This window comes from Gobio gobio (assembly GCF_949357685.1).
Source record: "Gobio gobio genome assembly, chromosome: 4".
NCBI lineage: Eukaryota > Metazoa > Chordata > Actinopteri > Cypriniformes > Gobionidae > Gobio > Gobio gobio.
In genome coordinates, this window is record NC_137100.1 from 23,803,723 (window position 1) to 23,945,485 (window position 141,763).

At 39.0% G+C, this 141,763-nt stretch overlaps 7 protein-coding genes across 13 annotated transcripts; 4 read left to right on the forward strand and 3 right to left on the reverse strand.

The window, feature by feature from the left end:
• Positions 1-22,110: 22,110 nt before the first annotated feature.
• Positions 22,111-26,118, forward strand: fam163b (family with sequence similarity 163 member B). 4 transcript variants are annotated; one of them, XR_013816438.1, is made up of 4 exons: positions 22,174-22,401; positions 24,302-24,422; positions 24,512-25,197; positions 25,296-25,641. XR_013816438.1 is itself a non-coding variant. In XM_079816327.1 (3 exons), the coding sequence occupies exons 2-3, from the start codon at positions 24,330-24,332 to the stop codon at positions 24,962-24,964; spliced, it is 546 nt and encodes a 181-aa protein (XP_079672453.1). In that variant the 5' UTR covers positions 22,111-22,401; positions 24,302-24,329; the 3' UTR covers positions 24,965-26,103. The 4 variants fall into 4 exon arrangements, 2 of the variants coding, with proteins under 2 accessions (XP_079672453.1, XP_079672454.1); XR_013816439.1 differs by having other exon boundaries at positions 22,176-22,401; positions 24,307-24,422; positions 25,296-26,091; XM_079816327.1 differs by having other exon boundaries at positions 22,111-22,401; positions 24,512-26,103.
• A 1,921-nt stretch (positions 26,119-28,039) lies between these two features.
• LOC307124619 (ADAMTS-like protein 2) lies at positions 28,040-60,776 on the reverse strand (the record flags this gene model as incomplete). Its single annotated transcript, XM_079813970.1, is given in 22 exon segments — positions 28,040-28,917; positions 29,656-29,800; positions 31,359-31,535; positions 31,614-31,784; positions 32,699-32,854; positions 33,077-33,290; positions 34,368-34,494; positions 34,612-34,712; positions 36,757-37,108; positions 39,554-39,875; positions 45,436-45,611; positions 47,376-47,456; positions 47,561-47,684; positions 48,388-48,533; positions 48,617-48,719; positions 48,963-49,038; positions 49,858-50,000; positions 50,294-50,396; positions 60,529-60,563; positions 60,565-60,666; positions 60,668-60,707; positions 60,709-60,776. Coding segments are annotated over 22 exon segments (3,084 nt in total). The 3' UTR covers positions 28,040-28,795.
• A 10,776-nt stretch (positions 60,777-71,552) lies between these two features.
• Positions 71,553-73,988, forward strand: mymk (myomaker, myoblast fusion factor; the record flags this gene model as incomplete). The annotated part of the gene is made up of 5 exons (XM_079814756.1): positions 71,553-71,687; positions 72,326-72,440; positions 72,668-72,816; positions 73,609-73,725; positions 73,842-73,988. 5 exons carry the CDS (start codon positions 71,553-71,555, stop codon positions 73,986-73,988), a joined length of 663 nt encoding a protein of 220 aa, XP_079670882.1.
• Positions 73,989-83,475: 9,487 nt separating this feature from the next.
• LOC307125396 (tetratricopeptide repeat protein 16-like) lies at positions 83,476-92,700 on the reverse strand (the record flags this gene model as incomplete). Its single annotated transcript, XM_079815248.1, has 11 exons — positions 83,476-83,631; positions 84,128-84,272; positions 84,424-84,560; positions 86,749-86,914; positions 87,011-87,152; positions 87,228-87,505; positions 89,767-89,981; positions 90,068-90,197; positions 91,044-91,144; positions 92,388-92,531; positions 92,629-92,700. The coding sequence occupies 11 exons, from the start codon at positions 92,698-92,700 to the stop codon at positions 83,476-83,478; spliced, it is 1,686 nt and encodes a 561-aa protein (XP_079671374.1).
• A 660-nt stretch (positions 92,701-93,360) lies between these two features.
• slc2a8 (solute carrier family 2 member 8) lies at positions 93,361-103,100 on the forward strand. Its single transcript, XM_079814367.1, has 10 exons — positions 93,361-93,636; positions 94,020-94,182; positions 94,376-94,582; positions 95,393-95,492; positions 96,063-96,274; positions 98,239-98,388; positions 98,474-98,582; positions 98,673-98,849; positions 101,801-101,946; positions 102,033-103,100. The coding sequence occupies exons 1-10, from the start codon at positions 93,551-93,553 to the stop codon at positions 102,177-102,179; spliced, it is 1,497 nt and encodes a 498-aa protein (XP_079670493.1). The 5' UTR covers positions 93,361-93,550; the 3' UTR covers positions 102,180-103,100.
• A 3,621-nt stretch (positions 103,101-106,721) lies between these two features.
• lcn15 (lipocalin 15) lies at positions 106,722-114,534 on the forward strand. Of its 4 annotated transcripts, none has more exons than XM_079814710.1 (7): positions 106,722-107,788; positions 110,691-110,830; positions 110,979-111,055; positions 111,505-111,615; positions 111,703-111,804; positions 112,064-112,088; positions 113,748-114,534. In XM_079814710.1, exons 1-7 carry the CDS (start codon positions 107,687-107,689, stop codon positions 113,830-113,832), a joined length of 642 nt encoding a protein of 213 aa, XP_079670836.1. In that variant the 5' UTR covers positions 106,722-107,686; the 3' UTR covers positions 113,833-114,534. The 4 variants fall into 4 exon arrangements, with proteins under 4 accessions (XP_079670836.1, XP_079670835.1, XP_079670834.1 ...); XM_079814709.1 differs by having other exon boundaries at positions 107,631-107,788; positions 111,000-111,055; positions 113,921-114,344; XM_079814708.1 differs by having other exon boundaries at positions 107,632-107,788; positions 113,921-114,441.
• Positions 114,535-125,328: 10,794 nt separating this feature from the next.
• nrarpb (NOTCH regulated ankyrin repeat protein b) lies at positions 125,329-125,951 on the reverse strand. The gene has a single exon (XM_079814291.1). It carries the CDS (start codon positions 125,799-125,801, stop codon positions 125,466-125,468), a length of 336 nt encoding a protein of 111 aa, XP_079670417.1. The 5' UTR covers positions 125,802-125,951; the 3' UTR covers positions 125,329-125,465.
• Positions 125,952-141,763: the final 15,812 nt, after the last annotated feature.

A 141,763-nucleotide genomic window follows, 5' to 3' on the forward strand; every position in this document is an offset into this window, starting at 1 on the left:
AAATGTTTTAGTCGCATAACATCATGATGGAAACGCTGTCATTTCGCAATATTTTTTTTATCGACTATTAGGAAATATGGCAAAAGTTTTGCAAAAATCTGTAATGGAAAAAAAAGCTTCTGACCGGCGGAAAAATGTGTTAAATGACGATTACGATTTGTAGATCGTGCCACACCTTCCGCAATCTATTTTTCAATTACTTTTAAAAAGTGGTGGGGACAATATCGAGCCTGGCAAAAAGTGGTGGGGACATGTCCCACCCGTAAATTACGCCTATGATATGTTTGCAGATATTAAAGAAACATTCTGAGTTCACAAACTCGTCTATCTGAAAAACAATGCTATAGCCAGTTATTTTACTTTGAAATGTGCGTTCCACATCAGAATGTCTGTGTTTGTTTTGGTCTGTGCGATAACGCACATTGCCAGTTTACCCAATAGTATTTTGACACCACAGTTAGCCGGTTTGCATAGCATAATTGCTGCCATGGAAACCAGCAAATAAACTGGGTCAGAGATCGCAAAGCCTCGGCATCCATCTAAAAATCTCATTAAAATTTAAACATTAAAATGCGGAAAAATCAACTCATCAACTTACAGTGTGTAAGTCTCCTCGCGGTCCTGTTGTGTGTCCTCACAACCCTGGCAACCCGCTTGAGTGTCGAGTCTGAGGAGGAGGAGGGGGCGGGGCAAACAATATTTTGAATTTGGACTGCAGTACCCGTTTCAAACACAAAGATGTCCTTCTTACATATACAGCATTTCAGTGGCCTTAAGTTAACTGAACAATAAGCTAGTAATTATGTTTAATTACTGCTGATTTTGCCGTTATAAATTGCTAAAATAGTGTAATAAAGACAATTTGAGCCCCTATTCTGAAGTGAAAGTTTTATTCTCATTAATTATTGCACTTATTGAATGATATTTAAGTTTATTAACCAGAATAAGCCAATAATTAAGCCTAACTACCATTAATACAGTACTAATAAAGGCAATTTGACCCCCTATTCTAAAGTGAAAGTTTAATCCTCATTAATTATGGCACTTATTCAGTGATATTTAAGTTTATTGACCAGAATAAGCAGCTTTTACGGACACAAAACATACTTTTGTTGTATATTTGGATAAATGGTTAAAAAAGGTTAATAAAAGGTTAACATTGAAACAAACGTATTATGTATTACAGAAAAAAAAACGAAAAGTATATTTTATTAAATTTTTGTAACAATATAGCATTACAATTATATGTTGAGCCACTAATCTCACTCAAACCTCTAAACCTACATATAAACATTTCTTAAAAGTATGTAACGTTAGGATGAACTTATGAAGAAAAAACATGACAAAAGTGTAATCACAATAATTTCTTTATTGTGAAAATGTCAAAAGCGGTACCAGTAGTAGTCCAAATGATGATGTGTTGCATCCGAGTCCTCTCTGGCGATATAGATAATTTAAGTTACCTATTTAATTTAAGCTTCACTCCACTATTTTAAGGCGCGCGCGTTTCTCATTCAAACATTAAAACACGGCATGTCGCAATCTGTGACGAAGCAGGCGAGAGCCAATGAGCGTTTGATATCACTGCCGTAAAGCGAGTTTTTTTAATTCATAACGTGCGCGGGCTTTGTTTACGGTCGCTGTTGAACATGAAGACGAAGATCGCTGGATAAAGATCATCATATGGATTCTAAAGATGTGGATTACAGGGAACAAATTAAATTGGTGTATTTTGTGAATTTATGTTGCGTTTTGGTGTACTTTCTAGTCATTGTGTCCACGGTATACAATAAGTATTACATGATAAATAATGGTTAAATGATTACAGAAATGTTATTCACTTTAGAGTTTTAAAGTGAAGTTTTGTTTAACGTAATCCTTTGAACCGAGTTTGCAGCAGAAGTCACAAACAGCGAAATGTTTAGTGATAACTCAATAAGTGCCATAATTAATGAGGATTAAACTTTCACTTTAGAATAGGGGGTCAAATTGCCTTTATTAGTACTGTATTAATGGTAGTTAGGCTTAATTATTGGCTTATTCTGGTTAATAAACTTAAATATCACTGAATAAGTGCCATTAGTTAATCATTAATTACTAGTGTGTCCGTGCTTAACTTATGCTTAGTTGTGAACAAGTTAACCCTTAATTAATACTTAACTAATGCATTATTCTGGACCCTTAAAATAAAGTGTTACCAAAAACGGTATACCATAAACATACACTCACCTAAAGAATTATTAGGAACACCATACTAATACTGTGTTTGACCCCCTTTCGACTTCAGAACTGCCTTAATTCTACGTGGCATTGATTCAACAAGGTGCTGAAAGCATTCTTTAGAAATGTTGGCCCATATTGATAGGATTGCATCTTGCAGTTGATGGAGATTTGTGGGATGCACATCCAGGGCACGAAGCTCCCGTTCCACCACATCCCAAAGATGCTCTATTGGGTTGAGATCTGGTGACTGTGGGGACCATTTTAGCACAGTGAACTCATTGTCATGTTCAAGAAACCAATTTGAAATGATTCGAGCTTTGTGACATGGTGCATTATCCTGCTGGAAGTAGCCATCAGAGGATGGGTACATGGTGGTCATAAAGGGATGGACATGGTCAGAAACAATGCTCAGGTAGGCCGTGGCATTTAAACGATGCCCAATTGGCACTAAGGGGCCTAAAGTGTGCCAAGAAAACATCCCCCACACCATTACACCACCACCACCAGCCTGCACAGTGGTAACAAGGCATGATGGATCCATGTTCTCATTCTGTTTACGCCAAAATCTGACTCTACCATCTGAATGTTTCCACAGAAATAGAGACTCATCAGACCAGGCAACATTTTTCCAGTCTTCAACTATCCAATTTTGGTGAGCTTGTGCAAATTGTAGCCTCTTTTTCCTATTTGTGAAGATGAGTGGTACCCGGTGGGGTCTTCTGCTGTTGTAGCCCATCCGCCTCAAGGTTGTGCGTGTTGTGGCTTCACAAATGCTTTGCTGCATACCTCGGTTGTAACGAGTGGTTATTTCAGTCAAAGTTGCTCTTCTATCAGCTTGAATCAGTCGGCCCATTCTCCTCTGACCTCTAGCATCAACAAGGCATTTTCGCCCACAGGACTGCCACATACTAGCCTGGGAAAACCCAGACAACTTCCGGCAAATTTAGATTTGCTCTGCAAGTAGTCTGGCAAAGAGCCCATTCAAACCCATTTCTAAGCCCCAGAAATCGAGGCACCAATCAGAAACGTTGAGGCGGGCTTTACACGATGACGACAGCGCAGCGACAGTGAAGCAGATTCTGTACACTGACTACAAAGATGGATGCAGCAGTGGAACATCACTATCAGCTATCGCGGCTGTTTTAAGCGATTTAAACTTTTCCATTCCGTTAAAACCAGAGCAAAGAACAACACAAGAAGCCTTCATATCTAAAAAAGATGTTATCGCTGTCTTACCGACTGGATTCGGCAAAAGTCTGATACCAGCTTGCTGGTCTTAGCGAGAGCCCTCTGGTAGTGTTAATGTTTCACAAAATATAGTTTTAAGTCCTTTTCAGGCGAGAATGTAGTTGTTTTTAAAGCCAAAATTTGTGGTTTATTTATAAAGAGAGCGCCTTTTTGAAAATTTGATCTGCCGTTTTTGGAGTTGTGAGCTCCAGTGGACCAGCGGCGCTCAATTGCTCAACCCCACCGAGAGGCGCCTTTCCTCGGCCAGTCCTTCTGCCGTCTGCCGCTGGCTCTGATATGAAGATATGATTCGTCTTGTGTAGATCTAATGGCTGATCTTTGCTCTCATTAATCTATAATTTGTTCCCTGACAGATCGTTTTGTATGAGGGCAAAGTGAAGTTTTGTCACGGGGTGACAAAACAAACCGAACGGGACTAAGATCCTGGTGAATACTGTTGCAGGATTTTCCAGTGAACCTCCGGTCTATGCCCTGTGAATCTGTTGCCATGGCAGCGGGGCTGATTGCCTGAGTGACAGCAGGTGTGGGGCAATTATAGAGAACGCTGTGAGAGGGACACCTATTGAGATGAGGCTTTAAAAACAGAGAGAAAACAGACTGTTGTGTGGTTCTCCTCCCGTATGATGCTGTGTTTGTCAGCGGGTTGCTCTTTTTATTGAGGCTGGGCTGTGGAGTGGGGAAGATTGGAGTTGGGGAAGAGGAAGGAAGGAGTGAAGTATTTGGCAGCGAAGACTTGAGGAATATCGTCCGTAGTGAGAAAGACGCAAGTGATGAGTATTTGATCCGTTGTTTATATGCACTAACACTGAAGTGGTGTGGAGAGTTTGGAAAACGTTTGGCACGAGTGAACTATTACACCGAGTGAATTAATGATCTGTCTCCAACTTCTGTCCTCTCCTTGCCGAATGTGGTGATCGCTGCATCATTCTTCTGCTTCCCGGAGCAAAGTCAAGCCCTGATCGAGGACGAGATCCGATCTGGTGGGAGAAAAGACCGGTGGGTGAGTGCTGGCCCGAATGCACGGTGTGCGAGTGGAATTGCAGTGCCTGAAGTGAAGATTTACACGGTTTGTGCTGTGAAGTGAAATTTGTGTGTGGAGAAGTAATAGAAGTCTGCCGTGCACTCCTCTCCTACAGTCTTCCACCCGCTGTCTCTAACGAAGGGTCTTGATAAAGCAACTGCCCAACTTCCGGCTTGAAAAGACCCGGCCCCGCTAGTGCTGAGTGCTTCATATATCATGTACTGTTGAAACTGTGCTGTGTCTGTTCTAGTGCTCAGCCGAAGTGAGCGTCCCGCTCAAAGTGCCCTCCCCGCCTGGTGGTCTCCACACGCCCCTATTGGAAGCCTTGACCCTGTGCAGAAGAAGAAAAGGTATATCAGTTGCAAGCTTCATGTACTGTTGAACCGTTGAAACTGTGCTGTGTCTATCCCAGTGTTCAGCCGACGCGAGCGCCCCGCTCTAAGTGTCCTCCCCGCCTGGTGGTCCCCACACGCCCTTATTGGAAGCCTTGATCCTGTTCAAAGGAGGGAAGGTATATCAGTTGCAAAGCTTCACACACCGTTGAACCGTTGAGACCTTGCTGTACTGTTCCAGTGCTCAGCTGAAGTGGAGTGCTCCGCCCAAAGTGTCCTCCCCGCCTGGTGGTCGAGTGTTCCGCCCAAAGTGTCCTTCCCGCCTGGTGGTCTCCACACGCCCCTATTGGAAGCCTTGACCCTGTTCGAAAGGAGAGAAGGTATATCAGTTGAAAAGCTTCACATACTGCTGAACCGTTGAGACCTTGCTGTACTGTTCCAGTGCTCAGCTGAAGTGGAGCGTTCTGCCCAAAGTGTCCTCCCCGCCTGGTGGTCGAGTGTTCCGCCCAAAGTGTCCTCCCCGCCTGGTGGTCTCCACACGCCCCTATTGGAAGTCTTGACCCCGTTTGAAAGGAGAGAAGGTATATCAGTTGAAAAGCTTCACATATTGTTGAACCGTCGAAACTGTGCTGTGTCTGTCCCAGTGTTCAGCTGACGTGAGCGCCCCGCTCAAAGTGTCCCCCCCCGCCTGGTGGTCCCCACACGCCCTATTTGGAAGCCTTTATCCTGCTCAGAAGAAGAAGAGAGTGGCTCGCTTGCCCCCACCTCTGAGTACCTCCCTCCGGAGTAACCCTAGTGACTCGCTTCGCCCTCGCATCGGCATACTTACCTGGTTCCAGTCTGAATGGGGTTCGTCTGACCACGGCCTCCCCTCTTGAGTCCCGTAGAGGAATACTCACCCTGTGACCTACCTGGACGGCGCGGGGATTCCCCCCTGATTCCCCTCCGACGAGCCTCCGGTCCGCCACGAACGTCCCTCCCCTCCCGTCCCGGGAGGTTGGTAGACTCTTGAACTGTCCTGGTGGCAAGAAGATTTTAATTAGGACTTATCCAATTAATTGACCTTTTAACTATAATAAATAAACGGTATTATTTTATTCCCTTGTCTGTCTGGTCCTTGACACGTTCCTCGAGGTGGTTCCCGGGTTTTTCAGGGGTGGGTGCAGTCTGGGTTGGCCCGCCCCGACCTGTGACAGTTTCATAACTTTATATTTGTAAGCTATTAAACTTTACCGTTGTAGTCTCCTAGCGCTGACTTTCTTTGACTGAATTGCTTTATGTATTGTATAGCTTATACCTTTTACTTATACTTTTAAAATGGATATTGATCACGCATTAAACTAACATTTAACAAAAAGAGACTGGGTTTTGTCATATCGCATTGTATTAGAGTGATAATCATAGGCTATATTTAAATGCACACATGATATTACATGTTTTAATGTAAACGAAAAGAGGCCGGGTTTTTTAAATATTTCGTTTTGTTATATACATGCATTGAAGATAATATGCATTGCCTTCACTACATTTGTGTGGCTATAATATGTTTAATATTAACTATTACCGTCATCGGGAGTTCATTCTCCGGAGTCAAACTTGGTAAGTCACGGACGCAAGTTAGAAGTTCGCGTACAAAATATGTCATAAAACACCACTGCCTCATTTCATAAAAAAAAAAAAAAAACTTAAACGTATTAGCCACACACATGTGGTTCAGGCAATGTGTAGTTAGGCCTACATTCATTATCTTATATATTTATAATAAAACGAAGTATAAAACACCCTGCCTCTTTTCGTTTACATTTTAAAAATAATTAAACATTAATATGTGGTTTAGGTAAGGTGACCAGATTTCTGAAATGGAAACCGGGGACATTTCCTATTTGAGAACACAAGTACAGACAAGAACGCATATTGAGAAACGGCCAGAGTCTCAGATGTTTCTCCGTCGCTCTGCATACGTCATCTCCCTCATCGCTCTGATTGGTTTTAGGTCTATCCAATTGCGCCGAGAGGCATTTGAGCGACGCCCGTTGGTGACACCCCTTTGGAAATGATTTGTCTATGAAGCTTTGCCAGACCATAACTCAGTTACTACTGAGAATGGTCTGGTTTTAACCAGGCTAGCCACATACTGGATGTTTTTCCCTTTTCACACCATTCTTTGTAAACCCTAGAAATGGTTGTGCGTTAAAATCCCAGTAACTGAGCAGATTGTGAAATACTCAGACCGGCCCGTCTGGCACCAACAACCATGCCACGCTCAAAATTGCATAAAATCACCTTTCTTTCCCATTCTGACATTCAGTTTGGAGTTCAGGAGATCGTCTTGACCAAGACCACACCCCTAAATGCATTGAAGCAACTGCCATGTGATTGGTTGATTAGATAATTGCATTAATGAGAAATTGAACAGGTGTTCCTAATAATCCTTTAGGTGAGTGTATATCTGAACTAGTTAATAAAGGTCTTCAGGGTTACAGGCAGATGTGTTTTCAGGATGGTTTAGGATGGAAGTAAGTTCTGCAGGACCATGGCTGCCCAGGACGGAAGTTAAATGGCCCTTCTGTAAGGCCCTTAATCAGTGCTAAATGACTGAACAGCTTATTATTTATGACAGTCCCACAGTATCCGTTGGGTTGCCCTAAGATTATGTTAGGCTCAAGATTTAAATCATGATAATCTAATAACTTTTGAATTACAAAACATATTTCACCTCAACTCTAAAAACTGTCTGCAGACATGGCGTATTACTTTCAGTGTGGCTGGAGGTCGCTTCTTCTTCTTCTTCAGTGCACTTCAAGCTCTGTCTCTCACATGGAAAAGTGACAAGGCTGTCTTGTTCCTCATCAAATATACATGCACTTTGTCTTCTAACACATTTGCATATAGTGAAGCCGCAAAAATACCTTTCTCTGTTCTTGTGAGGCAGTCAAAATGAGTGGACCGCATAATTCCCGTCCTACAGAATTTGCTCAGCTGCCAGAGCAAATGACATCACACAGTTTTTCCAAAAAAGCACAACATGTTTCAAAATTCTCTCGCTGTCTCTTTTTCCTGAAGGACGTCCTAAAGCTCAGTAAGCATGAAAGGATTTAATGAAATGTTTCAGTCATCAAACACACATCCTTACAATGCCCCCCCCCCCCCCCCCCCCCTTTTTCCATCTCAAAGATGAATGCAGCATTTTATTAATGACAATGACAATAATTTCAGTAAGAATTATAAACATGTCACATACTTATAATCACTGTTAGGCACATGACAAAATCGGTTCTCTGAATATATTTAAAGGTTTGTCTTTGTTTATTGAAATGTATCAACTGCCACTGATTCCCTATATGAAGCCCCCTAACAAACATAAATAGAGAGAATAACTTTTCAACAGCATCATAATCTCACTGCCTCCCTCTACATGTTTCATTTTACTTGAGCCACATTTTGACTGTGTTCCTCTGAGCTGTTGGGTCAGTACATGACAAGCTGATTCAATTAACTGAAGCAATATGAGCCTCCCTCTGGCTCATATGGCTACAGTTAATTAAATCAGCTTGTCATGTATTGAAGAACTAACATTGCTTTTGACAACATTGAGACTGCGACTGACATAAACAAAAAAAAAAAAAGTATTTTTAGGAATGTATGTAAATCAAATCTGTGGTAATGTATACTCACTGTATATAGTATGTGAGCTCACTGTTAACTCACATTAGAAATAAGATAAGAAGTAAGACTGCCAATAGCAATCATACTGTCCATAAGTACTGAATAGACAAATGAGGAACTGAAAGAGCAAGTGAAGATTAAAATGAGTAAGAGAAATGGGAACAAATGGTGCAAGAAGAAGAGCAAAGAGCAGGTGAGGAGAATAAGACTTGCATAAGATAAGGTGTTATGGCTGTACTCATTTTTATCCAATAATTACAATACAGATGCTAATTAAACCAATACATCCACTTTACTTCTGCATCTTCACCAGCTGTATTTTTGAATTGGTGAAGCATTTAGTGATGCATTGAACAGTGATGAACAGCTCATTGGTTTATTTCACAAATAAAACCTTTTTTTTCTCTTCCAGTGTGATGCTTAATTTAATATATATTTTAATATGGAGTATTGGTTATTTTCACATTATTTTGATGGTCCCCTTCAGACATTCAGTTGACTATAAGTTACGTTCAGTGTTGGAAGGTTAATTTGGAAATGTAATAGGCTAGAAGTTACCTTATTTAAAATGTAATAAGTAGTGAAACAATTTCATTACTTTATTAAAGTAATGTAACTGATAACATTTGATTACTTTGTGATTACTTTTCTATTTTCTAGCACTGGAACACATTTTTATCACTCGCCATGGTGGCAACTCTCAGGTTGTAGCCTAAAGCTTTCAGCTGCAAAGTGGATTGATGCAACCCATTTAAGCCCACCGGCAACTGTAGTTGCCACAGTGTATAGTTGTCATTTTCCTTTTTTAAGTATTTTTCTAGATGTCATTCATGTTTTATGTCTCAATGACATGCAAGCAAACAACCAAATAAAGGATTTCAAGAAGAAGAAAAAAAGGTATTCACTTCCTTACTGTCACATGAGACTGCCAACTTCCTACCCCTACTTCCAGGGAGCATGACAAAGGCAAAACCTCCCAAAGAAAGTTCATTTTCATGTTACTAATAAGTGTTTTTTGTTGACGTGTATATATCTACACAACCATGAAGGTCTCTAGAATCATCCAAACAAAACCAATCTTACAAGAGATCTATAGTTTTTTGTATACTTGGTCAAAAGCCCAAGCGGCAACTATAGTATATCTCTACAGTAGACCTTAATTCGATAGGGAAAAATATAATATTTTATGATATGTCTTGTAAGGGCCCTTCATCCAGTTTGGAAGCGTTTCATGCAAACTGGTCAAGGACCCCAATCCTTTTTTTTGACCAGTAGCTTACGATTCCATTATAATGTGGAAATTCAGACAAGTAATGAGTTTACATTTACATTATTATATGAAATCACCTACTACAGTCAGCGATTGAATACTATGGGACTATTTTTTTTTGTTTTGTTTTTTTGTTATATAGATGTAATTTTTTTCATCATTCGTTTATTTATTTATTTTCATTTAACTTTTTGATACACAATGCCCTGTTGGGGAAACTTAATGGCTGCACTTTGTTCTGCACTATTTTCCACCACTTTAAGACAAATCTATTTGTTGTTTGTTGTGTTTTCATATTCAAAAGATAAGATAGATGCAGCTTTTTTGAGTTTACATCGAATGTTCTTTTAATAATAAATAATACATTTGTTTATGAATAAAGATTGATCTGTTGAAAGCAGTATTTTGAGTTAGATGCCAAATGTTCTCCTCCTATTCAAATTTGACATTGAAGGGGTGCAACATATTTGCCCACTGGCAACTATAGTTGCCGCACATTCAAATATGATTTTCAAGAAAGAAAAAAAAACCTTGGGAAAATAAATGCACACTGTAAAAAAAATCCCCTTAAAATGTACGGTAAAAAAACGGCAGCTGTGGTTGCCAGAACTTTACCGTAAAAAATACGGCAGTAACGTTTTAGGTTTTTAGGGACAGCACCATATAATTTAAAGGTTTATAATGTAATAATTACGGTTAAAAAATGTTTTATTTTACAGTTCAAAACCGTATAATTTAAAGGTTTAATGTAATAATTACGGTTAAAAAAAATGTACAGTTCAAAACCGTATAATTTAAAGGTTTATATTGTAATGATTATGTTTACCGGTAAAAAAAACATATTTCATTAACTGAAATAATGTTAAATTACCAACCTATTGAAATACTAATATTTGTTATGTACCTTTGATATATACAGACAACCACCAATCACAGTGGTGATGAGAATCACATGATGAATCAAAGCTCATCACAAGCAGCTTTTAAGAGGACAATACTAATATATAGAAGTGTCATTCACACAAACACTAAACACCATCATGGTAAAACACATGAAATTAAAAAAATTAATTTAACAACATCAGATGTAACATAAAACCCTAATGTACATAACTGATTAGAACAAACAAAGAAGAAACAGTTATTGCAATGAAAATACATCAAATGTGAAGTGTCACGCAGGGAATTCTGGTAATGTCAATTTACGGGTTTTCACTGTAAATTACACAATTACTTGTTCTTTTTCACTTCCAAAAACAGTCAATTTAACTGTATTTTACTGCAAAATTAAATGAAATGTAAGGTTAGATCTATTACAGTTATTCACCGTATATAGTACGGAAACTTTCTGTTAACCAATGAACTGTTTTTCACCGTAGCATTTTTACAGTAAAATACCGTTAAAATCACAATCATTTTTTACAGTGCAGAACATGTTCACATAGGACACTATTAACATGACTATATGCATGAAACCATTCAGAAAAATTTGGGCACAAATGGGTGGTGCGCTACAAATTCAAACAAGAGAACCAATCAAAAGCATCAGAATAGCATCGCTTTACTAAACAGCCTTTAAATGGCTGGAGGCACATCAAAACAGGCAAAGCAACAAATTAATATATTCAACATATCCTAGCTTTTTACAGAAAATATTCAGATGTTATCCCCTTTGTAATCGTTAAAATTTTCATAAGTAACTGTAATTTAATTACAAATATTTTCCTCAGTAACTAACTGATTAGTTACATTTATTTTGTAATTCAATTACGTAATCTAGTTACATGTAATTAGTTACTCCTCAACACTGGTTGCGTTGCACCTACATGTCATTTAACTGTCTTTAGAGTAGTTGAGTATTAGAGGTGATGATACACGGGGCAACTTTTTGAGCAATGTTGCTGGGCAAGGTTGCCGTCAACGGGCAACTATTATTTACCATGATGGCGGCGCGAGTAGATCGCGAGGCTCAGGTTCTCTCCAGATTCTGCAATTTTGCGGTATTTTTCTTGTTCATCTCGGGTCTGTTCGTACAGAACAGTTGTGCCTTTACAACGTACACCCGCTGTGAGCTTTTGGATATTGGTTTGCGAATTTCCGACAGTTTTATGGACAATCTTCGACTCCTCCCTGAGATCGCTAGGACACCCGAGGCGATGCGCTCTGCCCGGCCGGGCGGAAGTGCTAGAAGGCGGCGCTGTGATCGTAAACAAAGGCGGGGTAAGCGTGGAGGACTAAGAGCTAAGCTAAGGCTAACTCCTTACTGGCTCTCTTTACCCAGCATTTTCCTTGCCAATGTACGATCGCTAGTGAACAAAATGGAGGAGATTCGACTCAGCATCACACACAGTAAGAAACTTTTGAACTGTAACGTCCTAATCTTCACGGAAACCTGGTTAAACAGCGGAATACCGGACACCGCTATTGAGCTAGCGGGACGCCACACACTCCGGGCGGATAGAACACTAGATGGCTCCGGTAAAACCAGAGGCGGTGGATTGTGCATTTACATTAACAAAGCTTGGTGCACAAACTCTGCTATTGTTGGGAGTCATTGTTCAGCTAACCTTGAGTTTCTCATGGTTAAATGTAGACCGTTTTATCTACCGCGGGAGTTCGCTTCCACCATTATCACAGCAGCCTATATTCCTCCGGATGCTGATGCCAAGCTTGCTATGAAAGAACTTCACGCAGCCATCAGTAAACAACAGACTGATCACCCGGAAGCTGCGTTTATTGTTGCAGGTGACTTTAATCACACAAACTTAAAGTCAGTGCTACCCAAGTTTCACCAGCATGTTTCCTGCCACACCAGAGGAAACAAAACCTTAGATCATGTTTACACAAACATTGCTGGAGCTTACATTGCAACACCCCTCCCCCACCTGAGACAGTCAGACCACCTCTCTTTGTTCCTCAGCCCCAAATATTCACCCCTCATCAACCGTGTGAAGCCATCAGTAAAGACCATCAAGGTGTGGCCTGCGGGGGCAGATTCCACACTCCAGGAAAGGTTTCTAAACACAGACTGGAGTATGTTTGCTTCTCAAGTCACCAGTGGCGCTCACACGGACATTGACTCATACACTTCTTCTGTATTGGATCATATCAATACCACCATTGACAGTGTTACAACCCAGAAACAGATCACCACTTACCCAAATCAGAAGCCTTGGATGAACAGGGAAGTTCGACTCCTGCTGAAGTCACGCAATACTGCCTTCAGATCAGGAGATGCACAAGCCTACAGTACATCCAGAGCAAACCTGAAGAGGGGCATCAAAAAGGCCAAGCACTGCTACAAGCTAAAGATAGAGGGACACTTTTCCAACTCTGACCCTCGACGCATGTGGCAGGGCATTCAGGCCATCAGTGATTACAAACCCACCCACTCCACCCCCGCAGCCACTGATGTCAACTTCCTGAACGAGCTAAATTACTTTTATGCTCGTTTTGAAAGAGACAACAGAGAAACTGCCACCAATCTCAAACCCTCAGCTGACCACCCACCAATCACACTCTCCTCCACAGATGTCTGCAAGGCACTGAGCCGGATCAGCGCACACAAGGCTGCTGGACCAGACAACATCCCTGGTCGTGTTCTCAGGGCATGTGTGGAGCAGCTCGCTGGGGTTTTTACGGACATTTTCAACCTGTCTCTTGCCCAAGCAGCTGTACCAACATGCTTCAAACGCACTTCCATTGTGCCAGTGCCGAAACACTCTAGCCCGAGGTGCCCTAATGACTACCGCCCTGTAGCACTCACACCCATCGTCATGAAGTGCTCTGTGCTCACCCATCTGGACCATAAGAACACTTATGCACGCATGCTGTTTGTTGACTTCAGCTCAGCATTTAACACGGTCATCCCAACCAAGTTAATAGCCAAACTTGGAGACCTGGGCATCAACACTTCAATGTGTAACTGGATTTTGGACTTCCTAACTGACAGACCCCAGAATGTTCGATCAGGATCCACCTGCTCCACATCCATCACACTCAACACTGGTGTACCACAGGGCTGTGTGCTAAGTCCGTTTCTCTACTCCCTCTTCACCGCCGACTGCAAGCCTGTGTATGGATCCAATTCCATCGTCAAGTTTGCGGACGACACTACGGTGATTGGTCTCATCAGCAACAACGATGAGACTGCCTATAGGGAGGAGATCCAGCACCTGGCCACATGGTGCGCTGATAATAACCTGCTCCTCAACACCACCAAAACGAAGGAGCTCATCGTGGACTTCAGGAAGGAGTCAAGAGGCACACACGACACCATCCACATCAATGGAATGGCTGTTGAACGTGTCTCCAGGGATCCACATCTCGGCGGACATGTCGTGGACGACCAACACCTCCAGCCTGGTCAAGAAGGCTCACCAGCGCCTCTTCTTCCTGAGGACACTGAGGAAGAATCAGCTCTCCTCGGCTATCCTGGTGAACTTCTACCGCTGCGCAATAGAAAGCATCCTGACCAACTGTGTGGCAGTGTGGTATGGGAGCTGCTCTGTTGCGGAGCGCAAGGCACTGCAGCGGGTGGTGAAAACTGCCCAGCGCATCACAGGGACTCCACTGCCTGCCATCGAACACATCCAGAGGAAACGCTGCCTGCATCGAGCTCGCAGCATCCTCAAGGACTCCTCTCACCCAGCCCACAGACTGTTTTCTCTCCTGCCCTCCGGCAGGCGTTTCAGGATTCTCCGGACCAGAACCAGCAGACTAAAGAACAGTTTTTTCCCCAGAGCTGTCTCTTTACTGAACTCAAACCCCCGTTGATCCACTTCCCTCATAAACTGCTAACTCTCCTACCTCACATCTGCCTTCACTTTGTTATTTGCACTACCGACTCTTTATTACAGTAACAACTGTTTACTTATGCATTCTGCACTACCATATCTTAACTGGATTATGCTCATTTGCACTGCCGACTGTATTTATAGTACCAATGTTTACATTTGCATTTTGCACCGTACTTCTAACTGTAATATGCAACCACTTTCCACTGCACTTTTACACTTTTTTTCTGATAGCTCTGTCCATAATTTATTGCACTACCTTAATCCACTGCTATATTCCTCATCTTGCCTAACATATTATTGTATACCTCTAACTGTAAAAATTCTGTTTAAAGTACTAGCCATCTGTATATTATATTCATAGTACATATTCACCTGTAAATTCTGTTTATAGTAATAGCCATCTGTATATTAATTCACTGTACATACTCACCTGTAAATTCAGTTCTGTTTATAGTAATAACCATCTCTCTATTTTTACATATTTATATATATTCAGTATATTTCCATGTCCTGCACTTTTGCAACCATTGTATATCCTGCACTTGCTGCTATTGCACTTCTGGTTAGACCTAAACTGCATTTCGTTGCCTTGTACTTGTACTTGTGTAATGACAATAAAGTTGAATCTAATCTAATCTAATCTAACCAGTTGAAAGACAGGGCCCACGACCGATCTAAAGTATCCAAATAGAAATTTGTTGCACATTTTCAATGGAAAAGTGCCCAAGCAACATTGCCCGACAACATTGCTCAAAAAAGTTGCCTGCATATCATCACTGCTACACTGTAAAAAATTTCACTGTAAAATAACAGTAAAGAGCTGGCAGCAGAGACGCCAGCAGTATACCGTAATTTTTACGGTAATCATACGTAAAATGACTTTACGGTAGTAGTCTGTAAACCAGGAAAACAGTATATTTCTGTATTTCTATAATTTACAGTAAAGAGCTGGCAGCAAAGACGCCAGCAATGTACCGTAATTTTTACGGTAATCATACGTAAAATGACTACAGTAGTAGTCTGTAAACCAGAAATACAGTATATTTCTGTAGTCGCACTGTTAAATGATTTCACACTGTTCACAATGTAGTCGCACTGTTAAATGATTTAAATGCAGCATATTTCTGTGAGTATTTGGAAATTACAATAATATTGTTTAGGTTGTTACTTTAACTTCTCACAGTTTACTGTAGACAGGCACAGTAGATGTGCCTGTCTACAGTAATATGTGAGAAGGTCAATTTCCAAATAATTTCCAAATAATCAGAAATATGCTGCATTTTTTTTTTTTTTACTGTATTAGAAATACAATAGATTTAACAGTTTCATATCATTCAATATTGATAGCAATTAACTTTATTATTCTTGGGGCTAATTGCTTAAGATATGCATTATTGTGAATATTATGCAAAATAAGGAATACAAACTTCAAAATCAAATACCTTTATTCCAAAGAGCAATGTCAATGTCAACATGAATACAAAAACAAAAAATATAGAAGAAAATAAACATCAAAGAAGAGATTTCTAGTAGCAAACAGAAACAGCCTAGTGTCTGCTTTAGACTATGGCAATAAACTTAAAGGGTTAGTTCACCCAAAAATGAAAATTAGCCCATGATTTACTCACTCTCAAGTCATCCTAGGTGTATATGACATTCTTCTTTCAGATTCTTCATTTCATTTCATAATGCTTACGCTATGTCTGACGAACGTAACTGGTGTTAGATGTAGCGTAAGCATTTTGAATTGCGAGAGGCACAACACTTATTAGTTGAAAAAACAGAAGACGATTGGCCGGAAGCTAGATAACTTACATTTATATATAAAGTTTTAAATATGGATATTTTTCTTACACAAATGCATTGATTCACTTCAGAAGCCCTTTATTAACCCCCTGGAGCCGTGTGGAGCAGTTATATGACGAACAGATGCACTTTTATGGACTTAAAAAACTGAAAAATCACTGCCATTATAAAGCTTGGAAGAGCAGGACATGTTTAATATAACTCTGATTGTATTCGTCTGAAAGAAGAATGTCATATACACCTAGGATGACTTGAGGGTGAGTAAATCATGGGGTCATTTTCATTTTTGAGTGAACTAACCCTTTAAATTCTTAAATTGCTCGTCAGAGACTGATCTTAACCCTAACCAAACGGGAAGGGTTGACTAGATAGTTAAAAAAAATGTATTTAAGACATAAGTTTGAAGACTTTTAAGTCACTATTAAGACTATTTAAGGAACATTAAGACCTTTTTGATTATATGAGCAAGAAAATTCAGCATACAAGCATCGTTGGCACGTTTTTGGGGAAAAAAAGCCCACAGGCTCATGTTTTTCCTCTTAAAATAGTCCTGTGAGTTAGATTAAAAGTCAATTTAGAAGATTTTCATATGTAATCTGCAATGTATTCTCTGCTGTCTGTAAAAACATACTTTCATTTAGCAGAATTGGCAACATTTGGAAAACAAACTTAAGAAGTAACATTTTGAAAATGTGCATTAAGGCCATTTTGAAACTATTAAAGTACAGTAGAACATTTTGACAGTATGCATCAATAAAAACATTTAGGGTTCATTTCATTTTAGGTTACCTCTTCAAATTGTCCTGTGAGGTAGGCTTGTATTTTTACCTCTTAAAATAGTCCTTTGAGGTAGGTTTGTGTTTTTACATTATGGATCCAGGAGAGATGACTATCACTTTAGTAGCAGCTGTTCCTCTCTGCAGCATTACTCCAGTGTTGCCACTGTCAAACAACAAAAAACAATCATAATAATAAATAAACTATAACATCAGGAATGTACAGTATACACTCCAGGCTAATTCTTATAAAGTTAATAATACCAGTTCTTTTGTGGCTTAATTTGGCAAGACTGTCAAAACAAAGAGAGCGAGATTAAAGAGCTCACCGATCTATATGAAGTTCCATTCAAAGTCAAAGAGATTGTTCAGTAGCATGGCGACGTGTATATTGACTGCAGAAGACTTCTTCAGGATGATCACACCTTTCTTCTTGGAGACAACCTTGCCCCTTTTGGCCTTTGTCCCTCTCGCTGGATTTATACCAATAAAGCGCCTGAAATCAAAATAGTCTAAGATCAGAGTGGGGTTGCAACAACATACTGTTTTGTGTACATTAAATTAAATGTCTTTTTTTGTCTTTCTTCATTGCACAAATAGAGTGGACTTGAATGACATATAGAAGTGACATCAAATAGAATTATAATAAAGCCTATAGTCCAACTAAATATCCAGAGTGTGTGTGTGTGTGTGTGTGTGTGTGTGTGTGTGTGTGTGTGTGTGTGTGTGTGTGTGTGTGTGTGTGTGTGTGTGTGTGTGTGTGTGTGTGTGTGTGTGTGTGTGTGTGTGTGTGTGTGTGTGTGTGTGTGTGTGTGTGTGTGTGTGTGTGTGTGTGTGTGTGTGTGTGTGTCTGTGTGTGTGTCTGTGTGTGTGTCTGTGTGCCTGTGTGCCTGTGTGCATGCGTGCGTGCGTGTCTAGGTGTGTGTGTGTGTGTGTGATGTGGCTTGAAATGTACAGTACTAATACCATTTTACACCAAAAAATACAAACATTTTAATTTAATTTAATTTAGTTGTATATATCCATATAATTATGACAAGTAATGAAGGGGTTTTACCTCTGAATGAATTCCAAAGCACAGGCTGCCTGCGCATCTTGATACTGAAGGTTGAATATGTAGTGGCAGACACCTGTAGGGAACAAATACATTATGCTTACCATAATAAGATTTTAAGAAGAAAAATTATAAAAGGTCAATGAGTAAACACTAGGGGAGAGTAACCTGGCGAATAGGCTTATGAAGTACCTACAGTCAAACTGCTAAATAGATTCGGCATTCAAAATTTAAAGGGTAACAATTTTATTTTTACAGATCTTGGGGAGTTCTACTGCAAATGTTACCAAAATTAAACAAAAAAACTACCCAAAAGTAATAATGTTTTGGCTATTCAAATCTAAGCCTCACTGTTAAATGACATGTTCAAATCCCTAGCAAGACAAGCTCCTGAGCATCAGTTTGATATCAAACATTCTTGGCAATAGGAATAAGATTTTAATTACCGTTTAATTTGTAGATGCAAGACCCGATGGATGTTGATAAAGGACACTCAATGATGTGCAGCACGTCATCTAAATTGTGCGTCCTCTTCTGGAAAATCTCCTATCCAAATGAAGGTTCCTGAAGTCCCTCCAGGAGTTAATGGCAATCGCAAAATTATTTCTGTATTTTTTAAAGAAAATTTACCGAAAGCAGTAGCCTCAATTTAAAAGACTAACGTTGTATCAAACATCTGACCGTGCTCCAAATTCCCCAGTGAACACTCAGTTTCCAAAAAATACTGTAGTGTCCTGTAATTTAAAACATCAGCATACTGTTTAGGGCCTCAGTCCTGTTGCTCCAAGTTAAGCAGCCCACAATGCATTGCTAACTACAGTACTAAACTGTTTAACATGAAAACAGTATTTTAATGTTGCAAATTGGCTGTAAATTTACAGCAATTGCTTACAGTGTAGGGTTAAGTTTAGTAGAATAAAGGATTCATATGAAGTTAATTATAGTCAGTATTTAACAGTTATAGTCTGTTGGGGGACCATCAAATAAAGTGTTAGCAGATATTAAGCACACAATATCAATCTCATTTGCAATTTTGCAATTTTTTTTTTTCATAGACTGATATTTGTCATGCAACAATAGGCTATCATTTATATCTCTTTACATACAGTTGAGTTCAAAATAATAGCAGTCCAACATCACTAACCACATCTATCACTGTTTTTGGAAGAAATTATATTTCTACATGGCAAATATTTGACTATTATGTGTAGCAGAGAAATAGAAAACCAACAGACCCAACAGTCATGACATGGATGCTGCTGATTCTGTGTAATTGAATCATTAATTGAAAAGGGCGTGTTCAAAATAATAGCAGTGTGTAGTGTGTGATCAATTAGAGGTTATTCATTCTGTGAAAAAACTGGTGTCAAACAAGTGGCAAGTTTAAGGACGAAGGCAGAAAATGTTGTATTGTGCATTTCTCTCTGAAAACTTGAGTCAAATGGGTCGTTCCAGACATTGTTCAGAAGAACAGTGTACTTTGATTTAAAAAGTTGATTAGAGAGGGGAAAACATATAAAGAAATGCAGAAAATGATAAAATTATATCAAATGCTTTAAAATGGCAACCAAAACCAGAAAGACGTGGAAGAAAACGGAAAACTGCCATTCAAATGGATTAAAGAATAGCCAAAATTGCAAAGACTCAGCCAATGATCTAAAGTCTAAAGTTAGCTGTGAGTACTGTAACAATTAGAAGATGCCTATGTGAAGCCAAGCAATCGGCACAAAGCCCCCGCAAAATCCCATTGTTGAAAAAACGACACGTGCTGAAGAAGTTACAATTTGCCAAAGAACACATTGACTGGCCTAAAGAGAAATGACGCAATATTTTGTGGACTGATGAAAGCAAGATTGTTCTTTTTGGGTCTAGGGGCCGCAGACAGTTTGCCAGACGACCCCCAAACACTGAATTCAAGCCACAGTTCACTGTGAAGACAGTGAAGCATGGTGGCGCAAGCATCATGATATGGGGATGTTTCTCATACTATGGTGTTGGGCCTATCACAAAAAAAAAAAAAAGGTGCTATATAGTACCAAAATATTTTCTTTGGCACCAAATATTCGTGCATCAGTGCCTCTTCAGCAGTTCTTCACTGGTTCTTTAGGATGATTGAGGTGCTATGTAGCAACCCTACCATATACAGAACCTGTTAAGCCCCTGTATGGTTCTTTAGTGGTTTTTCAGTGGTTCTTCAGTGTGGTTAGGGTGCTATATAGCACCACTGCCATACAAAGAACTTTTTAAGCCTCTTTAAAGGTTCTTTACAAGCCAATTAATCACTGTTGGTGCTGTTTAGCACCATTTTGATGAAGAAATAAAATGCGATATGGCACCTCTTATGGGTTCTACATTGCACCATTTGACAAAAGTGCTGTAGAGCATCTTTAAAGATATGTTGCTAGCACCAAAATCAGTTCCCCTATGATTACAAGCCAAGAGCCACTTTTAGAGCGTGTGTGTTATTATTTGTGTGTGTTATTTATCGCATTCCAGGGATCATGGATCAGTTTGAGTACATAAAAATACTTAAAGAGGTCATGTTGCCTTATGCCGAAGAGGAAATGCCCTTGAAATGGCCGTTTCAACAAGACAATGACCTCAAACACACACTGGTAAGCGAGCAGCATCTTGGTTCCAGACAAACAAGATTAACGTTATGGAGTGGCCAGCCCAATCCCCGGACCTTAATCAAATAGAAAACTTGTGGGGGGACATCAAAATCACTGTTTCTGAGGAAAAAACAAGAAATGCAGAGGAATTGTGGTATGTAGCGACCTGGGCTGGAATACCTGTTCACAGGTGCCAGAAGTTGGTTGACTCCATGCAACACAGATGTGAAGCAGTTCTCAGAAACCATGGTTATAAACATAATAGTTCAGTGATTCAAAAGAAAGCTAAATCTTCAAGCATTTTTCAGTTTATACAGTAAAAAAAATTATTTAAAAAAATTCTTCATGTTTTGATTTAGAATAGAATGTGCAGTGTTCCCAATGCATTTGCGTGTATTGAAATAAAAGTTATTATAAAGATTTTGAGCATTTTTTTTAACACACTGTACATGTGTCTATACAAACTCTGTGTATATTCATGCAATCAGTTTTGTTCAACATTTCACCCCAAATATTCCAGTGGATACTGGATACTGGATAGAAAGGAGCGGATGCTCCGGTGGGATTTCCGAGAGCAGCTTTTGACACAGGAAAAAGAAGAGAGGGGAAAGAGAAAAATAACCTTGCCTTATACCCTGCATCTTTACTTATGAATTTATCATGACCATGTCTGTACAATACACTGGAATCTCAGCCTTCTTTAATATTTGAATGTTTAATAATTCATATACTAAAATATGGTTTTCTCCAACTATCTCCTCTTAGTAGCACTCAAAGTGGTCCAACAGGAGGGACGGTAAGTCAGCGGCAGGAAAGAGTTTAAAGTGGGACTAAAAGTCAGAGTGAAGTGTGAGTGTGTTTGACAGAAAGAAAGAGGATGTACAAGAATTGCACATTTGGCCAAATATGTAGGTCACTTGCAACTTAAAAACATTAATTAGCCTAAAAATGTATTAGGCTACTGAAATCTACATTTTTCACACTTTGCATCTGCAATTCGAGGAGCATTTTGCTAGAATCATGAGAATAGAGCATAGGCCTATGATATGCCATTGTTACTAGGCTATAGGCTACATTATCTGTCAAAACTTGATCATCTTAAGCAGGCATCAGAATAAAATGATATACGCATAAACCAAAAGTATATAGCCTATCTTGATGATATCTTGTCCTCTAATTCTTAAACAAACAAGTCTGCAGTCCAACTTCATATTTGACAGTATGTTGCCACCACTGCAAGCGATATTTACCATACAAAATACGTAGGTCTACTTTAAATAAGGCTTTAGTCAATATCAGTGGAATCACGGACTTCGCTTCAACTCTATTGTGAATGATCGTGTGATCAGTGGGGAGAGGTTGACACACACTGAGATGTGGGACGTGACTCCAGCGGACGCTCTTCTCCTCACAGCTCTCAGTGCTCATAAAGTCATCGACTATATGTTCAGGGATCTTTTTGTCTGATCTATTTATTATAGAAAGTTCATTCCGTCTGGACATGTGACCACGTAAAAGCGATTTTGTTTGTAGTTTGTGGGTAAATTCGCCGGATGCGTTGGACAAGTGCCATATGTTCTGTAGATACCACAATGTGAGTATACAATACATCTTCTAAATTAATGCAGTTTAAGTTGTGTTTATATGACAAGTATATTAAGCATGTAGGCTACTCATTAGTAGGCTATGTTAATAGTATTATTATGGGTCGCTGTATGATTATTGTCACAGACAACTGTCGATCGATCCAAAAATCTATATTATGTTACCACTAGCCTATTTCTTCTGTTAATTCTGAATATTGATTGGTTCTTTTTTTACATGTAGGTCTATTGATTGTTTCACAAAATCCATACAGCTTTATTTGTTGTCAGACCTGAGGAACAGATTTTATTAATGTCAGTAAAAGTTAAATATTCCTAAAGTAGGCTACCTTAGGTGTGTTGTTGGTTGTTTACTGATGGTGACCTTTAGATTTGGTTATATAAAGCTTTGCCAGTGATTTGTGCAAATGGGTGAGTAGTTTATTTGGGCTTGAATGAGTCTCTGGCCTGAGGTAAGTCCAAATACTGTCATCACAAAATCTAAAATTCTATTTGAAGGGCCCTTTCTGATTCACTTGTGTCTAGTTGCACCTTCATTTGCATTTGACATAGACAGAGACAGGATTGTAACAGTAAACAACACTGACTACTGACTAATTTGTGGTCTAATTATGAATGAATAGCTTTGTAAATGTGTTTGGACTGTTACATGTCATTCTTTAGACATCATGTTGAAACTGTGCAAATGTGCTATTTTTGGAAATATCATTTAATGCATCATCGATCAGTTTATTAGTCCACTGCTGTGGCATGTGTTTGGATATTTTTCCATAATTACTGAATTCATAATCAAAGAGCATGAAATAGGCATCAGATGTACATGTCATTTCAACAATATGATTCAATAGAGTGGTAGTGCTTTAGATTCATGAGTAGTGTCTTGACTAATATACCTGCTGATATTTGACTTCTGTTTAAATAATATTAGTGAATATACAAGTATATGCCCATTTACAGTCAAACCAAAAATTATTCAGACACCAGATATAATTTGTTAGTGGGTGCAGGACACTATAGTTAAATTATGTAAGTGAGGATAGCAAAATAAAGTAAACTGTGTCAAATTATACCCAAAAACTGTAAATACAGTGGACTACCGGTAAAATTGATAAAAATGTGGGACCAAAATTATTCAGACACTTTGACCTGACCATGTTTTGCTTGAGTGTTTTTTCTTTAATTGCTAATGCGACCTTTTACACCACAGACTGAACAAAATTAAGCATTGCATGGTAATTGGTTGACCTAAATTGGTATTATCTATTCCAATACCTTTCTATCAAAGTAATATATAATTTTGGGCTTGGTTAATGTTTTAAATATTTTTGAAAGAATTCTCTTATGCTCACCAAGGCTGGACTTATTTTATCAAAAGTACAGTAAAAACAGCAAATTTGTGAAATATTATTACAATTTAATTTTCTATTTTAATATATATTTTAAATATTATCCCTTTGATGGCAAAGCAGTATTTTCAGCAGCCATTACTAGAGTCTTCTGTGTCACATGATCCTTTAAAATCATTCTAATATGCTGATTTGCTGCAAGAAAAATTTATTATTATCAATGTTTAAAACAGAACCCCCTACCCATCACCCACCCCCAAATTCTTAGAAAAGAACAGCGTTTATTTAAAATAGAAATCTTTTGTTAAACAAAACCATTATTTTCTTTCATAAAAAAAACATACTGACCCCAGACTTTTGAAAAGTAGTGTAATTCAGCCATAAAAAAATCCATATTAATCAACCACTAATCCTATTAACATAAACCCAGTAGCTTATCCAGGGTGTGTACTGTATATGTCAGTCTTTGCAATATGCAAGGCATTTTTTTTTGCATCCAAAACATACATTTCCTTTGCGTCTCTGTTTTTTGTCTTTATGGCAGCCCAGTTTGTTGATGGAGAGGATTTCGAATGACAGCCGGCACAGTGGTCATCACAGGTGGAATTTTAGCTGCGGTCATCTTGCTAACTATTGTCACAGTTTTGTGTTACTGTAGGCTGCAGGTAATCCTCCTATACTGCTTGTCTTTTAAGTAACTCCCTCTTCTCTCCTAACTCACATACTGAGTGTGACGTCTCACTCTGCCCATCAGTATTACTGCTGTAGAAGAGAAGAGTCGGAGGAGGGGGAGGAGGAGGCTGACGTTGCCAAGGCATCGCCAAGTCCACCGCGCCAACCGAGTCCACCTGAGAGTCCACTGAGTCTTCAACATTTCCCCGAATACGCATCCTCCAATCAGCTGCTAATGACTGCAGAGCCTTTTGAGCCCAATGGACCAGTCAGCTATTCTCAGTACACCCCGCGCATGCCCTACAAGCCGCCCCGCTCGTACGCCTTCTGCCCCTCCTGCTCGGGGTATCTGCCGCTGTACATGAGCCCACAGGAGGGTCTGCGCAATGGAGGTGGCAGGATCAGCTACAGGACTCTGCAGCAGGACGAATTAGACCTGCCAATGGATACGCCCAGCTTCCACAAACTCAACCTCATCCGCTCGGTCACCATGCAGGAAGTGCTGACTCATCACAGCATCAGCACAGATGTGTAGCACCAGAAATATTGTGTGATTCACATTTGTTTCTGTACCCAGTGCTTAATTTTATTCCTTTTATTTCCTTAGAATACATCTACTATTTATTTATTTATTATCAGGATAGTCATGTGCACTAAAACAAAAAAACGATCTAACCAACAATCTGAAGTAAAACGGAAAAGGCAATTATCTACAAGGACATTATCTGTTAAGTTTCCTGACATTTCCTTTAACCCCTATAAGAAATGGTTCTATATAGAACCTTAAAGGGTTCTGTTAGGCGAGAACCTTTTTGCCGAGAACCTTTTTGACTTTTTGGAGTCAAGAACCCTAGGGTTCTATATAGAATCCCACTGAACTTTTTTTCTAAGAGTGTAGAACACAATACAAAGCAATGCGTAATTCAAAATGCTGGTAAAACACCTGTGAAATATAAATATAGAAAATTCCCTCCTATTAACACAGGACATTGTGTCCTATTTTTACAGGCTTTCTTCGACTGTGTAATAAAAGCATTTGCTTTATTATTCATACTTTCACTCTTCATATGTAACTAATTAATAGGGCTTTTTATTGGCATCACAACTGGAGAGTAAAATTTTTATAGATTTGATATTGTTTCACATTGATTTGTCTATCACGGATATTTACTGCTGTACTAAAATAGACAAATAAAATATATATTAGGTTGGTATGATTTTGGTATGATTCAACTGAAAGTGGTGTGGAAGTACAGTATATTTAAGTTGTGGAATGATAATATCACCTGCGATCGTAGTTTTACAGGTAGGATCGTGAATTTGTGTGTCTGTTTGTGTAATCTATTTAATTGACTGATTTTATAAATGTCTGCATTCTCATATTTGTGTGTAGTGCCACCGACTTTGCATTGATTTTGATCCAAAAGAACTCTGAAGTCACCAGAATAATGATCTGTTATTGTCTTTTACCTTTTCATTTGTTGATAAAAGCGAGTTTTGTTCATATTAACATTTGTTGTGTGAGGGTTTAATGAGCAAGTTTTAGCTGTTATTATGTCGTAATTGAACATATTTAACTGCACATGCTTATTGCTGGCCAGCAGGTGGCATCAGTTCTTGTGCAGAAAAACAGAAAAAAGGGTTCATCCATACTTTGATAAATTAAAAACATTAAAGGAGACAGAGTGTGTCTGTTTGTGTTATTTATGATGACATTTTTGCAGATGAACCTTAATGAAACTGCTTAAATGTTTTGTAATCTTAATATTATAAAATACAACGTATATAAAAAGTAATTTACACCAGGGTTAAAAAAAAACATTACTTTAAATAATATAAACATCAACTGAGGTATATAGAAATATATACCTCAGTATATACCTTTCTGTATAGGTGTTCCCCATATGCAGTGGTCAGTATCTATCAAAAGTGGTCCAAGGAAGGAACAGTGGTGATGCTCTGGGCAATGTTCTGCTGGGAAACCTTGGGTCCTGCCATCCATGTGGATGTTACTTTGACACGTACCACCTACCTAAGCATTGTTGCAGACCATGTACACCCTTTCATGGAAACGGTATTCCCTGGTGGCTGTGGCCTCTTTCAGCAGGATAATGTGCCAAAGCAAGAATGGTTCAGGAATGGTTTGAGAAGGACAACAACAAGTTTTAGGTGTTGACTTGGCCTCCAAATACCCCAGATCTCAATCCAATCGATCATCTGTGGGATGTGCTGAACAAACAAGTCTGATCCATGAAGGTCCCACCTCGCAACTTACAGGATCTGCTGCTACATCTTGGTGCCAGATACCACAACACACCTTCAGGGGTCTAGTGGAGTCCATGCCTCAACGGGTCAGGGCTGTTTTGGCAGAAAAAGGGGGACCAACACGGGTCAGGGCTGTTTTGGCAGCAAAAGGGGGACCAACACAATATTAGGAAGGTGGTCACAATTTTATGCCTGATCGGTGTATGTATATACATATGTATGTGTGTGTATATATATATATATACATATATATATACATATATATATACATATATATATATAAAATGCCGTACATTTTTCAATTTTGTTTAGTTTAAAGGGTTCGTTCACCCAAAAATGAAAATTAGCCCATAATTTACTCACCCTCAAGTCATCCTAGGTGTATATGACATTCTTCTTTCAGACGAATAAAATCTGAGTTATATTACAAAAGTCCAGGCTAATCCAAGCATTAGAATTGGATTCATAGTTGCTCTGTTTTTGAAGTCCATAAAAAGCGCATCTGCCCATCAAATAACATGCTCCACGCAGCTCTGGGGTGTTAATAAAGGCCTTCTGAAGCGAATCGATGCGTTTGTGTAAGAAAAATATCCATATTTAAAACTTTATCAAGTAAACTTTCGGCCGACCGCCTTCCCTGTTCAATTTAAGGAAAAATTGTTGAAAGGTCCCCTACCGATCGAAAGACTAATGCGACCAGGTAGGCTCGTCATGACGTCATGTACGCATCTTGAGTTTCACTTTCAACATTCAACACTTTTCAACGGATGGCGGTCGGCCGAAAGTTTACTTGATAAAGTTTTTAATATGAATATTTTTCTTACACAAACACGTCAATTCTCTTCAGAAGGCCTTTATTAACACCCCAGAACCGCGTGGAGCACGTTATTTGACGGACAGATGCACTTTTTTATGGACTTCAAAAACAGACCAACTATAAATTAAATTCTAATGCTTGGATTAGCCTGGACTTTTGTAATATAACTAAAGATTTTATTCGTCTGAAAGAAGAATGACATATACACCTAGGATGACTTGAGGGTGAGTAAATTATGGGCTAATTTTCATTTTTGGGTGAACTATCCCTTTAAGCTGAAGTACTACAATAACCTAAACTAAATAAACTAAAACTAAAACTTAATACAATTATATAAATGTTTTTTAAAATAAAAAAATGACAAAAACAATGAACCAAAAAAATTTAAACAGAAACAGAAAATACAAAAATATAATTCAAAGTATAAACACAAACTATAATATCAATGATACTGAAATAGCACTCATCTTATTATTCTATTAATAATTCAATTTTATTTGTAAATAACCAAACAAAAACCACAGCATTCCGTGGAGTATAATATTTATTATTTAATATTCTGAGAGGTACACAATGAATTACATTTGTACTTGAGGTAAGGTAGTATACAATATATGAGGTTTATTGCGTCTTAAAGAAACAATATATGAATCAGATACATTTTCAACTATAGCACGTTCAAGTGGCAGGACTCACTCAATGACAAGGATAAAATGACTTAGGTATGTCAAGTTCTGCTAAATCCATTGTCAATTTAAATCAAGGTATACAAAAATGAATTAATCGGATACATACATGTGAGAGAACCCAATAAAGCTACTGCTATAATCAATAAATTAACATAAGCCTAGGTCTAGCAATAGTTAAACTGGCTAAAAGAAAACAGTAGAGCGTAGGAGCCAGCAGTGGCGTGAGGGTCAGCCTGTTTGGATGTACAGTACTAAATCAGCCATCTTCAGCCAGAGGTAACATTCAGTATCGACCTCTGCCACTGCCAGATAATAAATGTCCAATAAAACCTGACGAATAATAAATACTTTTATGACATGCAATATAATCCTCTGAGCAATAATCAAATAATTTAATATTTCCTTACTGTATCCCACAAACACGGGACATTGTCATGAAGTAGGTATCATTTTGTAATACTGGCAGTAATGCAGTTTTTATGGAGCTAGTTTAATATATTACCAAATACTGATTCAAACTTCCCATGCTTGCAATCATCAAACAAGCACAATGCAAATGGCATGAACAGATGAAAACCTGAGCTTTGAAAACAAGCTAGGAAGCTCGAAGATTACGGCAAGAATGGCAACAGGCCTTGCTGTAATACCAGTGACTGCACAAATTCACCTTCAGAGCCAGCGAGCAGTTGGTGGTGGGACGATCCTGGCAGTTTTCATCTGGAGAAGCAATAAAGCAGTTACAATTCATGTTATTTATGTTTTCTTTAGACCTATAGCACATTTTTGGCTATTATAATATGTAATATTACAGTCAGAAGGCAATGTTTCAAAGTGCATATTTTGATTAAAGTGCATATTTAAGGATTCTGTCATCATTTATCACCTTAATGTCATTCCAAACCTGCATAACATTATAAATATAATGAATTGCAATAACAAAGAACAGAAAAAATAAATAAAATGGCACATAGATGACTTATGACACCAGCTAACCTATATTTTATAAATATATTTAACCATATATTGTATTTTCATATACATTAATATATATATATATATATTCCTGTGATGGCAAAGCTGTATAATACTTCAGTGTCACATGATCCTTTAGAAAACATTTTAATATGCGGATTTGATGCTCAAGAAATATTTCTTGTTTTTAACAAAGTTGAAAACATTTGTGCAGCTTAACATTTGTGTGGAAACTGTGATGCATCTTTTCAGGAGAATGTATTTTAAATGTATTTGAATTTATTTAAAATAGAAATCTTTTGTAACATTATATTTGCCTTTACTGTCACTTTTGACCCCAAACTTTTGAATGCTAGTGTAAAAAAAAGAAAAAAATATTCCAATATACATATTCAAACGGAAAAATAACAGCATACAGATCTAGAACAATGTGAGGGTGAGTGAAAAATTTAATTTAGCGTGAACTGTTTCTTTAAGGCACACCTGGAGGTTCGGTGGGGCAGGGCTGGAGTGCGCAGGTCTGTTTGTTAACAGGTTTGGTCAAAGGGTCACATCCACGAACAAGCTCTCTTCCCTGGTAACACTTCACATCTCTCATTCGCACACCAACACCACAAGTCTTGGTGCACTGAGAAACAGTTGAGTACAAGCAAGAGAAAGGAACACTGAATTACACTCAAACTTGGGAGCCGTCACTGGAGGAGACTTGAAGAGAAAAATGGTATCTTAAAACCTAGTAACTGTCCTAGATAGTACTGTAACCCTGGTTCCCTGAGAAGGGAACGAGACGCTGTGTCATGTTGAATGTTGATGCTATGGGAACACTTCTGAGTGATTGAATCTGAAGCATGTGTGGAATCACATCTGATAAATGCGGAGAGGACCAGCTCGCCACATCATACACTTCCTGGAGGGAAACCCCTGACAATAAAGCCTTGGAGGCAGCCATACTTCTTGTTGAATGGGCTCTCAGATGACAGCCCTCAGATCCGCCAGGTATGCAGCATCACCATTGTGTGCAGACATGCTCCAGCCTGACCCGCCGCCACGTAAGCTTTGCCCACCAAGGATGATGTCTTTCTACAGGGCTTGGTGGGCAATTTTGGGGCCTTAAGGGTATTTTCACACCTGGTTTGTTTTGGAACCTGGTGCGTTTTCTCCCTTAGTTTGGTTTGTTTAGGCATATATGTTTAGGCAACCATGCTTAGATCCGCATAGAAACGATATATATAAAATGTTAAACATAATTAAATAAAAAGTATATATATATATATATATATATATATATATATATATATATATATATATATATATATATATATATATATATATATATATATATATATATATAATTCATCAGTCAGAGCGAGAATGAAGGCTACATTCATATAAGTGTTTGTGTGTGTCACAACTACAGATAAAGCCACAATAAGCTCGCGGAGCCAACTTGTCAATCCATCTTGATGGATGACACAGAGGAACGTAAACAGGTGAAGTCTGACCAATAAAATGACCATTTTACTCACAAATGACTTGCATAAACACATTTGGTACTTTGAAATCTTGCCTCATGAAAACGAGAGACATTGGAGGAGCGAGCGAGATCGGTGTGCGTGATTGAGAATGAACGTCACCTGCGAGGCACACCGGTCTCGAGTCCTCTCATGAGGGAGCACGGAGACATAAAAGGACGAGCGACTCCAGTGAAGGACGAGAGAGGACCAGGCCTGGATTTTAATTTGTGTTTTATTTATGGTTTGTTTATGTATGTGTGCGGCAGTCGTCCGTGAGGGGCTGCCGCTTTTGCTTTCCTTTTGTGTTCATTTATTTGATTAAAGTGTGTTAAACTTTCGCCGGTTCCCGCCCTCCTTCTTCCCACATGAACAAACTTTACTACAGACATAAACAGAAAGACACAGAGAGCTTACTGAAGGCACAGAAGCTGACAATGTTGAGATTGGAGTGATTCCATATGCTTCAGGCGCAATCACGCAGAAGCGTTCCCATAGCGTCAACATCCTGATGCAGCGTTGAGTTCCCTCAAAAGGGAAGGAAAGGGACTCACTTAGCTTACTGTAAATGCCTACATGGCCAGCTGTTCTACTTTCTAGCAATCTGACTCTAGTTGTAGTTTGCTAGTATTTCAATCTGCCATCATCAATTGAATACATTTTTAATTGTTTCACCTCAGACCATGGTGTTGTGTACCACTTGAAGCAAGGCCTTTCAAAGCAGGTGTCCTCATCTACTGGTTGCTTACTGCCGTCACATTCCGCATCATCATGGATCTGGACCTTTCCACCCGTGATGCCAACACACAGCACCGTCCTTCTCTTCACACCGCGTCCGCATGTTGTGTTGCACTGGGAGGCAGAAGACAATGATTACTGGAGAAATGCTATCAAATTGTTTATTTTCCACAAGATAAGCATAATCCTCACCCTCTCCCAGTCTTGTGCAAGCCAATGTGGAGGGCATTCATTGTCTCCACAGGGGTGAATGGCCAGAGGTTTGTTTTCAGGTGAGCATTGAGACTCAGGTACCACTCGTCCCTCTGGTGTTTTGCAGTAAACATGTCGCACCGTTTTTCCATGCCCACAGATGCCTGAACACTGAGTAGAAATGGAAGATGCACATTTTTAATATTTGAAACATTAAATGTCTTGCAATCACACCCAATCCAATCCCATTTAAAGGGATAGTTCACCCAAAAAATGAAATTTGTGTCATCATTTACTCACCCACATGTCATTGCCATGATTTTATTATTTGAAGAAAAATATCTCTCCAAAAAAGATATGTTTTTCTCTTTTTTGCAAATACAATGGAAGTACAATTGGCTCCAATGTTGTTTGCTTTCCAATATTCTTCTTCCACTGGGAAAAAATGGGTTTGGAATGACACAAGGGTGAGTAAATGATAAGGGTGAGTAAACTATCCCTTGGGACAGTTCACCCAAAGATTTAAATTCTGTCATCTTTTACTCACCCTAAAGTTGTTCCAAACCTGTATGAGTTTCTTTGTTCTGCAGAACACAAAAGAAGATATTTTGAAGAATGTTTGTAACCAAGCAGATAGAGCAACCATTGACTACCATAGTAGGGAAAAAAATACTATGATAGTCAATGGTTGCTCTATCTGCTTTGTTACAAACATTCTTCAAAATATCTTCTTTTGTGTTCAGCAGAACAAAGAAACTCATACAGGTTTGGAACAACTTCAAATGATGACAGAATTTTCATTTTTTAAGTGAACTATCCCTTTAAGTTATGTGGAGCGGGATTTTGGACCAATGAGATTCTACTGTATCATGATGCGGATGATGTGAGCACTCGCATCACTGTTCATTTGCATAAAGGTAAACTCTTCTCAACTTTCTTGCATATAATGTTAATATCTGATGAAGTGTGTCATCACAATCTGATTCATCAATGTGCTTGATTAAAACACAGTGTTAAATATTTCTTAAATTGATAAAAAATAATGTGTGTGTCTGTGTGCATTTTAAATCTTCACAGTGTCTCACCGGTCCCCACTCAGACACTGTCCACTGGCGCTCACATGGAGGGCCGGTGCAGTTTTTGGTAGATGTTGGAAGAGTTGTCTCATCACATGCGTGAATCTCATCTGAGCATCTGACTTCTCGAGTAACCAGACTCTTGCTACCACATTTAGCTGGGCACTGCACAACAAACAAAACAAAGTTCTCTTTGTTATGCAAATTTGATAACATTGACATTGTCCAAATATTTCAGTTTGCCATTCATAAAAATGTATCTTGTCAAACTGATTTTTAGGAATTTTTACTGACCAAAGCAAACATACTGATTAGGAATTTACTTATTTACTTATTTCCAGTGTATGGCTGTTATAATGGAGGATTAAGTAAAAGCTCTTAACGTACCTCAGACCACTCAGCCACTTCCCACTGAGGGCCACAAGTAGGGCTTTTACAGGCCCGGCGCTCTGGGGGGCGCTCTAGCTGTGCCTCTGTACAGAGGTCACTGTACACTGAGCTGTCTAGGCCGGGAGCCAGCATCTTCCAGCAACGCACGAGGCGAAACTGGAAACCTTCTCCACAGGTCCGAGAACACTCACTCCAGCTGCTTGCCTCCCATCTAGAAATAAAGAGCCCAGTAAGAATATTCTGTCAAAAAACACTTTTCATAGGACATAATAAAATTGGAATTAGAATGACATAAGGATGAGTAAATGAAATGTTTTTGTTTGGTTTTATCTCCTATTCTTGTCTTTGTTACAGAGCCATGCACATGACATTCAAGTAAAAACAATATTCTAAGTGACCACACATTAAGAATTTGTTACCACAATTTATTAATTTGTTCCCTCTTTTTATGTAAATGGTGACCACTTTGTTCTAATTTGTTTATTTTAGTTAAATTATGACCATGATTTAATAAATTAAGAACTAGGGCCTAATTAATACAATGTAGCAAATATTTACCTAAAATAAATTAAGCAAATATGGCCACAATTTAACTAAATTTAAAAAATGTGGTCATGGATTAACAAACCCATAAGACTTTGGTTAATCTCTGAAACACAAATTAAGATATTTTTAATGAAACCTGTCCCTTCTTTGAAAGTCCGGGTAGACATAAAGGTCATAAAGGCATCACAAAATGAATCCATACATATACTCCATTACATTAGATAGAGCACATCACATATGGAAAACACAGAAGCTTGTGCATGCATCACATGTGTGCGTCACTCTGGAACAAATCTCATTGAATCTTGGGCATCACACATACACGTTTGAGCTTCTGTGTTTACCATATGTGATGTATTATGTGTATGGCTCGATCATGGCTTAAATCTAAATCAAAGCCTAACCTAATTCTGTTCATCATATAATGTGATTGAATCTCTTCACAAAACTTGAATTAAACAGCTTGATTCAAATGGATTCATTGTACGACGCCTTTATAACCTTTTTGGTTAACTGGACTTTCAATGGATAGAAACCTCTCAGGTTTCATTGAATCTTAATTTGTGTTTCATAGATTAACCAAACTCTTATGGGTTTGGAATGACATGAGGGTGTGTGAATGATTACAGAATGTTCATTTTAGGTTGAACTATCCCTTTAATTTGTGGCCACAATAGCTATTGTCATGTGCAGTGCTCTGTACTTTTCCCCTGCATTCCTGTGACAATTTCAGCGCACGCACCTGGGCTGGCATTCTCTGCCAATGCAGAAATCATGAACTGGCTCGGGTCGAGTCAAAGCATCACAATAAACATCATCCACCTCAATGCCATCATATCGCACACACATGGCAAGTGACTTTGACACACCTATTCGATAAAGAGCATTGTAAAACCAACCTCCCTATATAAACAAACATGGTTATCAGGAATTATTATGTGTGGATGTTTGTGGCCACCGAGATGAAGTTATTATGCCTTGTTTACCTATCGAGCATGTCATACTGCAGGGCTCCTGTGAGGACAACTTCCACCTGTACATGTCAGCAGCGCTCAATTTGTTCTTCTGAAGGAGCCTTTGGTTATTTCTGCGGTAAAGAAAACAGCATCTCAGACTAGGCCATGGTTCATCCACCTGCACTGTATATTAGGCAGAGCGTTCACGTTTGTTGATGCCGAGACACCAACTGACACTTCAGTCGTAAAACCACTAACATTTTTACCATTCCTGGTCACACTCATTACCTTAATGTCAAGGCTGGAAAACAGCGCATTCCCTCAACTAGACAGGAGCCAATAAAATTGGTTCCTCATGATAAATTTCTGGGATTTATCTGATGCGACAAGCGTAGTCTGTACCCGAGTGATCTATGGCACTTTTTTCCACAAATAACAAAACATCTTGAATTATGTTTCTCAGTAAGTCCATCATCCTTACATGCAGCCTTCTTTTCTTCTTCCCAACTGGAATCTTTCTCTTCTCCTTCGGATACGAGTAAGGGCATTTCATGAGATGTTCTTTATGATCTCTGGCAGAAGGGCTGGTAAAGCAGTGTTTGGACACGGTGGAGGGAACCCAGCATGAATTATAAATATGATGGAATGCAATCCCGCCAGCCTCTGCTTGGCCGTCTCCTCTCGGCACTCTTTGAATGTCTCCAAGAACGTTAACACAAAAAAAACCAAGCCAGAGCTTGAGTCTGCAGCACATGCCATTCTCCCATGAGCAGGGCTGTCCCACACAAGCCCGTCCAGTACAGCTTTGGCATGGCAGTGTGGAGGGCTAGGGCCTTACATTTGAAATAGCCAAAAGAGCCAACTGATAAAGATACCCGCTGATTCATTGTGGAAGACCATGGCATGATCTTGAGATTGCTAGTATGGTGTTTATGTCCAGCTACTGATGAGCTGATTAAAGATTGGATATAGCTGTTGTCAGCTTTGCTCAATGTAGAGTTTAAACTGTAAATTTAAAGTGTACATAACACACACAGTTTCTGCCAGTCTCATTTTAATCTTGAGTACCTATAGAGTAGTATTGCATCCTTTATATCTTCGAAGAGTCTTCATATTTTTAAAAGAAAGATACGCTGTACTGATTCTTTACGAAAACTGCCAAGCTTGTGGAGGCGTGCAAACAAACAAACTTGCAGAACATTGCTGCTCCGGGAAAACAAACTGCATCCACTGTTTCCTTAACGCTGGGTTATTTGGGAAGCTGAAGAAGGTTATCTTTCCCTCACAACCCAAAACATACTTCTTTAATGGCATTGCTGGTTTCGAGGTCTAAAAACAAAATGACAGCATTGCAGACGGCTTCTGTAACCCGAACGAAGCTTGTTGATGGGCGTGCTCTTGTTCACAATAAACATTTTACAGCTTTATCACAATCTAGTTATGCCATCACTTGACAAACCAGAATGTTGGCTTTTCTGAATTTAAATCTCATGAAGTCAGAATTAGAGTTTTGATGACTCATCCTGCACTACACAGAATTTTGTCCACTGCCAATCAAATGACTTCTAGAATGAGAATGCCCCTCCCATTAACTGACTAGCAAGTAGCAAATCATCATTCATGTCTGTTATACTGTCTATTAAAATAAATAAATATTATAATTATTTAAATATTATTTAAAAATTAATAATAATTATAAAATACACTACTGTTCAAATGCTTTGGGGTTCTAAGATTTTATTATTATTTGAAAGAAATTAATAACAAACAATTAATATTAAAAAAAGGCATTTATAATGTACAATATATTTATATTTCAAATACATGCCGTTTATAAACTTTAAAAGAAAAAGCTTTGTTAACAATAATAAATGTTTGTTGAGTACCAAATCAGCATATTAGAACGATTACTGAAGGATCATGTGACTCTGAAGACTGGAGTAATGAAGCTGAAAATTCAGCTTTGACATCACAGGAATAAATAACTTTTAATATATATAAATCTCTTATAGAAAAAAAATATTTTAAATTGTAAAATATTTCACAAAATGACTGTGTTTACTGTATTGTTGACCAAATAAATTCAACCTTGATGAGTATAACTTTTTAAAAAACATAAGAAATCTTGTCAACCCCCAAACCAGAGTAAACCATAATGTACATATTCATATTTACCTGGTGCGGTTGCTGCGATTGCGTAAAATGGTAAGAGTTCTGTTTGGGAGCAGGGAGTCCCCTGTGTCATTTCGCCGGTGCCCGAGGGTAAACTGAAGCATTGAGCCATTAAGACCTGCTTGCTCAAGACTGCTGTAGTCTAACTCCAGTGGGCCTGCTTCAGATGACAAGCCATCTCTATGAGTAAGCAGCTGATTAGTTGAGATGTTTGCAAGGACACCATCAGAGCCAACTCGTTCTCCGATCAGAACTCTCCAGATGAGGTTTTCAGAGTTTGTCATGTCCTCTGCAGGTCTGCTGACTGGTGCAACACCAAGGACTCCTACTCCACTGGGCCAGCTGCAGTTCCCCTCTTTAAAAACAAGAAGAAGGATTGATTCATTAAGAAAAGGATGGATTAATTTTGCACATCCAAAACACAAGTCTGGGTTTAAAACAGATCACTGCATTCAATAACAACTCATTTGAAAGGAAAATAAAATTCTCCATTTGCGACCGCCACAACAAAAAGTGATCGCGCTTTGGGCATCAAAGCGGCCAGCGGCGGGACTGATTCAAAGAGTAGTGTGGTATCAAAGACTATAAGGCATGACAGGGGCAAAACCTTCATCAGGACACCCAACCTCATTTAAAATGATTTATGTCAGACCAACAGCAAACACAAATGTCTGTAATTATCATTTTAGCTAAGGGAAATGCCAGGCCTCTCTGAATGTTTTATCCTCTCTAGCAAATCTTTGTTGCGGGTTATGCATTATAAAGGACTCCATAGGGCCAGTAGAAAGAGGCCTTTTAACTCACTGATGATTGCCCAGTCAACCATGTACTCTCTCTGTCTAGTCTATCCTCCACTTACTTTAGATATAGTGAAAGCATCACTCTTGTGCATGAATCTCAGAGGTGAGGCTGATGGGTCATTTTAAAGATCCTTAATTTTTTACATAAAAACTTCAAAGTAATCTTTATTTGGGGTCCATTATTTCATTTGTGCAACAGGTAGTTATGACCCCCCCCCCCCCCCCCCTTTTAGGGTATTTAGACAAGCTGTCATAGTCGGATTTTTTTTCAAATATATTATATATGTAGATACAGTTGCAAGAAAAAGTATGTGAACCACTTGCAGAATCTGTGAAAATGTGAATAATTTTAACAAAATAAAAGACATCATAGAAAATGCATTATTTTTTATTTAGTACTGTCTTGAATAAGATATTTTACATATTTTTTTTTTTTTACATATAGTCCACAAGACAAAAAAAAAATAGCTGAATTTATTAAAATAACCCTGTTCAAAAGTTGTTGTTTTTTTGTGATGGTTGTTCATGAGTCCCCTGTTTGTCCTGAGCAGTTAAACTGCCCAATGTTTTTCAGAAAATCCTCCAGGTCCTACAAATTCTTCAGTTTTCCAGCATCTTTTGCATATTTGAACCCTCTCCAGCAGGGACTGTATGATTCTGAGATCCATCTTTTCACACTGAGGACAATTGAGGGACTCAAATACAACTATTAAAAAAGGCTGAAACATTCACTGATGCTCCAGAAGGAAACACGATGCATCAAGAGCTGGGAGTGAATTGAATTTAAATATACTTTTTTTTTTCATTTAGTACTGCCCTTCAGAAGCAACAGAATATACTTTTTCAGTTTACCAGAAGACAATTTACAATTTACAATAAGTACAATTTACTAAGTAAAAGTACAAAGTAAAAGTTTTCACCCACCACCTCTTAATACATTGTGTTTTCTTCTGGAGCATCAGTGAATGTTTCAACCTTTTTTATTAGTTGTATTTGAGTCCCTCAATTGTCCTCGGTGTGAAAAGATGGATCTCAAAATCATACAGTCCCTGCTGGAGAGGGTTCAAATATGCAAAAGATGCTGGAAAACTGAAGCGTTTGCAGGACCTTGAGGATTTTTCTGAAGAACATTGGGCAGTTTAACTGCTCAGGACAAACAGGGGACTCATGAACAACCATCACAAAACAAAATACAGGTGTCAGTCATCCAGGGAACATCACACAGTATTGAGAATCAATGGTTCATAAAATTTTGAACAGGGTTATTTTAATCAACTCAGCTACTTTTATAAAAAAAAAAATTTTTATGTAAAATATCTTATTCAGGACAGTACTAAATAAAAAAAATAACATGCATTTTGTTTGATCTCTTTTATTTAGTTAAAATTATTCACATTTTCACAGATTCTGCAAGTGGTTCACATACTTTTTCTTGCAACTGTTTATATATCAAATAGCTTTCTATTCATCAAAACATCCAGACAAAAATATATCACGGTTTCTACAAAAATATTTATTATTTTCATGTTACTAATAAGTATTTTTTTGTTGACATATATATATCTACATAATCGTGAAGGTCTCTAGAATCACCCAAACGACAACTATAGTTGCCGCACATTCAAATATGATTTTCAAGAAAAAAACTAAAACCTGGGGAAAATAAATGCAGAACATGTTCACATAGGACACTATTAACATGACTATATGCCCAAATTTGGGCACAAATGGGTTAAGATTGGATGATACTGTTCAATTAGCTTATAGTTTATGATGAATAATGAAGATAATACAATAATAAAATAATAAATATAAAATAAATAAAAGATAATTACAAAATACATATAATAGTAAAACTATATTTAAAAAAAAATTCACTTTAAAATTTTAAAGATTTTTTGGTTATCAGTAAATTAATGTATCCACAAATCCATCATTAACAAATTTTACTTTTTTTTCAGAAATGTATAGACAAATACAGAGTAATTATATATATTTACCTGTATACAGGACTGGTGCATTTGCATCCTGCTCACAGTCAATGTTAGCTGTCTTGAACACTTCATTGGTTTCCTGGCCAGGCTTTTGTCCTTCCACAGCCCTGGGCCCAGTTGTCTGTACCTGGTTCCCCTCCATCTCAGGAACTGCCTTATCATACACGCTCTCATTATGATGTAAAACACTCCCAATTTCTACAGAAACCAGAATGGATCCTCCTTGTGGGCCTGTGTAAATGGGGGGCTGGGAGACAGAAGCCAAAGAGTCCCTCATCACAGTGTACTCATAGGTTATGTAAGGATTTGGGCCATTTTGGTTCCAGACCTTTAAGGGAACAGAAAGAGACATGTTCAACAAATTAGAGACAATTAAGATAAATGTGTTATGATAATATCCAATTTTACGCTGAGAGGAAACAATATATAATTAAAGCTGCGAGCAGCGATGACGGGCCCAAGCCGGTGGCACCGCCACGCCGGTGGCATCAGCTTAACTGTGCACAGCAGGCAATAGGCATTTAAAATTGGAAAAACTAAAAGGACTATGTCAAAGTCATCTGAATTCACCACATTAACTGCAGCAGTTGGTGCTGCTATGACCACAAACCACAACAGCCACATCTATGAGATCAATTAAATTTAAATTAATTTCATGTCAGATGATGTCAAAGGTCAAATTGGAATGAGTTCACAATACCATTCAAATGCTGATGTTGTATTATCCTAACATTTCTCTTCATGTGTTTTTGACCTACCTTAGCTACCGTTTGTGCACCAATCTTATGCACCATAAAGCGTGCTTTCATTTCAATATGGGTGGTCCAATAAATTTTTTTTTATAAAAAAATTTATAAATTGAGCCAAATCACAGTAAAATGCAAAGATGATTTTAATATCAGTGTCAGGTAAGAGTAAGATACGTGTCTACATTTTATGGAAGTTTATTATAAACAGCCACTTTTAGAAAACCATGTGAAATTTACTTTTAATACATTTAAATTATATCAGTAAATTATTCATTAAAAGACATCTGCATCATATGTGATCTTGGCAAACACAGCACATGACGTTTTTATTTCAAGTGATAGTTATTTGTGAAAGCCTAAGAGAGAGTGGCAGAAAGAAAGACATGGAATGTTTTTTTTATCCTGTTTCAAAACTAACACAATGCTGCCATCTTTTGTTCATTGAGAGAAGGGCAGCACACACAGGCACAATAGATTATTCAAAGAAATATTTATAATATATATATTAGTGCTGGGCATCGTTAACAAAAAAATTAACTAATTAATCACATTTTTTTCTGTAATTAATCGCGATTAATCGCAAGTTTTTAATATTTTAAGTTTTTAATATTTTGATATTGTAATAATTTCAGTTACTCTCCAAATTAATTTAGAAACAATTTAAAGACAGCATATTGTAAATATGTGTTGTGTTGTCATTTTTTATGAATGAAGGCCAGTATCACTGATACTAAAGTCTCTATGAAACATTAATGACGTTACATTACAGTATAACTGAAAGCTCCCAATTTCAACATTTATTAGGCTTTAAAAAACAACTTTTAATTTAAGTGAACTTAAAACAATCTTTACATAAACCCAAAATAATAAATGTTATATTTACCCATGGCCTTACCTGTTATACAGAAATGTAATAGTTATCAAACCTTCCTTAACTGCATAAATAATAAATTATATATAGATGAATCATCATTAAAGCTACAATTTTCTCTGTTCCCGTTGTTCTTTGATGAACATTAATGACAGGCATCATCAGTGCTACTGTCACTTTAAGAACAGCCGCGGGTCTCACGCGCTGTCCCGCGCATCTCATTTCCTCACAACTCTTTAAGTTCATTTAAGACGTTATTTAACTAATTTAAGACTCTAATATGAGAATACTCAAAATCCCCTGTGTTATTGGTTGTTCAAGAGCAAAAGAGAACTCGATGTGAGCAGGAAACTAACGCGTGTCTATCTATGCGTCGAGTGTGTGTGTGTGTGTGTGTGTGTGTGTGTGTGTGTGTCAGTGTCCCTTGATTAGCTGACATGAGACGCATCCACACAGACAGGACACTGACACACACACACACACACACACACACACACACACACACACACACACACACACACACACACACACACACACACACACACACACACACACACACACACACACACACACACACACACACACAGACAGGACACTGACACACACACAGACAGGACACTGGCACACACACACACACACACACACACACACACAGACAGGACACTGACACACACACACACACACACACACACATACACAGACAGGACACTGACACACACACACACACACACACACACACACAGACAGGACACTGACACACACACACACACACACACACACACACACAGACAGGACATTGGCATACAGCGCGCTCTCTTGTGTCTTGTTGCGCTTGGAAGCATTTACATGAATAGGAGCGTGATCATGTAACGCTAAGCAAAAATGGATATAAAAACGGACGCTGCGTTATTTGCGTTAAATATTTTTAATGCGTTAAGCTTCCGTTTCACGTTGACCGAGTTTGGTGGAGATTGAATAAATCGCCTACGAGGAGAACGTAAAAACTCAGACCCTGAATTATACAAATATTCACGTTAAAACAAAAACTTTCTGTGAAAAAAAGACACTTATAAACAGACACTTGTAGAAAATAATGTGAATTTTGTTTTAAAATAAATTTGAACTATGCCAGTAAATAATGAATTTAAAGACAAATGTGTCAAAAGTGATCTTTGCAAACACAGCACATGACCTTCTGTAAAGCACATGTATAGAAAACACACTCACACTCCTCTGTTTTAAAAAAGAGTTCTGTCTGAATGAGTACATGGAATCACGGCTGTCAGGTGATAAGATAATTAGTCCAGAGATGTTTTTTCAAGAATTACTTTTTGTAATTGCAATTTTTTTTAACTATCCACTCACCTAATTTAATATATATTTTTGTTATAGCTTATGATTATATATTTTTATTTTATTGCTCAACAGTAGTTCTCATCGCCGATGAGGTCTTTAAATATTTTGAGAAGGTCTTAAAAAAGTCTTAAAAAGGTATTAAAATTTACTTCAGGATTCCTGCATATACCCTGCATATGCATCATACGTGATCTTGGCAAACACAGCACATGACGTTTTTATTTAAAATTAGAAAGTTTTAAATTAGTTAAATTAGATTAGTTAAATTAGAAAGTTGTCCGGCTCGAAGAGAACAATATATGTACGGGGACACATGAAATGTCTACAAATGTATGTCCTCAGAAATCACAGAAGCACACACACACACACACACACACACACACACACACACACATACACACACACACACACACACACACACACACACACACACACACACACACACACACACACACACACACACACACACACACACACACACACACACACACACACACACAGAGAGAGAGAGAGAGAGAGAGAGAGAGAGAGAGAGAGAGAGAGAAACAAGGTTTTTTTTTATCCTGCTTCAAAACTAAGACAATGCTGCCATCTTGTGTTCATTGAGGGAAGGGCAGCACACATTCCCCTTTTTTGTCCTTATTTAATCCCTCGGCATGGCAACACCGTTTGAGATATCCAAAATCCGTTCGCATTTTAGCATCTTCCGTATCTTTGTTTCATGTTGACCGAGTTTGGTGGAGATTGAATAAATCGCCTACGAGGAGAACGTAAAAACTCAGAGCCTGAATTATACCAATATTCACGTTCAAACCAAAATATCTGACTTCCTGTTGGTCGGAGCTAATGACTGTAAATTAGAAAGTTGACTGACTGACATCTCTGATGTGTGTGTTGAGTTTCAAGCAGTTTCAAGCAAATTCAAGCATGCTAAGAGCCTCAGAACAACACTGCTACCTTTTAGTGAGGGGAGGGCAGACAGAGAATAAATATTCAGAAGAAATATATTAAATAAAATAAATATATTGATCTGAAAAATAGTATGATTATTTTAAAGCTATTTGGTTACATTTTAATAAAACATTGTTTTAGTATGTTTTTAAACACACACACATACACGTTGTAATACCAGTGTAATACCCATGTCATTATACAAATTTGTGTCCTCATAAATCACAAACAAGAGAGAGAGAGAGAGAGAGAGAGAGAGAGAAACAAGTTTTTTTTTATCCTGCTTCAAAACTAATACAATGCTGCCATCTTGTGTTCATTGAGGGGAGAGCAGCAGACACAGAGAATTTCTGTTCCCCTTTTTTGTCCTTATTTAATCCCTTGCCATGGAAACACCGTTTGAGATATCCAATATCCGTTCACATTTTAGCATCTTCAGTATCTTTGTTTCATGTTGACCGAGTTTGGTGGAGATTGAATAAATCGCCTACAAGGAGAACGTAAAAACTCAGACCCCGATTTAACCAAAAATTTACCTTCAAACCAAAATATCTGACTTCCTGTTGGTCGGAGCTAATGACTGTAAATTAGAAAGTTGTCCGGCTCGATGAGGTCAATATATATACTGAGTTTGGTGATTGTAGATGAAACGAAGCCCTTCACTTTTGTCAAAAGGTGGCGCTAGAGAGCCCCTCATCCCCGCCCGTTTCTGAGGCTTTGCCCATGTGTACTGACTGACATCTCTGATGTGTGTGTTGAGTTTCAAGCAGTTTCAAGCAATTTCAAGCATGCTAAGAGCCTCAGAACAGCCAAAAGATTATTAAACTTTGACACGTTGCCATGGCAACAGTATTTGAAATTTCAGGAATCCATTTCATACGTCTCTATCTGTCATGTTTTCACATTATACTGATGAAGTTTGAAATAAATCTGGTGAAAATAAGATGGTGATTCAAAGCATTTTTGAAAGTGACACACTTCCTGCTGCCAGTTGGTGGCGCTATAACTTTGACTCACAAAAGTCATATCCATGTGATCGGCTTCTTACAACGAACACACAGCTGAAGTTTCATCCAAACCAGTCAATGTTTGCACAAGTTATAACACACTTCCTGTTTCCCTTTTCTCGCCATAAATTCGTTGCATCGCCACGGCCAGACTTTTCGAGATATCAAAAATCCGCTCGCAATTTAGCATCCTGGATATGTTCTCTTCATGCTGACCGAGTTTGGCAATGATCGAAACAATGGCCTCGGAGGAGTATATTAAATTCCAGAGCATGCGTTTTCCGAACAACCCATAATAGCTCACTTCCTGTTGGGCTGACGCATAACTATGAGCACGAAAGTTGTTCGGCCCGATGAGGTCTAAATGTGTACCAAGTTTCATACATGTACGTGCAAGTGTGTTTGATATATGGACCAAGTTTTCAGACCCCACTTAAGGGGGCGCTGTCGAGCCCCCCTGCCACGCCCGGGTACCAGCTTCAGCCCGGCTCTGATGGCCGCGCATTCCGACGCCTGTGCGAAGTTTCAAGAGTTTTCGAGCATGTTAAGTGCCCCAAAAGTACCCGGGAAGTCGAAAAAAAAAATAAAAAAAAAAAAAAAAAAAAAAACAAAGAATAATCTGAGGAAGAACAATAGGGCTCTGCGCCCTTTCAGGGCTTGGGCCCTAATAAATATATGTTGTTCTGGCAATAAAAGGGCACTGCGGTTGAAAAATGTCCGTAATGTCCCAAGACATTTCAGAATACAACATTTCCTTTTCTGAAGTACTGCATCATCACACATTCATCCCATAAGTGAAATAGCCATTCCTCTTGGGACAATATCAGAATATTACCATTTATGCAGATTGAACCATTTGACCTTTGGCCTGCACAAAGTCGAAGCCATTGTTAGCCAGCCAGTGAGATTACCCATGAGCCCTTGGCGGCGAAGGGAGAACCACGGCTACAGTACCAGAACATTGATGGGCTGATCGATGGGCCCTTTAGCCACAATGTATTCGATCCCCGTCTCATACACATCTGTAGGCCGCCGGTATTTGAAAATGGTCCCTGCTGCATGGAAGTTCTGTGGGGTGTCCATTTTATATGCACCATTGAAGTAAAAGTTCCCTGCTTGGTCAGTCACAGCTGGAAAATAACAAGGGTGAACTATAGTCAAGTCAAGTAAACTTTATTTATATAGCGCTTTTAACAATGTAGATTGTTTCAAAGCAGCTTTACAGTGTTAAACAGGAAAATAATGCAGCATAATTTTATTCAGCTGTATAGCCATTCTGGAAAAATTTCAAGTATCATACAGTGACAGTGTGGGCTTTAGATCAATAATTTGATCAGTAATTTAGTTTAAATGGTTAATTTAGTTTATTATTTAGATGTATTTCGATGTTTAGTTGAAAAATTTAGTGTCCCCAACTGAGCACGCCAAGCCAGAGGCAACAGTGGCAAGGAAACCAAAACCCCATTAGGTGACCTAATGGAGAAAAATAAACCTTGATGATGTGATAGTGATGATGGAAAGATTAGATCAATTCATTGACCTTCTCATTCAATCTTGTTCAGCAAAATGTATTCATCCATCCGTGGAGTTAAAATGTTATATATTCAATAGCTAAATTAGAACACATCCACCTATGCAATCTTTGATTATAAAATATTCCAATTAGTTTACCTCCAGAGGCTTTCATTTGTATACAGTATGTATACACCGATCAGGCATAGCATTATGCCTTCTTCCCACATCCTGGTGCCTTGTGTTCCCCGGGTAAGTGATGCAAACACACCCAGCCATAAAAGAAAACATGATTCATCAGATCAGGCCATCTACTTCCATTACTCTGTGGTCCAGATCTGATACTCGCATGCCCACTGTTGACGCTTTCTGCGGTGGACAGGGGTCAGCATGGGCACCCTGACTGGCCCCATATGCAACAAACTGCGATGCACTGTGTATTCTGTGTATGATACCTTTCTATCAGAACCAGCATTAACTTCTTGAGCAATTTGAGCTACTGTAGCTCGTCTATTTGATCGGACCACACAGACAAGCCTTCACTCCCCATGTGCATCAATTTAGTGGGTGAGGGCAGAGAAACAAGAGCCTGTTACTGGTTCACCACTGTTCCTTCCTTGGACCACTTTTGATAGATACTGACCACTGCAGACCTGGAACACCCATAAGAGCTGCAGTTTTTGAGATGCTCTGACCCAGTCGTCTAGCCATCACAATTTGGCCCTTGTCAAACTCACTCAAATCCTTACACTTGCCAATTTTTCTGCTTCTAACACATCAACTTTGAGGACAAAATGTTCACTTTCTGCCTAATATATCCCACCCACTAACGGGTGCTGTGATGAAGAGATAATCAGTGTTATTCACTTCACCGTCATAATGTTTTTCCTGATCGGTGTATATATACTGTATATACTATATATGCAATTCTGAATAAATTACTAGGGCAATTATTATGAATTTCTCTGCACAGATTTGTGCCCATATATCATCATGGAAAACCTGGGCTTTCACTTGATATTGTAGATGAAGTATGAAATATTTTTCATAGTTTAAAATTCTAATGCACAGTTGAGCACACAAGCTATTCAAAGCGCCCGTCCCAATACCTAACTTATTTCAAGTATTTGGCCCAAGTGTTCCAGTGGGTATGAAGACCACAAATGTGTGTAGAACTTTTGATTACCCCGTGGGACACACTTACAGTGTTGTAAAAATACAGATAATGCATTTTCAGAGCTTTATTTAGACATTTTTGATTTTCTATACTTTGCATTTTAAAATAAACCTCAAAATGTCTGTTCAGTTGTTCCTATACAAGACAACATGGGATAAACATAATTCACACTGCACTCTGAATGATTTACAGTATAGTTGCTCACCCAGGATATCTGCAGACTTCTTCCTCTCTATAATCTGGATGTCCCATGATCCTTCTGGGATTTGAGTTATGAAAGAATAGCCTTCAAAGAAAGAGTTCGCTTAATTAGGATTCTAGTTCCTTGATGAGTTTACTTGAAATCATTGAATATGAATGCCATTCTACAAAACACTGAACTGACATTACCTAGACTAGAAGTCCCACGGCGAAAGTTCCCAGTAACACGACTGCAGCTGCTCCCATCTCCCTGACATACACCGCACTTATCCAGGGTGTTGGGGGAGAAGAGGACACCATCACACCCAATGGGCTGCAAAGATACACAGCTTATAAGTTAAAGGGTTTGTTCACCCAAAAATGAAAATTAGACAATGATTTACTCACCCTCAAGCCATCCTAGGTGTATATGACATTCTTCTTTCAGACGAATACAATCGGAGTTATATTAAAAAATGTCCTGGCTCTTCCAAGCTTCATAATGGCAGTGAGTGGTTGTTTCTGTTTTGAAGTTCATAAAAGTGCATCTATCTATCATAAAAGTGCTCCACACGACTGAGGGGTTAATAAAGGCCTTCTGAAGCAAAGTGATGAGTTTGTGTAAGATAAATATCCATATTTAAAACTTTATAGACTAAAATAACAAATTCATGGCGGACCGCCGTACACATCGATTTAAGGCGAAAGAACACAAACGCATCACTTTGCTCCAGAAGGCCTTTATTAACCCCCGGAGCCTTTTATGATGAATAGATGCACTTTTATGGACTTCAAAACAGAAAAAAAACATTCACTGCTATTATAAAGCTTGGAAGAGCCAGGACATTTTTTAATATAACTCTGATTGTATTCGTCTGAAAGAAGAATATCATAATCACCTAGGATGGCTTGAGGGTGAGTAAATCATGGGGTAATTTAAATTTTTGGGTGAACTATCCCTTTAAGATCACATGCATGAGAAAAGTAGTAGGCTATAAGGATAAATCATGTAGCCATATACAGTATAAGCCACTTACTTCACATCTCCCATCTACACACACGCCCCTATAGTTGCTGTATTTGCAAGACGTTCCATCCCGTGCAGGTACCATCAGCTGTCTTTGACCATCAGAGGTGGAGCAGTGCAGATCACATGGATTACTGGAGATATGAACGTAGTCGTCTACAGGAATATAAACAGAGGTCATTGTTTCAACGTAAATGAGACCTTCACAGCACAGCTCCGTTAATTTAAACAGTTAATACCAGGATAGAGAGGTTTCCAGTGGTAATTATTTCCGTTGTAAACCTGAGAGTTGAATGACCAGCACTGCTCTTCTCTGAAGCTCCTTCCTGTTGAAGGACATTCCTGTAATACACAGAAATACACTCAGATGAATACAATGGAATATTGCTTTTTGGTTGCCACTAAACCTCCTTCTTAAAGCAATCTTAAAACAGACTAAAAAGAGCAAATTATGCCTTTACAGTTAGCCATGGTGGAACATAAGGCTAGCTGTCAAGTTAGACATCTGGGATGCATTTCTGTTGGACTGTCCAAATGCACTGTGTATGTGTGTGAGGAAAGGAAAGACAGATACTGTGAGCTGACCTTTGCATTGCAGAGATGATACTTTTTTGCATTGCCTGTGCATGTCATGTTGTCTTTACCAGTTGTTGTTTTCTTTCTTTGAAAGAAATATACATTGTTTTAGTTTAGTAGCAGTTGAATACAACAGGACATTTGTAACACTCTCAATGATTCTCTTTTTACTGCTGCCTTAAAAAATTTAATTATTTATGTTTAAGGAATAGAAATGGTTCAGAACATAGTAGAAAAGTGGAACAAAAGCTTTGAATTTCAGCAGGCTAAATTATGGGAGCCCATTTCTGCAACATAAGAAAAAAAAATCACGCTTTGGTAAATCATAATAATAATTGAGGTAAAAGGTCAAAAGTATGAGATACTAAGTCGAAATGATGAGACAAAAAAAACAATGAAAAAAATCAATTATGACAATTAATTGAATTGAAGTCTTCAGTCTGAGACTTCATATCTCATAAATTTGACTTTATCTGTTTATATGATTGTTTAATGTCATAATTATGACTATTTATCTCACAATTATGACTTAGTATCTCATAATTAGTATCTCATTTAAATTTTGAATCATGACTTTATCTCATAATTTTGACTTTTATCTCATAATTATGACTTATGCCATAATTTTGACTTTTATCTCATAATTATTACTTAGTATCTCATAGTTTCGTTTGTATGCTTTAGCATGGCTTTCTTTTCTAATGTGGCACAAATGGGTTTCCATACCAACTAGTTGTTGTATTTCAAAGGTGCAGCAGTGTCAGGGAAACCCTGTGCAAACGTTCTTCACATAAGATTTATCTTGCCATTAAATCTTACCAGCATTTTATACAGTAACTAAATGTTTCTATAATAGATGTCTAAGTATTATAAAATGTAATATGATAAGCTGATGTTCATTGACCTTTGTTTTAGACAGTGTCTCTCCTGTGACATGACACCTCCTCCACAGGTACGTGTGCAGGCGGTCCATTTTGTCCATTCTCCCCACCAGTATGTGATCACCTCCAGCCCGTCCTCTAGACTGTTAGAGGCAACACCCTCTTCCTTTGGAAAATAAAGAGTTCATTTAGAAAATGAACATTGGAGACCAACATCTGTGCTTAGAGCAGACTATAACACTTCTTATATTTGTTATATTTGTATAATCTATAAAAATAGAGTATTACAATTAACACTACAAAAATAGTGAGGTTTATGATAAAACCAAGAAAAATTTACAAGAGACAGAGATTATTGAGAGATTAAAAAAATAGTTTTTTGCTTCTCTGATGTAAACTCACCTTTTGATTTATCATCACACAGCATACACACTAATAACTTGTCAGAATATTACAAACCTGTCCTCTGCTTGAGAGATTGCCCAGAGACAGAGCCAATGTCACAAGACCAAGCAGCACCAGGCTGCTCTCCACATACTGGGCCCTTGACCAGATCCCCATCCTGTAGAAAAAAAAGAAACTGAATATTTATTCCCTATGTTGGGGGTACCAAATGACAGGTACAAGAATAGTACAACTTTGAATGTTTTGATGTTGTGGGGACAAAATGTTGGTCCCCATTAAGAAAGCAGCTTCAAAATCTTTTAATGATTTTTTTATGTAAACAGATGTAAAATGCTTTCTAAGGGTTAGGGTTAGGGGATAGAATGTAAAGTTTGTACATTATAAAAAAAACCATTATGTCTATGATGAGTCGTAATAACACCCAAAAACCCAGCCTGTTTATATGTTAACAGTTTATATTGTTAATCAAACAAAAGACAGAAAAAAAATCTCACTCACTGCCCTTGACTGAATAACTTTTGTATCTTTAATAAGAATGAAGAATAATATATTTAATACAAATGAAGTGAAGACAATATGCAGTTTTATTTTTACATTTAATTACTAATTTTCTGTAATATGTCTTACTATATGTTAAATAAACTCTTTTATTCAATTTATAAATTTTGTATCTTTATTTATTACATTTTATTGTTTGTTTAATTAACAATAATTTAATTTTGTTTAACTTTGTTCTATTTTATGTATTTGTCCTGTTGATTGTAATTTGCTACTTTGTTCTTATTTTTAATAAGAAGTAAAGAAAATTAAATTACAAAAAAGAATAATATTGTGTTCTACTTCCTTTCATTCCGGACCGCCAGAGCGGTATCCTAGCTTATCTAGTGGAGTCTTCCCTGGTGCTCTTGTCTTTGCCGAGTATAAATGTCAAAGTCGTCACCCCGTGACCATGGCGCTCAGGCGTACAGCCTATAAAAGCACGCCATTGCGTCATGTCCGTTCTCTTTCCGATTCTCGTCTTTGCGGAGAAGTTTTTCGAAAGTGAAGTTGCAGGAGACGCTCGTTGGCGAGTATTCCAATCACTGCCTTTTTGCCGCTATTTGAACATCTGAGAGGTAAGCGGTAACGTTAAGTGAGCAGCATAATGAAGGGCAGCGTTTGCCAGAACCTAATATAGCTGCTCCTTGTGTGGACAGAGATTTTGATATAATTTAGGTGTCCGCATCAGACTCTTTTTTTGATGAACAACCTGGCATGGCAGGAAGAGCTGGAAGCCCAGTATCATTGCATTCAAGCAGTATACAGAGTTCAGATCATGAAGGTGAGACGACATCAGCAGCGAGCTCTCTGCGTGCTAAATTAAAAGTGGCTATGGCAAAACTTAACATTGATGCTCCAACTATTGCTCCAACTATTAGGGCTTCTGGTCAGGTTAATGAGTTAGTTATTCCACAGTGTGGTGATTTCATTAAAGAATTATATTTAAAAGCGCATTGATCATACGACCTGATAAGGTAACACGCATGCTGCTTAATATGGCAGATGCAGGGTCAATTGGGTTGGATTCAATGCCGCCAGTAGAAGCTGTAGTGGCGTCACTTGCTGTGCAGGCTGATGAGGCATTGCGTTCTGAACCGCGCTGTCCACAGCCAGAATATAACGTCGCTGCCCGAGGAAACTCACGTATGTCCAAAACGGTTACTTTTCAGGAAGTGAAAAAAACACTGTATTTCAAAAGCAGTTGAATGTAGCGTTGTCATACTTGGTACGGCATCTTTACATGTAACCATATTCTTGCCAGTGTAATGATATAATCCACATTTGACCAAAATTGAGTTTAAATGGACATACGTGCATATTTTACAGTAACGGTGGTCGATATGCGTTCTTCCGATCATTAATTAGAATGGCCAAGTCGCGTTTCATATTGACAGAGGAATACGTGCTGGACATTCTCAGCCTCTGGCAAGCGGTGATCGCAGTATGAGTGAGGCATGTTCTAGTGACAATCATGACAGTAGCATTACAGGCTATAATTTGATCAGTTTGACTAAGAAAAAAACCGAGTTTATTTACATACTAGCAAGCAAACTAATCTGTGAAGAACTAGATTAGAACTAAACTGTGGAGAGCTTCAATGTCGTACTTTCGGCTATCGAGTGCTGAGCTTCGATGAAACTTCACGAGACCGGCGAGATGCTTCCACAGGGCGGGAGATACGCGGCGTGATTGACAGCTTTGACACCAAATGGATATAGGTGAAAATCAGATGACATGATTTCACAACTTTTCATTGGCCATTTAGATATGTGAAGCATACTGTATACGGAAATGAACCTGGACATTCAATCCATCGAAAAATCTCAAAATCGGCAAAATGGACATACGTGGTTTTCATCGGACAGCGACGATAAACTAACTGATTCACTTGTGCGTAAGACGTATGGTGCTGTAGCAAACATCGGTCGCATTTCTAATACACTGGCACAGTTGCTATTGGCACTTAATGTTTCACTTCCTTCACCTGACAATTCAGGATGTGCTGAAATATTGCAAGCTTCTCTCCTAGCGGTTGGAGTAGCTGCGTCAGAATGTGGTAGGTCTCTGGGTCTTCTGACACAGTTGAGAAAGCAGGTGTGGTTAGCCCAGACTCCATTACCAGAAGCTGGTAAAAACACTTTGCGTCAGCTTCCCCTTGTCCGGGGACAAGTGTTTTGAGCACAGGCCCAGGAAGTACTAGACAGATGTCTTCTCGCATCAGAAATGCGTTCAAAGCATTTAAGGCGGCAAACTACCTTTAGGCGTCCTGCACAGTATTTTCAGTATTCTCACAGAGGCTCTTATCCTCAGCATCAACAACGTACTGGCTTTGTGCAGGGCAGAATGCAGGAGGTGTTAGCACCACCGCGCCATTCCAGAGCAATGTCACAAGGTCATGCTTCATCAAAACACAACTACACCTCTAGGGCGCAACCTGCAACCAGTGCTGGGTTTTTTCAGCGTCGTACCTGAAGGTACACGGTCGACGGTGGGCTGTTTCCTCCCTCAGCACATGGCACGCTGGGAGACAATAACATCAGATACATGGCTATTAAACACCCTGTCAATCGGATACAAATTACAGTTCCGCCGTCGACCACCCCCAAATACTGGAGTCCGCCCTACATTGCAATCCAAAACATCTGATCAGACTGACATCAGAAATAGAGTCATTACTAGAAAAACAAGCCATGGTTCAGGCCAGTTGAAAGTTTTTTTCTCGATTTCCTGATTCCAAAAAAGGATGGGGGAATTCGACCCATTCTGGATCTAAGGGACCTCAATGTCTTTCTGAAACATCTACCATTTCACATGCTACGAGTAACAGAGTGTAGTGTATGGCTCTTGTGGGTGTAGGAAGGAAGAAGACGGGGTCGGCGTACTGGGACTCGTGAGTACTCTCTTTTATTCTTGTTGCTCAATAAACAAACAGTGTGCACATCGCACAACGTAAACTTCTATATAAACTCTCTTTTTTCGTAACAATCGTCGGTTTGGGCAGTTCCTCTCTGCGTGCAGTCATCCCTCGAGTCCCAGACGTGCGTGTCTCTCTCTCTCCCTCTCTTTCGTCCCGGAGCGGCTTTTATGCGGTCTCTCCACGCCAATTACTGCAATGAGACAGGTGTTTATGATCTGCACTTGACCTACTTACTCACCGCTCGGTTCCACCCTCTCTCTCACCTCGCGAAACCACGCCCCCTCCGCCACACAGAGGTTGTAAGTGCAGTAAACAGAAACGATTGGTTCGTTACTGTGGACCTGAAGGACGCATATTACCACATTTCAATTGCAGAACATTACAGCCGGTTCCTTCGTTTTCATGTCAGTGGAGTGACATACCAGTTCAGAGTTCTTCCTTTCGGGTTAGCCCTGGCACCCAGAACTTTTACCAAATGTGTACGAGTCGCTCTAGAGCCCTTACAGAGCCAAGGCATACGTATTCTACCTTATCTCGACGACTGGCTACTGTGCGGCCAGTCTCTGCACCAGGTGCAAGAACAGACAAGATTATTGATATTGCATGTAGAGGCATTAGGTCTGAGGATAAATTACAAGAAGAGCTGTCTAATTCCAGCTCAGACCATTCAGTTCATCGGTATGAGGCTCGACTCCCGTGTCATGCAAGCTATGTTGACATAAGTCAGAGCCCAGGCAATTGTAAAGACGGCAGCAAAGTTTCGAATAGGCAGGCGCCTACCGTATGCAGAATTTCTGTGTCTAGCGGGGATGTTGGTTGCAGCAACACCAGTGGTGCGGCTGGGTATATTGCATCTAAGGCCATTTCAGCGTTGGCTAAATTTGAGACGGTTGTCAGCCATGACCCAGAAAAATGTTTTTGTGACCGTAACTGTGGCGTGTACTCACACCTTGAGGCACTGGTCCCGCAGACAATTTCTCCTCAGAGGTGTGTCCTTGGGAACCATTCCTGTAAAGAGGGAAGTGGTAACTACAGATGCATCCCTGTTAGGCTGGGGAGCTGTGTGGAGGCACCGGAAAGTGAGGGGTGTGTGGCAGAGCACGTCTCAATGTACTCCTGTTGAAGGCAGTGTGGCTAGCACTGCAGCATTTCCAACATCAGCTAGAAGCCAAGCACGTCTTGGTAAGAACAGACAATACCACAGTTTACATCAACCACCAAGGAGGGACAAGCGTTACAATCAGATAGCGGACCACCCCGTGGGATTGGAAGATTCACCAGGAGGTTGTCCAGTTAATTTGGAACACCTGCGGCAGGGCAGAGGTGGACCTATTTGTGGACAGACAGACAACTCACTGTCCAAGGTGGTTTTCAGACAAGGACGAGCCAGAAGCTCTGGGCCAGGATGCGTTGGCACACAATAGGCAACCAGTTCTGCTGATAGCCCCATTCTGGCCAGGCAGGCCGTGGTTTCATCTTTTGCTTCTTTTATTGACAGGCAGGCCATGCCCACTGCCAATAAGACCAGATCTGCTGTCTCAGATGAACGGGACGTTGTGGCACAACAGGCCCCACACATTGAAGTTATGGGTTTGGCCTCTAGGAGCAAACCAGGCATATTGAAATGCTCACAAGGGGTTGAGTACACACTACTGAATGCAAGGGCAACTTCTACGAGGCGGGTGTATGCAGACAAATGGAGAGCTTTTTGTCAGTGGTGTGAAAAAGGAAAAATTGATCCTCATGCTTGCACTGTAAGTAACATCTTGGAATTTCTGCAGAACCTGTTAGAACATGGTTTGTCTAGCTCTACAATTGAAGTTTTTGTGGCAGCATTTTCTGCACACAGAGGACTAGTAGAAGGTGTGTCAGTAGGCACACAAAATTTAAATAAGATGTTTCTTAAAGGTGTTAGTCGACTTCGACCCAGTCATAAGCCTGTGGTTCCACAGTGGGATCTAGACTTGGTTTTAAGTAGCCTCTTGGTTTCACCATTTGAGCCATTAGACAATATGGACATTAAGTGGCTTTCTCTTAAGTCAGCTTTTTTTGCTGGCATTGACCACTGCACGACGTGTTAGTGAATTGCATGCATTGTCAGTCAGCCCAGTTTTTACGTTGGGGACCTGAGTATAAACAGACAATGCTGTGGCCAAATCCTGCATTTCTTCCAAAGGTTTTGTCACCACAATACATAAATAAGCCCATGACTTTGTCTGCTTTTACAGATGAACAAGGTTCAGCCCTGTGCCCAGTCAGAGCTCTTCGGCATTATGTTGAAGTTACAGCAGCCTGGCGGATCACTGATCAGCTGTTTGTGTGTTATGGTGATCACAAAAAGGGTATGGCTTTGTCTAAGGATAGACTAACTCATTGGGTGACAGAGGTAATTATGCATGCTTATTCTAATACAGGTCATGAAGTTCCAGCTTCAGTGAAGTGCCATTCAGTACGTGTAGTTGCCACTTCCTGGGCAGCCCTGCGTGGTGTGCAGCTATCTGACATCTGTGACGCAGCAATATGGAAGACTCCAGCTACTTTTGCCAGGTTTTACAGGCTTAATGTGGCCTCAATACCTGCAGTGTGTTCTGTGATTATTACAAAAGATTCACAAATTGAATAAAAGTTATTTCAGCATTGATTTAAGCATCTGTTGTGTATTTTTACATCAAATGCATCAAGTACACATCTTTTTAACTATTGTTACAAATGTTTTTGATGGGTATGCAACCCTCGTGATGACTTTGGTATGCGGCCTCCACTAGATAAGCTAGAATACTGCTCTGGTGGTCCGGAATGAAAGGAAGTAGAACTGGAGGTTACGAAGGTAACCATGGTTCTACGACTGAGTGGAGGACCACCAGATTTTTTGGTCACTCGGGTAGACGAGAATTTGCCAGAGAAAGGACATGACGCAATGGCGTGCTTTTATAGGCTGTACGCCTGAGCGCCATGGTCACAGGGTGACCACTTTGACATTTATACTCGGCAAAGACAAGAGCACCAGGGAAGACTCCACTAGATAAGCTAGGATACCGCTCTGGCGGTCCTCCACTCAGTCGTAGAACCATGGCTACGTAACCTCCAGATATACACTATATTGCCAAAAGTTTGGGACAACTGCCTTTACATGCACCTAAATTTTAATGACATCCCGTTCTTAATCTGTAGGGTTTAATATGGAGTTGACCCACCCTTTCCACCTATAACAGCTTCAACTCTTCTGGGAAGGCTTTCCACAAGGTTTAGGAGTGTGTTTATGGGAATTTTTGACCATTCTTCTAGAAGTGAATTTGTGAGGTCAGACATTGATGTTGGACGAGAAGGCCTGGCTTGTAGTCTCTGCTCTAATTCATCCCAAAGGCCAGTCAAGTTGCTCCACACTAAACTCGCTCATGTATGTCTCTATGGACCTTGCTTTGTGCACTGGTACGCAGTCATGTTGGAACAGGAAGGGGCAATCCCCAAACTTTTCCCACAAAGCTGGGAGCATGAAATTGTCCAAAATGTATTGTATGCTGATGCATTGAGATTTCCTTTCACTGGAAGTAAGGGGCCAAGCCCAACCCCTAAAAAACAACCCTACAACATAATCCCCCTCCACCAAACTTTGCACTTGGCACAATGCAGTCAGGCAAGTACTGTTGTCCTGGCAACCACCAAACCCAGACTCGTCCATCGAATTGCCAGACAGAGAAGTGTGATTCGTCACTCCAGAGAACATGTCTCAACTGCTCTAGAGTCCAGTGGCGGCGTGCTTTACACTACTGCATCCGACGCTTCGCAGTGCACTTGGTGATGTAAGGCTTGGATGCAGCTGCTCAGCCATGGAAACCCATTCAATGAAGCTCTCTACGCACTGCTCTTGAGCTAGTCTGAAGGCCACACAAAGTTTGGAGGTCTGTAGCTATTGACTCTGCAGAAAGTTGGCGACTTCTGCGCAATGTGCGCAGAGCGCATGCGCTGACCCCGTACTGTGATTTTACGTGGCCTACCACTTCGTTGTTCCCAATTGCTTCCAATTTGTTATAATACCACTAACAGTTGACCGTGGAATATTTAGTAGTGAGGAAATTTCACAAATGGACTTATCGCACAGGTGGCAACCTATCACGGTACCACGCTTGAATTCACTGAGCTCCTGAGAGCGACCCATTCTTTCACAAATGTTTGTAGAAGCAGTCTGCATGCCTAGGTACTTGATTTTATACTCCTGTGGCCATGGTGATTTCAACACCCGAATACAATGATTTGGATGGGTGTCCCAATACTTTTGGCCATATAGTGTATATCATTGTCGTGAAATAGAATTGTCATCATATCACCCACCCCTATTTGGGTGAATCAAAGACGCTAAAATTAGCAATTTTTTGCACTCGAAATCCACTGTATATAAAAAAATATTAGGACATGTGCCCTCTCAGTTTTCATGGGCATAAAGTTTATGTGGCAGGAACACATGAAATACAATGGAAGAATGTATGAGATTCTCTAGCTTGTATTCAAGTGTCCAGTGATGTAAGAACACACACACACTTCACTGCATTCAGATATTTAAGAAGACCATAAAAGTGAGCAAAAAACACTAATCACACAAACTTCTTCAGTTCTCCTCCATCTCATGACTTCTCATCAGACCTGCACCTCCAATTAGGTAGGCTCCTTAAAGTAAGCAAACAGATCATCTCACTCTGTTTGCAGTCTGGCTATTCCTGGCACAAAATATTGGTGACAGGTGTCTTAAACTACCCACTGGAGCACCTGGAGTTCATTATCCACCCCAGACACAGCTGGAGCACCGCCAGCTCGCCAAACACTCGTCTCCCACAGACCATGCGGTGAGGCTGCGACGGCCGAGACAGACCTTCCTCTTCTGAGCTTCCCAGGCCACGAAAGAGAGTAAACACAGGCTAACCCCCTTCCCCCTTCCCCCTCCCGTCCTCGTGGGCCTCCGCTCAAGGGAAGAGGGGTGTTTTTCTTTCCCTGGCAGCAGACAGACAGCAGGGCCATTCCCCATTTGGGGGGGTGGGGGGCAAGCCCTGTCTGTGAGCTGGAAGCAGACTCATCCTTCTCTGGAAGAGCTTCTGGTCACAGGGACCAGACGCAAGGATTCCTCAGTTCTCAGCAGCCTTCTCACGTCCAAAGCCTTCAAGTGGAAAATCAATGTTGCAGCTTTCTATCAAACAGGTGAAGGTAAACTCACAGCCAGAGACCAGCAGCAAGTGTTGTGACACATTTATGCAGATGAAACTGAACTATTGAGAGCAGATAAAATTCACATTTACATTTATGCATTTGTGAGATTTGATCACTAAAGGGATCCCCCTAAAGGGATTTCAAGCTATGGAATTTATCCGATTCCTATTTTTATATTTAATTTGTTTATTTTATACATATTTGTGACCCAACCTGAATTTATGGAATAACAGATATTAGCTACTGAACATAAAGCTTTTGTTTCTTTATCTACCAAATTTTTTAAAATGGAAGAAAGCTATTTCCTGTGAATGTGAGAGAGACTTCCGATTTGTTGGTATCGCTATATAGGTATAAATAAGTAAACGCAGTAAACTGTAAACATATTTGTGTTACGTATATGTGTTTACGATTAGTTATACATTCATTAATATGATAACAAATACACAAAGAAAACGCACTATGAAATGCATTTGTTTCATAAAAACGCATTTGATGTCATCTTTCATCTCAGTTATCAACTGTATTGAAAGTGACCTAGGATGTTTCATCAATGTTTATATTATTGTAATATTGTTAGTGATCATCTTGTTGCTAGTCAAAAAGAAATAAAAAAACATTTGTTTTGTACATTGTAAACTTTTTTTCTCAGCAGAAGCTGAGAATATATATTAAAATAATCTCCAATCGACATTTCACATATGTATTTGGCAAGTAGTCTATTAAGCAAAATAATGTACGGTCAGCTGGTCATTATCGCAAATTAGTAAAAAGTTGAAACAGAAAACTTACTTTTGAATTTACTTACGAAGCCCTGCACATGCCATTCGGGAAAAAAATAGATATTAAGAGTTTGTTGCTCCATTTTAGTTAAATCACGGCTACCTTGTACTACTAATTTCACTAGATCATGGGAAATAATTCTTAATTCATGGCCATGATATCTACTTTTTAGGGCTTCCATAGTTCTCATTAATTTGCTTTGGATGCTGTCCACCCTTGAGCTGCTCACTGGTTTCTTGTGGTTTCCCTCATCTATTCATCAGCCATGGTGATTTATTTATGTGAGTAGCTATTTTCAAGTCTAACATCAAATTAATTTCCCTCTCGCCTTTCACAATATCAAAACCACACATTCATTTTCTAGGGATTTTTCACATGGACATTTCGAAACATGACTCATCAGAGCTAAATATTTCAACTTAAGTAGACTTTTCCATAACAAATAGCATACAAGAGCAAAACCATTTTCATGTATTTATTGCAGAATTTATCATACAAAAAGAACATTTCTTAATTTGTCTTCATCTTTCTTTGGACTTAAAGTAAGCCTAAGCTGTTCTCTGCAGCTGGACCAAAAATAAATAAATACAGTGCCACATTACTATCACATGATTTTCCCCTGGGTGACCATTACTTTCACTTTATTTCACTGTCATCCAGCTCTTTGCATCAGCAGAGCAGTCAACACTGTTTGTTTGGGTTTGTGGAACAAGTGTCTAGTCTGCTTGGCTTCCCATGCTCTTTCCCAAAACATTCAGCTCTATTCAGCGAAATGGACACACACACACACACAGAGAGAGAGAGAGAGAGAGGGAGAGAGAGAGTCAGTCACACAGTAAATATTTGCCCTTACCTGCAGTCCAGGGGCAGTGTTGGAGCTGAGTGCTGCTTGGACAGTGTGGGTGGTGCTGGTGGTGGTTTCTAATGGTGTGTTCTGAGGATGTGCCTTGTAAAGAGGGTAAGGTGTGCTCCTGCATCCCTCCTCTCCTCCTTCCTCTCCTCCTCCCTCCCCCTTTCTTCCCTTCAGTCCCAGCAGGAAGAGAGTGGCAAAGTTTGGGAACGCCTACGTAAAAACACTTTCTCGGCTGGTGCCAAGCTCATGGGCTGCCTCTGCTGCGTGGTGGAGCGGAGCCACAGTGCCATAGACTCAGCCAAGCTACTGTCTACTGGTCTCCGCTTGCAGACAGACAGGGAGGAAGTTGTCGTTTCCCACAGAACACCCCCCCCCACACACACACACACACACACACACACAGAGAGACTCCCCGTCATCACATCAGTCCATTCATCCTCCCCACACACACTTTGTCTATTCCAGATCATCCTCTCAACCTCTCATGTCTCCTTCTGTACAGTAAGTCTGTCTTGTGTGCCCCACCTGACCCATCAGTACCACCGGCCATAATGGGACTAATGAGAATCTTGATAATTATCCTAATGACAACTATGAGTACAATGACAAAAATGGAGATTAGTAGCATGAAACTCTAGATGGCGCAGGTTGGGTCCTTAATGCAACCTGCTGACAATTGACCTATCGGTAAGCCCCGACCCCCTTAGTTACTGTTGCTAACTTAGACAAACAAAAGGAGTGGCTAACTGTCTTACAATGACAGCTGTCAGTGTGAAAACCTTGTTCCAAAATGTTTTAGGACACAGAAGGACCACCTCTCGACGATAAGCATTCAAGTGGGTCTTAAATATGCCATGAAGGGATATATAAAAGATATTAAAATAAATATGGTGGGTAACAAGATTCATTTGGAAGCAAGGGTTTACAAAATCACAATGGAAGTTCGTCACGATTGCAGATGACAACATCCAGGATCAACATTGTTCCTGTACCGCAGAGTAAGATTAAATTAATTTACATTTAATCAGTTGAATATGGAGAGGCACTGAAATATAGACCTTCGTTTATGTGTTTTTGACCTACACTGTTTCATGACGTGAGAACAGTTAACCATTTAGGTTTTTACGTTAGCATGGACTCACTAACTTTAATCGTAACTTAATGGGTATACGACAACCAGAAAATCCTCTCATGATACCTCAGTGTTACAAGTACCCAGGCACATTGTTTTACCATTTTTGTAGCATAAACACCATCAAACCGATGAGAGTTTCAGATTTTCCAATGTTTCTCTATGGCGCTGAAACCTAAAGATGTCCGAGTACTCAACTGATACTCAACTGCCACTGGCTCATCTGTGTTCGAGGGAAGGGGCTTAATGATAGGTCAATTACATCGTTAACTACATAGCACAAGCTGATTGGTTCCTGTTGCATCTGCAGCCAATAAGCTGGCTGCGGCTCAACATTTAAATAGTTGTTCAGTGTTTGCTGTAACAGTTTGCAGTGCACTTTCAAAGTTCATCTGAAAACCTAAACACAAACCTCAGAAATGTTTAAGCATTTTTACATAAAAACAAATCTCATGTAGTATATGATTTAAGCTGTTTTCCTCAAAAACTGTCCCCACAAGATCAAACATTTCTGGTATTTCTATATCATGTAGGCACTACCTGAATCACACATATATATACACAAAATGTATATACAAAAACGATTAAACTTTATTAAAAAAAAAACTTTTTCTCATTGCTTTAAGTAGCCAAATTGTATGTGGTTTTCTCAAAATGAAAAAAAGTAAAGAAATGTTCTCAAATAATTGTCTTCTCAAATAAATGTATCTTGTTTTCATGGATGATTATCTTACTGGAAAACAAGACAAACATACTGATTAACAAAGTGATTTTTTGCAGTGTAATAAAAGACTCACAAGAGGAAGAGAGAGATGGATGGAGAAAAAGACTTGGGCAGCACAGGCAGATAGTTGAGACCACCATGCCTGTGTGTGACGTGTACATTTATAGACCACATGTTCTCTTAGTTGCCTGTCTGTCTGCTCTGTACATTAGGGACGGTTCGCTACACTTATAGCTCAATCAAACACTCCTCTCAACCACAGATTTGTATGGTGATAGACATACTTCAGGAGATTTGCACAGTCTGGAAGTCTGGAGGAATGGTTGCTTTTTAAAAGCCTAAAATTACAAGGCAGAAAACACAGGGAAAGTTTGTGTGTGTGACACAGAGAAGGAGAGAGATCCTTCGATATTTCTAAGGCGAATGGCTGTGTAGGAAAAATGCTCTTGATGCATTTTAGTTATTAAAAACACAAATATAATTGAAGTTTTCCTTCACTCTAAACTGGGGATGGAAACCCAGGTGTATTTTGTGGAAATAAATACAAAAGTTGGGAATGAATAGACAAAAATAATGCTCTCTAACTAGCTGTCTAATGTACCGCACATGAATGCATTCACTACATTCATAGTCCAAACAAATGTTCTTCTCACACCACAGGCATGTTATTAGAGCCTAATTCGGCAGGGTCTGGAACAATGAATCAGCTCTGCTATGCTAACTGATTGAAAGCTGAGCAGATATGAGGAAATAAGCAGACTTTTATTTTAAAATGCAAGTGATCGAACAGTTTGTTGATTATATAAAGAAAACATATTTTGGTATAGTCAACATGAATATCCTAATGCGTGCTCTGGGTCTTATGGTTATTGCAAGTTGGAGGTTGTCTTTTTAATCAAAAGAAACTTGAAAAATCTTTCTCTGAAACCGCTGTTGTCACTTAGGCCACACAGACTATTTGGTTAATGCTAACCAAAATCCAAATACGCTTAGCTGTTTAGGCATTGTTTTCGGTCTGGCTCCATTCTGGTATGTAATTTTAAACATGTTCTGTGCACCCTGTTACAAACAGAATATTTTTTAGTAGCAATGTAATGTTTTGAAAGTTGAAAATGGACATTTTCTGAGAATAAACATATGATATTTTAATTTCAAAATTCTATTTATTTATTTTATAATATATTTTATGTGACCCTTTAAAATGTAATGTAATGACGTTTAAATCACCTCAATTTGGGCGTATGTTTGATATGGATAATGTTGCAGAAAACTAAACTGTTGAGACATTAAAAGAAACGCTTCCTTTATTGTATATCCTGATAGTGAATAATGCTCTTTTTCTCAAGCCCTCATTTCAAAGATAACATACAGACTTTTAAGTCAACAATGTTTAATCCATCCAAAAATACACATGCCTTTGACCAGAGGTTCTCAGCAAGGGGAGATGAGAGCGCAGAAGATTTCAAAGGCTGTGTCAAAATAACAATAGTATGTGTTTGAGTCAGAATTTCACTGAATGCACTAAAAGAATTATGGAACATAAAAAATGCTCACCAAAAGAAGTTGAGAACACCTGCCTTTGACAAACTTTATGAATACCCTTACAAAAAATAAGTATACTTCAAGTTAATTTTATTAAAGTCGGCATGAAACGGAAGTTGAGATCGTTTTTTTCTCCTTATTGTGACGTATACCCGAGTGAAACGGCTTCTGAAATTAGAAAAAATTTAGGGCGAGGCTTGATTTCGTCCTTCGGGAATTGATTGGATCGTTGGAAGTGGGGCGTTGCTAACAAAATGGAGGCAGATTTGAAGTTTGCATTCAGTTGTGGAGAAAAAATGTATCTATCTTTTAAATAAATGTATTTTCTCTCTAAATCTTTTCTACATAATGTTACTGAGCATATTTCCTCACTTTTCGCTGGTTTATGCTACAGATTTTACTTATTTTAAGCCTTTTATGGCTTTATTTCTGTAAAGCTTTTTTCTCAGTTCTCGCTTATAAGGGGGCGCGCCGTAAGCGCGTTCACACGCTGCATTCCTCAGTGTGAGTCGTCAGGATAAGCTGTTCGTCCGACTATATTGAGTAATTTTTACATTAAAAAAAGCTTTTATCTCTCATATATTTCTCTCTTTTTGCCTCAAGTCCTTCTTGAAGAAGGTATTGTGTATACCGAGAAAAATGCACCAAACCACGATCAGTGACATGTTTCTGAGAGGAGGGGCAGAAACGAGACGGGGCGATAACCCCGCCCTCGCGCCATAGCACATGACCGGGAGAGAAGAGAGGTCGTTTCGATGGGGGAGGGAAAGTTAACATATTTGATTAAAGATTATAAGGGCAAATGAATTTTAAAAAAATAATGAAGTGCACAGATAAATCAGTTATAGTAAACACTACAATATTAATATAAAAATACGAATTGTAAAATTTGATTTCATGCCGCCTTTAAGTATACTTAAAGGGTTAGTTCACCCAAAAATGAAATTTCTTCCATTAATGACTCACCCCAATGTTGTTCCACACCTGTAAGACCTCCGTTCATCCTTGGAACACAGTTTAAGATATTTTAGATTTAGTCCGAGGGCTTTCAGTCCTTTGAATGTAAGTGTAAGCACACTTTGCTGTCCACGTCCAGAAAGGTAATGAAAACATCATCAAAGTAGTCCATATGTGACATCATTTGGTTAGTTAGACTCTTTTGAAGCGTCGACAATACATTTTGGTCCAAAAATAACAAAAACTAAGACTTTATTAAGCATTGTCTTCTCTTCCGGTTTAGTTTGAATCCGCGTTCACGACGCCACAGACGTGTTATCTGGTGCGATAGCAGATACCAGATAACACGTCACAGCGTCTTACGTCAGCAGCGTCACTGTGGCGTTGTGAACACGGATTCAAACTAAACCGGAAGAGAAGACAATGCTTAATAAAGTCTTAGTTTTTATTTTTTTGGACCAAAGTGTATTGTCGACGCTTCAAAAGAGTCTAACTAACCAAATTATGTTACATATGGACTACTTATGGTTCTTATGGAAGCTCAAACGTGCTGCGTAACACGAGAATGAACCTAATTGGTTCTTGAGGAAGCTCAAATGTGCTGCGTAACACGAGAATGAACCTCATTGGTTCTTGAGGAAGCTCAAATGTGATGTGTAACACTAGAATGAACCTCATTGGTTCTTGTGGAAGCTCAAACGTTCTGCATAACACACGAGAATGAACCTCATTGGTTCTTATGGAAGCTCAAACGTGCTGCCTAACACGAGAATAAACCTCATTGGTTCTTTAGGAAGCTCAAATGTGCTGCGTAACACGAGAATTAACCTCATTGGTTCTTGTGGAAGCTCAAATGTGCTGCGTAACACGAGAATTAACCTCATTGGTTCTTGAGGAAGATCAAATGTGCTGTGTAACACGAGAATTAACCTCATTGGTTCTTGTGGAAGATCAAATGTGCTGCGTAACACGAGAATTAACCTCATTGGTTCTTGTGAAAGCTCAAACGTGCTGCATAACACGAGAATGAACCTCATTGGTTCTTGCGGAATCTCAAACGTGCTGCGTAACACAGGAGAATAAACCTCATTGGTTCTTGTGAAAGCTCAAACGTGATGCATAACACACGAGAATGAATTGAACCTCATTGGTTCTCGCACTTCAAGCGAACATACTTGAGCCTCTGATACCACAACTGATGTGTGAGTTGATTAATTTTTATATATGAATAAAAGCTTAAATTAAATCTGTTCTAGATAGATTAGATAGATAGATAGATAGATAGATAGATAGATAGATAGATAGATAGATAGATAGATAGATAGATAGATAGATAGATAGATAGATAGATAGATAGATAGATAGATAGATAGATAGATAGATAGATAGATAGATAGATAGATAGATAGATAGATAGATAGATAGATAGATAGATAGATAGATAGATAGATAGATAGATAGATAGATAGATAGATAGATAGATAGATAGATAGATAGATAGACAGTCTTATATCAGCTGGTATAAATGATCTCCTGAATCGCTCAGTCCTACAGCACAGGGAGAGGAGCCTGTCACTCCAGTTGCTCGTGCAAAGGATGCCTGCTCTTGTTGAGGATGGCCTGCGTCCTTCTCCTCATTCTCCTCTCTACCAAAGCTCCCACTGAGTCCACGCCCCTCCCCATGATGACACACATTTTGTGACCAGTTTGTCCAGTCGATTACGGTCTCTGACAGTCAGGCAGTTCCCCCAGCACACAACACCAAAAAATATAGCACTGGCCACCACAGATGATTTGAGTCTTCTAAGAAAGAAGAGTCTGCCCTGACCTTTTTTGTATACTGCGTTAGCATGCACTGACCAGTCCAGTTTGTTGTCAAGATGGACACCCAGATATTTATAGGTAGAGACCACCTCAATACTCTCTCCGTCAATCAACACAGAGGAATGTTGAGTCTTCCGCCTGCTAAAATCCACTATCATCTCCTTTGTTTTTCGATGTATTAAGGAGAAGCCCATTGCACCTACTCCAGTGTGTAAAATCCTCTATGACCCTCCTGTAGTCCACCTCATACCCCCCCCCCCCCCCACACACCCCCCCCACACATGCCACCACAGCTGTATCATCTGAAAGTGGCAGGATGTAGATCCATATGAAAAATCAGATGTGTATAATGTGAAGAGGAATGGAGAAAGTAATGTTCCTTGGGGAACTCCAATGTTTATCACCACAGTTCTAGAGACAGCATTTTCCAGTCTGACATACTGTGGTCAATCTTCCAGATAGTTCAAGATCCACTTGATGAAGACAGGATCCACACTTGATGTCTCAAGTTTCTCTCTAAGGATCGGAGGTTGGATAGTGTTAAATGCACGAGAGAAATCGAAAAACATTAGTCTGACATACCCTCCAGTTCCATCTAAAAAGGAGAGAATCCGGTGGAGCATGTACAGGACCGCATCCTCCACACCCCCATTTTCTTGATATGCGAACTGCAATGGATCAAGTGCTTGCTGTACCTGGGGTTTCAGGAGCCGTAGCAGAAGCATGATCACAGATGATCATGATCACAGATGTCAAGGCCACTGGTCTGTAGTCCTTGACCGCAGCCGGTCTCCCTACCTTGGGCACCGGCACAAGGCATGAGGTCTTCCACTTAACGGGAACCTGCCCAGTTCGAAGACTCCAGTTAAAGATGGCTTGCAAAGGCACGGCCAACTCTGACGCACAGTCCTTTAGGACCCGAGGTGAGATGCATCAGGGCCCGCTGATTTGCCAAGACGCACTTTTCTCATCTCTGCTCGCACCTCATCAACACTGAAGAAGCCACCAGAAGGCGCCAAAGCAGCAGAGGCGGTACAGCCGCCAGCTGTGGTAGAGCTGAAAGCAGCGGCAGTTGCAGAGGTGTTACAGCCGTAGGATGGAGAAGAGCAGGAGGCAACAGTAGAGGTAGCACAGTCACTGGATGGAGCAGCAATAGTACAACCACTGGATAAACTCGAACAGGAGGCAACAGCAGAGGCTGTACAGCCGCAGGGTGAAGCGAAACAGGGGGCAGCAACAAGGGTGGTACCGCCGCTGGATGGAGCAGAGCAGGAGGCAGCAGTTTAGGTGGTACAGCTGCTGGGTGGAACAGAGCAGGAGGCAGCAGTACAGGTGGTACAGCTGCTGGGTGGAGCAGAGCAGGAGGCAGCAGTATTGATGGTACAGCTGCTGGGTGGAGCAGAGCAGGAGGCAGCAGTATAGGTAGTACAGCTGTTAGGTGGAGCAGAGCAGGAGGCAGCAGTATAGGTGGTACAGCTGCTAGGTGGAGCCGGTTCATCATATAAAGCGATCGTGTCTCTTCAGAAAATTTGGACTAAACCGCTCAATTCTTAAGGATTAGTTTCACAATCTCTTTATGAACTTTTTGAAGTGTCAGTTACGTAGCTGTCAATGAAGGGACAGAAATCTCTTAGATTGCATCAAAAAGATCTTAATTTGTCTTCAGAAGATTCATTCATTTTCATTCATTTCTCTTTTATTCCTTTCATGAAAATGGATTATTTGTACAAGGCACATAAAATTCATTTGAAGTTTTCCTTTACATTTCCATGATCAGAAAGGAGCAGATGGAAGAATAATATTCTTATATTTATCTGCCCCCTTTATAAACATAAATAGTAGATGGCATTAGCATTGTTTTTGTGAACGAAATGAACGAAAAATGAACGATGAACGAAAGTGAACGAAATGAACGAAATGAACAAAAAATGAACGATGAACGAAAGTCTTACAGGTTTGGAACGACATGAGGGTCAGTAAATTATAACAGAACTTTTATGTTTGGGTGAAATATATCTTAAAGTATAGTTCAAGTATTTTTAAGTATACTTTAAGTAGTAGTACTAATGTCAATGCACTTTTAAGTGTACTGTTTCAATACTAAATTGGCCTACTTTTTAGTTTAAAGACGTATATTTTAAGTGTAACAGTAGTAAAATTTGACTACACAACTAATTTACAACTGTTTTTCGTTGTAACAAGTTAACTAACATACAGTGGGGCAAAAAAGTATTTAGTCAGCCAACAATTGTGCAAGTTCTCCCACTTAAAAAGATGAGAGAGGCCTGTCATTTTTATCGTAGGTACACTTCAACTATGAGAGATAGAATGAGAAAAAAAATCCAGAAAATCACATGATTTTTAAAGAATTTATTTGCAAATTATGGTGGAAAATAAGTATTTGGTCACCTACAAAAAAAGCAAGATTTCTGTCTCTCACAGACCTGTAACTTCTTCTTTAAGAGGCTCCTCTGTCCTCCACTCGTTACCTGTATTAATGGCACCTGTTTGAACTCTTATCAGTATAAAAGACACCTGTCCACACCCTCAAACAGTCAGACTCCAAACTCCACTATGGCCAAGACCAAAGAGCTGTCAAAGGACACCAGAAACAAAATTGTAGACCTACACCAGACTGGGAAGACTGAATCTGCAATAATTTACCAGTTAAGTACTTGTAGCTTTTTTTTTTCTTTTTAGTTTATGAAAGTACACATTGAAGTATACTCTCAGTAAACTACTAGTTTAGTAGTTTTATACTACAAGTATACTTGTGAGTTTTCTTTAAGTGAACTTAAAATCATATTTATAGTTTACTATTTATATATTATTTTTGCATACTACTGTTCCTACAGGTATTAATTTGTATACTTAAAATATACCTTTAAGTGTACTTTAAGTAGATTTTAAGTAAATTCATATGTACACTGGACACACAAAAAAATCACAATCTCATGTCTGTTTTCTTTATAAATCCATATTTTCAAACAATATAAGTTCATAACAAAGTATGTAAAACTATGTGGGAAAAAGTATTTAATATGCTACTCAATCAAAAGAGAAAACACAACTTCAAGCATATTATCAAGAGTAGTATTAATAACACTTAATAATACCTCAATCAAAAGATTAAGTATAAGTACAGGCCAAATATACTTAGACCTTTCTGTCAGTATAAGTCAAGTAAACTTAAGAGTAATTTTAAGTATATTTCTGAGAAGTACATAAAACATTGTATACTTTCTTTTTTTTGTTTCAAAGAAGTATAATAATAGCACACTTTAATAAACTTCTATTTTGTAAGATTAAACTACAACCAATTTGACTATGCAAGGCCAAATTTGGCAGCAGCGCTATTAAAAAATGTGACCACAGCAAGATGGACATGTGAAAGCAATGATGTTGCACTTTCAGCATGTGACCCCAAATGTGACTCCTCATTCCAGGACAGTGACTGGTCAAGAAAGTGGACTCTTTTGCAAGTATCTGAGGTTTGCAATCTCTCTGGTGTCTTGGAGAATCATGTTACAGAGTCACTTAGAGAATGTTGGGCGTGAGGAGCGCTCAGCACACTGCACCCTTTGTGTTCCTCTCGCAGGTGCAACAGCTGAGAGAAGAACAGCTGTGACTGACCGGCCACAAAGTCCATAGCAAGACTCTCCCTTGTGCTCGAAATAACAAAATAAGGACTTTCCTAACTGTTGTGGACTGTGTGAAGTCTTATTTAGAAAGCCGTTAAAGCCACATCAAAAAAGCCACAGGATACAGAAGGGTTAGGTTAAATCGTCCCATGGTACTGCAAGAACACAAGCATTTACAGTTCATCTTGCTGCCATTTAATGTGCTAAATTTCAATAACACTAGTTTAAATTAGAGAAACGCCACTAAGTCACATCTGTTTCCTATTGACTTAGACTGAACAAGTTGTTATGTCTTTTCTGCTGTTTATGCTGAATTAAATGGATGCTGATGCATATCATCTGATGCTTGGAGGAGTTTTTGACTTTCGGAATGCTAAAATGTTTCAGCAGCATAAAATAATAGATTTCAAAGATATAAAATACATATTTTGGCCACATGAAATGTGCCCAGTACAAAGTGAGAATATGTTCTTGGGTTCCCTTCATTCATTTAAAAGGCTCCTGGTCTATCAGTACATCTGGTATGGGTCTACGCAAGACTCACAGGTCTCTAAGACAAACATCTCAAGCCTACACCTTACCATAACCATTCACATTTTTCTACCCTCAGAACCACATTCACGTCAAACACAGATTTGCAGTGACGCATACAGGTGCGTTCGCGAGGCCAATGTCAATAACCCAAAAGAGACAGCTGTTTCTGTAGCCACTGCTGAGGATCGATTCACCCATGAGAAGCTCAGTGTCTGAGACTCAACACATTGCCGCCCAGACTGACCAGTATAAGAAAAATACATTTCAAAGAATTCTCTGTACGCCCAATGGCGTGCTAGCCATTTTTTAATGCGTGGAAACACTTTGACTCAGCATTGACACTGTGATTGCGGTTCCATAGATTGTAAAGTTCACCATAAATGGCTTCACTTTTGTCCCACTGCTGTTGTTCTACAATCCCAAACATGTGTGACAGAAGCGTGCCATGTGATTGCAGGCCTCTCCCAGTCCACACGCAGACAGCTGCTGTTCTGATGACAGTGTGCATACAGACCCCTCTGAGCCATTTAAACTTTAAAGATCCTCCAGAGGAGGTTGTGAGTGTGAGAGTGATTTCTTTACTCTCTCTGTCGCTTCTCCGAAAGATTTGGTAGTTTGAAACAAACAGACAAGTTTTCCACAAATCCTGAGGCCTTTTATTTGGGTCACAATGGGAGCGTTTATCGCCAAGATGTTGCTGCCCACCATCAGCAGTTTGGTGTTCCTGCCTGCAGCCAGTGTGGCCGCCAAGAGGGGCTTCCACATGGAGGCCATGGTCTATTTCTTCACAATGTTCTTCATAGCGGTAAGAGAATGGGTGCTTTTTTATTGGTTTTAAAAGCACGTGTTTTTAAAAGTGGAATTTAAAAGTCTTAATGTGGTGCTAGTGTGTGACGCTAACAAAGTTGTGAGGCACGGCGCAATAGTCAAAAACAACATTAAAAAACACACAAAACCTACATAGAAATGACAGGTATTTTCATTTCAAGGTATATTTTAGGTATATTTATTTATTATTACCTTGACATGCCATCTTAACAACATGCTGCTCATGCGCAAGATGCTGAAAAAGCTGTGAGACGTGGTGCAATGGTCAAAGATGTCCATCTAGCTTTAGGTAGAAAAACTATTAAAAAGGATCATATTTAAATGTGACAACACTTTCTGTGTAACATGGCCCTGAATTGCCTCAGTGCATTACAAAACAACCAATGAAGTAAAGTTTTAAAACTCAAGCTCGGTTCAATCTGAACCCCAACTAGAGGCATCTCTGACTACGGCCATTAAAAAAAAAGTTCTTGTTCATAAATATTTCCCGACAAGAAAAGGGAAAAGTTTCCTCTAATGTATTCTAGAGCCTTTTAAATTTACATTTATGTTCTCAGCAGATCCCTTTCTCTCAAGGTGACTTAGCAGTCATGTGTTTTCTCCATCTTTTCTCAGATTTACCATGCATGTGATGGTCCGGGCCTGTCCATTCTCTGTTTCATGAAGTATGAGATTCTGGAGTACTTCAGCGTGTACGGCACAGCTATCTCCATGTGGGTCACACTACTAGGTGAGCAAATAATAATAGCATCTTTATATCCTAATGGTGAGCAAATCTCAATAATGTTCTGTAAAGGTATAAATCTTTTTACAATAAAATACACGTGCACTCCCATGGGTCAAACAGTCAAACAAAGTGATTTAAAATATGATTTTTCGTGAGTAGTGTGACAAGTGTTTATATCTTGCATTCCGGTGTGTCGTGTAAAGACTATGTGTCCATTTGCTCTCATCCAGCACTGGGAGATTTTGATGAACCCAAGCGCTCTTCGCTCACCATGTTTGGTGTGTTGACCGCGGCTGTGAGGATCTACCAGGACCGCTGGGGCTACGGCATCTACTCCGGCCCCATTGGAACAGCTGTCTTTATGATAACAGTCAAGTGGGTGAGTTTGAGACACATCAGATGCAGTTCTTACAGTTAACGCATTTTATGTGCTTTTAAGGCTACCTTAATCCACATGCATTTGAAAATGGCATTTTCGTTTCAAAGCGCTCTCCGTCCAAACTAGCATTTTCAAACGTTTACCAAGCATTTCTTGTTCTCAATGAAACTTCGGAAAATGCTTAAATCTTCTTACTGCGCATGCGCAAAATGTAATAAAAGCTCTCTAAGATGATTCAGAGAGGCCAGATATAATACAGTTCTCACACCGTTCTTCTGGCTCGATTATTTTATTAGCAAAATATCCCACCTATTGCTGGTGTGTCCAGGTCACACTCCATTCACGTTTGGTCGCAGGACAGCAAATGTGAGTAAATGTTCTGTTATCATTGCATTGTACAAAGTATCATTTATCTCTAGAAACACTGTGCAAGTGAATAGAACATAGCTGGCACATGCCGGTATAATAGGTGCAAGATGCGTCACATGACTAAAAACGCATCATCGTTTTTTAATACTTCAGTTTTCACAGTCCACGCCACAATGCAAAAGCTTCAAAAAACTTCTTCAAAAAGGCAAAAATGGCATCTTGTGGACGGAAACCCAAAACAGAGAAAAATATGTTTTCAAATGTATCAGATTAATGTAGTCATAAGAGCAGAGCTCAAATAAGCTTGATGAGGAATTGCATTTGCTCATATTGCTCATATTGACAAAATGGAAACTCAAGATTTTATTATCTACCGCAAATGCTTTCACAAGGTTTTACAATATTGTTTTTTCATTGTTCCAGTTACAAAAAATGAAGGAAAAGAAAGGCCTTTATCCAGACAAAAGTGTTTACACTCAACAAGTGGGGCCAGGGTTCTGCTTCGGTGCTCTTGCTTTGATGCTTCGCTTCTATTTTGAGGTAAAATATGATGCAGCTCTTAAACAGCTACTGCAACCGGAGGAACACATTACACAATTGGTTAGAAAAGCATGTTTGCGTAACTGCAGTAATAACTTGCTCATTTACTCCTGCAGGAATGGGACTATGCTTATGTTCACAGTTTCTATCATGTGTCCCTGGCTGTGTCCTTCATTCTGGTGCTGCCCAAGAAGAACCGCTATGCCGGGACAGGACGCAATGCAGCCAAACTTAACTGCTACACCCTTTGCTGCTGTGTATGATGCATCTTTTTATCTGAGCGAAGCTATAGAGGTGCTTTCCTCACCCTGAAAGCCTCTTTAAGATGACAGTCTCATAGTGAGCATTTGAAGGGATTGTTCACTCAAAAATAAAGAATTATGTCATCATTAAAGGGATAGTGCACCCCAAAGTGACAATTCTGTCATTAATTACTGACCCTCATGTCGTTCCAAACCCATAAGACCTTCGTTCATCTTCGGAACACAAATGAATATATTTTTGATGAAATCCGAGAGCTCTCTGACCCCTCTATAGACAGCAACGTAATAAACACTTTCAAGACCCAGAAAAGTAGTAAAGACATTGTTAAAATAGTCCATGTGACTCCAGTGGTTCAACCTTAATTTTGTGAAGCGACGAGAATACATTTTGTGCAAAAACCCCCTTTATTCAACTATTTCTTCTCTTCCGTGTCAGTGCCAATACTGAGCCGGCATTCTGACGTAGAACCCAGAAGCGCGGCACTGTTTACAACGTGAACCGCATAGGAGACTGACGAAGAGAAGAAATTGTTGAATAAAGTTGTTATTTTTGTTTTTCGTCACTTCATAACATTAAGGTTGAACCATTGTAGTCACAAGGACTATTTTAACGATGTCTTTACTACTTCTCTATGCCTTGAAACTGGTAATAACGTTGCAGTCTATAGGGGGTCAGAGAGCTCTCGGATTTCCTCAAAAGAAGATTGTGTTCCGAAGATGAACGAAGGTCTTACAGGTTTGGAACTACATGAGGGTGAGAAATTAATTACAGAATTTTCATTTTTGGGTGAACTAAGCCTTTTATTCTCTCTCACATCATTCCAAATCTTTATAACTTTCTTTCTTCTGTGGAAAACAAAAGGTGAAATTTAGAGTGTTTTTCATAACATTTCGATTAAAGCGAATGGGACCTCGATCTGTCAAACTTGAGAGAAAAAACATAAAGTGTTTCTTTATGTGAGAAACAGACCACAAAAGTCGCCATTCACCAAAAGTCTTCATATCCACCCAATTTCTCCATGGTGAGTTCATGAGAGCTCATAAGATAGGGTGACCAAACGTCCTGTTTTCCCAGGACATGTCCTGTTTTCAAGTCCTGTCCTGGCCCTAATATAACAATTTTCTATCCATACAGAGGGGGCATACTTTAAATGTATTGAAATTAATAAGGAATATTTGAGTAAACTTCGAGTATCATTTCAGTATCTCATTGCCGGGCCGAGTGTCCTGGTTTTCGGTAATCAAAATATGGCCACCATAAGAGAAATAACAATGTGTGATTTAAGAAAAACTTTCAAGGAGTCAGTTGATTCAGTGTACAAAACTTTAATAATAATAAGTCTGCCAGGAATTGGACTTCGTTATCAAATGACTGAAGGGGGAAATTATCAGTATAATGATCTACTGGTAACACCTTATTTTAAGGTGACATACTTACTACATGTACTTACTTACTATAGTAAGTAACTAACCCAAAAGCAAACCTCAACCCTAACCGTAATATTAACTACGTCACCCTAAAATAGTGTAACCGATATCTGACTGCGTCCTGCAGTACTACAAACCATGCTGCTACAATTACACCTACCGCTACAGGTTACACCCCCTGCAACAAAACAGCCAATTAGGGAATGTCATCAGAGCCCTTGCCCGAGTGATGTCATTATGGCCCTGTCCCAAATGGCACCCTTAACCCTCACGGTCTTCCTCTGAGTCCGCACTTTCACAATGTAATGCCGCTTTGACTGCCGGCTAGAAGTCCTCTGCGTGAATGTGCGCATCGAGGGTGCATAGCAGCCGGAAAGGGGGCGCTCACGAGCACCCTTCCTTAAGCTTAAATGACAAATGCGACACCCAATGGTCTTGTAGACTTAACGGACACGCGCACGCTTGCAGCGTCCATTGTAAGTCCACAAGACCGAAAGTGCACATGAAGTGTGCCATTTGGGACAGGGCCTATTAGTACCGATCTTCTTCTACTACACTTTTTAGCTTCACTACCGCCACCTAGTGATTGTAGATCACAGATGGCAGAACTCATCTTGTTTGTTTTCCCCTTTTAAAGATTTTTAATTATGAAACGCTACAGTAATTTTGAATTGCATTGAAGGGGTACAATTAGGGTTTTGTTGCTATAATTACCATACAATAGGTATATTTTAATTCTATAATTTATTGTATGGTTTACTAAATAGCAGTTATTTAATACTTCATAAAATTCAAAAGCAATATCATTTAGCCTTTCAAATACTGAATTAAAATAAATGTACTTAATAATTTGAGTCAAAGGTAGTCACACTTTTTTCGTATCACTTCAGAAGACTTGGAATATAGTGTTTATAGAGTCGTATAGACCACTTTTATGATATTTTTATGGTCCTTTTGAGTCCTATTTATGCTTAAACGCCTCAGTCCTCATTCATTGCAATTTGAGTTACCATTTACATTCATTCTTCACAGATGAAAGAAAGTCATACAGTTTTGGAACAACATGAGGGAGATTAAATGACGACAGATTTGTCATTTTTGGGTGAATTATACCTTTAATTTCCCAGAGATTGTCCCTCATGTTAATCACACTCCTTTTCTCAATGGCAGACATCACAACCTCAGATGAAGGAAAAAGCACGGGCTATCTGGACTACTCCTCAAAAACCATGGATGCGGACCTGTGGTCCTGGCCTGCCGTTACACAAATCCCAGCCACACACCATATAATGCAAGAAACTGTGTCTGTTAACAGCACCCTGAAAAGTGAGAACAGTTATACGACCTCCCAGCAGGCCAAGTATGCCTTGGACAACTTATTCATAGGGATAGCATGATGCCCTGATCCTGCTTCAAAATCTCTGAAAAGGAGAATGACAGAGTGAAAGTGAAGACTATCCCCATAACAAGGAGAGTTCGTCTGAAAAGAAAAGACCAAGACCAAAACTGGATTTGACTCCTCAAATCCAGCTGGAAAGTTTATGAGTCACAAAAAACAGCAGACGCATTATCTATCCAAAACGAATAAACTGTCTTTCAAAGGTTCCTCAGTAGGGACCACTTGTCTACGTCCATTTAAGAGACTGTAAAAGAGTCCATTTAATTCTGTATATTCATTTGTTTGTGCCAAACAGGTCAGACATCATCTGGGTACAACTAAACTCTAAACTAAACCTATAAAGAAGCAAACAAACGGTTTGAGATATATATATATAGCGGTGGATGGAATACATTTTTTAAGTAAATCGGGAGGTTTTTAGAATTTGTTTCTATGTAAATATATTTATTTATTACACTGTTTAATGTTATGTATCTATTGTTGTTTTTCACATATTTCTCATTTTTAAATAAAATAGTTTTTTCATGATTTAAAGCAGTATTTATTTTGAATAAGTCTGTTTGTGTACATACAAGGAAAATTAACTGTTATATTACAACGTTGAAGAAAGAAAAATCTTGTGGCTTTCTTAAAACTTCATTGAATTTCAGACGTCAGTCCCTTTAAGTCAGTCCATCTGCACGCTCCTAACACTCTCCAAAAATTAAAAAACCCACACGGCATGTTTTAGACAAAACAGTCTCCCAGCAAACGTGAATGAAATTTTGGTCTGCAAAGACTTTGACTGGAGGCCAGGCCACCAGATCCTGTGCCCAGAGAAAGGTGTTTTTGTCTGGGGGGGAAGCTGGCAACTCGTGACTCTCCTGGCTGTCTGTCCTAATCTGCCAAAAAGAGTAACCTTACACTTTTATTACACCAGTGTGAAGCACTTATGGGCTTCTTTATGACCACTGTCTGTTTAAAACCACTTTGTTCGTGGTCTCGGCCCCCCCACACACACTGTCTGAGGAAACTCCACCAAGCCCCACCACCGCAAAGTTCATTCGAAAGCAAACGTATCTAGATTGCTGGTTGGCAGCATGAAATTCACAGTCTGCCACAGCCCTCTTCCACTTCTCAGCTTCTTTTTTTTGTTTTTGAGGTGACGTATTTAAAGCAAGATCAACTATCTATTTCTTCAATCTCAGACATCTTTTTTGATGTTGACTGTCGGGCTTAGTGTGCTAAACAGATTTACACAGGAAACCATGATTTTCATTAACAATTAAATATAAAAATGCACTTTAAAAATATGACACGTTGTTTCACTTTTTTCAGTGTGCTCATCCAGAAGCATTACACCTGATTTTCAGAGTGTTTATTTCCAGCAAGGGTATGCAAGCACGCAAACATGTTTTGCTATAGTTGGTCACAGAAAGAAAAGCCTTTTAACACGCTATCACAATATGTAATCACACAATATTGAAAGTGTAAAATGTTACATTTTTTGAGAATTAATGAAACCTACAGTATTGAAATGCAAAGGTTTCATAAAATGTCTCAGTTACTTATACGGAAATGTAATATATGTACCTATATCCGAGTAGTGATGTCGTATATGTTTCATATAAGGCAATACATTATTAGCACATATATACATCCTTATGATATATGAAGATATAGGTTTATACCATGTATGAAATACCCATAGAAGAATTATTATATATACATATATTAAAATGATTTATATGATGACTTTTAATATGGTATTGTATGTTAATGCCATATATGTAAACAATATATGTCTAATTTACATATGCAAGTTTATTTAAACAACATATAAGCAAACATTCAGTATGCTTATATAGGATTTTATATGGATTTATAAAGTTGTATACCACATTTAAAATACCTATAGTAAAAATTAATATATATATGCATATATTACAGATATTTATATAATGGATTTCTATATGGTACTGTGCAGTATGTTAAGATCATATATTTATATTTGTAATAATTTATATTTCTAAAAAGTTTATTTAAACATATGCAAACATGTTGTATGCTCATAGAATTATTTTATTCATTTTGGGCAGTCTACACTGTCAAATTGTTTTGAATTTTGTTTGAAATTGGATCACGTGTATCTGCAAAATATGGTGGACGGCAAATGTTCACAACTTGTATTAAAATATATGTAGGCTAACAAATATACGAAGCCATGTTTAATAAAGTATATTTGTATAATTATGCAATTCATATACATAATACAAATGAATATGAGACAGACATTATGAACATGTATTTTACATATACAGTTTGTCAGGGTTCTGTCACTTGGATAATTCTTGGTTTGGTGACAGCTCTGACACTCCTGTTGTCTTGCGGGTTTGAGTTCGCTCAGATAATGCACTCTATAATTCCACAATAATTAACATTAAAAATATTTTATATTTTACATTTAATTTGTTTTATACATCAAATCTATACTAAGACTCTACGACATTTATCAGTGACATGTCAGTGACTTGTCACATATATAATATTTGGAATAGAGCTGTATGTCAATATATGAAATTGTTCTAATTTCTGAATAGTTTCATAGCTGTGCATATATGTGCATTTATGTTTTTACTCTATATGAGCATATTAGGATATTTCATATATGAGACATTTATGTCAAAATATGTATTATACATACAATATATGGGATACATTTGTAAGTCAATATATGTAATTGTTCCAATTTCTAATAGGTTTTTATAAATGTTTTTACTTTATATGAGCATATATTGCATATATTGATATTTCCTATATGCAAATATATTACATTTCCGTATAAGAACCGGTTACCTGAGAAAGGCAACAAGACATTGTGTCATTTATGCTATGGGAACACTCCACGTGAGCCGGTATCTGAAGCACGTGTGTGTGTGTTACAAGCCAACGTTTGGCTAACACAGTCATGTGATGTTACAGGTGTGCCAACAGGGTATATAAGGGTGCCTAGAGAGAACATCATTGACTTAAAATTGTCTGAAGGAAGCATGCAGGCATGCCGAAAGTATGGCAATGCGACACAGTGTCTTGTTCCCCTTCTCAGGGAACCGGGTTACATACATAAAACGTTCCCTTTCGAAGCGTAACTCAACACTGTGTCATGGAGTTGACGCAATGTGAACGTAATACCCACTACGTCATACTGAACAAATGCCTACTCACTGTGCTGTGAAATTACCCAGCGAGCTAAGCTGTAGTCAAAAATGGCCATAAAGTTCACCTAGGGACCAGGAACTAAATAGCCTAAGGTGCGACATCCACAGCTCAATACCACCTATATTTCCTGTTCTGAAACTGACCCGGGGGCAGAACTGGCTAGGTAGATCGCAGACTCACTGCATCTGCCAACCAATAAGGAGGGGCAGACTAGAGCACTGGTACATGGACCCTCTGCCATCAGCTCCAAAGGGGCAACCTACTCGAAGGGAGCAAAGTATTTAGCATCCTGCCCTAAGGACCGGGAGAGGCCTCAAGAGGAAACCTTATTCTCTCAACTTCCTACTCAAGGAACATGGCAAAGTTCTTCAAAAGACCTGGCAAGAGAGCATTGAGGTGGAGCACCACATCAGCTCTATATCCTCATGTTCTCTATCAACGATCATCACAAGGGCGTGACTGCCGAACCTCTTCTGAGGCCGAAAAACATTGCCACTGAAAAATGCTGCCGAACCTCTAGGGAGGTGCTCTACCTTATAAACAGGTCTCCTATGGAACAAGTCGACGTACAACCATCTGACTATTACCTCCGGTATAAACCGGAGGGGCTACTGAGAGAGTGGAGCGCAATAGCGCTCTCATACTACTCCCTAACAAAAAGCCCTTATCAACTGATGGTTGCCCATTCCTACAGTTCTAGCAAACAACAGAGAGTGGGTCGCTAATTGCGACTAAGTCCACCTTTATGCTCTGTCCCAATCCTCTTCACGAACCGTTGGGAAGCAAGTTAACATAACCCCCTTCTATGTCCAAACTATCACCTCCAGGTATAGACTGGAAAGGCGACAAATGAAAGAGTGAGACGCAGAAGCATAAAGCTCATTCTCCTTGCCATACTGTCCATCCATATAAGGAAACAGATTGATGCAGCCTCCAACAAGGAGAGGATATAACTGCCCCTTCCCCAAGGGAAGTGCCAAAATGCTATTTCCAATATGAATGTGATTCAGCAAGAAGCATATTGATACTTCTCTGAGCCCCATGCCATATAAGGTGACAGAAGAGGAAGTTGGATGCTAATGTGGTATCTTTCTATGCCGTCCAGCCTATTTCACATGTGATCCCAGAGGGAGCATATACTGTAGATAACACCTCTGCACTCCTGCTACCAGAGAGGGAAGAGTGACCAATGAGTGTGTGGGACGCAAGTTGTGGTATTGCCCATCATCCATTTTTATCACAGCCCAACTGTTATAGAAGGAGCATTTTGCTACTACTTCTAATCTCCCGCCACTGGGAATAAAAGGCGCAAGACGTGAGCAGCAGATCTGCCCATCTTTCATTTTTCTGTCCATATAAAATATGAAGGACACTGAAACTGCCTCTATACCCAGTTCACTGGAGGGCGCGAGTTCAAGGGCGCGACAGAAAAAGGGGCGGGGTGCTAACAGTGGAAAACCTGTTACCTTATCTGTGTGAAGCCAAAAGAGGATCCTAAGGTTTCGGCTTTATTTTGCCTCTTGGCAGAGATGACTTCCCTTAGTTCCTCCTTCGGCTTCTTGCGAGCTTCATTCTTCTGAACCCTGTCTCCAGCTGGGGCCAGCAACAGGGTTAGAAGAGGGAGATGTATCGCTCGAACGCAGCTGACTTAACCTTCACCTCCCTGAACTTCTGGACCACTGGGCTCGACAGCGGTGCCAAAAAGTCCAGTAGGGACACCAGAGCATCAAGAAGGAAAGCTTTGTCTTTCCCCTTGAGACCAGAGAGGTTAAGCCATAAGTGCCTCTCCGTGGCTACCATGGTAGCAATCGAGCAGCCCACAGATCCGTGGGGCATAGCCGCCTGGCTCCCATCCCCGTTAAAAAGAGCCAGGTAGGAGCAGAGCCTTCTCACTGGGAACCGTTCATATCTCAAGAGCACATGCTCCGACAATCATCTCAGAAACTTGAGAATCATCAGGCATTATAAATCTTTGACATGGAGTGGTACACTTTCTAAATGTGCTAGACACGGTTTTCTTTCTCCTAACCACACACTGAAAATCTCACGCACAAACGGCTTCCTGAAGTCAAAAAGATGATGGCATTCTTTCTAGGCGCACTTATATATCCTACCAGCTTGTCTGTAATGTCACCTAACTGTGGTAGCCAATCAAGATTGGAGTGCTTCAGACATCGGCTCACCCTACAAACTAACTTAAACCCTCTGTTCAGTTCAGTTCAGCTCTTTGTCTGGTGTCTTCAGTGTTAAAGGTTGGTTTATGGTACTTCTGTGTAGTTATTTTGTGCCAGATGGTTTTGTTTTATTTAGTTTAATAAAGTAAGACTGCTGCAAATAGATCCTCAGCTTGCTTCTGAGTTGAACCAACATGTGTTCCACACATATACAGTAGAAATGTGCACAGGCTACACAGTATGCAGTACATACTGCATACTGAAGAAATTGTACTAGTAGTATATGCTATTCCAAACAGACCCCAAGTGATGCACTTTTAATACACTGTAATTCTCCATATTTACTTATATTTTCACACTGCCATAAGGATCCATCTAAAACCTCTTTCATTATGACAATTGTAAAACTGCAATTAGGGTTGAACCATAGAAATTTGTATTATAAATAAACTGATGACAATAATGTGATGATAAGTGAATGTTACTTCATGTCATCTACAAAGATAAGCTGCAAGTCTAGAAAAGATTATAAAACACCACACAGCTGAGAGAATGTCCTTTTCACACATAACCGTAGACTGGACTGAATGGTCAGTTAGAAATCAGAAGTCTTGGTTTCATGTATGTTTTCTTTTTGCTCAAGGACAATAAATGTCAGAAAATGACGTCTGATTGTTCCATTATTACCATGCCAAAAAATCTCAGGCTGTCTTCTCTAGGGGCTGAAAACATATGTTTCACTATTAGCAAGGGAGTGTAAATGTCTGTGATAAAAGTCTGGGATCAGCTGCCAGTGGTGTTTTTATACTGTTCTCTCTCGCTTTCTTCTCTCACTCACTTTCTCAGCTGTTTCCCCAGCTGCTAAGGACCTCTGAGCAGCAACAGCTGCTACGAACAAAACAACTCCCATTCCATTATAGCAAGGAATTGACTTAATGAAATGTAATGCCAAAATAATATCTAATCTAAAAGGAAATATCATACATGATTCATATCGTTCCAAACCTGTATGCGTTTCTTTCTTTTTGTGGAACAAAAAAAAAAAAGTCCATATAGTAAAAGTCAATAGGGTCCAATGATGTGTGACTTAAATGTTCTTCAAAACATTTTTGTTTGTTTCTCCACAGAAGAAATAAAGTCATACAGGTTAGGGGAGTAAATGATGACATAATTTGCATGTTTAAGTGAAGTACCTTTAAGTTTTCACTTCAGTAAACCCGAAGTATTATGGAAGGAACAGATTACCCAGTCACCAGAATAGCTGAGAATGTTTAATTCCAATGAGTCTTCAACAATTGAGCCCAAAGCCCCCAAATTTCCTCCACACGTATGGCCGTTGCTGAGTGCTAGGCTCCTCATGTACAGGGTGGATAGAGGCTAAACGGGGCCCGTCAAAGTGCAGGGGCTGCCTCTTCTGCAGGGCTCTTTTCACAGCTTGATTCAACTGACACCATAAACAGAAGAGATTAATGTCACAAGTTAACAGATTTAGCCTTTCTGAGAAAACAAAGATTTAACTGAGAATGAAAGAAATATTTACAAGTTTTTAAAATTTTCTAACTGTGCTAAGATTATTTAAAAAAAAATCTGTGATAGCAAATTAGCACATTGGAATAATTTCTTCAGGATGAGGTAATAGTTTTTCTAAGTAGACCGGAGAAATTGGGCTTTGCCTCCACAGGTATAGACTAAATTATAAAACAATCGTTTCAAATATTAATAATTCACATTAGTCATTTTGAAAAATTAAATACTACCTTGGTTAATAAAAACATAAACACGTTGTACTGATTCCAAACATTGCAATGGTGATGTCTGTAGTGTGGGTGATAATATGTTAATATAATTTGTACCATTGTATCACTGTATTGGCAGCATTTACAACACCACCAACATGTAAATGTAATCACATTTTATGTGTAGATCTGCCACAGGTGTACCTCTTTTCTTTTGACTAGCTTGCAGTGCACCTCTACTGGAGTGACGCATGGCTTTATCTTCTGCTCTGGACCACCCTCAACCTGTAACTTGTGTGAGGATGTTTGTGATTGGCGGTCATCTTTGGTAAGGGCCATCCTGCCAATTCTAGCATAAGAAATGGTGCTCTTAAAACTAAAAGTTGTATCCTAACATTAAACCTACATTCACACAAACTACCATATCTGATGATATGAGAACCCAGACATCTCTATAATCAAACTAAACCTCAGCAAGTTAAGTATGCATGCCTACAAACCTTGACACCTTGGATGCTGCTATTTCGAAAGCTTGAATCTTTGCCGCCAGCAGGGTTTTGATTGACTGTGCAGTGGCACAGGACATAATATCAGTCAAGGAGCATCCTGGGAGCAGACTCAACAGCAAAGGCACTACCTGAACCGAGATTTAAGAATAATAAACTAAATTTAAAGACTGTCTTTTTAATCTAAAGCAACTAAACAAGTTTTTTTTGCACACGTGCTATGCTTCAAGTCATTATTTTCAAGCACAGTTTGAAAATGTATCACACAAAATATTTAATCAGTAACAAAAAACAGCCTATAACTATATTTTTTAAGTCACCATGAAATCAAAATCAACAATTCTTGTTTTTTATGGAATATAATTTATAATAAATTATTTATCTGTGCTCGTTTTTTTATTTCATGTGCCATTGTAATCTTTAATCAAAATAACTTCCCTCACACAACAACAACAATGATACAATAATTCAATAAATTCCTGATGGACAAAATTAATGATGGACATTTTTTTTCTTGTTCAAGAAGCCTCTTCACACTATATTGTATACACTACACTATATACACTTTATTTGTTTTGGGACGTCCTTTACATGCACATAAACTTTAATGACATCCCATTCTTAATCTGTAGGGTTTAATATGGAGTTGGCCCACCCTTAACAGATCCAACTTTTCTGTGAAGGCATTCCACAAGGTTTAGGAGTGTGTTTATGGGAATTTTTGACCATTCTTCTAGAAGTGCATTTGTGAGGTCAGGCACTGATGTTGGACGAGAAGGCCTGGCTCGCAGTCTCTGCTCTAATTCATCTCAAAGGTGTTCTACTGGGTTGAGGTAGGGACTCTGTGCAGGCCAGTCAAGTTCCTCCACACCAAACTCGCTCATCTATGTCTTTATTATTCAAAGACCTTGCTTTGAGCACTGATGCACAGTCATGTTGGAACAGGAAGGGACCATCTCCAAACTGTTGTCCAAAATGTATTGGTATGCTGAAGCATTAATAGTTCCTATCACAGGAAATAAGGCGCCAAGCTGAACCCCTGAAAAACAACCCCCACACCATAATACCCCCTCCACCAAACTTTACACTTGGCACAATGCAGTCAGGCAAGAACCGTTCTCCTGGAAACTGCCAAACCCAGAATTGTCCATTGGATTGCCAGACAGAGAAGTGTAATTTGTCACTCCAGAGAAAACGTCTCCACTGCTCTAGAGTCCAGTGGCGGTTGGCTTTACACCACTGCATCCGACGCTTTGCATTGCACTCGGCCATGGAAACCCATTCCATGAAGCTCTCTACGCACTGTTCTTGAGCTAATCTGAAGGCCACACAAAGTTTGGAGGTCTGTAGCTATTGACTGTGCAGAAAGTTGCCGCTGCATGCGCACTGTGCGCCTCAGCATGCGCTGACCCCGCTCGGTGATTTTATGTGGCCTAGCACTTCGTGGCTGAGTTGCTGTTGTTCCCAATTGCTTCCACTTTGTTATAATACCACTAACAGCTGACCGTAGAATATTTAGTAGTGAGGAAATTTCAACCTATTACGGTACCACGCTTGAATTCACTGAGCTCCTGAAAGCGAGCCATTCCTTCACAAATGTTTGTAGAAGCAGTCTGCATGCCTAGGTGGTGCTTGATTTTATACACATGTGGCCATGGAAGTGATTGGAACACCTGAATTCAATGTTTTGGAGGGGTGTCCCAATACTTTTGGCAATATAGTGTACGTCGCAACTTTCATTCAACTCATCATTCCATTAAGAGACATTTATTACTAACTGTTAACCTATTATATTTATTATACGTATTCTGCAATTATTTCTAAAAAAAAAAATATTAAAATGTAATAGAATGAAAAATAAAGCCAAAATAATAAATTTTGGAAACAACATGTTTTATAATACAAGGCTTTTTTTGCACATGGTATAAATAAGTCTGTATACATGAACATTTATAGCCACTTAAAAGGGGATTCGTCCTTCGGGAAGGGGGATTATAGGTCCTTGACATCGTCAAAAATGTTTAAACACTGTGGCTTAGAAGTTGCCCATATTTTAATGCCCTGCTGGAAAATCCAGCATTGCTGGTCACCAGCATAATCTATGTTTTGCATTCATGGGATGCTGGTGTGCTGGTGGACCAGCAGCTCAGCTTTGCTTGAGAACTGCAAGACTATTCTGGTCCACCAGCTAGACCAGCACTATGCCAGCTCTAACCAGCATAAACCAGCCTGGACCAACATGGAATTCATGCTGGTTTATGCTGTATATGGGAACATCCACCATAGTTCGGGAATGTGACAAAGAGATGAGAGACTTGCCTGGTCATTGGTGGGCTCTAAGATAAGAACACTGATGGCATCCTTCTTGGCCTCTTCCATTTTGGCCACTTTGCTATAAGCTTTGGCTCGATTCTCATAGTACTGAACTACACCAGGGTTGTACCGTATTGCAACAGAAAACTTGTCTGCTGCTTCCTGGTACTTCCTGTAAAAAAAATCACATTTCTAAAATAATATCAAGAGGTATAAAATAAAGAAATATGTTTTCAATTTCATATTTAACACTATAGTTTAAACCTACTTGTTGTCATAGCTGTGCAGACCCATTGTGTTGTGAATAGCAGCAAGTCGTAGCCAAACAGCCGTGTTGTCAGGGTCCATCTCCTCTGCTTGCTGATAGTCAGCCAGAGCAAAGGTCCACTCACAAAGCTTAAAAAAACAATCTGGGGGGGAAAGGAGTTTTTTTTACACCACTCTCAGCCCAACACTCGTTAACCCCTTTAACTGTGTGTCCATACCTCCTCTGTTGATGAACAGCTCACTTGCATCTCTCCGTTTCTCAATGGCCTTGTTCAGCAGCATGACGCCTTCGCTGGGCAGACCCCGGGAGAAGCACTGAATTGCAAAATCATTGATTGTGAGCACTAGTTGTGTTTGAGCGTCTTGCTCTAAATCCTCTGAGTCGTCTTGCATGTGCTCCTGAGGAGGTTCTTCTTCAACCCCATAGAAATCAGCAGCAAGAACTAAATCCTCAATAGCAGCAGTGAAATCTTTCAGGCGCCGATACAGAATCCCCCTTTGAGCAAGCAGAAGTTTTATTTTATTTTATTTAAAGCATTTACAAAGCATCTACTAACATGATGGCTCTAATGCTTATCTATCTATCTATCTATCTATCTATCTATCTATCTATCTATCTATCTATCTATCTATCTATCTATCTATCTATCTATCCATCCATCCATCCATATTTCTATCTCTATGCTGGTTTAGGGGTGGTCTAGGACATGCAGGCTAGTTATACCACTTTTTTACATGTATCCTGCTAGTACCATGGCTATCAATGTACAACCCCAAATCAGAAAAAGTTGGGACAGTATGGAAAACGCAAAAAAAAAAAAAAAAAAAAGTGATTTCTAAATTTACTTTGACTTGTATTTCATTGCAGACAATATGAACACAAAATATTTCATGTTTTGTCTGGTCAACTTCATGTCATTTGTAAATATGCATCCTTTCCTGTCAATCAGACCTGCAACACATTTCAAAAAAAGTTGGGACAGTAAAGCATTTACCACTTTGTAATGTTGCCATTCCTTTTCACAACACTTAAAAGACGTTTAGGGACTGAAGACACCAAGTGATGAAGTGTTTCAGGTGTAATTTTGTCCCATTCTTCCTGCAAACAAGTCTTAAGGTGGGCAACAGTACGGGGTCTTCGTTGTCGCATTTTGCGCTTCAAAATGCGCCACACATTCTCTATTGGAGACAGGTCGGGACTGCAGGCAGGCCAGTCAAGTACCCGTACCCTCTTCCTCCGCAGCCAGGACTTTGTAATGTGTGCAGAATGTGGTTTTGCATTGTCTTGTTGAAATATGCATGGACGTCCCTGGAAAAGATGTCTTCTTGAAGGCAGCATATTATGCTCCAAAATCTCTATGTACTTTTCAGCATTAATGGTGCCTTCACAGAAGTGCAAGTTACCTTTGCCAAGGGCACTGACACAACCCCATACCATGACAGACCCTGGCTTTTGGACTTGTTGCTGGTAACAGTCTGGATGATCCTTTTCTTCTTTGGTCCGGAGCACACGGCGTCCATTCCTCCCAAAAAATACCTGAAATACTGATTCATCTGACCACAGTACACGTTTCCACTGTGTGATGGTCCATCCCAGATGCCTCCGAGCCCAGAGAAGTCAACGGCGCTTCTGGACACTGTTAACATAGGGCTTCCTTTTGGCACAGTACAGTTTTAACTGGCATTTGTGGATGTAACTACGTATTGTGGTACTTGACAAAGGTTTGCCAAAGTAGTCCTGAGCCCATGTGGTGATGTCGCTTATAGATGAATGACGATTCTTGATGCAGTGCCGCCTGAGGGATCGGAGATCACGGTTGTTCAGCTTTGGCTTGCGCCCTTGTCCTTTACGCACTGAAATTCCTCCAGATTCCTTGAATCTTTTAATTATGTTATGCACTGTTGAATGTGAAATATCCAAATCTCTTCCTATCTTTCTTTGAGGAACATTGCTTTTAAACATTTCAATAATTTTCTCACGTATTTGTTGGCAAACTGGCGATCCTTGGCCCATCTTTGCTCCTAAAGGATTAGACCTTTTTTGGATGCTGCTTTTGTACCAAATCATCATTACAATCACCTGTTGACATCACCTGTTTCAAATCACATAATTATTTAACCATTTTACCTCATTACTAGCCCTAAATTGCTCCTGTCCCAACTTTTTTTGAAATGTGTTGCAGGTCTGAATGACAGGAAAGGATGCATATTTACAAATGACATGAAGTTGACCAGACAAAACATTAAATATTTTGTGTTCATATTGTCTGCAAAGTAGAAGTCAAAGTAAATTTAGAAATCACTTTTTTTTTTTTTTTTGCGTTTTCCATACTGTCCCAACTTTTTCTGATTTGGGGTTGTAGACAAACTTTAAAGAAGCAATATATAGTTTAAATAGCTGAAAATATTCTTACTAAATTTGCGTCATTTGATTGCTTTACAATTATTGTAAAATGTGGAGAATAGTAATAACACATGATCAGTGTCTCTAAATATTTGACTGGTAATGATTGTATTTTTTGCATAGAAAAGATTAATTGAAAAATAATAATAATTGTAAAAGAAAATGTATACAAAACCTGAGTTTAGTGTGCATATCCTATAACACTAATTAAAATAGAATAATCTCATTAAAGTAAATTCATAACCACTCGTTTAAACTTCAGCTATTTGGCATAAATAGTGTATTTTTAATTAATTGATGCAAATAGCCAATTCTTTAGCATGCTCTAAATATGCAGCTCTTCTAAGCCTTACCTAAAGAGGTAGTACTGTCCTTTAGTGGGGTTATACCCCAGAGCGCTGTTTATTTTCCTCAGTGCCTCTGAAAGCTCTCCCTTCAACGCCTTATTAACAGCTGCCTGATGGGCATGCTCCGCTGCCTCCTTTAGCCTCTTCAACAGTGCATGTGCAACTGGACAGCATGGTTTGAGCCTGAGTGCTGACATCAAGTCATGATAGCACAAAGTCATCTGAGGAGACATACAGCCCTCTTACCTGTTTATTACAGTCTCTTGAAGGGAAATGTTTTTCTGTAGGCTGTGAATGATGGTCTGACCTGATTGAGCTGGTGGTGAAGGCGAGCTCTCAGAATGAGGAGGTCAGCTGACTGGCCGTCCTTCTCCAGCCAGTTACTGACCAACCCAAGACAGTCAGAGTAACGGCCCAGAGCAGTCAGACAAGCCAAGCTATGAATATACAAAAAGGCAAACATGATGGTAAATTATGATCTCATGCAATCCACGGTGGCTCAAAACCAGTGTTTGGACACTTTTGAAGACTTACGTCACACTTAAAAATGTCTGAATTGCATTGCATTAGATCTAAAATCTGCACTTTTCTAGCCATTTGTGCAATGCTTTTAACCCTTTCGTACTGTTGAGGGTCATTTTGACCATTTTAAACACAGATTTACTTCAGCTTTAAAAAATGGCATGCTAAATAAAATTGTTATATGTTACAGGTGGAAATTAGTAATAAGTTGGTAATTGCTGTGCAACCAATTGTTTGGCGTCCAAAATACCTTCTGTCTTCATTAAAAAACATTTTTTCAAAATAATAATAATAATAGATAAAAAATAAAGTGTCTTTTTGCTAAATGTTTTTCATGAAAAGTCATGAGGTCAACTGAGCTATATTTTGAACCATATTTATTTACAATAAATGCTACTTTGATATTTTATTAGATAATACAAACACATTCACATTTTTAAATGTGACAAATGTACAAATACATTTTGGTTAATCTTTTAATCAATAATATTTCAGTAATATGTTGAATTATGTTATTATGTTACCCTATAATGTGCCTAATGCACATACACACGATGGAAATTTAAAGAAGCAATAGCACTCAATGTGAACAGCTGAACCTTAAGTGATAGTAAGGTGAAGAGCTTGTAGCGCCACCTGGTGGTATTTTATGTGACCGCTTGCAAGCATGGGGTTATTTCAGCTCGTTCAGACGCATGCAGACTTCAAGTCTCTTTGAAGGGCTCTTCAAATATCGAATATCTCTTAAAATATACACTGACCTTCTCATGTGATAAGGCCGGAAGTAGGGTTTAAGCTCTGCTGCTTTCTTGAAAGACTCCAGAGCCTCCAGAAACTTCCCCAAATCAAAAAGACACTGGCCCTGCAAGGACAGTTAAAACATACACACATAATTGGGCATTAAAGGGATAGTACACCCAAAAAATGTAAATGTTGTCATCATTTACTCTACCTCGTGTTGTTCCAAACCTGCATGAGTTTCTGTCTACTGTTGAACACAAAGAAGATATTTTAAAGAATGTTGGTAACCAGACGGTTGACGGCACCCATTGGCTTCCATACCAACATTCTTTAAAATATCTTCTTTTGTGTTCAACAGAAGAAGGAAAAACTCATAAAGGTTTGGAACAACTTGAGGGCAAGTAAGTAATGACACAATTTTCATTTTAGGTGAACTATCCCTTTAACAATGTTTGTGGCAAAGGACTGGAGTGATGCTGGCTTTAAATTTCTGCAAAAATTTCAACTATGCATACAAATATTGATAAAATTCTACATTTCAAATAGGCATGAAGTAATCAAAAATGAATGGATACATTTCAACACACAAACCGAAAAATGTATCCATAGATTGTAATATTCATAGCTCCTAATCTGATTTCTATTGTATGTGAATAAATTGTAGCTAGGTAGTTGACAAATAAGCAGTAAAAAATGCTCTTTTTTTATATAAAACACCACTTTTGAAGAAAAAATGCATATTGTTATGTAGTGTGAAGTCTAGTCTAAGTGTGAAGGGGTCACTAACTTTGTCAATTGTTTCACCGTTTTTTGAACATTTTTACTGAAATGTGTCGCACCAAAGGACAACAGAAATTAACCCTTTTATAATGGTTCCAAAAAAGTTAAATATTGAACAATTCTGAGACAAAATCTTACCACGTGCACATGTCATGGGCTTCAAAGTAACATGACCTTGAATGGGGTCCTTCAACTAATCAAACTTGTCAGTGGAATTGCCCGATTTAAAATCAGAATATGGTCTCACACCAGAGGACATGGTTTTCAGTGACAAAACGTATCCAGTTCCTACACTTTTAGAAATATATGGATGAAAAAAATGACTGCCATTTACTACAATAGACACTTGTAAAATTATGCTTTTATTTTTAATTTATAAAAGTTGTAATTAATTGAACCATGCTTGAGACAGTCACACCATAGGACAATTTTGAGATTTGACAAAGCAGTTTTTATATCAACAGGTCCTTGTAAGACAAAGAAATGTTTAACCATTTACTGCATTTTAAATGATGACAATACTGATTATATTCATTTTTTATCTTGTGTGACAGTGAAAATGCCATGTCACGTCAACAACCCACCTGTAGGTAGTATATGAAGGCAAGTCGTTGAGGGTAGGCCTCAGTTTGTGGTTGGAGACTGCAGGCGTGTTTGTAATCTAGTGCTGCAGACTGGAAGTCACACAGCTGAAGATAGGCTTCTGCTCGCTGGACATAAAACTGAGTCTGCAGTTAGGAAAAATATAAAATGGGATTAATGTTCAGGGCCAAATAATTATGACGTACTGTAAACAAGCCATAAAACAGTCTGCCTAGCCTCTACCTGCTGCTGTGACTGGAGCAGTATGGCCTTTGAGAAACAGGACACAGCCTTGTCGACCTGAGACTGTGACATGGCGCCAACACCTGCTTCATAACTAGACATGTAGACATGTAAGTATTCTTCACAGTAAGACTATTGTTTATAAACATTACTTCACTTACTGTTTGTCAGCCTTTTCTTGTATTATGAGCTCCCCATACATATCTGGTTTCTTTTTCATTTCTGGGATCTGAAAAATATAGATTTTTGTGGGGTTATTTATTGTTATAATATTTCACAGTATTACTGTTTTTACTGTATTTTTCTATTTTGACTCTTTCTCTCACACACACAGCAAACGAATGTAGCACAGCACACACATTTAAAAATACAATACAAACCTCAGTACAGTCTGCAGGTGGATTCATTTTACAACACGGTTTCAGTTTATAAAAATCCTCCAGAGGCTTTACGTTTGTTTCCCACAACCAAAGCAAATCGGAAAATAGTGCAGTTCCTCACAGTAAAAGCACTTCTGAAAACATTTAGTAACTATGGGAACAATTGAATGGCAAAAGAAGAGAAACGGCCGCATGTAGATTTTCCCCCCTAAACAATATCTTTAAAAATGTGAATGTGAATAAAAAGTGAAAATGTATAGAAAAAAAATGTATGACGGCTACTTTGTGTGAAAGGACCTTTTTACAGACAAGGCAAGGCAAAAGTAAAGTTAGGACTCTTATTTTGAAATCTATGCAAGTGTTTATGTCACATGCATCAGCTGACAACAATGATGGTTTACTGACTATAGCGCAAAGGCTTTAATACATCACAGGCTGAACTTGTTCATGTTTTGTCAGTTGTAATGTATGACATAAAACCACAAATTGTCATTGGCGATCATCAATGAACTGCTTGAGTATAATTTGTAAGAGGAGACACGATGGATCATTATGAGGAGACCAGACCACTGTTGGTCAATGATGAGCAAACAGAAGAAGACAGATCCGAGCAGGACTCCTACCTGGAGTAAGTGTCACTTTATTGTCTTTAGGGGTTTTCCTCTTATAGAAAAAAAGTTATGTGAAGATTTTATGTTACAACGGTGGTCATCAAGAAGAACACTATGGTTTATCCTCACATAACTACTAACCTACTAAGTTACAGTTTTTTTAGTTGCTCAAGTACAGATAATTAGCACTTAAAAGTGTCATTCACTCAGTAATCTGTTCAAAATGAATGAGGAAATATTAAAATATTGTCATACCAGAAAGAGTCTGCAATGACTTTCAAGTGTTCCCACACTGGAAAACCTGTTCAACAAGAATATGAAACTTACATAATGTTTGTAATGTACAAACATTGTAATGTTGTTGTTGTTGTTTTACTAATTTGAATATTTGTCTCAACAGTAAAGTTAAGAATGGGAAGTTGTACATGGCCACATTCGCAGCAGTTCTGGGACCCCTGAGTTTTGGGTTTGTGTTGGGCTACAGCTCTCCTGCCATACCTGAACTCTGCAGAATCCAAGACCCGAGACTGCAGCTCAGCACAGAGGAGGCTTCCTGGTTTGGGGTATGTGAATGCTTTTGGTCTGGTTTTTCTTCTAAATGCGTGTTGTTGATTTTATCGACTACAGTTTGGCAGTACAATAAAGGAAATGCATATCATTTTCAGTTCCCAGAATCCAAATTTAGGTGTCAGTGTATCGACATTTGATTGTCAAGAATGTTGTTTCAACATTAGCCTGTATTTTTCTGTCTTACAGTCTGTGGTGACCATTGGTGCTGCTCTTGGGGGTCTCCTGGGAGGATGGATTGTGGAGAAGATTGGACGAAAGTTGAGCCTTATGTTCTGTGCAGTACCATTCATATTTGGGTTTACCATCATTATTGCTGCTCAGAACCACTGGATGCTATATTTGGGCAGAGTTCTCACTGGTCTGGCCAGTGGAGTGACTTCTCTTGTTGTGCCTGTAAGAATTACCTGTTTATTCTCATATGCAGAGTATACTAATAATAATACTAAAGCTTTGATTAAATCCTTTTTATTCTAAAACATTATTATTATCATTAGACTGCAACAGTAAGGTAACTCTTATTCGTTTTCTCCATAGGAGAACATCTTTTTAGTGATAACTGACTATGTTGAAGCCATCCGTCTGCATTTATTGCATTTATGTTTAACAGTGGAATTCCTGATGGAAAAACTATGACCTATTCTGCAAAGAAATCTCCACCAATCAGAGCAACAGAGCTCTTTAGTGTCCACGTGAAGCACTGTGAATGATGTAATAGAGTCAATCTCCCTAGCTCTGAGATTGCTTTAATTTTTGAATGTATATGCATTTTTAGCAATAAATGTAAAATATATTGTTTCTGTATATGATCAACAGCTTTAAATGAACAGTTTCTTTGAATAATTTCGTATTTCTCCATCATTTTCAATTGTATTATGTCATTTGCAGTGCTTCATGGGATTCTAGTCCTTTCCCTCATTAAAGCTGTTTATCTTTTTGTCCAATTTTCAAATACTTTTTTGCGTCAAATCACATTTTTCGATGTACCTTGTAGCTGGTTTGTTTGTTTCATGGCTTATTGCACTTCACCAAAAACATTTTTAAAATCCCTATGGGAAAAACAAATGGGGAAAAATACTTTTGGAACCAAAGCCGCTAAAAAAAGTAATTTATATATCTTATGCTAACCATGTTTTTAACCAAATATTTAGATCAATAGCACATTTTCCATTTGACTTGTTTTTTTTTTTCTCTCTTTTTCTGCAGCTTTACATCTCGGAAATGGCTCATGAGCGTGTTAGGGGAACTTTAGGATCCTGCGTGCAACTTATGGTTGTGACAGGCATTATGGGAGCCTATATAACAGGTATTGCCTCTCATTTTAATCTTCTGATTGTATTATGATGTATGAATTATGACACTTGAGTGCCTTTGAGAGTAATAGGGCTGTTCTGCGCCAGTTAGCTGTATGAGATGATTGTTAATGTTTAATCAGAAGACACATTTGAACCTTTTTCAATGATCTTGCACATATGTCTCTTTTCCAGTGTAGCCCTGCACTCCAATACTTTATTTGTTCTTTGAAATCAGCTCAGATGTGTGTGAATGCCATCTTAATTTTTGCTGGTGAGAATCCTTGTGGAATGACTCTAATGCCTTTCAGTATTGCATTAATGGGAATTGGTCAGCAGTTAGCACAGGAATGTCCCTCTTCAACACACACAGAGCCTGCATTGTACACTGCTCTGAGCTGTATTTACATTAAATTAGGAAAACCTGACCCATACAGTGTGTTCAGTAGTAGTGATTAACTTAGAAGTATCTCCAGTAATTCAAGGTGGGATTTATATGATGACTTGAGGGTGAGTAAATGATAACAGAATTGTAATTTTTGGGTGAAGTACCGCTTTAAGTAATGCAAAATTAATTTGATCAGGTTTGTTCTTGGACTGGCGATGGTTAGCAATCACATCCTCTATCCCTCCCACGCTAATGCTGGTGTGTATGTGCTTCATGCCTGAGACGCCACGGTTCCTGCTCTCCCAAGGGAAAAGAAGAGAGGCAGAGGAGGCCCTGCGCTTCCTCAGGGGTCCTGATGCCCCTACAGAGTGGGAGTGTGCTAGAATAGAAGAGGCCTACAAAAATGAAGTTAGAGATCACACATTTCTCATTTCACATCTCAAACTTTGTTTGGTATTGATTTTTAATAAGTATGTTGAGCTGCTTTTCAAAATTAAAATCAACATGAATTGCCATTTTACTTTTATAATGTGACTTCTTTTTCAGTAAACTGGAAATTCAATGACAAAATGTTGGGCATGTTTATACCTGGTCACTTCATGCATTGTAACTGATAAAACGGATATCAACAGTTGCAAGAAAAAAGTATGTGAACTACTTGCAGATGTGAATTTTAATTTTATTTAGTGCTGTCCTGAATAAGATATTTTACCTTAAAAATTTTTTTACATATAGTCCAAAAGACCAAAAAAAATGCTGAATTTTTTTAAATGACCCTGTTCAAAAGTTTATGAACCGTTGATTCTCAATACTGTACGACACCTGGATGACCCACAGCTGTTTTTTGTTTTGTGGTGGTTGTTCTTAACCCCTTCAGAAAAATCCTCCAGGTCCTGCAAATTCTTCAGTTTTCCAGCATCTTTTGCATATTTGAACCCTCTCCAGTAGTGACTGTATGATTTTGAGATCCGCCTTTTCACACAGAAGACAATTGAGGGACTCAAACACACTCACAACTATTAAAAAAAAAAAAAGTAAAAAAAAGATTCAAACATGATGCTCTACAAGGAAACACAAAGCATTAAGGGCCGGAGGTGAAAACTTTTGAACAGGATGAAGATGTCCAAATTTTGTTTAAATATTTATATTTTTTTCATTTAGGACTGCCCTTCGGAAGCAACAGAAGATACTTGCATGTTTCCCAGAAGACAAATTAAGTACAGTTTACCTTGATCTTGAAGGCAATCCCCTGGCTCTTAATGCGTTGTGTTTCCTTCTGGAGCATCAGTGAATGTTTGAACCTTTTTCTAATAGTTGTGTTTGAGTCCCTCAACTCTCCTAAGTGTGAAAAGATGGATCTAAAAATCATACAGTCACTGCTGGAGAGGGTTCAGATATGCAAAAGATGCTGGAAAACTGAAGCATTTGCAGGACCTGGAGGATTTTTCTGAAGAAAGTTGGCTCATTCAAAGGGACTCATGAACAACCATCACAAAACAAAAAAACAGCTGTCATCCAGGTAACAACACACAGTATTAAGAATCAATGGTTCATAAACTTTTGAATGAGGTAATTTTGTCTTGTGGTTTATATGTAAACTTTTTTTTATGTAAAATATCTTATTCAGGACAGTACTAAATAAAATAAAAAAATAACATACATTTTGTATGATCTCTCTTATTTTGTTAAAATTATTCACATTTTACACTATGCCAAAAATGTGTCTCCGGAAAACGAATATAAATACGATCTTCAATTCTCGTGCTATATGAAAATTTCATGTCAACGAAAGCAACAGATATGAGCTGCGTTTTTTGTCATCTGCTAACTTCAAGATCATTGATGTTGGTGTACAATCTTATTGGTTCTTGTGGAAGGTCAATGATTATATGTGAGGGGAAAAAAAGCCTCATAAAAATATCTTAAGAAGACTTGGATTAAACTGCTCAATGAACATGGATTTCTTTTGACGATGTCTTTATGACATTTTTTCAGCATCAAAATACTGTTTGTGTGGACTTTCAGTAAAGTACTGAAATCGGTTTCATTAAAAATATTTTCATTTCGAAGTGGAGTGAAAGCATTATGGGTTTGGAACTACATGATGTCATATTATATATTTTGGGTGAACTATACCTTTAATTTTATCCAACAGGAACCAGAATTTAGGTTTAATTTTATCTTTGATGACTTTTAAAAGAGTTTGTCTCACTTTACCATATATATATATATATATATATATATATATATATATATATATATATATATATATATATATATATATACATATACTTTTTTTAATTGAATAAATAATTAAAATTCTTTGTACAGCTGTATATAAGTCACTAAGATTGTCATGTAATTGATTACAGGAGCAAAACTTCAGTCTGGCGGATCTGAAGGACCCTGGCGTCTATAAGCCTTTAGGCGTAGGCATTATGATGATGCTCCTCCAGCAATTTACTGGCATTAATGCCATCATGTTTTACGCCGAGACGATCTTTGAGCAGGCCCATTTCAAAGTGAGTGTTTTGATGGAACTAATTAATAAAGAGCCTTCATGCTACTGTAAATGCACACTGTAATGTTCTGTATTGTCTGCCACAGAGCAGCGATGTGGCCACTGTTATTGTTGCAGCCACACAGGTGGTCTTCACTGCAGTTGCTGCTATCATCATGGACAAGGCTGGGCGTAAAGTTCTTCTCATCTTGTCTGGTAGAAGCATCTTTTGTGGAATAACATATTTGCACTACTGTTTTTGAAAAGAAAGAAAATGGATTATCTTCTTTTTTGGTCCCCCACAAGGTGTCACCATGTGTGTTAGTGAAGCAGTGTTTGGAGTGTATTTCAAGTTGACTGTGATGAAGCACAATAACTCCTCACTGACGAGTTTACTAACAGACGCCCAGGGTTCTCTGGCGGAGCAGCCCCCGACAGACCTGGCCTGGCTGGCTGTGGGAAGCATGGGCCTTTTCATTACAGGTCAGAAGACATGTATTTCACTGAAACTTCTCATAGAACATAAATTATTCAGCAGCTGTATTAAGATTTGTTAAAACACTGCAAGTTAAAAATGTTCAGATGATTCTAGCCTAAAACTACATGCATAGAGAGTGTGCAGTAGGGGTGCAAACGATGCACTTGTTTTCTCGATGTGTAGATTACTATTCCTGCCTATGCAGAAATCATGGATTTTTGAATCATGAATAATTTGTTTCTGTCAAGAATTTAATTAAAATGGCAAAAAATCGTAATCTAGACTTATAGACACCAGCACTTACTTAACCTAAAAATAATTTTTGAAGTTGAAGTGAAATTAAGTTTTGAACACTTCATGGACTCAACTGTTGCAGATTTCCTTACATAACCAATGGGGAGGGACTATCAGACTTATATAATTATATAATAAATACATCAGACCAGGGTCCTGTACCATGATGGTAGTTTAACAAACTCAGAGTTACAAGATTAGTTTCGAGTTGACCAAACCAAACCAATCTATTCAGGCTTTGTTGGTCCCATGATGCTGATCATCAGCTTTCTCTGTCAACTCAGGCTTTGAATCCTGAGTTTAGGAGTTTAGCTGTGACATCAGTAGTGAACAGCTGTGGATCAGTGAAACTGAGATTCACTTCTCGTGAGAGAAGCAGTGAGATTCATTTCTCTCTTCTGCAGAATATTACATGATTGAAAAATATTAAGAATTGAAACAAATTTACACAGCAGGAAGAAAAGAGTTGTCTATAAAAGAGGACAACTCAAAGATAAAATCTTACTACGTCAATGCAAGTTAAAGATATGAAGTTAGTTTAGTTGATATATAGAGAGAATTAAACACTTAAACTCATATAGTAATTTTTATAGCTTTATTTATTGATTTGAAAGCTTATTTGTATGACCTTTTATATAGGCTATTTGTATTAATTTTAACTAAGTGCCTATTAATGATTGATTAACTAAAATGATACATGTGTAATTGATTAAGGGTATAATAATTACATAAATGTATCTAAGTCATTCAAAATTATTATTATTATAAATAAGCATTGTTAAAAGCCAGACGCTTAAAGGGTTAGTTCACCCAAAAATGAAAATTCTGTCATTAATTACTTACCCTCATATCGTTCGACACCCGTAAGACATCTTCGGAACAGAAATGAAGATATTTTAGTTGAAATCTGATGGCTCTGAAAGGCCTCCATTGGCACAATGGCACGGTTCACTCTCAAGACCCTTAAAAGGTACTAAAGACGTCGTTACAAAGTCCATCTCACTACAGTGGTTCTAAAATAACTTTATGAATCGGCGAGAATAGTTTTTGTGCGCAAAAAAACCCAAAATAACGACTTACATAGTGATGACGATTTCAAAACAAAGCATCATGAAGCTTCGAAGCGTTATGAATCAGCGAGTCGATTCAGCAGTTTGAATCGCCAAATTTCAGCAGTTTGGCGGTTTGATACGCGATCCGAATCATGAATCGGCTCGCTGATTCATAACGCTTCGAAGCTTCATGATGCCTTGTTTTGAAATCATCATCACTATGTAAGTCGTTATTTTGGGGTTTTTTGCGCACTAAAACTATTATCGCCGATTCATAAAGTTATTTTAGAACCACTGTAGTGAGATGGACTTTGTAACGACGTCTTTAGTACCTTTTAAGGGTCTTGAGAGTGAACCGTGCCATTGTGTCAATGGAGGCCTTTCAGAGCCATCAGATTTCAACTAAAATATCTTCATTTCTGTTCCGAAGATGAACGGAGGTCTTACGGGTGTCGAATGACATGAGGGTAAGTAATTAATGACAGAATTTTCATTTTTGGGTGAACTAACTCTTTAAGTCTTTAAAAATCACTTGCTATGTAGTGACCTTTAATTTGGAGTAGACACAGGGGGAATTACTTTATTGCATCAGAGGTGTGTCACTTTGCTCACAGCTGATTGGTCCAATTTCAGTTTGAGATGTCTTATCCAAAACACAACCTGCCGTGGAGCGTAAGTTACTATGGAGACGAACAGCTAAAAGCCAAACCTCTTTAATGGTACCTAAAACCCAGGATTGGCACAAACTAAGCTTAAACATATCTGGTTAGCCAGCTAAACCGGCTTCATGGTATAGGCCCCATGGGTTCTCAACACTGGCCCTCGAGGTCCACTTTCCTGCAAAAACCTTGATTAAACTCAGCTGCCTATATCTTTCTAGTAATCATTAGGACCTTGATTAGCTTGTTTGGGTCTGTTTGATTAGGGTGGGAGCACAACTCTGCAGTAAAGTGGACTTTGAGGAAATTCTTTGTTCTGCTGAACACAAAAGAAGAATGTTTGTAACCAAACAGATAGAGCAACCATTTACTACCATGGTAGGGAAAAAAATGCTATGGTAGTCAATGGTTGCTCTGTCTGCTTTGTTACAAACATTCTTCAAAATATCTTATTTTGTGTTCAGCAGAACAAAGACACTCATACAGGTTTGGAACATCATGAGGGTAAGTAAATGATGACAGAATTTTCATTTTTGGGTGAACTATTCTTTTTCTTGCCTAAAACTCATTTACATAATCCTTATGAATACACTTTAAAAAACACAGAATCAAATCATTAATCGAAATCTAATCAAAGCGAATCTCATTGTGAATAAGATCAAATCGTTCTAAAAATTGCAAAAAGAAAATCCTGCATCTAAGACAAAACCTAAGATTCATGAATCAAATCAATTCACTGTATATGCAAAGATTCACACCCCTAATGTGCTGTTTAGGGTGGCATTTGATTAAATAATAGACTTGTGGACTTCCTGTCCATCCAAATAATGAGTACCAATTATTTTACAAATGTAGACTGTAAACTGAAAAAAAGCTAAATATACAATGATATCTGAGTGAACGGACTGCAGTTAGTCTACAGTAACTATCATAAATACATGTGTTAACCAGGATTTGCTCTTGGTTGGGGTCCTACTCCTTGGCTGGTGATGTCCGAGATCTTTCCCACGCGAGTGAGGGGATTGGGCAGTGCTCTGTGTGTGCTTACCAACTGGACCTGTGCCTTTATTGTCACCAAGACCTTCCAGAACCTCATGGTGAGCTGGCAGTTATGCATTTTCCATCAGAAATGTTCTAGGTTTAATGAACATGTCTAATACAGGGTCAAAAATGTCTCTTTCAGGATGCCATAACTAGTGCAGGGACATTCTGGATGTTCTCAGGACTGTGTGCTCTCAATGTCATCTTCACTGCTCTGTTTGTCCCTGAGACCAAAGGCAAAACTTTGGAGGAGATTCAAGCCCGTTTTAAGGGGACTCATCTGCGCTAGACAACTTTTCTCCTCAGTGCCAACTCAAATATTGAAGCATCTCATTATGTTTTCAAATAATGTAAATGTTTACAGATCAAAAATGTGTATATTTGACACTTTTTTTGTTGTTGTGTTAATGTGATTTGTCATTGAATTGGCGTGATTAGTGGCTGATGTGATATGTTTCAGACAGTGTTCAAGAATTTTGAACATCACTTATTTTATACTGTTACTGTTGGTGCACCCTAAAGCATCTTGACTTTACATTGTCTAGTTTTGAACTTATTTGCAGGTCACATGACGGTTGTTTTTTGAGAAAGGTCTCAATATAATTTGCATGAACAACTAATCATTTGACACCGTTTATATAAGCTTTATTTCCATTAGTTTTCATTGCAATTCCTCTGCATCAAGATGGGTTACATTTTAAAATCAGTATATGCATGGCGCACAGTCTAATTTAAAATGTAACCCAAGCTACTATCCGATCCGATTTGATCGATCTCAAAAAGATTTCAGAAATGTTGAATTAAACTTGAAACTAATTTTTATATTCTGTTGATAAATTGTTTTAAAATTAAGAATTAAATAATACAAATTTAAATACCTGATTGCACTGGGGACTGCATACATTTTTTTCTGACTTCACTTGCTCATTTTTGATCTATAGCAAAGAAATTGAACCAAGCGCGATAATACTAATTCCTTTAATATACATGGTTACTGAACAATTCTTTGTCGTTTGCTTCAAACATGAGGTGAGCAAATTAAACAGAACTCTTAGTTTTTTACTGAGTGCGCATAATGACTCGCAACGATGCCAAATAAAGTTGTATGCCAAATAAGATTTTTTATTATTATTATTAAAAAAGGAATTTTGTAAAATGTTATTTTTAATATGCTGAAGAATACAAATAAAATAAACAACCTCAACATTCTAAACATTTGTGAATAGACATTTTTTTGTGTTAAAATTTGTACCATCTGGTACTAGTGGTTTTAAGCATTTAGGGGTAATGTGAATTATGTAATTGGATTACTTTTTACAAGTAACAAGTAGTGCATGTTAAAAAAAAATTTATTATTATTTCTGAAGTATAAGTGTTGAACTTTCTTCTCCTGCATCCTACTCGTCTGCAATCCAGAATAGCAGCTTTGAAAGGTTTTTTTTTTAGCTGTGCCTTCTACTTTATAGGTGTGAGTTTGCAATTCCTTCAGCCTGAGGCTTATTCATTTCACTTTGGGTATGAAAGTGTGGGATGTAGAGCAGGGGTAGGGGAACATATGTCCTGAGAGCCACTGTCCTCCAACCCTGAAAAATACAATTCACCTGCCTATACACTCTAAAAAAAAAAAGGTTCTATATGGCACCAAAAAGGGTTCTTGGCTTGTAATCATAGGGGAACCCTTTTAAGTGCTATATAGCACCAATTTTAGTGCTTCAGTGGTTCTTCACCGGTTCTTTGACTAAGGTGCTATATAGCACCGCTAACTATGGTGCTATATTGCACCGCTACCATATGCAGAATATGTTAAGATATGGTGCTATATAGCACCAAAAGTGGTTCCTCTATGATTACGACTAAGAACCATTTTTGGTGCCATATAGAACTTTTTTTTTTTTTTTTTTTTGAGTGTAGCCTTAGTAATCCTGAATTCATTGATTTGCTGGTTCAAGTGTGTTTGATTAGAGTTGGAGCTAAACTCTGTAGGACAGTGGCCCTCGAGGACAGACCCATGGTGTAGAGGTAAAAACATCAACATATATGGTAAACTGCAATAGAGGGCCTTATGATAATCTGTTCATTTGTTTATCCAATCACTTTTGAAAGTAATGATTTGTACAACTACAACATAATAGACATTAATGACATGCTTGTTAACAGAAAACAATGGTAAGAATAGATCACTGTCAGAAAGTAACTTTTTAAATAAGGGACAATATTTGCCCCCTCAAACAGATTTTCAGGGGCCCTTTTTTTTACCGGTAACACTTTACAATAAGGTGTCATTTGTAAACATTAGTTAATGTATTAAATAACAACAATGAGCAATACCTTTTGTTACAGTATTTATTCATCTTTGTTAATAAAAATACAGTTTTTTATTGTTTGGTCATGTTAGTTCACAGTGCATTAATGGAAACAAATACAACTTGGTTTTAATAATGTATGAGTAAATGTTGCAATTAACTAAAATTAATAAATGCTGTAAAAGTATTGTTCATTCTTAATATATCTAAACTAAATTATTTAACAAGTATGGAGGATATTCAACGAGGGGGAGGGATCAGACAGAGAACCGAGCACATGGCCCAAAATAACAACACACCACATGTGCTCCACAAGACAGGACAGGCATGTGACATTACCCCCTCCTTAAGGAGCGGCTACCAGACGCTCCACAAGAACAGGGCAGGGCCGGGAGGACAGACCAGGGCAGACCGGGAGGGACGGACCAGGGCAGCCTGCAGAGTTTGGGAGGCCAGGACGGCGTGGGCAGAGCAGGTCGTCTGGTCGGCGCGGGCAAGGCGCCTGGGCGGCGCGGGCAGGGCGCCTGGTCGCCGTGGGCAGGGCAGGGTGCCAGGGCGGTGCGAGTAGGGCAGGCCGTCTGGGCGGCGCAGGCAAAGCAAGGCGCCTGTGGCACGGGCAGAGCCGGGAGCCTGTTCGGTGTGGACAGAACCAGGAGCCTGGGCAGCACATCTGGAATGGCAGAGACCACCAGAACTGTATCCACCGGAACAGTCGCGGAGAGAGTCTGTGTCCTCTTCCTCCGTTTCGGAACCACCGAACTTGGGACCACCGGAACTAGGTTCGCCGGAACAGTATCCACCGGAACGGAGACCACCGGAACTGGGACCACCGGAAAAGGGAACACCGGAACAGGGCACACCGGAACAGGGCCCACCGGAACGGTCATCATCTCCCTGGCAGCTCGCTCCTGCAGGCGAGCGAGACCCTCCACCATCGTCTCAAAGGGAACCCCATTATAAGCACTCCTGAGCAGCCAGTCCATGGGCTCGTCGAGTGCATAAAAGAAAAGGTCCTTAAGAGGCCCTTCATTCAACCTTAATCCCTCCGCCGCTCTAAGAATTTCGGCCACGAACTTCCGCAAATCAGCCCCTTGTTGACGGAGGGACATTAGAGACTGAAACCGAAGAATGCATTCGTAGTGGGGGCACGAGACAGTGGGGGCTAATGGGTGAGGTGAAATCTTTCGCCGAGTCCTCGCCATGGTCGGTACGTTATGTTACGTTAAACTTAAAGAAAACGAAGGTGAGGATTCAAGTGTGGGAAGAAGGGAAATTTATTATAAAACAAATATAATCCAAAACAAAAACCCACAAGGGGGAAAACATAACATTAATCAAAACAACAACTTAAAAACAAACATACCAGCGGATCACGGGGAAGGGAGACGTTAGACAACATACCAACAAGGACTGTGAACACAAGGGAACTATTTAAAGGGGAAGAAATCAGGAGGGAACAGGTGGGAGAAATCAAACACTAATCAGATAAAGGGGAGGGATCAGACAGAGACACGAGCACATGGCCCAAAATAACAACACACCACATGTGCTCCACAAGACAGGACAGGCATGTGACAGCAGTGTGATGCTTTGGGCAATGTTATGCTGGGAAACCTTGGGTCCTGCCATCCCTGTGGATGTTTACTTTGACACGTACCACCTACCTAAGCATTGTTGCAGGCCATGTACACCCTTTCATGAAAACGGTATTCCCTGGTGGCTGTGGCCTCTTTCAGCAGGATAATGTGGCCTGCCCCAAAAGCAAAAATGGTTCAGGAATGGTTTCCAAATTCCCCAGATCTCAATCCAATTGAGCCTCTGTGGGATGTACTGAACAAACAAGCCCGAACCATGGAGGCCCCACCTCACAACTTACAGGACCTAAAGGATCTTCTACTAACATATTGGTGTCAGATACACCTTCAGGGGTCTAGTGGAGTCCATGGCTCGATGGGTCAGGGCTGTTTTGGTGGCATATATTAGGATATATGTTACATCCCCATTCCCCACCCCAACTCCTTACTTCCTATTGTTTCTATCCCAGCCAGGAATAGGGGGGAGTACTGGGTTCAGGCCAAATTCCTGGCTCGGAGCCCTCCCTTGGACAGCACACCAAATATACTCAAATATGATTTGATTGTATGTAAGTGTGAACTCATGAAATTACTAGAGGCTTCCAGCTGTTGTTTGAAGTGTTTGTATTATTTTAAAGGTCCTGTTCTTCGTGATCCCATTTTTCAAACTTTAGTTAGTGTGTAATGTTGCTGTTAGAGCATAAATAATACCTGTAAAATTATAAAGCTCAAAGTTCAATGCCAAGCGAGATATTTTATTTAACAGAAGTTCCCTTTCAAAGCCTACAGCGAACGGCCGGTTTGGACTACATCCCTGTACATCCTGCTTTAATGACGTCACTAGAACAGTTTGTTGACTAACCTCCGCCCACAAGAATACGCAAAAAAGGGGGCATGGTCTTGTTGCACTCCCACGTGGAGAAGAGGAAGTGTTGCGTTCAAGGTTGCATTTGTACTGTGTGTTTGTCGCCATGCCGTCCAGACGCTGTTATTTTCATCCCGGAGTCAAATCACCTTTGTTTGGCCTTCAGGGACGCTGTACTTTGAGCGCATGCATCTCCCCGTTATGGTAAGAGGCGTGACCTTTCCGGGCAACGTGTGCTAAGCTGCTGTCGAATCACAACACGGGAACCGCTGGCACAATCAGAACTCGTTACGTATTTCTGAAGGAGGGACTTCATAGAATAAGGAAATCCTCAAGACGTTTTTAGGACAGTGAAAACAGCAGTATACAGGATAGTAACACAATTTAAAAATACTGTGTTTTTTTTACACGCGAAACATTAACACGTTATATTGCACACTGTAAATGCAATCAAAGCTTCAAAAAATCAGGAAAAACGGGACCTTTGAAGAATGTGCATAAAGTTATTATGCACTGCCTGAAAAGCAGACATATTCAGGGATATTCAGAGATCTCTAAGTCTGTGTGCATCAGTGTACACTAGAGTAATGTAGAGATTGGTGTCGTAACGTTTGTGTTGGGCCAGTGTAAGTCAAAGTCCAGGGTCACCTTACACCCACAGTCTTTCCCCGTAGAACAACATTTAAAGCAGAGATGTCCAAAGATTGTTTTTAAAAAAGCATTACGTGGAAATTGTCAATGTCCTTAAATGTTTACAACTTTTGCACCAGTGTAATGTCTGACAAATATGTTTTGTAATCCTCTGTATTATACCAATATGATTCTCTTCTGACAGATTCTCTAGCATATACAAATTCTGGCTGTTTTAAAAGTCTGCATTACTGGTCTCCAGTTAACTGGAATATGACGGTACATGTGTGTATAGGGGCTGGGCTCCTGTCCTTCACAAACATTGCCTTGCTGTTGGCAAATATAAACCTAGGAGTTTCCCCAATGCTTCTCTGATATGTCATTTAGTTTTGCATTTCCATACAGAGGTGTGTGAACTTTCAGCATGACTCTGGCTTTAGCACTTTTGCTTTGTATGTTTTTGGGGACGCATGGTTTCAACAAACAGCATCCTATTGAACCTCAGCCCAACTTTGATCTGGAGAAAGTGAGTATGATTTTTCAGTTTTGGGGGTTTTGCAGATTCTTAGGGTTAGTAGTTTAAGCATTGAATGCATGTTTTTCCTTTAATAGCAAAGACATTTCCGATTAATATGTTCATTGCATTATGTTTGTTTCAAACGGTGAAGAGGCCGAACTGCAGTGGGTTATCAGTGTCACATATCACAATAGTTTACTTAAAGCATGGAGCATGGTTCATAAGCTTACACTGTCAGAAAACATGTGCAAGAATTGTACCTTTAGGGTTACAACAGCTTTCACCCAGTACAACATGTTCCTGGATCAACATCTTTGTTGATCCATTCCAATCAACCAATTAGATTTGAGGGACAAGTTTACAGTTTATGACAAGTTTAGGCTTACAACCAGGGTTAGGTGCTTCTACATGTGTATTATACACCAATCATTTCCCTCTGATTTTAGAGATAATTTATGGGTACACTCTGAAAAAAAAGGTACAAAAGCTGTCACTGGGACGGTACCCTTCAAAAAGGTTCTAATATGTACCATTTAGATACTAATATGTACACTTTTGGAACTAATATGTACGCTTTTGGAACCAATATGAACCTTTGAGGGACCAACATGCACTCTTTAGGTGTACCTTTTGAAAAGGTACCGCCCCAGTGACATCTTTTGTACCTTTTTGTTTTAAGAGTGTAGGGCTAGGGATATGACTTACATTTTTGGACAGGAATGTTGTTCCAGTATCAAAAAAAATATATCTTGATCATGTCTGTCTTGACAAAATCACTGTGACTTTTTTACCTTATTTACCCCTAAAAGGTGTAGTACCTTAGAGTAGTTATATCTACCCTTAAGTAAGTTCCTTTTAATGGTATTGCCCCAGAGACTAAATGTTGTGTCCCTAAAGGTATTTGCACTTTTTAAGAGAGTATACATTTATTTATACCAGAATGAAAATTAGTGGTTTTGATGTATATTGAACAGATGCTGTGAAAAAGTATTCATAATTCCTGCTATAATTGGTGATATGAGTTAGCTATTTTTACAGAAAAAATGAGCTTAAAGGGATAGTTCACCCAAAAATGAAAATTCCGTCACCATTTACTCACCCTCATGTCATTCCAAACCTGTAAGACTTTCGTACATCTTCCACTGCATGAAAACACTGAAATCCGGCACTATCCGGGCATGGTATACTCCTGTGTAATTTGATGTTTACCGGATGTATGTGGGAAAAAGCAGATCAGAGTAACACGGAACAGTATATTTCCAGAAAAACCCGGAAACCTCACGTATGCGGACGTATACAGGAATCCGTGAAATTTCACGGACATATACAGCTGAAACACTGCTGGGTGTGCTAGGACTGAAGACTGTTAGGTGTGAAGAAGACCTTTCATATGTTAATGACTGACACTAGGTCCTGGCTGTTCTCAGAGGGAGGGGGGAGGACTTCAGGATTGAGAATTATCTCTGGTCTACTGTAGGCTACAGCAAACAAGCTTTTTGCACAGAAAAAAAGAATTCTTAAGGCCCTGAAACACTAAACTGAACTAGCAATGACTAAAGCCGACTGTGGGGTTGGTTCACGTTGCCTGGGTCTGGGCCAAACCATCAGAATGGTGTGTCAGGGCCTTAAAACCACTGCATGAAAAGAGTCTCTTAATCAAATATTTTTTGTAAAAACAGTACAAAATAAAAACCCTGTCTGAACATATACGTTCACAAAACGGTTTTGGGAGTGGTTTTAAAAAAAACAACCAATCCAGTTTGAGATGAAGGACCAATAGGGGATGGAAGGCAAAGCTGTTTAGAGGTGTGAAAATGTCTCCTGGGAAAAAACTTGATGGGATTATTTGCCATGGCAACAAATGGCTGTAGCATGGGAGTATACGGCCACAACATACATCCGATTTGGTTCCATTTCGGATGTATACGGACATATACGGATCCATGGAATTTGACCTATCCGGCCAGTATACTCCTGGATTCTTCCGAATTTCAGCAGTGTTCCTGGTCCGGATACACCTTTTTTCATGCAGTGTTCGGAACACGAGGAAGATAGATTTTTGAGGCGTCAAAGTGGTAGTTGCGTAGCTGTCAATGGAGGGACAGAAATCGCTCCGATTTCATTAATGAATTGACAAAATGTACGTTTTTTGTGAACTAACCCTTTAACATTAAAGTACTACATTGTGTCAGCTTCTCTTTGTGCCACATTACATTTTGTTAGAAAATCCACAGACACTAGTAATAAGAAATAATATAATAATACCATTCGGTAGCACCTTACAATACGTTCTCATTAACCAAACCATCACATCTTTCAAGAAGCAGCTGAAGACTCACCTCCCCACCCTCTAAACCAATACACTAGGCAGTTACTATTTTGGTTACACTTTATTTTAAGGTGACGCCGTTACATTGTATTTACTCAAATAAGTACTGAGTAATATTAATTAACTACTTACTATAATACTCTGTAGTAAGTATTTAAATGTACTTACTATAGAGATATGGTTAGGGTTAGGGTTAGGGTTTAGGTTTAGGGTTAGTTACTTGTAATTATGCATAATTTACAGTTATTACTATAGTAAGTACATATAATAACGTGTAACTATGTCACCTTAAAATAAAGTGTTACCCTTATTTTAATAATGTATTAATTAATGTTGAAATTAACATGAACTTATATTAATAAATGCTGTTGTTTGTCAAGTATTTGTCATGATCAATTCATTGTATCGTAATTAATGATGTTAACAAATGGAACCACGTTGTAAAGTAAAGCAAGTTCTTTTTCAGACACTGTATTTTTTAATAATAGTAATTATGTAGGCTATATAACCATCACCTGGTACTACAGAACCCTTGGAAAACGTAGTAAACTGCAAACCCTTTTTACTTCCTTTTACTGTCAGTTTTCAGGTGAATGGTACCGTATTGGACTTGCAGATGAGACAGAGCTGTTTGCAAGGTTTAAAAATCAGCTGAGGGTTTCTAAAGGTCTTCTGGAACCAGATGTCAATGGAAATGTGAACCTGACCATGTGGACCATAAGGTGCATCATTTTGGACAAGATATTGGTTCATATTTACATTATCACACCATCTCGAATAACAAAGGGAAAACATATGGTGATGGGAAAATAAGGTTAAACATAATATTTGAGCTCTGCGCTAACAATCTGTATATATTTGAACTAACAGACCATATGGATGCTCCGTCAGTGTTTATTCATACGAGAAGACAGATGTTCCTGGAGAGTTCACTTACTTTAGCAAAAGTAAGCTCTCATTTCCTTTCTCTATCTTCATCCTCCGCATTTCTTATCACATGAAGGCATTATTCACTGACATCATTCAATTTGAATCAATTGCACACCTTCATCAAATCTACCAGAAAAATAACAAAAGATTTCTTAGTATTTATTATACAGCATTTTGAGAATAAAGTGAACAATTGAATCAAATTAAACAGAATTGTAAAAAGTGATCATCTGAAATTGTTACCTTAAAAAAAAAATCTACCTTATTTAACCCATAACAAGTTTTGTTGGTATAAATGTATGTATTTAGATTGATTCAGTGATATTAAATAATATTTTAATAAAAATTGTAGGCTACAATTTTTTTTCAGTATAAGTTTTAGCTGCATATACTGTATAAACACAAAAAGATAATTTATAAATCCCTTCATTTAAAATTAACATGATATGTCTGACATTTCGTTAAGGGCACAAGATAACAAAAGACATCACGATAGTGGAGACCAATTACACTGATTATAGTTTGGTCCTTAAATACAAGAACATGGACAAAGAATACACGCAAGTAGCTCTTTATGGTAAGTCTAAACTGATGATGTAAAAGATATGTCACCTATGCTGTTTTGGGCATATTGATGAAGCATGCTAATACATTGCTCCCATAGGACGGTCATCCATACTAAGACCAGATCTAATTGAGAAATTCAGATCCTTTGCTTTATCTCTGGGCTTTTCTGAGGAGGCCATTGTCGCCCCAACAGATATTGGTAAGTTTGCATGTTAATATAACATAAACTGTTTATGTCAGACTGAGGCTAATGTTTAATGTTTATGTGACCTTAAATAGGGCCTCTAAAGTTTGCTGAATCAACAAAACACCATGCACACACAGAACAAACATGTTACTCATAACAGGAACCGTTCTCAGAAATTGATCTAGCCTACTTTTTTACATATTAAAACATTGCTCTAGCCTACGATTATACATTAATTTGTTGGTTTGTAATGCATTTTTTATGTTTTTAGATCCCTGCCCTATCCTAGAACCAAGGTATGTATTTACTACTTCCTCATATATATGAGAGGCTGGGGCTAGTTGTCTGTATAGAGATATGCCTACAAAAAGCAAAACATTCCACCGTTATTGCTCATAAAATAGGAAGTTTAAATAGTTAATTTACAGTGGGGTACACAAAAAAATGGTGCTATATGGCAGTAAAAGTGGTTCTTTGGCTCGTAATCATAGGGGAACCACTTTAAGTGCTGTATAGCACCAAATCTTGGTGCTTCAGCGGTTCTTCACTGGTTCTTTGGAATGACTGAGGTGCTATAGCACCGCTACCATATACAGAACCTGTTAAGATATGGTGCTATATAGCACCAAAAGTGGTTTCCCTATGATTACGAGCCAAGAACCACTTTTAGTGCCATATAGCACCATTTTTTTAGAGTGTATGTTGTCATACTTGACTGGTAAACCTGTGTATTAGTGATGGAGATTTTCTGCTATTACATCCTTACGCCAGTAGATGGCAACAAGTGACCGCCTTTATGAGTGAATCAATAAATCAAATGATTCGTTCAAACATACTGATTCATTCAGAAACGAAACACCACTTTGTGCCCTATTTTAACGATCTGAGCGCATGGTCTGAAGCACATGGCGCAGGTGCCCTTAACATGTCTAAATCCACTTTTGCTAGTTTAACAACGGGGGGGGGAAAAAACGGTTGGCCGCAGGCGCATGATCCAAAAGGGTTGTACCTAGTCTCTTAATGAGTCATGTTTCTGGCGTAAGGTGCAGTATACTAATCAGAGTCTCATCTCCCATTTCCTTTAAAAGCCAGTTGCGCTTGCACCATGGCAGATTCGCTAAATGCGGAATTTGCAAGTGGAAAGACTGAACGCTTCTCCAGAGAGGAATGCTTTTATTTTTAATATTTACAAATGTTTGTGTGCTTCTGCGCATCCCTGTGCGTGTAATAAGCAGAGTGTAGGCTACACAAGTTGTGCACTTGCCCATAGGCGCATATTACTAACGTGCCCTTTAAATAACACAAATAATAGTGCACTATTTATTTTAGACCAGTCTTTTGTTGGTCAAGGGCGCAGTCATTTTCAGTTGCCTCAAAATAGCGACACGCCAACAATGCGCCTGAACACACCTCGTTTTCGAACCAGCACGCCCATGGGCGAACAGATGGGCGCGAGTCGCATCGCACCGGGTGATAGGACCCTTTGTGTTGCTCATAGACAAGTTAAAGGTTGATTCTGATGTTTGGTAGTTGGAATTATACGTGTTTGCTGGGCAAAAAACAAGTAGGCCTAACCGGTAATATATTGTGTATAAAATGTAAGTTACTCAATATTAAAGTCTTATCTATTGTACTATTTAATAAAAGCAATATTACACTGGCAATTATGCTGGTCTGAATATCAGCACGTGGCCTCTCTATAGCTAAATCGAAGTAGGCTATTGTCTACGCTGTTATTCGGAACAACATGTTTTGAAATCGATGTTTAAAACCAACATACAACACTACTATAGAAACACGTTAGTGTAGCTGATGTTTCAAAACCTTGTGACAACTAGCCTCAGTCTCCCAGTTGTTGAAATACATGAGTCTATGTGACGTTGTTGATGTAAAACCCAATAAAAAGCCTTGTTTTATCAAATCTAAAATATACACCACTGTTCACTCACCTGCAGGAATACAGCAGAATTCCGAGAGGACAAATCTGCACAAACTGTTAATCAGTCAGTCTTTGCTACTGAGAATCTTTCCAAAGTGTGATTGTACAGGATGTTTTAATTTTTTTTTTTTTTATATCGGTAAAACACACGAACTTTATAACTAATTGTATACTTTCACCATCTTTCAGCCAGCCGTGGAGTCAGACCTTGGGTAACATATATTCAGTTTTGTTACACATTTGGGGAACATTGTTTGCTTTAACCCAAACAATCATTGGAGAAATGCAACAATATAACATCAATATAACGCAGCTTGTGCTACAATTGTAAAACCAGCAGGGGGAGCTGTTGTATCTAGCCAGCATCACTGTTAACCTCTGTTCCACCTGGCACTGGTGTTTACTAACAGTCGGTGCTACTGATAATGGACATGCATTAGTGTGGTTGCTTGCTTAATGTTTACAGAACATTTGTGTTAAATCATTGTGATCATTTTACAATTGCACTGTATTTTCTAAATGAGCAATAACATGTTTTTTTTGTTTTTGTTTTTTGCAATTAAACAAAACATATAGGCCTTCTTTTAATGTTCCAAATAAATAAGCAAAATGTACATTTGCATTTTCAAGAGTTTTTTTTTTTTTTACGAAACAATTATTATGCTCAACAAGGCTGCATTTATTTGAATAAAAATACAACAGTAATATTGTAAAATATAATTATAAATTAAAATATCTGTTATATTTTAATGTCATTTATTCCTGTGACGCCAAAGCTGAATGTTCAGCAGCCATACAGTCTTGTGTCACATGATCCTTCAGAAATCATTCTAATATGTTGATTTGGTGCTAATAATTTGTATTATCAATGTTGTGTTTATATAAAATTATTTGATTATATATATATATATATGACAGTACTAATCAAAAGTTTGGAAACATAACACATTTAATGTTTTTGAAAGAAGACTCTTATGCTCACCAAGCCTGCATTTATTTGATCAAAAATACATATAAAAAAACTGTAATATTGTGAAATATTATTACATTTTAAAATAATGGTTTTCTATTTTAATATACTTTAAAATATAATATATTTCTGCTTTCAGCATCATTACTCCAGTCTTCAGTGTCACATGATCCTTCAGAAATCATTCTAATATGATGATTTATTATCAATGTTGGAAAAAGTAGTGCGGCTTAATATTTTTTTATAACCTGTGATACTTTTTTAAGGATTCTTTGATGAATAAAAAGTAAAAAGAAAAAAGAAAAAAAAAGAACAGCATTTATTTAAAATAGAAATATTTTTTACTGAATTATTTTTTTTTAAAGAAATTAATACTTTTATTCAGCAAGGATGTGTTCAATTGATAAAAGGAGATAGCAAAGATTTATATTAGAAAATATTTCTATTTTGAATAAATGCTGTTCTTTTTTAATTGTTATTCATCAATTCATCTTTAAAAAGTATTACAGTTCCAAAAAAAATATTAAGCAGCACAACTGTTTCCAACATTGATAATAACTGTGTATCAAATCAACATATTATAATTATTTCTGCAGGGTCAGTGACACTGAAGACTGGAGTAATGGCTGATAAAAAATTCAGCTTTGCATCACAGAAATAAATTATATCTTAAAGTATATTAAAATGGAAAACCATTATTTTAAATTGTAACAATATATTGTGTGTGTGCATATATATATATATATATATATATATATATATACATAATAATAAATAATATATAGCCTACTGTACATAATAAAAACAATGGTTATGTTGTTAATGGTTAATGGTGTCAAATTATATTGTAAAATAGAGCCAATTAATCAGTCTTTCAATTAGTAAATCAATCAATCAATTAACTAGGTCCTGAAAAGCATTCCTCTACTATCATCACTTGTCAGCAACAAATGATGCGTGGCTTAGTTTGGGCCTTTGTCTGTCACCATATACCCCTCTTTGGGGTCCTCCATCCCTTTCTACTCCTTCCCCCCCTTTACATGTCCCTCCCCCACTCTCCACTTTCACCCAATTACCCCCCTCCTTCCCTCCCTATCAGACTGCTCCCCCACCCCTTTTTACGGAGTGCCATTATGCTGCGGTGGGTGAAGGGAAGAGGGGGATAACAATGAAGATAAAGAAAGCATGCGGTTAGAGGCTTGTGAATGGCTCCATTCAGCAAAGCAAGCCAAACAGAAAAGCAGCTCTGCTCTCCCAAACCCAGAAGTTTCTCTTAGTACAACTGGGTCTTTATCTTCCGTAATTATTTGCTAGTGTATACATACATACATACATACATACATACATACGCAAGCAGGCACACTTACTGTAGCACGCACATACAGAAAGCCATACAGTATATCAGTGAATGGTTAATGTCATAGGATGATGGATGGTAATTTAACATCATTATAACGCTGTCATTTAACATGTGACACCACTATTATGGAGCAAAACACAAATTAGACCTCCAGTTAAATTGATAGTTCAACCAAATTGTGTCATAATTTACTCACTATATCAGGTCACTCCAAACCTGTATGGACACAAAGGAAGATATTTTGATAAATGTCTTAGTTTTTTTTTTTTGTTCATGTTATAAAGGTTAGTTGTTTTGGACCCCGTTGACTTCTATAGACAAAAGCTGTTATTTTCTGTCGGGCAGAAGAAAGAAAAATCATACAGGTTTGGAACAACATAAGTGTAAGTAAAGGATGACAGAACTTTCTTTTCTTTGTGTGTGGGGGGAGGGGGGGGGTGGACGGTGAAAAAGGTTTCACTGATGAACTTGGATCTGATTTCTCTCAATGGATATTTCTGAAACAATCATGTCCCTGAAGTATTAGCTGTCACTAATAAGAAGGGCTACATTTTTGCATATACCAAATGTTTCATATTATTTTAAAGGTGCATAACCTCTGTGCCATCTCAAAACTGCATCGTTGAAAAGCATTGGTGCCAAAACATCATCTTTGCCATTCAATATTGGCTATATATGATTTTAAGCATGCTTTTGCATATGTTTTACTCACCCAAACACTGGGGGGGGGGGGGGGGGGGGGGGACTCCAAGCACACAAATTTCTGTGGTTTTAAATTACTTAACAGAAACATTTTTGTCTGCGGTGCCATTCATGAAATCTATCGCTTTGCTCATGGCCTCTCCGCCTGTTACCTCACAGATGTGTAACCCCATCTGATTGTGTCTGTGCTTATTAATCAAAACGAAACACTCAGACACACACACACACACACTCTGGGCCAAACTGTGTGTCAGTATTTGGAGAAAAGAGGCTCCATATGGGCACTCCTGCATCTCTTTTCTGTGCTGGCAGCCAGGCAGATGTCACATGGTCTAACAGGTCACCGTGCACAGACATAAGACGAATAGCTGTGCAGTACAGACTGCATGGGGCCCCTCAGCCGTCTGCCAACAGAGTCCCTCGGTTCACCCCACTCCCCACCACACACACACTATACACATAGATATTTCATGCTAGTTTTGTTATGTATTACCACTCCCTAGTTTCTATTTATCAATATCGATGCAATATTTTTGCTCTTATAAGGTAATCTTGTTTTTGTTTTTTATGTTATTTTGTATTGTTTGTGAGTGCATGCCCTACATATGAAAACGCAAACAAGGTCTTGAAGCAAAATGATTGAATATATATTGCAATTACAATGCAGTAGTGGCCAAAAGTGATGTCTGGAGGGGATATTTGTCTTTAATGACTGTACAAGTTAAACCATCAAAATATGAGTAAAATATATATTTTTAAAATTATAAATATGAAGGAAGGAACAAAACACTACACTTAGTTAAGGTATTTATCAGACAAAATTATTATTAAAAAAAACCCTGTAGCTGTAGTTTGACAATGCAAAAAAGTCATAGAAAAACAAAATGCTCACAGGAATATGCATACTTTGACAACATCAGTTTTGCATGTGTTCATAATTTCTTTAAATAACAGCCTGGCCAAAAATTATAAGCACAATTTGCGTTATCACAAATAAAACAATTGACCCCAAGCACAACTACACAATATGCTTACAAAATCTTTAACAAAATGTTTGTAATATTTGAATAAAGGGTGGCCACTACTGTATATTGTATATACAATGGCAGGGTATTTGGACATTTCATCTACGCTTACGTAGATGAAAGTGTAGAATGCCAGAAAGAAGAAAATATCAAACCAATTGGCATTTATTTATATTTATATGTTTATATTAATGATAAGAACACATTTCAAACAGCATTTTACAAATATAATTTTAATGTTTTAAACTATAAAATATAAAACCAAAGATCATTTTGTTGTTATTTGTGGCAGTTGACATGAAATGCTGTTGGAAAGATGGCCTTTGGCATGATATATATCTAAATTGTTAATTTTTTTTAATAATTAGTAATTATTATGCATGCACTTTTTATGACTTCATATTGATTTATTGACTACATGGGATATTTGCACTTTTAATTCCGCATAAATTAAAATGAAAATCAACTAATACATTTGTAAAATTAGTAAAACTAGTAAAAATAAACTTGAGAAAATTATTTTATATTAACAGTTATTTATAACCTTAATATACACTGCCGTTCAAAAGTTTGGGATGTAGATTTTTTCATGTTTGTGAAAGAAGTCTCATGCTCAGCAAGGCTGCATTCATTTGATTTATTTACAGAAAAACCTGTAATATTGTGAAATATTATTACAATTTAAAATAACTGTTTTCTATTTGAATATCTTCTTTTAACGCAATTTATTTCTGTGATGGCAAAGCTGAATATTCAGCATCATTACATGATGCGTGTCACATGATCCTTCAGAAATCCTTTTAATATGCCGATTTTCATTTCTGAATATTATCAATGTTGAAAACAGTCCTCAGAATTCTTTGATGAATAGAAAGTTATTTTTATTTTCTCAGTGTAAACTACAAAAACACAAATTTGTGAAAAAGGTGACGTCATGTGCACGTGTTCAGTCTATACGCACATTGGGCCCTATTTTAACGATCTGAAACGCAAGTGTCAAAGCGCGAACCGCAAGTAACTTTGTGGGCGGGTCTCGGCGCTGTTGCTATTTTCCCGGCGGGATAAATGGTTCTTGCGCCCGGCGCAAATCTAAAATGGGTTGGTCTGAAGTAGCTTCATTATTCATAGGTGTGGTTTAGGCGTAACGTGAATAAACCAATCCGAGCGTCATCCAACATTCCCTTTAAAAGCAGGTGCGCAAGTTCCATTATGGATTGCTATTATTATGGCGTATTTACCAGGCGCACGCCAGGAGCGGTTCACAGCCGAGGAGACTGATGTTCTTGTAAGAGCAGTGAAAGACAGAGAAGGGAAGTTGTAATGTTGTACATTATGGTAAAGGTGATTTCACAGTCTTTTTTTTTTTTCAGTCTTTCAGTTTTTTCAGTTTTTCAGTCGATTTTTTTTCCTGGTTCTTGACGGACAAACCAATTTGTCAGATGTCCTTATATACATATATGTCTTGCCACTATTGGGCAAACAGGTCTTATCCTTAATTATTACAATTAGCCTGAATCATTTGTAAGCTAGATTTATGCCTATTTGTTCACATCTTCGTGGCACACCACAATGATTTCCGTCATCTCATGTGTTAATATTTTTTTAGTGTAACAATTTATGATTTGCAAAAATAACTGTTGCATCTGTGTAGATTACATGAGCAAAGTGTATGCGCGTTGTGCACGCTATACATTGCGCCCTTAAAATAGCATAATGAACAACGCGCAACGCGCCACTGACTTTAGACTATGGGCCCTATCTTGCACCCAGCGCAATTGACTTTGTACACCGACGCATGTGTCATTCCTATTTTGCACCCGCGCAAAGCGCGCTTTTCCCTCCACAGAAGCACGTCGCTAAACTAGTGAATGAACTTGCGCTACCTGGGCGGTTCAGCGCAAAAAAGGAGGCGTGTTCCGGCGCAAACAATCCCTGGTGCTATTTTGCTGTTCCATTAAACAATTGCGCCACTGACCAGAAAAAACCTAGTCTAAAGTCAGTGGCGCGTTGCGCGTTGTTCATTATGCTATTTTAAGGGCGCATGCTTGACCATAATGTATAGCGTGCACAACGCGCATACACTTTGCTCATGTAATCTACACAGATGCAACAGTTATTTTTGCAAATCATAAATTGTTACACTAAAAAAATATTAACACATGAGATGACGGAAATCATTGGGGTGTGCCACGAAGATGTGAAAAAAATAGGCATAAATCTAGCTTACAAATGATTCAGGCTAATTGTAATAATTAAGGATAAGACCTGTTTGCCCAATAGTGGCAAGACATATATGTATATAAGGACATCTGACAAATTGGTTTGTCCGTCAAGAACCAGGAAAAAAAATCGACTGAAAAACTGAAAAAACTGAAAGACTGAAAAAAAAAAGACTGTGAAATCACCTTTACCATAATGTACAACATTACAACTTCACTTCTCTGTCTTTCACTGCTCTTACAAGAACATCAGTCTCCTCGGCTGTGAACCGCTCCTGGCGTGCGCCTGGTAAATACGCCATAATAATAGCAATCCATAATGGAACTTGCGCACCTGCTTTTAAAGGGAATGTTGGGTGACGCTCGGATTGGTTTATTCACGTTACGCCCAAACCACACCTATGAATAATGAAGCTACTTCAGACCAACCCATTTTAGATTTGCGCCGGGCGCAAGAGCCATTTATCCCGCCGGGAAAATAGCAACAGCGCCGAGACCCGCCCACAAAGTTACTTGCGCTTCACGCTTTGACACTTGCGTTTCAGATCGTTAAAATAGGGCCCTAGGTTTTTTCTGGTCAGTGGCGCAATTGTTTAATGGAATGGCAAAATAGCACCAGGGATTGTTTGCGCCGGAACACGCCTCCTTTTTTGCGCTGAACCGCCCAGGGAGCGCAAGTGCATTCACTAGTTTAGCGACGTGCTTCTGTGGAGGGAAAAGCGCGCTTTGCGCGGGTGCAAAATAGGAATGACACATGCGTCGGTGTACAAAGTCAATTGCGCTGGGTGCAAGATAGGGCCCGTAGTGTTTCTTTACAAAGTGACATTGTTTCTTTCCGTTTTTAGTACATTGTTGTCGTGTAAACGTCAACTTAAACCTTGATGTTTATTAAAAGAAAGTTGTCAGAGCATGTTCATAGTTAATTTAATATTTAGTTCATAGTTCATAGTTAATTTAAGTTAATCACATAGTTAATTTAAATTTTAATGTGCTACACCTGTGGTTACTCTGCTACCTGTTTGACTTCATATATCTGTACGCTATATCTACAGTATATGCCACTTGCTTTGATATTGTGACTCATTATCGAATGCAATAAAACCTCTGTTTGAGTATGAAACAAGCATACAGTCTAAAACTACACACAATTGCATGTCGAGGCCGACACGCATGCAAGTGCATACACATAAACACCCAGCTTTCTCAGGCCAGAAGGGTTGGATCATGGTTACTTTCTTTACACACCTTTGAACATCCCTTTTCAGGACTTGGTGTGAAATGGATTTGAATGAGAAAGAGGAGGTCAGGAGAGGAGGTGTGGAGGCTAGGGGAGGGGAAGGACGAAAGGAACAGGGTGGGAAACCGACAGGAGGGAAGAAGAAAAGGAGGTAGACGGATTTTCCATTTGTAAAAAAAAAAAAACAGGGCCACTGGTTATTGAGTTGCACGAGAAGGATCTTCCTTTCTCTTTCTGTTCTCTCCAGCCTTCTCCCTTGCTTGTCCCCTCTCTCATTACCATAGCAGCTGCAGAGCTGTGCGTGTGTGTGTGTGTGTGTGTGAGTGTGTGTGAAGGGAGGGGGTCCGGGTCGGGCAGTGTGACTTAGGCAGGGGCTCCCGTCAATGGTGGGCCGTCTGGGGAATGAATAGAGGCGCACAGAGTTGAACTGGGCCAACAAAAGAGAAGAGCAGAGAAGAATAGGCGAGTGAATGGGGCGGCTTGTCACTGCGAGCTAGAGCACACAAAATGGAGTGAAATAGTGAAAGAAAGTTAAAAGGAGCAGAGGGCATGCAAGGATTGGCCTGGCCACCTGTCTCTCTCGCTATCTGTCTTTTGCCCCTTCTGTCAATGGAGAGACTAAAAGTTGGGCAGAAAAATGCAATGTAGTATGTTTAAGAGTGAACCACAAGTTGTATTATTTCATAAACAACTAATGCAATACTAGAACATGTGCGATGCAATTTTAGTGTGCTTAATAAAGTTATTCTCTTGTGTGATTTAATCAGAACTCACAAAAGAATTGCTGTGTCACTCAGCTCACAGAATGTTGAATATAAAAAAATTGCAAGTGGTTGCATTGTTACCCTTAAGTATCCTTAGACGAAGCTGGCAAGAGTTCCTGAATTGATATACCAAATTGCTTTTTTTCTTACTCACTGTAGTAAAGGAAACACTCGTGGCAATTCTAACATCCTTACCCATAATCCCCTAACCAGTAATTATGTTACATTGACACAAATATATCAGCTTTAACAGTATTCAGAAAACAATCCCCTGCAGGTTGCTAGCATGATTGGGCTTGGCATCATGTTGTGTGTATACATTGGCTCTAAACATATAATGGTGATAATTTTTTTAGCTGATATCACAATGTAGCCATATTAGCCATCTAAGGAAATGCTACTGGGACACAGACGTGCAAATGTCTAAGTTCTTTGCTGAATTGACATTTTCAGAGTTCAAGTTCGAGATAAAGCTGAAACTGTCCCTTTTATAACTGTTTCAAATGTGGTAGATAAGTATGCTAACAAAGAAATTGCATTTAATTCCGTTAACTTCACAAGACTGTGGACGTGTGTGTTCCTTTGTGAAAAACAACTGTAACGCATATTTCTGAAACAGTACTTATTATAGAAATAATACACTTTAAAAGTGCCAATTGAATGTAATGTTTTCGGACCCTTAATTGCTTTATATTTACAATCAAATGAAATGTATTCTAATATAAATTTATATTAAATGCAAGTAGCTGAACTTTAGAGTGGTTTTTGACCCACTTAAGTAGTACTTAAGTATATCTTCAAATGTAATTTCATAATTACTTCTTTTTTTCCTGTTAAATATGGTTAAAATACTTTTGAATGCGTTGACAGGCATTTTTAAGTTAAATAGTCCTATACTTTAATGTCATTACTATTGAAATTTGTATATTATGTATTAAAATGTATTTTTAATTACACATTTGTAATGATGAAGTTGCAACTTAGTACGTTTCAAATATATTAACTAAATGTAATATCAAATAACATACAGGTAAGTCTGCTTCAGTTTAGTCAACACATCAAAATAGATGCAGCCTACTCCTTTAAAGTATGACAAACGATTATTAAAACATAATGATTTAAAGTATTTTAAAGTAAAACCTAATGTTTATTATTACAAAGTACACTTTTTGAAAAGTTTACTTAAGTGGGTTAAGAAACATATAGTCATGAACTGTACTCTCTTTAAAGTACGGTGGCCTTTAGTTTCATTAATATCATATTTTCTCGAAGAGCAGTTTTTAAAAAAATAACTACTGATAAGATTTGAAGTACTCTGCAAGAGCACAGTACAATTAAGCACACATAGCTAGCAGTAAAGATTAATTTAAACTTTAACGTTTTAACTAGTTCATTTCTTTGCAGCCTAACTGGTGTTTACTGAGGAGCTAAATGCTAATACATGCTAGCATCTGCTCAAGGCTATGTATGCGGATCATATTTCTCTGTAAATTAGGTAAGACTTACATGTATAAAGAAACTTGTTTAGATTAACTGCATCCCTATATGTACTTGACAGTTCATTTGTCACCACACTTGAGTTTCTTGGAAATACTGAGTTACCCTATATGGAAACTACCTGAGGAACAGGAAGAGGCAGAGGCTGAATCAAGGAACAATAATATTGACTGAGTCATGTGCAAGCCTATGCATTACACCAGTAATTTTCTTAAAACCACAGAATTTAATAGCTAAAATGCCTTTGTACACACCGTACAAAATACAGCAAGTAATATATTTAAAATATGCCACTTACATCATTCGAAACATAAACAAACAGCTAAACAGATATAAAAACACAACGAAAATAACAATTCACAAAAGACAAATCATTATGAGAGGCCTTTTTCCAAACTTCTCTTTGATGAAAATAATATATCAAAAGTTGGTCCAAAAAATCACAGTCATTTGACTTTTATCTCAATCAAAGAAGTTACTTTTACTTTCATGTCATAAATGTTATGGCATTATCAAGTAAAGACTTGTGCATTGTGCAACTTCTTGTTACACTGGTTTTACCATGTAGCATCCCCCTTAAAAAGAGGAGGATGGGACTTCAGACAGGAAGTGCTCCAAGATTTTGTCTGGACACTTTACTTGTATGTTCTTCCATTATGTCAAAAGTTGTTATAGTCTAGAATATGTTTGACATTACTCATGGAGGGACATTCAAGCAGAGTGTGTTACATAATTATACATACAGTAATTCAATTCATAGGCATATAAATGCCTTTGATAAGAATGAGTGAAAACCACCCAGGAGCGTCCATACAATAAGAATTGTTTTTCCATTTAGAAAAATAGTATCTTTAAAAGTTGGCTTGACACCAACAACTCATAAAACAGCCATCAGTGCAATATTTAAAACATTCTCAAGTATAAGTGATGCATATTTTCATACTGGCTTTGAAGCGTTCCAGAAGTCACAACACATTTAAACCTTACCACATCTTGCCTGAGTTGACAAGGGGCATAAGACAATGTGCTTTAGGACACAGTGCAGTCTATATACACTGATCTATGGATTTGCTCAACCTCTGAATTACAAAACAGCAAAGTGTGGCTTGAAATGTGTGGATCAGCACAAAAAGAAGAAGAAGTTTAGTGTCAGAAACTCAGTTCACATGGGAACTCTATAACAAAGGACTGATTATGACACAACGGTGCCAAAATGCAATCATATTTGGTAGTGTCTGGGCTAGAAAATGTTTGCAATAGGTGAGAGATCCTGAATGGCGAATAGATAGATAGTGTGATACTTAACTTGATGACCAACGTTGCAATGTCACCATTATAATGCATTACAGTTGAGGTATCAGACATCAGTCCCTGTTTTGACAATATGCAGAGAGAATGTGTACATAATGTAATTCTATACAGGACTATATATGGCAGTAGTCAGTGTGCGAATTATTCATTGACTCGGGGGGTTGACTTTCTGGAGGAATGTCTGTCAATCATTTTCTGTTGGTCTCACTGTTCGATACTGAACTGATATGGAATAAGAATAGACTTTTAAAAACCAACCTTTCAAGCCTTAATTAAGGATTCAGACCCCAGCAGCACCCCCCATAATTCGCACCCTGAGTCTAGTCATCCTGTAGGACCACAACCAAGTGTCAGCTTTCTTACTTTGATCCGACTGTTCAATTTGTTATCTCCAAAACAAAACAAAAATATCCATAAATAACACAGTGATCGTTTTCATCATGCATCAAAAGTTGGCAAACCACATCCATGACATTGTACCAACCCAACATTATCAAAAATAGCCTTTTGGATTTGAATGGTGTGCCTACCGATATTAAATCAATTTCCTAAACACATTACATCACAAACAAGCTGTCTTTTACTTTGGCACAAAGGGGTCAAATATATGATAGGCTTAAGGTACAGCGTCAGATTTTCTTTGATTGCCTCAGAGCGCGCTTGATGAGTACTTCGCCCGTGTAATGAGGTAAAGAACGATGTCTTGATGTCCACCAAATGCTGCTATGTGCAGGGCACTCCATCCATCTCTGTTGGCCAGGCGGATGTCTGCACCAAACTTCACCAGTAGCTTTACTAACTCCAAGTTGCCATCGATCACGGACTGATGCAGCGCCGTCTGTCCCTCGGGGCCGAAAGAGTTCACGTTAAATTCACAGTTTGTCATGTTTTGCAAGAGAGAGTGAAGCTCCTTAGTATTGCCCTTCCTGAGCGCTTCCTGAAACACTCTTTGACGCGCAGAGCAAGTCATGTCCGCCTGACTCATGATTTCAACAGGTAGACGACTGCAGCCCTTCGCTTCTGTTTCTGAGAGAAGATAATGAGCCAGATCTTCCTCCAAACTCCGAGATAACTCAGCGAACGTTAACCGGGTCTGTAACGGCACTTCAAAATTCAAAGACCAAACTCCAAGATATTCGAAAATCCCCCCAGTTTATGTTTTCCACATTAAACGCTCGATATTATTAGGGGGGGAAATGTCATAGGGTCCTTAAAGCAGGAGCTGGGAATGTCAATAGTCCATGCTGCATGTGGTGCTCCAATACTCTGTTCCTAGTAGAAAATGTATTCACTGTTATTTAATGTTTGCAAATGCAAAATTTTGGCTGAAAACAATATTGCAATTAATATAATACGGGCTTTACCTAGGTGGTTCCCACGAGCGGGTGTTGAATGGCCTCCAGCTCCGCGCGCTGTGTTCTGACTGAGCGCTCCGTTATAGCTGACAGACTAGATTTCTCCTATTGCGGCTCGTTTGAATAACAATAGCCCGTCATGAAGTTCGTCTTTTAGGGGCGGAGACTGTGTTCATTTCACAGGCTGCTTTTTAGCAGACTGCGGTGCATGTTCCTTACCCAATTTACACAAAGGGGAAATACAGAGAAAAATGCTACAAACAAATAAACAATAAAAATGCTAAAATATTTTCAAGTGCCTTTATTAGTAACTGCACAATGTAAAATCAAAGTCGGATATTTAGGCCTAGGCCTATGCATTTTGGACATGAAATAAAATAAAAAAATAAAAAAAATTGTTGCTGTCTAAAATTTGAACGTTAAATAATCTCTATCTATCTATCTATCTATCTATCTATCTATCTATCTATCTATCTATCTATCTATCTATCTATCTATCTATCTATCTATCTATCTATCTATATATCTATCTATCTATCTATCTATCTATCTATCTATCTATCTATCTATCTATCTATCTATCTATCTATCTATCTATCTATCCTCACCCCTCTATGTCTATCTATCTATCTATCTATCTATCTATCTATCTATCTATCTATCTATCTATCTATCTATCTATCTATCTATCTATCTATCTATCTATCTATCTATCTATCTATCTATCTATCTATCTGTCTGTCTGTCTGTCTGTCTGTCTATCTGTCTATCTATCTATCTATCTATCTATCTATCTATCTATCTATCTATCTATCTATCTATCTATCTATCTATCTATCTATCTATCTATCAATCTATCTATCTATCTATCTATCTATCTATCTATCTATCTATCTATCTATCTATCTATCCTCACCCCTCTATGTCTATCTATCTATCTATCTATCTATCTATCTATCTATCTATCTATCTATCTATCTATCTATCTATCTATCTATCTATCTATCTATCTATCTATCTTCATCCCTCTATGTCTATCTATCTGTCTGTCCGTCCGTCCGTCCGTCCGTCCGTCCGTCCGTCTATCGATCTACCCTCATTTTTTTACACAATTTACACAAAGGGGAAATACAGAGAAAAATGCTACAAACAAATAAACAATAAAAATGCTAAAATATTTTCAAGTGCCTTTATTAGTAACTGCACAATGTAAAATCAAAGTCGGATATTTAGGCCTAGGCCTATGCATTTTGGACATGAAATAAAATAAAAAAATTAAAAAAATTGTTGCTGTCTAAAATTTGAACGTTAAATAATCTATCTATCTATCTATCTATCTATCTATCTATCTATCTATCTATCTATCTATCTATCTATCTATCTATCTATCTATCTATCTATCTATCTATCTATCTATCTATCTATCTATCTATCTATCTATCTATCTATCTATCTATCTATCTATCTATCTATATCCCTCTATGTCTATCTATCTGTCCGTCCGTCCGTCCGTCTATCGATCTACCCTCACCCCCTCTATGTCTGTCTATCTGTCTGTCTGTCTGTCTGTCTGTCTGTCTAATCTAGCTACCCTCATCCCTCTATGTCTGTCTGTCTGTCTGTCTGTCTGTCTATCTGTCTATCTATCTTCACCCCTGTCTGTCTGTCTGTCTGTCTGTCTGTCTGTGATGGATACTAAGAGACAGGATTCAATAGCAAGTAAAACACAGTCTTTATTGACCAGAAGATCGCAGGTAAAGACAGAGTCTGGAAACTCAGAACGTGACCGCTGGCAGAGACAGAGTCTGTAATCTCAGGACGTGAGGATCCTTGGCGATCCTCCGGGAGAACAGCGTGGACGGTCCGGGAAGGGATCCACGAAAAACCAAGGACTCAGGCACACAACAGACGATGGGGAGACACACGAGGAAACATCCAACAACGCTCTGACAAAGACAAGGGAGAACAGAGAGACTAAATAGAGTGAGATGATGAATTGCAGCTGGTGCGTTAACGACCAGCCACAGGTGCGTGATGAGCCACCAATCCCAGGCTCTGCCCATGACAACACACAACACACACACACCCAAGAATGAGAAAGGGAATCCATGAACCGTGACAGTACCCCTCCCCCTAGGAGCATCCCTTGATGCTCCCAGCAGACCTTACCTGTTGATTGTAATCATCAATAAGGGAGTGGTCCAGAATGTCCCTAGCAGGAACCCAACTTCTCTCCTCCGGACCGTAACCTTCCCAGTCCACCAAGTACTGGAAACCGCATCCCCTCCGTCTTGAGTCCAGAATACGATTTACCGAATAAGTAGGTTCCGCATCTACGAGTCGCGGCGGTGGGGGAACCGGGACTGGCGGATTAAGGAGAGAATGAAAAACAGGCTTTATTTTGGATACATGGAAGGCGGGATGAATTCTCCTGTACGCCGGAGGAAGTTTGAGGCGGACTGTCACCAGACTAATGATCTTGGTGACAGTAAACGGGCCGATACATTTGGGAGCAAGTTTATTAGATACGGAGCGGAGCGGAATGTTCTTGGTAGAAAGCCACACTTTTTGACCCACGACGTATACGGGAGGCTTAGACCGGTGGCGATCGGCTTTAGCCTTGGTGCGTGCTCCCACCTGGAGCAGAGTCTCACAGGCTCTGGTCCATGTGCGATGACACCTCTGGATAAAGGCATGAGCAGAGGGGACCGCGACTTCGGAATCCAGACTAGGAAAAATGGGTGGCTGGTAACCTAGACTACCCTCAAACGGAGAAAGGCCCGTGGATGACACTGGTAATGAGTTATGAGCGTACTCAACCATAGAAAGTTGTTGGCTCCAGATTCTTGGACACCAAACGTCGCAACACTCTTTCCAGATCCTGGTTGTCTCTCTCAGTCTGACCGTTGCTTTGGGGATGATAACCCGAAGACAGACTAACTGTCGCTCCTAGTAATTTACAAAACTCCTGCCAGAATTTGGACACAAATTGGGAACCTCTGTCGGAGACCACATCCATCGGGAGGCCATGTAAGCGAAAGATGTGATCTAAAACAGATACCGCTGTCTCCTTGGCTGAGGGTAATTTGGGCAAGGGAATGAAATGTGCTGCCTTCGAGAATTGGTCCACAACGGTCAAAACGACTGTCCTGCCATTAGAGGGCGGGAGGGCGGTGATAAAATCTAGCGCTATGTGGGACCAGGGTCTCGAAGGAACAGACAGCGGTTGAAGTAACCCATCAGGAGGTCGGTTTGACGTCTTACCAACCGCACAAACCGAGCAACCCAAAATAAAACTGCGAATGTCGTGAGCCATTAATGGCCACCAGAATCGTTGCTTTATCAAACTGCTAGTGCAGTTTACTCCCGGATGACAAGCGATGTTGGAACAATGACCCCATTGGAGGACCTCAGATCTTAACTTCTCCGGTACGAACAAACGACTCTTGGGCCGCCGGGCGGAGGCGTTACCTCTTCTAAGGCCACCTTGACCTTCGATTCGATCTCCCATGAGAGTGTAAAAATAACTATCTTCCCTGGCAAAATACACTCTTCTCTGGCGTTCGGAGGAATCAAAAATACGAGATAAAGTCAGGTTTGATGTTTTTGGACCCGGGGCGGTACGAGAGAACAAAATCAAAACGTCCGAAAAAAAGTGCCCACCGAGCCTGCCTGGAGTTGAGTCTTTTAGCAGATCTAATATATTCAAGGTTCTTATGATCCGTCCATTCAATAAAAGGTACCCCCGACCCTTCAAGCCAATGACGCCACTCCTCCAGCGCTAACTTGACGGCCAACAACTCTCTGTTACCAATGTCATAATTACGTTCGGCAGGTGTAAGACGATGAGACAAAAACGTGCACAGTGCATCTTGTCATCTGAGGAAGAGCGCTGTGAAAGAACTGCTCCTACCCCCACCTCTGATGCGTCGACCTCTACCACGAACTGACGTGTGGGATCAGGGGCGACTAAGATGGGAGCCGAAGCGAAGCGACTTTTCAGTTTGGCGAATACAGCCTCAGCTGTATCGGACCACCTGAACGTCGTTCTGGGAGAGGTCAAGGCAGTCAGAGGCGCGGCTAGTTGGCTGAAGTTGCGAATAAATCGCAGATAGAAATTGGCAAACCCCAGGAACCTCTGTAGGGCCTTACGGGAATCTGGACGTGGCCAATCCATTACAGCCTTAACCTTGTCAGGATCCATGCGCATTCCCTCAGACGAAACAATGTACCCTAAAAAAGGAACAGACTGTGCATGAAACGCGCACTTCTCCGCCTTGACAAAAAGCCCATTCTCTAGCAACCTCTGAAGCACTCGTCTGACGTGTTGAACATGTTCCTGGAGAGACGAAGAAAAAATAAAAATGTCATCCAGGTAGACATATATGAATTGGTCAACCATGTCTCTCAACACATCATTGACGAGTGCCTGGAAAACCGCTGGGGAGTTGGACAGCCCGAATGGCATTACCAAATATTCAAAATGCCCCCTGGGGGTGTTAACCCTTTAAGACCTAAGGGTATTTTTACAATTAATTTTCCGCCTGGTGTTATTTACTAAAAAAGCTTGTAAAACATCAACCCTGTTGTGCACAGACAATTGACACACCTGTTTTTTTTCAAGACAAGCTGCACTGTCAGTATATTTGTGTTGCATTGATGTCACCTGAATGTAAAATAAGTTATGGGACCATAAAGACAAATGAAAACATAAAACGGAAATTGAATCACTCAAATATTTATTGAAAACACACACAAATAAATAAAAGCTAAGCATATTTCCTCTGGAAAACAGTTTGTTCAAGTCTTTGGAGTCCTGGAACTCAGGAATAAACATGATAACTTATACAGAACCAAAACTATTTACATTTTTCCAAAAAAAGTCCAGGCGCTTTTGGCCTCTTTGGATTTTGGATATTTACTGGTGCCAAGCCTCAAAACAGTTCCTATCAGGAACTTCTCCTCAAACTTTCTCCTCAAACTTTTTCCTCAAACTTTCTCCACAAAACTACTAAAAACTGCAGCGCGTCTCTCTCTCTCTCTCCTCAACACTAGCCGTGCGTCTCTCTCTCCACAATAATAGAGCTGTGGTTCATGCGTAATGATGCACACCAACGTGGATGACGGATCAGCCTGTCATTGGTCAAACCCTCATCCAAAATGGCAGCTAGCATCGCGCTAGTGGTAAAAATGACGGAAAATGTATAAATTATGGACATCAAGTGGATAAATCTTGGATGTAAGCGTTTTGATTTATTGCTGAACAACTCCAAAAAGATGCACATGTTCCAGGCTGGATAGAAAACCTTCTGTAAAGGCTACAAAGACACCAAAGACACCCCCGTGATGGCTAGCTCGTTAGCTTTCTGCTGGAAAAAACGGTAAGAAAATCGATAAAAGTTTCATGAAATAATATAGATTTTTATCGGAGGTGCCGTGTGACGTCGTGGGCGATGCCGTCGGGCTCTGAGGGTTAAATGCGGTTTTCCATTCATCCCCCTCCCTAATGCGAACCAAATGATAAGCGTTACGCAAGTCCAACTTTGTGAAAATGGATACTCCCTGCAACCTCTCAAAAGCTGAAGACATCAACGGCAAAGGATAGGTATTCTTTACCGTGATGTTATTCAGCCCTCTGTAATCTATACAAGGTCGCAGAGAGCCATCCTTCTTCCCCACAAAGAAGAACCCTGCCCCCGATGGAGAAGAGGAAGGGCGGATGAATTCGGAAGCTAGAAAATCAGAAATATATTTCTCCATGGCCTCCCTCTCTGGAACAGAAAGAGAGTAAAGCTTGCCCTTAGGCCGAGACTTACCTGGGAGTAAATCTATGGCACAGTCATAGGGACGATGCGGAGGAAGAGAAGCAGCACGGGACTTACACTTCCTTCAGGTCGAAGTACTCAGGGGGCACATTAGACAGATTCACTGCCTCACTCTGAAAAACAGAACGAGACACAGACGAACAAGCAGATACAAGACAAGACTGATAACACTTATTACTCCACGAAGAAACAGAGTTGTGTCCCCAGTCAACCCTCGGGTTATGTAAAATTCACCAGGGGAGCCAGAGGAGAGTCCAGGATAAAAAAGGAAATGAGTTCGGTGTGGTTGCCAGAAGTGATGAGTGTAAGTGGCTCGGTGGTGAACGTGATGTCAGGGAGTATTTGTCCGTTGAGTGCGTTAACAGAAATGGTGTTCTTGAGTGGAATGGTGGGTATGCCAAGCTTAAGCACAAGAGCAGATTCTAAAAAGTTACCTTCCGCTCCCGAGTCCAAAAGCGCTTGACCGGAGAAGTTCTGTGCAGCAGCACAGCAGTCTCACCGGAAGGAGAGTGGAGGATGAGGTCTTTTCCACGGAGATCCCGCCCGACAGTAGCCTTCTCCTTACCGCCGGGGCGTGGTCTTTTACCGGGCAGGAGTTTAGCAGGTGTCCAGCTCCGCCGCAGTAAAGACAAAGACCACGGGATCTCCGTCTCTTTCTCTCCTCCCAGGAGAGCCGAGCTCGACCCACCTGCATGGGCTCCGGATCGAAAGTGTAACTGACCGCATCCAAAGCGCTGGCCTGAGGGCATTCGACATTCCCGTACTGCAGTCCCATCCGGGAACGATCTCCCAGCCGACTCAGACGAGCGTCCACCCTCAATGCGAGTTCGATGAGACCATCAATCTCCTCAGGTAGATCTACTATGAAGATTTCCTTCTGGATGCGGTCAGCCAGCCCATGCAGGAACATGTCCCACTGTGCCTCCTCATTCCATCTGCACTCGGCGGCCAGTGTACGGAACTCGATGAAATAGTTCGAGACCGAGCGGTTACCCTGACGGAGGTCGGCGAGTTGACGTGCCGCCTCTCTTCCTGCCACCGCTCGGTCAAACACATGTTTCATCTCCGCCGATAGCATCTGGAACGAGTAACAGCAAGGATGTTGGTTCTCCCACACCGCCGTCCCCAACAACGCTGCTCATCCGGAGAGAAGCGTAAGGACGAACGCCACCTTGGATGTCTCCGTGTTGAAAGTCTGAGGTTGTAGAGCAAAGAACAGAGAAAATTTTGTCAAGAATGCCCCACAATAACTCTTCTCACCGGCATAACACTGTGGGTAGACGTGGTTCCGGTTGTCGCGGTGTGGGTGGCGTGGGGGCACTCGGCGGTGGGTTGGGCACAGCGGAACTGGCGAGCTGTTGCATCTGTTGGGTCAGCTCGGACACCCGTGCCACCAAGGTCTGAGCTGCCTGTCCTGTAGCAGTCAGATTCGCCTCCTGCTGGTTCATTCTGGCATTGCTGCTGGTCAGGAAGGCGTTGATATCGGAAGCACTTGCTGAATCCATTCTTGGGTCAGAGCGTTCTGTGATGGATACTAAGAGACAGGATTCAATGGCAAGTATAACACAGTCTTTATTGACCAGAAGATCGCAGGTAAAGACAGAGTCTGGAAACTCAGGACGTGAGGATCCTTGGCAGCACGGGCAGGCTGTGGACAGCCAGGACTCGGGAGAACAGCGTGGACGGTCCGGGAAGGGATCCACGAAAAACCAAGGACTCAGGCACACAACAGACGATGGGGAGACACACGAGGAAACATCCAACAACGGTCTGACAAAGACAAGGGAGAACAGAGAGACTAAATAAAGTGAGATGATGAATTGCAGCTGGTGCGTTAACGACCAGCCACAGGTGCGTGATGAGCCACCAATCCCAGGCTCTGCCCATGACAACACACAACACACACACACCCAAGAATGTGACAGGGAATCCATGAACCGTGACACTGTCTGTCTGTCTGTCTATATATCTATCTACCCTCACCCCTCTATGTCTATTTATCTATATTTCTATATATCTATCTATCTATCTCTGTCTGTCTGTCTGTCTATATATCTACCCTCACCCCTCTATGTCTATCTATCTATCTATCTATCTATCTATCTATCTATCTATCTATCTATCTATCTATCTATCTATCTATCTATCTATCTATCTATCTATCTATCTATCTATCTATCTATCTATCTATCATCTGCCTGTCTGTCTGTCTGTCTGTCTGTCTGTCTGTCTGTCTGTCTGTCTGTCTGTCTGTCTGTCTGTCTGTCTGTCTGTCTGTCTATCTATCTATCTATCTATCTATCTATCTATCTATCTATCATCTGCCTGTCTGCCTGTCTGTCTGTCTGTCTGTCTATATATCTATCTACCCTCACCCCTCTATATCTATCTATCTATCTATCTATCTATCTATCTATCTATCTATCTATCTATCTATCTATCTATCTATCTATCTATCTATCTATCTATCTATCTATCTATCTATCTATCTATCTATCTATCTATCTATCTATCTGTCTGTCTGTCTGTCTGTATGTCTGTCTGTCTGTCTGTCTGTCTATCTATCTATCATCTGCCTGTCTGCCTGTCTGTCTGTCTGTCTGTCTGTCTGTCTGTCTGTCTGTCTGTCTGTCTGTCTGTCTGTCTATCTATCTATCTATCTATCTATCTATCTATCATCTGCCTGTCTGCCTGTCTATATATCTATCTACCCTCACCCCTCTATATCTATCTATCTATCTATCTATCTATCTATCTATCTATCTATCTATCTGTCTATCTGTCTGTCTGTCTGTCTGTCTGTCTGTCTGTCTGTCTGTCTGTCTGTCTGTCTGTCTGTCTGTCTGTCTGTCTGTCTGTCTGTCTGTCTATCTATCTATCTATCTATCTATGGTCCATAATCCCACGCTAAGCATTTGTCAACCAACAATCCATTTGTTAAAGATATATCAACATATGGGTGAACAGCCCTGCCCAGCACTTCTTCTGGCAGCAGTGAGGTTCTCGTGGTGAAACAGTGTCCTTAGGCACCATGGGAACCAGGCTACTGCATGCTGTTTTTGTGTCAGCCAGTAGCCACAATTTGGCACAGAAACTTAAGCCCAAACTAAGGCATTTTCTAACTTCTAGAGGCATGACAAGCAGTTGCTGCATTAGTGATTTATTCTAGTGACGAATGATGTTAAGATAACTTATCATATGAGTTACATTTAAAATTTAAATTGATAATTAGGTAATAGGTGTTTTTATTTTCACATTTATTAAGAGCCATTCATTTCAAGTTGTAAGAAAAGGTAAAAAACAATCATGTGAGTACACAAAAGATTATGATTGTTTACAATTGGTAGATTACCGCCTGAACAAATTTTGCATGCTCTGCAATGAGAAACAAGGCTGGAACTTGTCTTTATATTCAACATGTGAAAACATCATTTCAAGCGTCTCTCAACTTTCAAACCTGACTTAACTTGTCTGTAGGTACTGTGGTTTTGTTGAATATGTCTTGTACTGTTCTTTGCCAGTTCAATAGACTCTCATTCAAATGCCTTTAAATCTTTGGCAGTGTAACAGGATCTCAATGGCTGAACTGCAGTGACGTTTCAATAGGGAGGGTGGGTCATTCAGGATCCAATTTTAAACCACGTGCTCTAGGACCGTGGGAAAGAGTTGAGCCTTTCTTCCCAGCATAGGCGTATACACAGATAGAAAGTCCGAGAGAGAGAGAGAGTTAGTAGATATTTCAAAACAGTTGCCTGTGGAAAATTGGCATGGTGTACAGGGTCTAAAAACTGAACAGAGTGATTCATTCAGTTGGTTATATAGACTAATCTATTACCAAACAAAACTAAAACTGAACTGAACTGAACTTTTAAGGTTAAACATTTTTTACCATTTTTTTACAGTCACAGTGTCCTTGTTACATACTGTAGTTACTACAGCTATAACTATAAAATGTGCATAATTACAACTAACCATAAACCAAGCCCTATTTCTAACCCTACAGTACATGTTGTTTACTAATATTACTCAGTATTAGATTTACATTGTTAATTACATCCTTAAAATAAAGTGTAAAAGTGTAACAAAAATATTTATTTCTAAAACTGCCAAAACATTTCTAAAACTGCCTTGTGAGGGGTTTTAAATTAAAATGCAAATTATGTGTGCTTTTAAATGCGAAACCTTGTTAAACAGGTCCTTGTTGCGGGGTCATTTGTAGTGCCCTTGACTTGGGCACTTAACCTCATGTTGCCTCAGGGCACTGCCCATGCAAGTACAGTGTTGTACAGTTTTATGCTGACCATTTTATTTTGCATGAGAAATTTAGTGATGGGTGTCTCACTTCCCACCATTTAAAACTTACTTTAAGTGCTATACATATCATAGCCTATGGCGTCAATATGATTTTTTATGTATGAACTCATGCTCACCAAGGCTGCATTTATTTAATCAAAAATATTGTTAAAACAATAATATTGTGAAATATTATACAATTGAAAAAAACTATCTATTTATATATATATATATATATATATATATATATCAGAATGTATTTTATTCCTGTGATGGCAAAGCGGAACTGTCAGCAGCCATTACTCCAGTCTTGGAAACATTTTGCCTTGGTAGAAGTAATATACCTTATAGCAATATGTACCCTTAAGGTATTACTTTAAACTTTTAAGGGGAAATAAGGTTGAATAAAGTTGTCATTTTAGGGGTACTGCTCCAGTGACACAAGCTGTTGTAACCCTAATTTTTGCACTTTTATTTTCGAAGATTGTTCAGAAATCATTCTAATATGCTGATCTGGTGCTCAAGAAAAAATTCTAATTATTATCAATGTTGAAAACAGCTGTGCTGCTTAATATTTGTTTGAAAACCATACATTTTTTTGTCATTTCTTTCAGGATTCTTGGATTACAGTTTTTCTCAGTCGCTTTGTAACATTTCTCAGATCAGAATTGAAATTCTCAAAACAACCTGTTCAATCTTCACATCATTGTGTCACTTGTGCACATCAAAAAAGCAGTTTCTCATTTCTTTGAACAAGTTGCAAATGCGTTTGTACATCCATGCAAATGATTATGTAAAATTCTCTGCTGTTTCCTACATTATCAATTGCTTCAGTCATAAGGTATTATAATGGGTCTCTGTTGAATAGTCTCACCCCCCTCAACATTTAGACATTAGTTCATAGCATCTTTACATGCAAAATGGTTGAACAAGTTGTCATAATATGTCAAGCATATTTCTATACCTTTCCATTAGACGTTCACATTTCTACTTTTGTTTTTTGTGCTATGCAGTGCTGTCTTTTCCTTTCTGTATCGCAATGACATGGTCTGTCAAAAAATTACAGTACAAATAGTAAAAGTGTAAATGTGAATCTTGTCCAGTCTCTTGCAATCAAACTCTCACATACACTAAGCCTAAGGTGTAACCTACAATTTACAATAATTGTCATCAAAACTTTCACCATAGTTTACATCAGAACATCGCTCCAGTGTACACTGTTATATTGACAACATGACTAAGCAATTTGACTGTCTTATCCATACACAATGACACAAGGACTGACATGTTCATTGACACAAATTTTACTTTTGAGAGATGAACTAAGTATTTTGAGCAAGAGGCTGGTTTTTGCGCAGGTAATCCATGGTGTTTTGCTATTTGTACGAATGGTTTTGAGAAATGCACTTACTGTTTTGCAAATGTCAAGGATGATTTGAGAAATGTACCAAAGCAACTGAGAAAACTGTAATAGAACGTTCAAAGGCACAGTGGAAATAGATTTTTTTTTTTTTACAATGTAAAATTGTTGTAAAACAGCATCTCTGAAATTCAAGTTATTTATAAAAAATAAAAAAAACACCTTACTGACCTTGCTGACTTTGAGAACAAAAGTTCTACAAAGTGATACAAGTGATATCTAGCACAATTGCAATAGTCACAGTCAAATATACAGTTGGCAGTTGTTATACTAAAACATTTGACTGCTGAATTCACCAGAATCAAATATTCCAGGGAGCACACATGTAATAAACATACACAATGAGACAAATCTGAGGACACTGATCCATAAGGGGAGACTTCATGACATTTGCGAGCTAAAGCATTTGTTTAAGTGGAAACTGGGCCTGTAAATCTGTTGGTTTGTAACGTCAGACAGTAGGAATGTCCTGTTTGTTCACTGTACTTTGTGTTATGCTTGCAAACCTGGCATTTGTGCGGTTGTCTGTGTGTGTAAGTGAGTCTGTACTAGTCTGTGTGTTTGATGTGTACCTTTGTGTGGGAACCAAGCTGCTTCCTGCCCTTGAACCACAACAGCTGTAGGGCAGGAGCTCCACTTGCTCAACCTCATAAGTTCAGACATAGAGAGAGAGAGAGAGAGAGAGAGAGAGAGAGAGAGAGAGAGAGAGAGAGAGAGAGAGAGAGAGAGAGAAAGAGAGAGAGAGAGAGCGAGAGAGAGAGCGAGAGAGAGAGCGAGAGAGAGAGCGAGAGAGAGAGCGAGAGAGAGAGAGAGAGAAATTGTGAAAAGTGAAAGATCAGATATTTTGCTATATCGATTTTAGTAAATGTTTGTCTATTGTCCTTCCGAAAACTATACAGGAAAGCATGGGCGTGGAAGTGGGGGTAAAAGTGGACCTGACTACCCAGGGCCCCGTCTAGGGAGAGGGCCCTTTGAAAAGTCTGGAATATATTTTAACATGGAACATGGGGGCCCATCAGGACTGCCTATGCATAGGGCCCAGGATTTTGTGCTACACCCCTGCAGGAAAGTGAAGTAAAGTTAAACATATAACAGTACCAGCAGGCTTTGCAAATTGTGTCTGAAGGAATAATTGTCCTAGCTGAAATCTTACCTCTTCGGCACAGCCCACCCTCCTCCAAGTGAACGCTTTCCTGTTCCCGTCCCAATCTCAGCCTCTCTGTTTGTGACGGATATCCCCAGGAAAAGGCAACACTGATCATGATGTCAGAAGCTGTACTGCAGTAACCCTCATGGCTGGAATATAATACACAGCCTTGCCTAGTGCTGCATGTATAAAGATGGAGAAATATTCTCTAGGACCCCCTAAAGAAAAGTTTTAAAGGATGTGAAAGTTTTCTTCTGCTGCTTTTATACTAATTTATTCTTCTTGTAAATTTATACCAGTAAAATTGATAAGAATTTGGGACCAAAATGATTCGTTCAGACACTTAAGTGTTTTTTCTTTAATTGCTAATGTGACCACTGACTGAACAAATTAAGCATTGCTTGGTAATTGACCTGAATTGGTATTATCTAATTGTGTACTTAAATTTAACAGCTGATTGGTTGATTGTAATCCATTACATATCTTTCTAACAAAGTTATCTGACATTATCAGGATTCATTTGTTGACACAGTTTAACTTAATTTCTTGTCATATTTTATTACCATTTTCTAAACTATAGCGAATAAACTAGTTATAATGTGAGAAAATGTTGGTGTCTGAAAATGTTTTGGTTTGACTGTATTTTGCCACATGGTACAGATTTTAACAAGTCAATATCTCTTTCCAAAGACTTGTGAAGCTAACTTGGTGTTACAGAGGAAACTGGCTCCCTCTAGTGTCTGAACACTCAAAGAAACAGTCTTGAATGTTGTTATTAGGCTATAAGAAAACTCATTCTGCAATTATTGTTGAAAGATATATATATATATATATATATATATATATATATATATATATATATATATATATATATATATATATATATATACCGATCAAGCATAACATTAACAGGTGAAGTGAATAACACTGGTTATCTCTTCATCAACGCACCTGTTAGTGGGTGTGATATATTAGGCAGAAAGTGAACATTGTGTCCTCAAATTTTATGTGTTACTGTGCATTCACACCGCCGCCGGCAAGAGCGTCAAAGTGTCAAGTCACCTTTATTTATATAGCGCTTTTTACAATGCAGATTATTTCAAAGCAGCTTCACAGAGTTGACTGGAAAATAGTGCAACAGAATTTGATTCTGCTGTACAGTCGAGAAAACAGGGATGTCATCCAGCTCAGTTCAATTATCATATAATGTCAGTGTCAGTAATATAGTTGAATATTTAGTGTCCCCAACTAAGCAAGCCAAAGGCAAAAGAGGCGATGGTGGCAAGGAACCAAAACTCCATCAGGTGACATAATGGAGAAAAAAAACCTTGGAAGAAACCAGGCTCAGTCGGGGTGCCAGTTCTCCTCTGGCCAACGAACAAACAATGTATGATTATGATTTAGGCAAACATTACAAGTCAGAAGTCAGATTTGATCGGAACATTTAGAATAAGATCGGAGTCATCACGCAGGAGACGGGTTTGTTGAGGATCAGTGCCACTGGATGTCGTGACGATGAGGCCTTCACAGGGGAGAGTCTAGTTTGTGCAGACACTTCGGGGATGTGTTGGTCGTGTCTAGGCGCAGGTCCACCATCTGATCTGGATACGGCCCGGATACGGCTGACTACAGTAAACCTTGGGATAAACAGAGGGACTAATATTAATGTAGATGCCATTCTTCTTATGAGATAACGAGTAGGCCTACATCAGGTGAGAAGTGTTTCAGGTTCCGGCCTAAAACAATCATTTAACTGATTTGAATAATAGAAATTGATAATGTTCTATGTGTATGCCATAGTAAAGAGATGTGTCTTTAGTCTAGATTTAAACTGACATAGTGTGTCTGCTTCCCAAACAATGCTAGGAAGACTGTTCCAGAGTTTAGGTGCTAAATAGGAAAATTATCTACTGCCTGCAGTTGATTTTGATATTCTAGGTATTATCAACTGGTCAGAATTTTGAGACTGCAATAGGCGTGAGGGAGTATAATGCAGTAACAATGTTCAAAGTATAGTGAAGGAAAGAGACAGGGTCGGCTTGCTGCAGAGACTTGTGTGTTTGTTTGTATTTTTCACACAAAAGTCACGCTACCAGCGCTCTCAAACTCAATCTCAGTCACTCTGTACAATAATACTGGCCAGCTCTCCAGAGCTTCCTCCTTGCATCCACACGAGTCCTTCTCTCTCTCCTGGCTTCCCATTTCCATCTGGCTTTTATCCTGTCTCCCCATGGCAATTACTGCAACGAGACACAGGTGTATGTCATTCTGCACTTGATTCACTTATGTACCGCTCATCACCTGACTCTCTCGTCACTTTCTCCCGTTGCCAACCTCGCTGAACCATGCCCCCCTTGCCACAAGTGCATTGAGAGCTCGCTCAAATACTGGGGAGCTAAACCATTTAGTGCTTTGTCAGTAATAAGCAAGATTTTAAAATGTATACAATGTTTAATAGGGAGCCATTGCAGTGTTGACAGAACCTGGCTAATATGGCCATACTTCCTGGTTCTACTAAGTAGCTGCTGCGTTTTGGACCAGCTGGAGTTTGTTTATTAAACATGCAGGGCAACCACCCAGTAGAGCATTACAGGCCTTGAGGTCATGAAGTCATTCATTCTCAATGGGAGCCGGCAGCGAAAGGCGGCGAGCAGTGGCGCGTCTAGGACGGTGAGGGTGTCGAGGAGAGTTGGATACAGGTAAACTTTATGCATGTTTAAACTCCTATAAACGTAACCATGAACGCAAAAGCCTCACCACACAAATGTCTTTTAATAGGTTTATTTTGTTAGCAAACATGTAACTATAATTGTTAAGTTCTTTCCATCAATCAATTTCTTACTTTCACATTTAAAAAAGATTTCATGAGTGTAACTTATACCCTACTTGTGGTCAGTCTGCACAAAT

What these genes read in the sequence shown, in the direction of transcription:
- fam163b (XM_079816327.1), top strand. Translation starts at nt 24,330, where the DNA reads ATGACAGCCGGCACAGTGGTCATCACAGGTGGAATTTTAGCTGCGGTC. An exon ending in TGTGTTACTGTAGGCTGCAG is followed by an intron (nt 24,423 to 24,511) that starts GTAATCCTCCTA and finishes TCTGCCCATCAG; the next exon opens with TATTACTGCTGTAGAAGAGA.
- slc2a8 (XM_079814367.1), top strand. Translation starts at nt 93,551, where the DNA reads ATGGATCATTATGAGGAGACCAGACCACTGTTGGTCAATGATGAGCAA. An exon ending in AAGAGGCCTACAAAAATGAA is followed by an intron (nt 96,275 to 98,238) that starts GTTAGAGATCAC and finishes AATTGATTACAG; the next exon opens with GAGCAAAACTTCAGTCTGGC. An exon ending in AGACCTTCCAGAACCTCATG is followed by an intron (nt 101,947 to 102,032) that starts GTGAGCTGGCAG and finishes TGTCTCTTTCAG; the next exon opens with GATGCCATAACTAGTGCAGG.
- lcn15 (XM_079814708.1), top strand. Translation starts at nt 107,687, where the DNA reads ATGACTCTGGCTTTAGCACTTTTGCTTTGTATGTTTTTGGGGACGCAT. An exon ending in CCAACTTTGATCTGGAGAAA is followed by an intron (nt 107,789 to 110,690) that starts GTGAGTATGATT and finishes TTTTACTGTCAG; the next exon opens with TTTTCAGGTGAATGGTACCG. An exon ending in CACGCAAGTAGCTCTTTATG is followed by an intron (nt 111,616 to 111,702) that starts GTAAGTCTAAAC and finishes TTGCTCCCATAG; the next exon opens with GACGGTCATCCATACTAAGA.
- nrarpb (XM_079814291.1), bottom strand. Translation starts at nt 125,801, where the DNA reads ATGAGTCAGGCGGACATGACTTGCTCTGCGCGTCAAAGAGTGTTTCAG.